General features: G+C 38.0%; 6 protein-coding genes, 3 long non-coding RNA genes, 1 other non-coding gene and 1 pseudogene across 18 annotated transcripts; 4 read left to right on the top strand and 7 right to left on the bottom strand.

Moving 5' to 3' along the window:
- Positions 1–2,140: 2,140 nt before the first annotated feature.
- LOC143862416 (uncharacterized) lies at positions 2,141–4,163 on the bottom strand. Its single transcript, XR_013240294.1, has 2 exons — positions 3,951–4,163; positions 2,141–2,553 (listed from the first exon to the last, which is right to left on the bottom strand). It is a non-coding gene; the product is annotated as an uncharacterized LOC143862416 (long non-coding RNA).
- A 6,349-nt stretch (positions 4,164–10,512) lies between these two features.
- LOC143862212 (uncharacterized) lies at positions 10,513–17,003 on the bottom strand. Its single transcript, XR_013240212.1, has 4 exons — positions 16,194–17,003; positions 16,039–16,093; positions 14,521–14,579; positions 10,513–10,788 (listed from the first exon to the last, which is right to left on the bottom strand). It is a non-coding gene; the product is annotated as an uncharacterized LOC143862212 (long non-coding RNA).
- A 7,513-nt stretch (positions 17,004–24,516) lies between these two features.
- On the top strand, positions 24,517–28,873 carry LOC143861204 (Leucine-rich repeat transmembrane protein kinase family protein). Its single transcript, XM_077372135.1, has 2 exons — positions 24,517–27,368; positions 28,210–28,873. Exons 1-2 carry the CDS (start codon positions 24,731–24,733, stop codon positions 28,611–28,613), a joined length of 3,042 nt encoding a protein of 1,013 aa, XP_077228250.1. The 5' UTR covers positions 24,517–24,730; the 3' UTR covers positions 28,614–28,873.
- A 2,867-nt stretch (positions 28,874–31,740) lies between these two features.
- LOC143860785 (UDP-glycosyltransferase 92A1 pseudogene) lies at positions 31,741–33,618 on the bottom strand (annotated as a pseudogene).
- Positions 33,619–39,205: 5,587 nt separating this feature from the next.
- On the bottom strand, positions 39,206–49,931 carry TTN5 (ADP-ribosylation factor family protein). 5 transcript variants are annotated; one of them, XM_077373037.1, is made up of 8 exons: positions 49,630–49,931; positions 49,315–49,464; positions 47,946–48,068; positions 47,620–47,670; positions 47,426–47,536; positions 44,369–44,531; positions 41,169–41,249; positions 39,206–39,631 (listed from the first exon to the last, which is right to left on the bottom strand). In XM_077373037.1, the coding sequence occupies exons 3-8, from the start codon at positions 47,966–47,968 to the stop codon at positions 39,494–39,496; spliced, it is 567 nt and encodes a 188-aa protein (XP_077229152.1). In that variant the 5' UTR covers positions 47,969–48,068; positions 49,315–49,464; positions 49,630–49,931; the 3' UTR covers positions 39,206–39,493. The 5 variants fall into 5 exon arrangements, with proteins under 5 accessions (XP_077229152.1, XP_077229150.1, XP_077229154.1 ...); XM_077373035.1 differs by having other exon boundaries at positions 47,620–47,753; positions 49,630–49,927; XM_077373039.1 differs by having other exon boundaries at positions 47,620–47,810; positions 49,630–49,926.
- A 4,306-nt stretch (positions 49,932–54,237) lies between these two features.
- On the bottom strand, positions 54,238–56,559 carry LOC143862660 (uncharacterized). Its single transcript, XM_077373728.1, has 5 exons — positions 56,359–56,559; positions 56,155–56,230; positions 55,676–56,070; positions 54,669–54,933; positions 54,238–54,567 (listed from the first exon to the last, which is right to left on the bottom strand). Exons 1-5 carry the CDS (start codon positions 56,362–56,364, stop codon positions 54,548–54,550), a joined length of 762 nt encoding a protein of 253 aa, XP_077229843.1. The 5' UTR covers positions 56,365–56,559; the 3' UTR covers positions 54,238–54,547.
- Positions 56,560–58,833: 2,274 nt separating this feature from the next.
- On the bottom strand, positions 58,834–74,257 carry LOC143860277 (beta-adaptin-like protein C). The gene is made up of 15 exons (XM_077370847.1): positions 74,043–74,257; positions 71,928–72,125; positions 69,009–69,122; positions 68,570–68,820; positions 67,832–67,967; positions 66,351–66,530; positions 66,156–66,248; positions 63,728–63,939; positions 63,566–63,629; positions 63,266–63,445; positions 61,831–61,923; positions 61,336–61,745; positions 60,585–60,774; positions 60,296–60,499; positions 58,834–59,458 (listed from the first exon to the last, which is right to left on the bottom strand). Exons 1-15 carry the CDS (start codon positions 74,127–74,129, stop codon positions 59,162–59,164), a joined length of 2,709 nt encoding a protein of 902 aa, XP_077226962.1. The 5' UTR covers positions 74,130–74,257; the 3' UTR covers positions 58,834–59,161.
- A 2,456-nt stretch (positions 74,258–76,713) lies between these two features.
- On the top strand, positions 76,714–76,794 carry TRNAL-AAG (transfer RNA leucine (anticodon AAG)). The gene has a single exon. It is a non-coding gene; the product is annotated as a tRNA-Leu (tRNA).
- A 1,062-nt stretch (positions 76,795–77,856) lies between these two features.
- LOC143861175 (protein FAR1-RELATED SEQUENCE 6-like) lies at positions 77,857–84,762 on the bottom strand. Of its 3 annotated transcripts, none has more exons than XM_077372105.1 (6): positions 84,391–84,762; positions 80,207–82,559; positions 80,020–80,088; positions 79,818–79,928; positions 79,252–79,717; positions 77,857–78,575 (listed from the first exon to the last, which is right to left on the bottom strand). In XM_077372105.1, exons 2-4 carry the CDS (start codon positions 82,547–82,549, stop codon positions 79,923–79,925), a joined length of 2,418 nt encoding a protein of 805 aa, XP_077228220.1. In that variant the 5' UTR covers positions 82,550–82,559; positions 84,391–84,762; the 3' UTR covers positions 77,857–78,575; positions 79,252–79,717; positions 79,818–79,922. The 3 variants fall into 3 exon arrangements, with proteins under 3 accessions (XP_077228220.1, XP_077228219.1, XP_077228221.1); XM_077372104.1 differs by having other exon boundaries at positions 80,207–82,570; positions 84,391–84,761; XM_077372106.1 differs by having other exon boundaries at positions 77,857–78,572; positions 80,207–82,570; positions 84,391–84,761.
- A 2,277-nt stretch (positions 84,763–87,039) lies between these two features.
- On the top strand, positions 87,040–97,611 carry LOC143862430 (uncharacterized). Of its 3 annotated transcripts, none has more exons than XR_013240305.1 (4): positions 87,040–87,209; positions 94,367–94,514; positions 95,284–95,528; positions 96,399–97,611. It is a non-coding gene; the product is annotated as an uncharacterized LOC143862430 (long non-coding RNA). The 3 variants fall into 3 exon arrangements; XR_013240304.1 differs by having other exon boundaries at positions 87,041–87,209; positions 95,279–95,528; XR_013240306.1 differs by lacking the exon at positions 94,367–94,514 and having other exon boundaries at positions 87,044–87,209; positions 95,279–95,528.
- Positions 97,612–106,911: 9,300 nt separating this feature from the next.
- LOC143860998 (putative indole-3-pyruvate monooxygenase YUCCA5) lies at positions 106,912–109,516 on the top strand. Its single transcript, XM_077371879.1, has 3 exons — positions 106,912–107,709; positions 108,240–108,611; positions 109,057–109,516. Exons 1-3 carry the CDS (start codon positions 107,050–107,052, stop codon positions 109,279–109,281), a joined length of 1,257 nt encoding a protein of 418 aa, XP_077227994.1. The 5' UTR covers positions 106,912–107,049; the 3' UTR covers positions 109,282–109,516.
- Positions 109,517–115,543: the final 6,027 nt, after the last annotated feature.

Genomic DNA, 115,543 nt, shown 5'->3' with positions numbered 1-115,543 from the left:
TGCAGTTTCAAGTGAGCACTCATCCATAAACCAGTCACTGGCACAAATCAAAGAGATGTAACCAACGGAAATAGAAAGCCCAAATCTTTTAGCCGGGTGAGGTACATGTTTTTTTTTTAAATACTTTGAATCACAAAGGACTAGAGTTGGGGCTCTAATAAATTAGCACTATAAATTTATAATCTCTTATATGTTATTGCTCATACATGAAACCAACATTGTTCCATTACTGGTAATTTACACTCTTATTTATAATACTTAATGCAAAAATCCAGTGAATTAAGATATAAGAGAGTACTTTTGTAGGAAACATTATATTCTAAGTGCATATAAGTGAATAATAATGATGTTCAAAGTACATATTATATGTGAGTACATACTGTATGCAGGTACATAAGAAATGTTCTTCAGTCTCTTTAATGGAATTTGTTATGGTTGTCACAATACCCATGAACTCTAGCTAGTGTGGCAGTGCCATTAATGGTGGAAGCAGATGGCGTAGCAGCACCATACTCCCTCATGCCAATAGCATCAGGAGGTTGCCGGGTATTTTTCTTACTACAAGACTTGGTTCAGCAAGGATGTAGGCAGGGAAACGACAAATAGTTGGATAAAGGGAGTGCCAAGTGGGAAAGAAGGAAATGATATCAAGGCACGCTTGTGAAAAGGCTATCACTGTTTAGTGTTTACGAAAATATGATAATGTGTATCATTTTATAGGGACATTATTGTCAAAAAAAGTATCATTAATATAGGCTATTGATATTCGCACTCTTTTAATCGACTGCTGTGAGCTTTTTTGAAATTAAAACAATCTTCGACTGCTAGTTAAATAATAAATGACAAAGGTCAGTTTGCCTCATTATCAAAACATGTTAGTGTGGAAAGCTCTTCCCATTTACGAGCCAGAATAGAACCCAAGCCTCTTTCATTTGCAAATAATAATCATAATAATTTTAGGCAGTGTTTTGATCAAGGTTTAAAATTTCGGTTTTGGTACCTATTTCGGACCCCACCGAAATCCGAAATTTGGTTTTAAGCTTCGAAATTTGGGTTTGAAATTTTGAAAATTTGAAATTTCGGATCACCTGAAATTAAAAAAATGCCATTGAAATTTCGGATCATGAAATAACAAATTTTTTTATTAAAAAAAATGCCTTTAAAACGACCGAAATTCCAAAATTTCGGCCGAAATTTGGTAATTGGCGAAATTTGGAATTTCGGTGTCGGTCCCCACCGAAATCCGTCGGTCGAAATTTAAAACCATGGTTTTGATATAGGGAAAAATAATGGGAAAAAATTCCCAAGTTCAATAGGTTTGTACTTTTCTTGAAAACAGTAAAAAATTTCAATTTCTGAAAAAAAAAATCCCATGGAAATTGAGTATACAAATGCTGGAAAAATAATTTTCTAATAAATTTTTTTGCATACATCTAGACACTTGGACACTTAGAAATGATATAGCTAATGACTTTTAGAAAGGGAGACATGTTTGTGTCATGGTTCTCCTCTTACCATTGAAATGTGTATCTCCATGGGGTGCATTCGTGATCAAAGATAAAGGGGCTCTATTTGTTATGTTTTTACTGTATCTCCATTTTTACGTGGACAACAAAGAGTGTTATTATCAAAAGCTTCTGATGGTAAATTTACTCACGTGAAAATTAATGCCACCACGGGTTGGACGAGTTATGTACGCCCACTATGGCAAGCCAATTTTTTTTTCTTCCAGGCACAGCCAATGCCAGCAAACTTCAACGGTTAAAACTTAGAGAAAAGTACTGAATGCCAAAAAAATTACAGATTTCGAGCACTTTTTAAAACAAGCATCAAACGGGTGATTCTTTAAAAAAAATGGATGGTAAAAAGACCCGAATACCCTTCTGCATCTTCAGAAACGTCCTTCCGTTTTTATTACTGCCCATTAAATTGGCTCGTTTCACAAGGCTTCTTTTGGTTCGTCTAAATGTTTATACTGCCCATTAAATTGACGTGTTTCACAAGGCTTTTTTTGGTTCGTCTGAATGTATATCTGAACCGACATAAACTTGGGTTCCTTTCTATCTTGGCTGTCGGAAATAACCAAAGATGAATGAATGCTTTACACGTGTTAAAAAATTTTTTTGAACGCTGGCACCTCTGTACACAGTTGGTTTGGTTTGGATTTAAATTTTTTCTTTGAACCCAGAGCCCCGTTTAAATCTTGGTCGTTGCCAATATGCATAAATGGTCGGATCCACGACACGTGGACATCAGTATGGAACAGTGGCATCTTCTAACAATACCGTCATCTCTCTGTATGAGATTCTGAGCGTACCCCTGAATTCCGCCGGCGTACACCCTATTTCCTAGCGGCGTACTCATATGTTTGGAAGACATTGGAACACACGTTTGAACTCAAAAAATCCGGCAGCGTACTCAATATTGCGGTGACGTGCTCTAGAATCTGGCAACGTACTTAATATCTTTGAACGGTGGATGTTCCTTGAATCCGGCGGCGTATATTCAGGCGGCAGAAGTGAGAAATAATAAAATATTAATCACGTCGCCGTTCTAAGCCAAAAGAAGAAATAGTAAAATATTTAATAACGTCGCCGTTCTCAACCAAAAGAGATGTGTAAAATAGAATCCTGGAGGATGTGGGCCACATGGCACCCCTCCTCCAAAAAACGTAAAACTCTCTACAAGGTGATATATTTGGATTGTAGAAAAAATCTCACATATCCCATGGTTTTAGCAAAATTATTTCTATTACTCAATATCACACGTATAATAGCAAAATTATTTCTTGAGAAAAAATCTCCACTATGTCTCATGATTTTAGCAAAATTGTTTCTATCTCTCAATATCTATATTAGCAAAATTTTGGCGAATTAGTTATATTCACGTGTTTCTGTTTTCACTCAAAAAGATAAAATGAGAAATAATAAAATCTTACTTTAATGATAATGATTGACGTATAGATAAGTGAGAAATAATAAAATATTACTTTAAAGATATTGATTGACGTTGTTACGAGGACTCTGTTAGTGTTGGAAGGGCACTGGGGTCTTTTCTCACCCAATTTTGAAGAATAACCCGTGTTTGATGCTTTGTTTTAAAAAGTAGGTAAAATCCATAATTTCTCGTAACCTGTACACACATTCCATACTTTTCTCTAAAACTTAATAAGGAAAAGCCACCGATGGTCAGGAATCATCCATCATATCAACAACACAAATCACCACCACAACGCATGCTGAGCTGCAAAGGTATTGTTCTGGAGAGTGGGCCCTAGAGATCCAATAATGTAAATAATTTATTATGTGGTCCCTACTCCCTCTTTTAATTAGCATGATAACCCACTTGTTTAAAATGAATGGATTTCCAGCTCTTCTTCCACAAAAAGGGGGTGGAAATATCACCTCCCAACCTATTTAAAGCGCACATTTATTAAGGCAAAGGTGTTAGCTTTCGAGAGGTGCGACCCACCCGAATTTAATAACCGAAACCAGCGAAGCCATTCAAAACCCATCAAAATTAAAAAAAATAAAAATAACGGGACCCACATCATGTTCCAGCCATTCAAAAAGGAAATGATATAATTGCCACCCTTTCTTTCCCGGGCTACCCCTTGTAGTGTAATAGAGTAGTCACAGATACACTAGAGGACGGTGCCCCGAGGAAGAAAAAGGGGCGAATATATCACTTCCCCATTCAAAATCTAATAACAAGACTAATCAAGCTTTAATGCCTGCCAAAAAAAGAAGGGCGTTGATTTTTTCCGCCCCCCTATAGGATAATGGCCCCCTTTAAGCCCAAAAATAATAGTATATAAATTTTTTTCATTTTTTAATTATTATTTCAATCCAATAGTCAAATATTTCTACTAAGTCCTACCCTAATCTGACCGGTAAAGTACAAAGAGACACATGAACCCAAAAAAAAAAAAAAAAAACTGGCTGTCATACCTAATCCAACGGCTATGACGTGCCTCCTCCAGATTCTCTGAAACTTCTTCAGTTCTTCTCCTTGGCCATGAACAAAATAAAATAAAATTCATATTTAAAATGAATAAATAGAATTAAATTCATCTAAAATCAACTAAAAATCTTTTCCTTCAGAAAATTTCCTACAATAAACATCTACTACTAAGTACTATCCTCTACTCTATTTTTTTTCATATATCAAAACACATGATATCATTTCCTTTCTCCTTCTTTTTTCTCATCTCTACAACCTTCCGATGAGAGTTTGAATGCAAATCACTTGAAAAACTAGGACTGTTAGCGGGCCGATATTCGGGTAAAAGCCGACCCGATTTGAACCGAACTCCACAAGCGTTACAAAGAGTTTTGGGTCCGAGTGGGCCCGTTCTCCATTGAGGTGTCTTCTCTACCAAACAATGACTACATCTCCTCTTAGTAGCCATGTCTTGAACCAAAACCTTTCTTTTCTTTTTAGCTTCAGCCCACAAACCCAAATCCAAAAACTCTGAAAACCCTTTTCTCTGTCTCCTTCTCTTTGTTCTAGCTCGTACTGGAACCCTAACCCAACAACTCCCTATTTCTAAAACTGAAACAGGGCTATGGTTTTTTGAACCCTGGTTAGGTTTTTTATGATGATGCCATGGAATATCAAATATGTCTGGAAACACGTTCTCTTCTGATAACCATTCGAGTTCTTCTTCCAATATCTGTACCAGAATATAAAAAAACCCATAAAAAATGACTAAGTTAGTGAGGTGGGTTTTATTTTTATGAAATGGGTTTAAGAGAAAATAGGGGAAAAGTAACTTACAGGGAAGGAATCATCATTTGTGTTTAAGAAGCTTTCGAAAGCTTGATGGTTGTCTATCTTTAAGTCTAGGGAGGGTTTTTCTGATATTATTTCTTCATCATCTTCGTATTCTTCTATTTGGTTTTGTTCTCCAACGTCTGAAGGAAAGTTGAGGAGGTCATCGACAAAGCAAGAGGCTTTCTCCAAAGAGTCCATTTTTTCTTCTGTGTGGAAGAAGATGAAGAAAGAGAAAGAGAGATATAGAAAAAAGAAGAAGAGAGAGAGAGATTTCTTTTTTCTATTTTCCGGTTTTGCCCCTTTCACGCGAGGGTTTGGTGGGACGATATTGATAACATTACGAAAAAACCATTCACGTGAAATGATAAAAGTTACTCCGGTGTTGTTTTCCACGTATTTTAATGTGTTTAGAGGCATGGGTTTTTGTCGTAATTCGAGTGAAAAATATGGGGTAATTTCATTTGAAAGACAAAATTCGAAGCGATAAAGCCCGTACCCTAGGCGACGAACTTACCAATGCTCGCTCCAATGAGATTTATTAGAACACGTCATACCACCAATGGAAATTTGACACGTGTATCACGCTTCTTTGAAAGGTCTCCGTTCACCATCCACACCTGTTAAACGCACGTGTAACGCATCTAATTTTGTTTTATCCATCTACACAATGTACTGAAGGAAAGCTTTCTTCTAGGGCTATAGATAGGGTGTGCAACTTGGGTAGGGCTCAACCCTCACCGACAGGTTCAACCCGATTTTGGCTTAGGTTTGGTTGGGAAAAGCCAACTCGATTTCATTTCGGGTTGGGTTAGGGTTGAGGCCTTGACAACCCGAACCCAACCTCTGTCCTCTAGTTTTCTATGTTTTTCTAGGATTATGCTTTTTTTTTCCTTGTATTTTTTATTTGGCCAGAGATGAATCCGACTCAACCCGAACCCAATCCAACCCGATTTAGAGGTGGGTTGGGTTAGGGTTTACCATCCTTAACCCGAGGCTCGGGTTGGGTTGGGTTGGGATTAGGGGGTTGAGAGAATGCTATCTTGGGTTGGGTTAGTGTTGGCCTCAACCCGACAGGAGTTGCACCCCTAGCTACAGAGCTCGAAGTTCCTATCGAGCTTTGTAATCCTCTCTAAAACCTAAGATTAAGAAACTATTATTTGGGCCATTCTGGATGTCACCAAAATTATTACGTATTTGCAAATGAGATTACTTTAATGGAAAATGCTAAGAGGACAGTGGATATTACTATCCTTCCTAATAGAACACTCATCGGACCCTGATTATGCTATATCTATGTGATCAGATCCATTGGTCGTTCAGGATGAATGCTGTGTGGAGAATACCATCATCGGATGAATCTAGGCCCTTGATCCATCAAGCATCTTTTAGAGTTTTTTTTATTATCTTTAACAGTTCTGCCAACAAAAGTTGAACCATTGATATTTTTTCTTTATCTCACACATGGGATGTCCCCAGTCCCACCCACATGGCACTAAGACCGCCTGGGTTGCCTCATGATGTTCTACCATTCAACGGTGTTGATTGCACAAGCATGTCCCCATGAGCAACCCTAAAAATCCACTGGACCATTGATTCTGTTCATTCAGTCCGCGTAATTGGCCTCTATTTTAATTTAATCCTACTAGCAACTGAGAGGATAGAGCCTCTTTTGAAGAATTAAATATGTCATTTCTAAGAGTATTATAATAATCATATCTAACTTCAAAACATTGGCACGTAAGATTATATGAAAATAAAAAATCTTGAGGTAAGCCCTTAGACTTTGAATTTGTACACTATGTATCCCGTCTGATGTTGAGCTATATATTTCCTCTTGTACTTACATATTTGGAACTTGCCTATCTTACACATGGGCACATGTTCAGGTCGATTGATATTTGATACCCTCCAAATTGCAGGCCTCACTGTGTATTAGTCGTGGATTTAAACTCCATTTGTCCAATGATCTTTATCGTTGAATGTGAATTCTTGCCCATTTTAGCTTTTTAATTGCCTGTTTTGAAGTCAATTTTGGAAACTAGGACGAACGACAATAAGCGGGTTTTTTTTATTTTTTATTTTTATTTTTTATTATTGGACGCGGGTTTACTTTCAGAAGAAAACAGCACAGGCTATGCACCAACGTAATTCATGCACAAAAATATGTACCTTTATAACTAATATTTTATAAGGTGAAAATAAATATATAATAAGAGCTGAGAGCTTAGTTTTACGAATAATTGAAAACTTATTTTTAAAAGGTCTTAGATAACATAAGGGAGTTTGGCGACCGAAGTTTTCCTATTCAATAACTAATAAGAAAAGTAATTTTTGTATAGCCATTTTCTTTTCTCTTTGTTCCTTCAGGACCATCTCGGTTCTGATTATTCATCTATATATACATATTCTGTTGCCTTCTTCAAAAAAAAAAAAAAAAAGTAATTTTATACGATAATAAAATGCCATTAAGAAATGTATATTCATAAGGTATTTATTATAATTACATAAACATTTATAAAGTTTTAAATGGGAGAGAAGGGTGATAAAGGGAAATAAGTGGGTGTAATCACTTGCACCTAACTTTGATTGTGAGTGAAGTTGTCAAAAGGATGATGATGTAGTCCACTATTGTTTTGGTTTAGAGTACTGTAATCCTACAGTCCTCTAATCCAACTGAGTGGAATTGGGAAATTAAAGGCTATTTAGAAATGACCAAGCATGGTCATATATGCTTAGATTGGTTCAACTTGTCATTTAAGGTAACTATGCTGATAGACATTACACACAAGGTCTGGCCATATAAGGAGTTGAAACATTTGAAAATTCACAATTTAAGTGCGTTTGGGGTGCAACCATGCAAATCAAAATAATAGATACCCTTTTAACCAAAGGGAGTCAAAATATTCAAGCCACCCACCTTTTGTTAGATGAGAGAGAGAGAGAGAGAGAGAGAGTCTTCAAAAACACCAATATTCAATGCCCATGCCTCACCCAGACTCCTTGTTTTGAGGAGGGTTGAGATGGTTATAGATCAACAGTTGAATGGAGAAACACAATGTGGTAGGTGATGTATACTCCATCAACCATACCTCTAATTATTTCTGGGTTGATAAAAGGCAAAACGCCTAGGCGGCCAAAGTGACGTGGCACCCATGATACCCGTTCAATGAAATAGATAAAAAGTCTTTATCTTTAGTTGGCTGGACGCCTTTACAAGATGTATTCTTGCCTAAAGTCCAAGCAACTTTTCATTCTCATTTCCTTGTCATCTACACGAGCTCCCATTCCCAACCAACATCCTCTCTCTCTCTCTCTCTACACGAGCTCCCATTCCCAACCAACATCCTCTCTCTCTCTCTCTCTCTCTCTCTCTCTCTCTCTCTCTATAGATCAATACTTTTTTAATCTGAGTCATGATCAATTTCCAATCGGACCAACCATCGGAGTCTCTCAGGTCCTACTTACGTTGTACAAGGTTAGGGCTTAGGGCTGGGGAGCAGAAGAAACTCGAGCGAAATTAAGGAGAGCCCTCATCAATCAAAATAAAAAGAAGGGAAATAAAACGATAGTGGCCCACCAGATCAACAGTCCTGGTCAACAATTACATGCCACGTGTATGTGTGAAACAACCAATTACTTCAAAAGCTTAAGCCGTTTGAGATGGTGCATGTTATTTAATCTTTCGCACTTGAACACTCACCCTCAAGTGTGGCTCCTCTTTTTAGGGTTGGCCATTACATCAAGGAGTTTGGTCCGTTTGGAACCCAGGACCTTCGCACTGATACCATATGAAACAACCACTTACTCCAAAAGCTTAAGCCTTCGGAGATGGTGTTATTTAATCTTTTACACTTCAACACTATGGAAAGCCCAGTGAGATTTAGGAAAAGTTTATTAACAATTTCCTTAAAACCAGAGTGCAAGTCTCTTTCTCTATATCTTCTCTGCCATTTTTTAGATATAGAACGAACCTGGAGCATTAGGCTTTTATTATTGATAGATATACAACATATCTGTAATCTTTGTTATTGTTAAAGTGAACAAAAAATATCAGGGGGATTTTTCCATTTTGAAAGTCTTAGAGATCTAAGCCAGGCTGTATGTGGCCCAATGTAGCACGATTCTCATCTCTGATATATGAGATATCACTATAATTTAACTAGGGTTGAATAGAATTTCGACTGGTGTAATCGGATTAGATCGTGCTCAAATGATATAAGAAAACCATTACAGAGGTAACAAGGTATTTTGCCTAGTTGGGTTGTCATAATCTTGAATTAAACCATGTTGAGTCCAATAATTGGTTTTGGACTCACAATCGGTTGTCATAACCTTAAAGTAGTTAGTACAGATTATATTATCATTTTCTCTATGCTTATTTTTGTCTTCTCGTTCTTATATTTAAGTTGCTTTATATAGGCACCAGCTAATAGTAATCCTCTTCCTTTACACACACTCTCTAATTCCTAATCTTACTAGCGAACTTTAAAAAACACCTAATGATTGTAAAAAATGTCCAAGACTGTTTCCTAATCCAATTATGAAGCTACAGAATAGTTCAAATGAAAGTGAGAGGGACCTCATCTCTTGAAAGGAATTCTACAAGAAAATTGGGTTTTACCAATACCGCCGGTAAAGATGACAAAAACCGCCTATGCCAGTGGTCATATATCCGCCAACGTCCGTAAAGCTCATGACCAGTGCTCATGACAGCTGATGAAAGTTTTTTATTTTTTAAAATATAAATTTATAATTATTTATAATAGCTTAAAATGGTTTTACCGCCGTTTATAACCACCGGTAAATGGTATGTTGTCAAAAAAAATTGAGCATAAAATAGGTTATTGCAGATGACATAGTATTAATTAACGAAACCAAAGCATGAGTTAACGCTAAGTTAGAGTTATGGAGAACTACTTTCTAATCCAAAGGTTTTAGACTGAGCGGGACTAAGACGGAGTATATAGAATGCAACTTTAGTAATGTAAAAAGGCGGGGCGAGGATGTAGTAAATATGACTAGACATGAGGTACCTAAGAGGAGTATCTTTCGCTGTCTTGGTTCAATCCTACATAAGGAATGAGAGATTGAAGAGGATATTAACCATAGAATAAGAGCAGGTTGGTTGAAGTGGAGGCATGCTTCAGGAGTTTTGTGCGACCGTAAAATCCCTACCAAGCTGAAGGGAAAGTTTTATAAGACAGTTGTGAAGCCAGCCATGTTGTACGGCTCAGAATGTTGGGCCACCAAGAAGCAGCATGTGCATAAGATGAGTGTAGCAGAGATGCGTATGCTTAGATGGATATGTGGCCACACAAGGTTTGATTGAATTAAAAATGAAGACATCCGTAGAAAGGTGGGGGTGGCACTAATTGAGGAGAAGATGAGAGAGCACCGCTTAAAATGGTTTGGACATATCCAACTACGGGTGTCAGTTTGGGCTCGGGCTCGGAAGTTTCTAACTGAAGGGAGCCCTTGCAAAAAAGAGGTGAAAGGGCTCACCCATTGGCTGCAAATCACCATCATGTTTGACTTTTCATCAGTTATTAATGCATGATGGTGATGTGCGGCCTATGGGAGAGCCCTTTCACCTCTTTTTTGCAAGGGCTCCCTTCAGTCTAGAATTCCTCTAATAAATATCCCGAAAAATGACCACTGAAGTGTTGATGTAAAAATCCCGAATGGCCAAAATGGAAAAACCCAATGTAACATGATCAAATACCATCATATACGGCTTTCCAATTGTGTTCTTGGCATCCATGCAATGAATGTGCTAGATAGAAACCTGCATACATACATTCATAGATACAATATATATCTATAAATATTATTGTCATAAAATTGAAATGTGACACTTTCCATAAAAATGACATGCTCATCTAATTGGGAGCCCGGATAGAATGTGGCGTCTCAGATTATTGTCATAGGGGTGATACCAAATAAGCTGCAGTACTCAGAAACTCTTCAGCCTCTCTTGAAATTGCACCGATCCGAAACCAATCTCCACTATACCTGAATAGAGTATGGCAATATTAAACATTTAGATATATGAGATGATAAGAGAAAAGGCAGTTCCTACATGATAAAATATGGCCATGAACTTCAAATGGTCGAATGACTTACTACAACTATTATCATTTCTCAAAGTGCACACTTTTCAGCAATGAATGGAAGAATTAACTCCAGCTATACTTGGAAATCTTGAATAGAGTTTTGCAATGCCCATACAAAGATATGGTGCATGGGAAAGACTACATTGACATGTACAGGACAATTCTATAAAAACAGCGCTTGCTCCATCTTATGTGGCTTCAATTATATAAAAACAGCCCTCCTGGTTGAGAAGGATCATGCAAAGTTGGGCCTTTTCCCTAGTCATTAGGGCTTCAAGTGAGAAATATTGAAGACACAAACTCCATCTCCTCTATCAGAACAAAAAAAATAGACTCAAACCTAGGTGGGACATCACAACACGATGTGGCAACTGAAGCAAAGAGAGGGTAAAATGATCAGTGTTTTCTAGAACTGAAACCTTTCTCAAGACCAAAATAGCTAGCAATGCTTACTATAATAGCTTTGCGGGCAAATGAAAAATAACTTATTCTTTTTTTTTTCTTCAAATGGCCCAGTCTACTGAAGTAAAATCCAACATATGGTGACATCAACATCATACCCTTGCTTAATATCATTAAAGTCAAATGAAAGAAGGAAAAAAAAGAAAACGAATCCCTCCAATTGGATTAGAAGGATTCCTTAAATTCCATCTTAAAGGCCAGTTACAGGTCTCATTCAACCTCTGTAACATGAATAGTATAGTAGCAGACATCCATCCATCCAAATGTTCTCTGTTCTAGTAAAGGAAGATAAGCTCCCAAGAAATAATCCAATTCACACAAGCATTCAAGCAAGCACACATCAGTCAACATGCATTTAGGTAGTGATCGGCCATGTACTCTTAAGACTTGTTTCAAACACAAGTTTAATTTCTTGGGATAATTCACCAATACAACATGTAAACAGAGATTTCAAACTAGATTTCTAACCTAAATCAGAAGCAGAACTCCCAAGCAACAATTCTGAGCAGAGAAAGGCACAAGTCACACTTCATCTATTGTTAATTTTCTAGACATTCAATAAAGAAATTCTTCATGCCATCTAATATGAGAAACTGAGTAGACCTCGGACAAACCATAATAGGTCAGGTCCTTGGAATGTTTGTGTTTCAGAGGAATCATATAAATAATACGCCAGGATCCCTTCCTCTTTGGATGTTTAAAGTCCAAGCAAGTTCATAATAATCTGCATATGCCATTCCCTTGCTCCATCTAAATAAGTGTCATGAAACCTATATTAAAAGTGCATATGTATTTCAAAATGCAAAAATAGCTAACAATGTTATAAAGATAGGAAGAATTCTAGTGTTATGGATTTTACAGAACAATCTAGCATGACATGCAATGGAAATGATATTTCCACAATGTTTCATGTGCACTATCTTTTAGTGTCTTCTCTTGTAAATGACTTCATGAAACATGGTGGAAATATCATTTCCATTGCATGTCAATGCTAGATTGTTCTGTAAAATCCATAACACTAGAATTTTTCATTACGAGGAAGAGAGAAAAAAGGGGTGAGAGTATCATTTCCAATTTGCAATACATGTAGTTTCTCAAAAAGAAGGGAAGAGAAGGAACTCAATAGAAAGGTAAAATGTTTTTTCCATTTTTTTTTTGAAATTGATAGCCAATTTTATTGAAAACAAAGAAGACCGAGATGGTCATTACACAGAAGAGATAGAAGCTAATTTTATTGAAAATGTTTTTTTCCAATATGTAAGCGAACTTATCAAAAGGAAAAAGAGGCAAGAGCTATGCTTGCAAACCAAATAACAGATGTAACTCCAAGTGTAAAATTTAAAAGCATGAATTTAAACAATGAATTTCCAAAATACTGCGTATAGCATGCTTTGCCTATTAAAGTAATCATTAAGCACAAGTGATTCTTCAAAAACGGGAGGGAAAGAGACCCCAATACCCTTACAACATTACAAGAATGAAGATAGTGTCCTCTAATGTTGGTGCTTACGTGATTCTCCTTTTCATTATTTTAGTTTTTTTCTTTGTAGAGGAAATCCCGAAAAGAGTACGGAGTGAGGGCAATAATTACGGGAAATTACATATCACAGGTGCCCCTAAAAGTAATTATTAAACACGGGTGATTCTTTAAAATGGGTGGGAAAGAGACCCCTACAACCTTACGACATTATCAGAACGAAGATAGAGCGCTCCCATGTTGGTGCTTATATGATTCTCCTTTTCATTATTTTAGTACTTTCTTCGTAGAGAAAATCTTGAAAAAAAGTACAGAATTAGGGCATTAGTTACGGGAAATTACGGATGACAGGTACCCGTAAAAGTAATTATTAAACACGGGTAATTCTTTAAAAAGGGGTTGCTCATTAAACAATAAGATACAAGTAATTTGTCTTTGTGTTATCCTAGTTGCTTGATTTCCACATGCCTACTCTTTTTTGTGCACAACCCCTAGGTGCAAGAGTAAATGTGAAATCTACAGGACCCTTTCTTTGCTAACCATGGAGATCTCCAATACCCATTGCATAAAAAAGGGGAAGTGTTTAGTTTTGGTTCAAAAATCTACTCTTTGTAGAAGAGCTAAATTCATTTATAATTATACGACACCCCATGGGAACTAATCTCCAAAGCAATATACTCTATGTAGAGCAGGTAAACTACAAGAAGTATTCAGGCATTCAGAACAAAATGGAATCCAGATTAGAGCCAGAAAAGGGAATTATTAAAAAAAATAATAGATAAAGGCAGCCAATGGGAACACTCATTCGCTTACCCATATACTAATTGAAGTAGCATACCAGTAGAGATGAACCATGGTAAGAAATGAAATTGTCTGTGATTTCAAAGATGCCTGCAAATGCACCCATAACCTACCACAGAAGTTTCGGGCAGTTGTTCAAGCATCTAATCACATTGAGCACATCATCCTTTATTAGCCCACCCGATGGTATACAACCCAATAAACCCAGTCCGTGCCTAAGGTCTCCCGCATCCAAGCAAAGCTCAATGGAACAAGCATCACCAAATTCAAACATAGAGATAAAAATGGATCTAGAATTAATTCAGTAAATGATCCGAACGATATCTCTACCAGAAAAATTAAAGGTCCAAAATGTATAGAGTCTGTTCTTAAAGAAGTGTTTGAGTCTCAAACACTGGCAAACAGTCTGAATGTTCTCCAGCCTCTCATGATAATTGGATATGTTATGCTTCAACAATGATTGGGGTAAGGAAGTATTGTGAAACAAATTCAGCAAGAGCATTATTATAGGATTCGGTTTCTCTAATAAATTTGCAAAGCTCAATCTATTTAAACCTTCAACTGGATAAAACCATTAGAACCATCCAAAATAAAATTCAAAGCCAAATGGCATATAACTAGGTATATGACATGTCAGTACAGAATGGCTATCAATGTGGTGCATGCTCAATTACTTTGAGTAACATCAATTAATCCTCCATTTCCAGTTAGAATTAAAAGCTAATTTGTAGATACTTGGCCATTCATTAATGGGTCCCTACCATGTATTTACACTTGGACAAAACCAATTTATCTTGGCTGAAACAACTTGGCTTGGGATCAACATGATATGAAACAAGCTACAATTATTAAAAGACAACTTGAAAAAAAAGAAGAAGATCAAAATGATACCTTGAGGGTGAAGCAGGCAAGTAAAGTTGCCACTCCCATCCTAATTTCGCAAAAATGACCTGTCCATTGTGAAGAGGAAAAAAAGTGAATAGAATCACAATGAGGCAACTATTATCAAATGAAATGCAAATTGAGGCCACTCCCATCCTAATCTCTCCAAAATGTCTTGTCCATTGTAAAGAGCAAAAAAAGTGAATAGAATCACAATGAGGCAACTATTATCAAATGAAATGCAAATTGAGGCCACTCCCATCCTAATTTCTTCAAAATGTCTTGTCCATTGTAAAGAGCAAAACAAGAGAATAGAGCCACAATGAGGCAACTACTAGCAAATGAAATGCAAAATGAGGCCATTCCCATCCTAATTTCGCCAAAATGACCCAATTGTCCATTGTGAAATACCAAAAAAATGAATCTATTCACATTGTCCATTTTGAAAGCATAAATGGATTGTATAGTTTGCGGATAGGAAAGTAAAAAAAAACTAGGATCCCTTAGAACCCTGTTCATACTCATACCTGAGAATAACACTATCTCAGGTATGAGTGTAACACTATCTCTGAGCTTTATTGAAGTTTGCACTCACAATCACTCCAAAATATCTAGAATAAGAGAGACAGAGTTTTGCAGGATCCTTGTTTCAATTTACGAGGGATCTAGAATATCCTTCATTCTCACTCTAGTATCCATGAAATTAGACATGGAAGAAAGAATCCAACAATAACAACACCTGATTTCAATGAAACCCACAAATTTTGGCATCACGAAATTAAAAAAGAAACACCATTCCTAGAATAAAAAAACAGAATGAAATACAAAAATAGCCAAAGTGTGCTCTAAGATTTCTGGAAATGTGAACTGAACTTTAAGAACCAATTACAACGACATGGTTTGCAATACTACCAACCTCAAGATCAGTCACCATACCAATGACTGAGAAAAACTGGCATGGGTGTTTGCCTATTCTCTCTTTGCTCTATCTATTCCTTAATGTTAGTTTAGCGGGATTAACTTCATACATTGTTTTTTACCAGCAAAACTGCATGCTTCCCCGCTCACAACCTTGTATTCTAAGAATGCCCACCACCATCTCCCAAAAAAAAAATCAAATTGTTCCAAACCTACATGAATTTAGGTGTGTGCTCCTGGGAGCCTCCAAGTTACCTATATGTCTAACATAGTTGCATCAATCTACTGCTTAGGGTGCCTCATGGATTTCTAGATGCTTAAAGTCATGAAATACTAGGGCTTACAACTTCTTCTCTCTCATTCCCATATTTTTCTTCAAAATAAGACCATGGATTTCTCGTGCTTATATCAAAAGCAAATTAAAGGGTATACACAATAAGTTTTCAAAAAACTTAAAACACAAGACCTATACACAAAAGAAACAAGAAATTCATAAAAACATAAATCAAGAAATGAAGAAAAGATGCTTCACAATACAACACAAGGGAACGCTCAAAAATTCCGGCTAAAGAAATATCAGATTAGTACAAGGCATTGATAAAAGAGTACCTGCACGATTATCAGTCCTCTGAATCGAGAATTCTCTTGAGCGGCTTTCGAATACCTAAAATAAAAAACGAATTGAATCAAGAGATCACAGATAAAACCCTGTAAGATATAATCTCTGTTTATTTCAGTGTCTATAAAGAGATCACAGATGAAACCTAGAACCGCATCCTAAGGTTTTGAAGTGCGCGTAGACAAGACTTCTTCGTCGAAAGAATACTCCACCAGTTCTTCTGTTGCCGATCGAAATAGAAATGGAATTCCTCCCTCCGGCATCCAGATTAATTTTTGTATCCACGTAAAATTCAATTTCTGCCCACACCTCGGCTCTTCCCTCTTTTCCCCTTTTTAGGGCTAACTTCCCTTGAAAAAATGGAGCCACTCTCCCTTGTATAACATTTCAGAAAGAAATGCCTTTGATTGTGTTTATTGGAAATCAGATTTGTTCTAGAGATGCAGTAAATGGGGTTTTATGCAAATCGAGATCCCCAATCTAGAAGAAAGCGCAGATATTTTTCCATGGTGAAATAAGGTGGACTATCCTGTTATCATTATTTTTCCATGGGTTCTTATCAGTAGGTGATTCAAATCGGCAAGTAGCTTTTTGACAAGATAGAGAGATGGGAATGGTGAAGAGCTTATGAATAGAAGAGGGTCTAATGAGAATTCCTCATCTGAAGGGAAAAACAACTCTTCATAGGTAGGTAACTAAGGTGAGATCTTTTCTGTTTCAAAGATCTGGCTCTGGTCTAAGAAGGAAGGGGAAATTCCCAACTACATCTGATACCCACATGGGTATTACTATTACTTCTTTAAATGTTTGTTTGCCATCTTGGAATGGAACTCTAATTTTTCTTGGAAGATACCTTCCACATCTCACCATTTTTTTCTGATTTTGATCAGCCCGTAAAAAAAAATGAAGATGTGCAGAGATGGAAGAAACTACAGCCATTGTTATTCCCTTTAGATATCGCAGCGGCAGTCAGTAATGAAGCACCGGTAAAATTAGTGGTGGTTTGGTTTTCGTGAAAGTTTAAATGTACGCGGGAAAATTCAACTTTTTTCTACTATCTTTTTCTTTTACTTCTGTACAGAAAGAACTAGTTTGCAATACTGGAATACCCGCTTCTCAAATACTGAAATGGAGAACAAACACCAACATATGTACTCCAATATATAATAGAAGAATAATGGGATTAGTGTATCTACTCTTATCTACTCCGTCCATCAGAAACAGTGGGCCCATGTTGTTTGGATAATCCAAAGCATTCATTTGATAGGCCCTCACATAGGTATGGTGTGCTCAAAAAATCAGCTCCTTAGGATCATTCCAACCCTTCGAATTATGGAGGAAAAAAATGGATAGATTTGAGAAAGTTTATATCCGTCCATTTTAACCTCCACAAATCGAAGGGTTGGAATGATCCTATGGAGCTGAATGATTTGCATCACCCAAACAAAGTGGGCCCCCACTGTATTTTAAGCCGACAGAGTAGATAAGTTATCTACTCAATCGAGTAGATACACTTTTCTCAAGAATAGTACTACAAAATAGGAACAATTAAAAAAAAAACCTTCAAAACATAGAGAAAATTGGACAAATTAGCACTTTGCTTCAGATCACAAGCTTGCACGCGATGGAATTTTAATGGAGGCCTTACTAGTTGAGAAACTCCACAAAAAAATGTAAGTGGAGACTGCGTTGGTCAATGGAAAGTGGAGAATTAATGACTTAGGAAAGCAGGAGTGGTATGGAAATGTGAAGACTTAGGTGGTGGTGGGTTTAGAGTTTCACGGATGGGTTTGAATTTGAGTTAGGAGGGAAAAGTTGGACCAAACACGTGTGACTTCCAAATGTGCAAGCGAAGCCAACAAAATGACCAAAATGCCCTTGGACATAAAAGTACAATTTCCTCACTTTGTGACAATGGCCTTCTTAAAGGGTTAAAGGGATAAAGAAAGTTGAACTGTCTGTTTTGTGAAGGTATCGAAGAAACAGCCCACTTCTCTATGCCAACAACACCAGCATTTTGAGGGCTTAGCTAGTGCTGAAATTGGCTTTCTCGCTTACCCTTTCCTACATATTTATCCTCCTTAGCGGACCGGGCTCAACAACAAAGCTATAGAATAGACCCTTAGCACATTTGGATTACGTGAGTTTATCCTTAATCTCTTCTCTCATGCACACCTATGTATAATTCAAAATCATAAGTTCTAGCACCTCATACTTATCATTAAACATGGTAGGAAATAATCCTTACTGTGGTTGTGGCCTTAGCAAGATCAACTGCCCTATCCAGTAAGTTGTTAATTACAGTTATACGAAAGGTTATTAACCAAAAGGATGTTATCGTTTAGGAAAGAGATGTGTTTAAATGAATGGAAAACACTTGGAAAATGGGATTCCTTTGGAAAATAAAAAGGGGATAGTCATGACCTTTGATTTGACCATTTTAAAGGTGTATTTATTGCTTTTATGGGGATTTGAACCCCCTTCCTTTGTCTTTTAGCAGACGTGGCTCCATTGAATGATGCCTATCTTTTTTTCCCCAAAACGGATTCCCGTTTTCCAGGCAAATCTCTGAATGAATTGAAGAGTCGGATAAAGGGGGAACGGAAGTGATGAGGAGTCACATTCCTCCCCCTCGAACTTCTATAATATAGGCTAGCTCTATAGTATAATTGCATACAACATTCTCTTATCCGTCTCTTTGCAATTCACGGCAAAAAAAGAGAAGAGGAAGATAGGAAGGGCATAAGAGAGAAATCTGTGAGAAAGGTGGAGTGGAGAGGAGTGTGTGCTTGTCAATTTTTCTTGCGAAATGATATTCCCCCACCCCCAGAAATGGATAAATCCCTCCCTTTAATGGTTTCTGTGAGAATGGTTCACTTCTTGAGGATAAATTCACCCCCTTTAACATTTTTCTTTGGCTTTAAAACTTAACGAATAACATAAAGGGTGGATTTTATCCGTCAGAGGGGGGAAATATCATTCCCCTTTTTCTTTCTTTTGTTTTTGTTTGACTTCTCATTAAGCCCATCTAATCTCTGCATCAAAAATTGGCACCACCTAATAAATATTCCGGTGAGGGTTTTACTCCAAAAGATTTTATAGGCTGTGTTTGCGTGAAGACCTCTACTTTTAAAAAAAAATACTACGATGATCTTAACCCTTCGATCTTTAGTGGAACTGCATATTATAGAATCCTCTATGATCGGAGGGTTAGGATCATCGTGTACAGCTATTTACGTTATGGCCCAACAGATGAATGATTTGGATCATCCTGTGAAGTGGGCTCCACTGTACTTTTTGAAAAATACTAGACCCTTTTTTTTATGAGTAAAATTAATACTAGACTTCACACACAGGCAGCACATAAATCTCTTTAATCAAACTCACTATTACAGTGAAAGCATGTTTGTGGCGAGCTAACAGGATCTAAAAGTGAACTGTTCCTCAAAAAAATTTTCAAATTAAAGTATATTTCCACCATTTCTTTATCTTTAGCCCTTTTACTCTTGCTTTTCTTAATAAATCTTGCTTACCCCACAAATAGGAAAAAATTTCATTACACGGGCCCAATATAAATTAGTTGTATAATGTACGTTTGTTTCACTTATTGTGTTTGCACACCATGCTTCCCTTGTTTAGGGTAGTCTTAGTTAAATGTGTTTTGCTCTTAAAGCAATCAATCTGCTTTAAGACTTCTTCCTTTAGAACTTTTAGTACAGACTGATGCTTTTGCGAAAGTGAACTTTAATTTTCTTTTAGCCCTGATTCATTGGGACCTGCAAACCATTGTGCTACGTGAGGGTTACTCCAAATTGTATCTCACGATGTAGGAGGTGCTTACTGGTTGTGGTACACAACCTGGAAACCACACCAATTGGATAGTCCTGACCGTTTGATCATCAACTTGGAAATAGAACATCAAAACAAAACATAAGGCATTTGTAGGCTGATTCTTCATTTCATCAATTTCAATATTAAACTCGGGTTCATCAGGGGTGGGCCCACCAAGACATTTATCAGGCTTAGGATAATTGTTGTACCCATGTGCTACAAGTACTCCATGATTTATGATTTCCCATTTTACTTATTAAATATTGTGAAGAAAGAAAACAAACAAATAGTAGCAACTTACACACCATCTCCACCTTCTTCACCTCACCACAAATGAGTTGCACCCAAATCCTGGTTTTCTTATGCGATATTAGGTGAAAGCAATCAGCAAACACCCTCAAAAAGTGTAATTCACACGAAGGTTATTAGAATCAAAAGAGAAAATAAGGACAATGATGTCCACGCTCCATTGTTTTGATAATAGCAGTCTCTGCTTTATGGGACAAAGGGTTAGTTGAGTTGAGTAGAGTTTAAGCTGAGATTGAACTTTCAAACTCTTGACTATTGAGCTAGAGGCTCAATCCACAGCCCCTCTTTTGGGTTAGGCAATAATATGAAGGAATTGTTGGGTTCTGAACTTAGTACTTGCAGTGATGGAATAGCCCTGTGATTCCTTGTGAAACAACCAATTACTCCAAAAACTTAATTAAGCTGTTAGAGTTGGTGTTATTCAATCATTTATACTCCAACAATTTTAACAGTTTATTAGAATGTAAAATTTTGATGGACCTAATTCGATCTGATCACATGTAAAAGAGAAAAAGAAAACAAGAGAACATCCACAAATATAACATAAGTGCTTTATGCTGCTTCACAATGATGCTTACGTCTACGGGCGATTGTCTGATCCTTTCATTAAGAAATTAAATAAACGAATATTAATTACAAGTGATGAATCTCAAAACCCACAACCCACAATCATCTCTTCTATCTTTATCCCTGATGCCTACGTCTACAGGCAATGATATGATTCTTTCACCATGGAAAATAAATAAATGAATATTAATTACGAGAGATTAATCTCAAATCCCACTTCCCACAATTATTTCTTCTATCCTAATCAATTGAAAGATCTCAGCTGTTTCACCTCCCGACTAAATGAGATGCCTAAAATCAGCTCATTCAACGGGATTTCCAATGAATGGCTGAGATTAATCTAATTGAAAAATTGTTTTTAAATCAAAGCCATTCACGGGGAAGTGAATGGGCTCACAGAGGTAAAATTCACTCAATCTTAGGTAATTATAAGTTTTCTCCTAAAACTAAAACATATGTTTAAACTAGAAAACAAGTGGAAAGAAACCTCCACAGCTTTAGAAACTCTCTCTCTCTCTCTCTCTCTCTCTCTCTCTCTCTCTCTCAATAACGAAATTACAATAGTCCAACATGTGGAAACAAGACAACAATCCGAAAATAACAACTATATATAATCGGAGAAGTGTAAAATAAGTAGAGAAGAGTGTTATTATTAAAACGAGAGTTTATGGAAATCATTTCTCCAAAAATTATAGAAGGGATACATAGTTGGCAAGAAGATGGTGGGCCCGGTTCCATCATCTTTGTAGAATCATGAAAAGTAGTAGTAGGTATAAAATCATGTGGAAGCACGTATACAAGAGTCGCACGGATTGGGCATTGGTGCTTAGGATAAGAAATTAAAGAAAGGGGATTGGCTTACACAGACCCAATAATGGAGGAAGAAGCCTCCCGAGGAAGGTGCTGATCCCACTCTTTCACATGGCTCTCCCATTTTCATTTTATATATTTTCATAAGAAAAAGAGGACCATGTGAGGCCCATGTGGAAATGGGCAGGAGAGTGGGCATGGAATTGCGGTTGGTAGATTCAGAAAGAAAGCATGCTTGCCCTCCCAAGTAATGCACCTCTTCCCCCTCTATCAATGGCTCTCCATACTTCCCTTTTTTTTCTCTTTTTCTTTTTTGTATTCTGCTCTCTCTCTCTCTCTCTCTCTCTCTCTCTCTTGCTGACAATGGAAGATTCCTTTGCTTCTACTAATTTGTGTAAGTACACTTAGACAAACTCAACTTCTTAATATACTAACATACATGCAAAGGTTTAATTCAATCAGTTGGAATTGGTGGGACTTATCAATGGTCACTCTTAAACTAGCAAGCGGTTCTCATCTTGATTAAGGAAAACAATCACGGCCCCACGTGGCAAGTGTTCTAGGTGATCGGAACCATTGATTTGATCGTAGTAGGGGCGCAACTCGGGTCGAGTTGGGTTGGGTTGGGTTAGAGCCAAAACCTCAACCCTAGCCTCAATTCAATAATAAGGGTCAACCCTAAGCCAGCCCACCTTTAAAAAACAATCACAAGTAAAAGATTTTGAAATGCTGATAAAATCATAAGGTTTGGTTCGGGTCGGGTTATTACCTGTTGCTTTTATGAACCCCAGAACAACCCAACTAACCTAAGGTCATGCCAATCTAATCCCAGCCAAAATCAGGTTGATCCTGTCGGGTTCGGTTTGAGCCCGACCCAATTTGCACCCCTGATCAACGTGATCGACCTAGTGGGTTCAGGTCTTTTGCCAAATAGAGATCTCAATTACAAGATTAAGGCGTTAAAAAATCAACGGCTAAAAAACATCTGTTGGATATCTTTTTCATCATTCTTGATTAAATGTTTATATTCTACCGATGATGGCTGATGGGATCAAGGGCCATACGTAGGCCTACTGATTGTCAACAAGATTGCTATGGCCCTGTTTGTTTTAGATTGTGAAACCGATTGTGGGCCCCAAACCGATTATTGGACTCCCGAATTAAACATAATTTTGTAGTCCACGGTCCCACATGCCTAAATGTTTATTTTCCTTCCCATGCTTGTCATTAAAGATATTTCTTAATATATACTATGGTTTAATATATAGCCAAGTAGAAATAATAAAGATTATGGTGATCAGTTGGCCCACCCCATTACCTACAAAGGAGGTCTGAAATGTACCCGAGTGAGCTCAGAGAAGATGGTAGGACCCACTATCCGAAGGCATATTTTTGGCCATATGCTGAACATGGCCAAGTAGGAAATGAAGGTCTTATAGGTGGCCACCTCAAACATTCTCTAAACATTATTAGAAGTTATATAAGTGAAATACCTAATTAATCTTAAATGTGTTTCACCTTGGTCGCCACAAACTGGGTTGCCAAGAATTCTGCCTTTCACTCTCTTGTGAAGTGCTGAGATTAATCGCACTTAAAACATATTTTTTAATCTCAGCACCTCACAAAAGAATGGAAGGCTGGCTTTGGGGTGACGCAGTTAGTCGCAACCTAGGTAAAACTCTCCCATTTGCAAATAAGCTGGGAGTTAACCTGCAACCTTAGTAAGCGGGCCCCCCAATGACCAATGCCGGCAAAGTGTAAATTACTACGGCCCCGCAGGTGTAAATTCCTGGATCTGTGCTTGATCAAAATCCCCTGTTTAGTTGCCATTACAGAAATGAAATCCCCATAGACCACCAGGCTGTCTCTATTTATCTGGTGGTGCGGCATGCCGGCAAACTCCCAACATTTTCTACGATTTTCAATCCACATACGTTTGAGGGGGCATGTTAGAGTGAAACAGATCTGATGAGATGTAGCCGTTGGATCATTAGATGAGAATTGAATAAGGGTATGTAGTTAGGATAGTTCTTATCTTTACCTTCACAGATCTTATCTTATCTAATCATGTTTATCTATAAGGTGCTTATATAAGCACCGATTCTTGCTAATAACTTCTTTATAGAGACACTGCACATTATGGAAACTTCAATAGATCGGAGGATTGTGATCATCCTATGGAAATGATTTTTTAGGGCACAGCCAATTTATGTTGTGGCCCGATAAATGGACGGTTTGGACCATCCTATGGAGTGGGTCGTACCGTAATTTTTTAAAAATACGGGCTTGTACGGCCACCCATCATATAATATCTCAGGAAGAAGATACCTTTGTGAGAAATTATGCCATAAGGTTTATCATTAATCACCACTCTGAGGAGGATCCTCTCCAGATTTAGCTACGAAGTTCATCTGTTTTTTCACTGTATTTATCATAATTAGCATCATTTGATTGTGATAAGCGAGCGGTTGATAGGATATACACCAACTGTTCAGTGTATCCCACATGTACATGAGAATTCAACATACTATGGGAAACCTTAACAAAACTAATGAAGTTAATTACCATGAAAAGTGTCAAGATGGAACATAAAAGATTCAGAACATTCGGATCATTGGTTCAGACATGAAAGTTACCCACAAAAGAGAAATGAAAGAGACAGATTGAAAATGATGGAAGAATTTGGAGTTCTTATGTTGTCCCTTTCATAAACTAGCATGGTAGGACAGTGAGAAGATGAAGATTTCTTATCATTTTTATCATCCTTGATAAAAATTATCTAACTGGGTCTGTCTGAAAACAAGTTTTTTTTTAATAAAAAACAACGATTGATTATTTAATCAGAGTAAAGATGAAATTTTCATTTGTCTCCATGATTAAGCTTAAACACATTCTATCCATGTTTAATGTCGGGGTCGATTTCCCATACCCAAACGGTTTTCAATATCTGTCCAAAGCTTCCAGTCATAAAACAGCCTGTTGCAGAACCCGAGACCTCACGAGCTTACAAAAATAAAATAATAATAATAATAATTCTAATTTTTTAAACCAAAACCCATCTTCTCATCACTGTCATATGATCATATCATATAACTCTCTTTCCTCCCTCACTTTGATACCAAAAATGGCTCAAATCTACTAACAGAAAAAGAAAAGGAAGCAAAAATGCATCCTTATTTGCTACTCTTCTTCTTCTACTCCATTGTTTTCTGTCATTTTATCACAGAAGGAGCATCAATTCTCCCTGAGAACGATGAATCGTCTGTTTTACTGTCGATAAAATCGAATCTGATCGACCCACTTGATCGACTTCGAGATTGGAACATACCCATCAATGGTGAGTATCATTCCCATTGTAATTGGACCGGAGTTTCCTGCAATTCCAATGGTTCTGTTCAAAGGCTAGACCTTTCTCATATGAATCTAAGTGGCAGAGTCTCTGAAACCATTCAACAGCTTCAAAACCTCGCCCAACTAAACATCTGTTGCAATGGATTCTCCTCTTCATTGCCAAAATCTCTCTCTAATCTTCAATCTTTGAAAAACCTTGATGTGAGTCTGAATTCTTTTGTGGGTAGTTTTCCATCAGGTCTCGATAGGGCTACTGGGCTGATATGTGTAAATGCCTCCGGTAACAATTTTGCCGGAACTCTGCCGGACGACATCGGAAATGCCACGTCACTAGAGATATTGGATTTTCGAGGAAGCTTTTTTCAAGGTACGATTCCTATTTCATTTAAGAATTTACAGAGACTCAAGTTTCTTGGTCTATCTGGAAATAATCTCACTGGTAGAATTCCGGGAGAGATTGGTCAGCTTTCGTCTCTTGAAACGATTATAATTGGATACAATGAGTTCTCAGGGAATATTCCGGCAGAGTTCGGGAATCTTACTAATCTCAGGTATCTAGATTTGGCTGTTGGGAATCTGAATGGCGAGATTCCGGCCGAGTTAGGGAAGTTGAGATTTCTTACTACAATGTTTTTGTATAAGAACAACTTTGAAGGAAAGGTTCCATCTGAGGTTGGTAACATGACATCGTTGATAGAGTTGGATTTATCAGATAATCTGTTATCAGGAACTGTTCCGGCCGAGTTAACTCAGTTGAAGAATCTTCAGCTTTTGAGCTTGATGAGTAACAAGTTCAGCGGTTCGATTCCATCCGGACTCGGTGAGTTGACTCAGTTATCAGTTCTCGAATTATGGAACAACTCATTTACTGGACCTCTGCCTACAAATCTTGGCCGAAATTCACCACTTCAGTGGTTGGATGTGTCGTCGAATTTCTTCTCCGGCGAGATTCCCGCCGGTTTATGTGACCGGGGCAATCTCACTAAGCTCATTCTCTTCAACAATCAGTTATCCGGCACAATCCCAACTGGCCTATCCACATGTCTTTCATTGGTTAGAGTTCGAGTTCAAGAAAATAAGATTTCGGGTCCGATTCCAGTCGGACTCGGTGGGCTACCAAAACTTCAACGGTTAGAATTAGCCTCTAATAGTTTTTCCGGCCAAATTCCCAACGACATTGCCCTCTCTTCCTCTTTAACTTTCATTGATCTCTCTAGAAATAACCTTCAATCCTCTCTCCCTTACAACATTTTATCAATCCCAAATCTCCAAAGCTTCTCAGCATCCGATAACGAGTTATTCGGGGATATCCCAGATCAATTCCAGGATTGCCCATCCTTAGCCGAGCTCGATCTTTCAAATAACAATCTCACTGGTAACATTCCAACTAGTCTAGCATCATGCCAGAAACTAATCAATCTAAATCTGAGAAAAAACCGGTTCACCGGAGAAATCCCAACCCCCATTACAATGATGCCCGCATTAGCCATTCTAGACCTATCTAACAACATGCTGATCGGTGGCTTACCGGAGAATTTCGGTAACTCCCCGGCTCTTGAAATGCTGAATGTGTCTTATAACAAGTTGTCCGGTCCCATTCCTGGGAATGGAATGCTTAGGACTATAAACCTTGATGATATTACTGGTAACCCCGGTCTATGTGGTGGGGTACTTCCTCCATGTAATTTAAATTCAGGTTCCATACCACAAAGCCAAAAGAGGGTCCACATTAAACACATTATTGCAGGATGGGCGGTTGGGATTTCAATTGTTTTTGTCATTGGGATCTTTATATTTGGAGGACGATGTGTGTATAAAAGATGGCGCGAAGGTCAATTTCCTTCAGAAAGTGGGGAATGGCCTTGGAGATTAACAGCATTCCAGAAGCTTAATTTTACAAGTGAAGAGATACTTAAGTCAATAGAGGAATCGAATGTGATTGGAATGGGTGCGACTGGGACCGTGTACAAGGTGGAATTGAACCGACCTCCAATGTTGGTGGCTGTGAAGAAGCTATGGAGGGCGGCGATTGAAGAGGATACGGGAATCGACGGTGGGGATTTCGCGGGAGAGGTGAATTTGCTAGGGAGGCTTCGGCATCGGAACATTGTGAGGCTTCTTGGGTACCTTAGGAATGATACGAATACGATGATAGTGTACGAGTACATGCCAAATGGTAGTCTTTGGGAGGCTTTGCATGGGAAGATGGAGGGGAGGGTTTTGGTTGATTGGGTTTCGAGGTATAATGTGGCGGTCGGAGTGGCGCAGGGGTTGGTTTATCTGCACCACGATTGCTCGCCTCCGGTGATACATAGGGATGTGAAGTCTAATAATATATTGTTGGATGGGAATTTGGAGGCAAGGATTGCGGATTTTGGGTTGGCGAGGATGATGATGAGGAAGAACGAGACCGTGTCCATGGTGGCAGGATCCTACGGCTACATTGCTCCAGGTAATCTACTTAATTAATTACATTTTTACGATCGATAAGAAAAAAGAAAAGATTTTTTTTTTACAAGTGGAATTCTTCAGAGGTGCCATGTATTCAGCCACCTGGCATGTGTTGCATATTCTAAAGGTTTTGGGTATACCTTAGATTGTTAGAGACTTAGAGAGGAACAATGTAGTTGTAGAACAAATGGAGGGAGAGATTGCTTATGGTCAGTCCGATCTTGATCGGACCATGGCGAAAAAATGGGCCCCAACATTGGCGTATATTCACCCCTATTTTAACTTGGGACAGCCCCATCTAGCGTAAAAGATTAGTAATAAATACACTAGAGGGGGGTGTCTCAAGTAAAAAAAGAGGGTGAATTTATCACTGCCGGTGAAAAAAGGTTAAAGTGGGGCCGTACATTTCTTCCTTGTCCAAACAAGTTACCACGGTGATGGATTCATGCATGGCAAAATTTTGTTTCTACAATGGTGCATTTGGATTGTTAGAATCAGGTGCTAGAATCGGGATATGTTTCCCACCTCAAGAGGTGTTATTCTGATTCCACCACTATCGGAATAGATCACACTCGAAATATGTTGTTGACTCGAATTCCTGATTCAGGATATCCAAATGCAGCCTAAGGGTAAGTTTGGATTGTTGGATCACGCTGGAATCAACTGGTTGGCCATACCCAAAAAATCTCCTGCAGTTCTCAATCCCAACCCTCCAATTTGTAGATATCTTTGTCTTGTTACATTTTGAAACTTCAAATTGGAGAGGTGACCAATAAATGAATGGTTTAGATCGCCCTCTCTATGATAATTTTCTCAGTTACAGATTCTTCTTTCTATGACAGAATATGGGTACACATTGAAAGTAGACCAGAAGAGTGACACATACAGTTTCGGTGTGGTTCTTATGGAGCTTCTTACTGGGAAGAGACCCCTAGAGTCGGAGTTTGGTGAATGCGTGGACATCGTCGAGTGGGTCCGGTTCAAAATAAAGTGCAACGAAGGCATGGAGGCCCTCGATCCAAGCTTAGGCTCCCAATGCAAACACATAGAGGAAGAGATGCTACTAGTACTTCGGATTGCACTTCTTTGTACAGCTAAGTTCCCAAAGGACAGACCGTCCATGAGAGATGTTCTTACCATGTTAGGGGAGGCCAAGCCAAGGAGGAAGAGTAGCAGCACCAATGGCAATGGCTATGATAAAGACAAGCCAGTCTTTAGCACTTCCCCTGTTGCAGGACTCCTTTAGAAACCAAAATTCCACTTCGACTTGCTTTCATTCACTAAATTTTTTCACTTGTATCTAGTTTTCTTTCTTCATTTTGTAACATTGTAAGAGCAATAACTTGGATAAGGAGTGTAGCACATTTGGTCCAGCTAGGTGACTAGGTGAAAGTTACATTTTTTTTTCCAGCTTTTATGGTGTAGGTAGACTATCCTTGGAAGGTTAGTTACAAAATTCTCCCAATAAATGAAAAATGCGTGTAAAAATATGGAATTTTTTAAATTCACAAGTAATTTGAAAATTGGGGTATCGTGGGCAATTTCTTGTAGAAATCCATTTCGTGGCTCCTTTTTTAGTAGACAACAGGCACCTCAGACGAATTAAATGAATGGGTTTATGCGAAATTGCCTAGCAAATCCCATTTATTATTTACGCTACAGATTGCTTTACTTTGCTTCAGAGGGGTTGAAACCTGTAGCTCAATGGTTGAGGCTTTGTATCTCAACCTAGACGTCGAAGTTCAATCCCAACTTATCTACAAAAAAATAAGTGCTTCACCCAAAAATCTGCCTCTCACTTTTCTGCGAAGGGCTGAGATTGATCCGAGCAAAAACTTGTAAGGGCTATTATGTGGCCATTTGCTGAGAAATAGCGAATGGCGCCCATTGGTAGGGGTGTCAATGGATCACTTCGGATCGAAACCACCTATGTCTTAGTTACGATCCGTTCAAATCTCTTATCGGTTGGTTTGGATTCGGAGTGTTCAACAGATCTACTTCATGTGTCTCAATCACGACCCATTTCAAATTAGACCGTCCATCATCGAAGTGTCCTAATATGTCCTACTTACATTTTACACTGTTGAAATTCTCAGAAGAGGGCGAGGGAGAGCATCACTGATAGCTGCAAGGGTGAGCCGATACTTGAGACCAAAAAAGTGGAGCGGCACCTACCATTTCTCAACATTTGACGAGAGCCCGGGACCGTCAAATGCCAGTCCATCTGTACTCTTCTCTGGATCTTCGAACGAAATGGTTGAGCTAGAAGGGAGACTTTGCTCCACAACATCGTGCTCACATTCCTTTTTGTCAAATACCAAAAAAAGTGGAGCGGCACCTACCATTTCTCGCAGAAACCGTTTAAAGAGGGGGATTTTATCTGTTTGGGGGGGGGTTACCATTTCCCAAACTTAAAAAAGGAATCATTTGAAAAATGCCTATATAACTTCCTTTAGTAAAATATTTTTAAAATAATATTTAAAGTTATAAAAAATTTGAGGGAATTTTTGTAAAATAGTATTCCCCACGCCAACACCTCCCCCACCCCCCCCCCCCCCCCCCCCCCCCCCCCCCCCCAAAAAAAAAGGGATAAAATCCCCCCCTTTAACGGTTTCTGTGAGAATGGTTCACTGTTTGAGGATAAATTCACCCCCTTCGAACGTTTTCTCTGCCTTTAGAACTTAACTAATAACATCAAAGGGGGGATTTTTTCCATCAGAGGGGAGGAAAATATCAGTTCCCTAATAAAAGATTTAGGATAGCTCCATAGGCATTTCTTAGTTGTCTGGATGTGATCGGTAATAATTTTGGATCTTATGATAGGGACGTCGCGAAATGTATCCATGGATCCTAGTAATGTGTCTAGATCCATCTGTTTAAGTTCGAATGATTAGGTGACTCTTTAAATTAGAACGTTATTTATCCATCCCTGTTTGGTATGGATTTTTTGTGTTCCTAGATGGTGCATTTCTTGTAGTGACAAAATCACTTCCAAACACAAAAAGGCAATCCCTTCATCAAATTTGAAGACGTGGAACTAAAAGAAACAAGGAGAAGATGGGAAATTGTCTAGTAAGGTACTTCCTTGGCAAACGGCCTCACTTTTAGGCTTTTAAAGAGAATCTCTTAAAGAAGTGGAAACTTCTTGGAGAATTCCAACTTTTCACTCTCAGCAATGGTTTCTTATTGTTCAAATCTACCTACCCAGAAGATTACACGAGAGTCCTCGAAGTCGTGGGCCATTCATATGCTGGCCGGACACTTATTTTAAGAAAATGGATACCGGGAACTCCCATGGAGAAACTGGATTTCTCAACGGATCCCATATGTATCCGTTTCCTAGCTCTCCTTCTCCACTATTGGAGTACAAAAGGCATCAACAAAATTGCTAGCAATCTTGGTAAGCCTATATACACTGACTCACCAACCTCGAATGATAAACATCCACACTCCAAATAGCATCCAATACCAGAAAGTTGAATACGAATGGCGACCGAGATCCTGCAATACCTGCAAAAACTTTAGCGACTCGTCAAATGCCTTCCCAAAAAAATGAGAAACCAAAAGAAGCAAAGCCCTAGGCAAGAATGGAGGCCCATCAACTCGAAAACAAATGTCTCCAAAGAAGAAAAGGTCCATCACCCACACGAATCAACATAAGATCAAGAAAGAGGCCAAGCCCACCAAAGCCCGGTCCTCCTAACAAACACCTTCTCAGCTCTTGATATTGCTCAGGAAGAAATTTTGAATGGTGAAGTTAACGACCACACAGATTCATAATGCTCCTCAGCCAGTGAGGAAGACAGCTGCGAAGAAGAAACCTAGGAAAAAGGAAAACAAACCAGCAGCTATGGAGCATAAGATCACCTCCCTTGAGATGAAGATGGCCACACCCACAACGACCTTAGGATTCCACGGAAAACAGCAACTTGGAGGATGAAGTGTGACAAGAGGTGAGAAGAAAGTACACTCCCACTCTTCAACCAGTATCCCCCCTAATAGTGGGGAGAAAACACTAAGAACAAGCCACCAAAAGTTGACGAAGAGCCAATGAACCATGAAGTTGAGTCAGAAGATGATAGACCTCCTAGAACATCAGTGGTTAATGTACTTCTTGAGATCGTTTGTGTTTTCACTTTTCATTAGATATTGTATCTAACAATAAGTCTTGTCTTTGTTCTCTTGGTTTGTATCGCTATTCTTGTTATAGGGTTAGTGTTCCGTGCGCTTGATTGTATTATTTTCTCATTCTAATAACTGACAGAAGAAGAAGAAGAAGAAGACGAAGAAGAAATCACTTTCAAAAGATAAGACTGGAAAATAAAGACGAAATTGAAAATGACATTTGGTATGATGGATTGGGGCTCTCTTCCTTTTCTTATGCACATATCACGATAGTACATCCTTATCTTTATTTGAATCAGTTTTGCTAACAGTGGTTCTTTTGCCTTAGGATACTGCCACGACTTGTATCATTAACAATATCAGGAACCCGTTGCTATCAACAACGGTCTACTAATGAAAATAATAAAACAGAAAAAAACCAATTACTTCGATTACAATTGGGACATATCAAGAGGGTGCATTTATAAGAAACAAGTAGTGGAAATATCAACCCCATAACTTTCAAGCAACCCACCCAACATCAATCTCTTCCCATCATCTTCCTTTCAGAGAGCGCAACACTGATAAAACTCTCCATTGCTTTCACCGAAGAACCTTTACACTCTCCATCCTCTCTAATAGCTTTCTCCATAATCTCTTTAACTCCAAAAGCCTTCCTTCTCATCTCCTCTCCTTTCCCATTCTCACCCATCACCAACTCAATCACTCTGCCAACACGATCTCTCCCAATCTCCTCACAATTCCCCCTCCCCATCTCAACACAAACCCCAATCTCTTCCTCTAACATCTTCGAATTATAAAATTGCTCTCCATTAATAGGCCACCCAATCAACGGTACTCCTTGACTCAAACTTTCCATCACTGAATTCCAACCACAATGACTCAAAAACACACCCGTTGATTTATGTGACAATATTTCCAACTGTGGGGCCCATTGCCTAACCAAAATCCCTTGTTTTCTTTCATTTATCCTATCTTCAAACCCTTTTGGTAACCATTCCTGCCTAAATTCTCCAGCTATGTCGAATCCTAGCGGAGGACGAATGACCCAAATAAAAGCCTTCTCGCTTAATTCCAAACCCATTGCCAAATCCATCATTTGGGAAACAGAGATTGTATTCATAGACCCAAATGATATATAAAGAACAGAATTTGGACGGTGGAGATTCAGCCATTCCACACACCGATCGATGCTGATTCCGGGTTCCTTTCTAACATTTGGTTCGCTCTTTTTTAACATAGAATTGATGGGCCCAATAGTCCAAGCGGGCCGAGTCATTTTACTACTAAAATACCTTAACCCAATACTCTCCAACTCTTCAACCGTATTCAACAAAAGCCCATCGGATTGTAAACAGAACGAGAGCTGTCTTTGGATGAATCTGGACCAGGAATCGGACCCATCAGCAGCTTTGAGATGGTCAGTGAGTTGGGTCCGGTGGATCCGAACCGGGTCAGGAAAGGCCGGAAGCAAAAACTCGTCCGAGTCGGTCTTGGAGTGAGGGAGGTGAAGATAGAGAGAGAAAAATACGGCCGTGCCATAAGCCCCTTGAGCGATAAAAACGGAATGGAATATTCCAAACTTGTTTGCGATCTCGACCGTCCATCCGAAGAAGAAATCTGAGATTATGCAGATGGGAGGTTGACCTTCCTTTTGGGTGATGTCAGAAATGAGTTGTTCGAAGGCGGGTCGGAGTGACTCGGTGGCTTGAGTGAGTTTGAGGATGAGTGGGTAAGGTAAGGAATCGGTGTTTTCTGTGTTGGGTGGGAGGCCATGGTCTGAGCTATTGAAGGGGAGTTGGGCGAGTTGGATGGGGGAATCTGAGGGTAGAGAGGGTTGGAGTTTTTTTATGTTGAGAGGGGTGTTTACTAGGGTTATGGTTTTGTTGGTTTTGTGGTGGATTAGGTTTGCTAGATCTAGGAATGGGATGAGATGGCCTTGGGCTAAGTAGGGGAATAGAATTATGTGGTCTCTTTCTGCCATTGTAGCTAGAGAAGAAAACTAGAAAAGAGGTTGTGGAGTTTGTGTTATTCGAGCGTGGAGAAAATGGTGTGAGGTATAGTTGCTTTTATCTTTGTTCTGAGATAAGCTCTGCCCCTGAAATAAGGTCTCTATCGAAGAGGCCCTAGTCCTACAATGTTTTGATAATTGTACAAACTCAGCTTCTCTTTTAATATTTAAAAAGCTGTCAAAGGTTGATACAGTTCCCCAATAAAATATCTCAGAACTCAGAAGTCAATTAAAAATGAAAATACAAGTTCTGTTTGTGCACTTATCAAATCAGGGTGGTGCCGACATCAAGCATCCAAAATTTATATTCTTTTGTCTTATTCATTTAATTCTCCTGGCAAGAATTTGTGTTTGATGATTGCATTCATTAAATAATAAAAGACAAGATATATGAATTAGTGTAATTATCAAAAAACATGGTTGGCAGGTATCAGCTCCCTTTATAAGTAAATATTTTTGTGGCTTTTGGACTTTGACCTTAGCCACAATATTGAGCGTGCACGTCTCTAATTCATGGCACTCGCGGAAGCAACAAAAAATAATGAGATGCAAGTGTGCAACTCTCACTTGCTGTCTATGTTTGGAGAATAGTACTCAAGTGGCAACTGGGCCGTGCCGGCACGGCACGATTGCTACAGTGGGCTGTGCCGGGCTGAAGGTTTAGGCATGCAGTACTAAACGGCACGGCACGGCACGAAACGGCCCAGCACTACAAAAAACAGTGTAAAAAAGGCTTTATGTGGCTGTTTTCTCTTGCCGGCACGACACGGGCCGCGACCCGTGCCGTGCCTGGCCCGCGGGCCGTGTGGGCTGCAAAATTTTGGCACGGCCCGTTTGCCACCGTGAGAGAATGCTAATAACTTTCCAAATCCAGAGAACCAATTATTTCAATAGGAATCAAATTAAGAGGAAGGAGAGAAAGTTTCCAAATCAGCCAATAGAAAATAGAAAATAGCTCCTTGAATTGATGAAAGAAAATGCACGTAAGATAGGATGGCTAATTTGTTGGGCAAATTCCCAGAGAAATGATGGAAGATTTAGGAGATTAATAAAGAAGAGTGGCTCACGGATTCAATAAGAGTAGAAATTACCAATTTTGAAAAACTAAGGTGCACATGGAAAGTCCCTAAATTGAACCGAACTTCAAATAAAAGTTTAGCACTGGCTAGTCAAGGGCTTGAACGAATCTGGACTATTAAGATGGTTGATGATGGAAAGACACTAAGACCATTGTTTGGGAAAACAAAATCCTAGGAAACGAATTGGCCAAACACCAAAATACTACACTGATAATAAAACCATTTATTGACCTAAATGCTAGAATTTAGAGAATATTTCTAAGGGCCAAAATTGGAAACTTGTCCAAATTAGGAACTTCCCCAAATGGCAGGTGACACGACTATTTAATTTCAATGGACTGATCATCAATTAGTTGGCGGATCGTAAATCCGAGAAATTTTAACAGCCCAATCGTTGAACAGAAATTTCCGACCGTTGATCGAACGGCCCCAACGAGATGCCCCTGCGTCATAAAGCAAATGTACACGGTCTCTCTCATGGCCCACGAATTTTTATATGATGATTTCAACGTGTATGGTCTTGGTCTCATGCCAGACCAGTTTTTATAAGATGAATTCGTGGACATGAAGAGCAGGGAAAAATTATAGTGGGGTCCAATTATTTGAGTGATCTAAACTACTCATTAATTTGGTCCGAGAGATATTGATAACTTCCACATATTGTCCTGGCCTAACAAAGTACTGGTTTAGGAGAAATTATATGGTGGCCGCTCTTTGCATATAAAGGGCGGAGAGAGGTTGATTTTTTATAAAGGTAAAAGTAAAAAAATGGAGTTTGGCCTGGATCAAAAATCAAAGGAGAGAGTTTTTTCTCTCTCTCTGCCCTTGTTGTTTGACGGTCGGCCACCATATAAAAAGTCCTGGTTTAGATCATCTCAATAATTGGATCCCACTTTATTTTTTTGCTGCACTCCAACGTCTCCGAGTTTGAAGTACAGAAACTTTGCCGCATAGATATCTTCATCTATATATATATATAGCACCAATCACTTTAGTTCTTTTTCTTTTCTTTTTCTTTTCTTTTTCTTTTTAACCTTATGTTAGGGAACTAACTCTATGATAGAGTCGGAATCCAAGCATATTGGCTATTGCATTTGCAACGACATCAAGAGAATCCAAAAACAGCTTCCTAAGTTTAATATAAATGGGAAACTCGGCTAAAAGGTGATTTATTTATACACGAGAAATTATATGATGCCCGACCGTCAAAATGTAAAGGGCGGAAGGAGACAGAACCTGCTGCCTAAGTAAAAAAACGGTGCTTTCCCTTGGATTAAAAATCAAGGGAGAGAGGGTTTGTCTCTCTCCGCCCTTTATTTTGATGGTCGGGCATCATATAATTTCTCTTTGTACACATATGGCACTCTTTAGTTATCATTCCCGATTCCCATATCATTTTTCCAACCATAGGATATACTTAAATCACATTATCCTATTGTTCTTACTAGAGTAGATAACTTAATTATCTACTCCCTCGGCTTAAAAGACAGTGGTGGCCACATTGTTTGGATGATGCAAAGCATTCATTTGATGGGCCCTCACATAGATAGGGTGTGCCCAAAAAATCAGCTCTATAAGATCATCCTAACCCTACGAACTGTGGAGGCAAAAAATAGACAGATATGTGTGGCCATGTGGATATCTCGTATGGTGATTGTTTTAATTAACCAAAACAATGTTTACTTAAAAGATTTTTCTATTTTTTATCGCAAAATAAGGAAAGAGAGGATCCAAACATGATTTAAGCAAGGAGGGCTCCTAGCAAAACGGAATTCGTTTTGGAAAAAAGATAAAATCCCCTTATGTGACACAGGTGCAAGAAGATAAGGAAGTGAGGACGAATCCCCTGCAAAATATACTTTGGAGATGGGGGTGATAGATTGACCCCTCAAAAGGATAACGATGCTTCAAATTTTTACGTTGAAGTTACTACCTTTATAGCCGGTTACAATAAAGTCATTTAACCAGTAAATAAAATGACCCACCGACGCTCTCCTCTCCTTTAACCGCTTAACAAACTCTCTCCCTTCATACCCTTCGTGGGGCTAACATATCTCTCTCTCTCTCCACACCCTTGGTGGGGCCAGAAACATGTGATGCACCCTCCACCTACTGTTTCCCCTGTTCCCATATCGTTTTTCCAGCATTAGGATATAATTAAAATCACATTATCGTAATATCTAGATTTTTTTTATCATTCAAAAAGAAATATGGATTTTATATATTAATTAGGGAAACGATAAATGCGCCCCTTTTCATCACTAGGGACACCTAGCAGCAGTGTATCAATGGCCGTAGAGGGCTGATGTACTTCACATCAGAAGGATTCAACGGATTTGATTGCTATGAACACTGCAGTTGGGTGTCCCATGTGATGAAAAGGGGCGCATTTATCATTTCCCATTAATTATTACGTAAGGTATTTAATTTCTAGTAATCGATTTACATTCATAAGATTTTAGATAACCACTTTTTGTAAACATAAAGTATTTGATATATAAAATGTATGTAACATGGTGGGTTCCCCCCAATATCAAATTATGGTCCTCACCCTCTTACTCTTGCTAGGGGACAAGGAGGAGGTCCCCAGCCGTGGGAAACAAGACAAAACAACAGAAAAGAAAACAAGAGGAATGCCTTGTCTTCTTCGATACTTGTGGTGCGAGGGAGGTCAGCAGCACAAACGTTATTACTGGCCTCCTTTGTTTGCCCCTTTTTGGCTCTTTGCCGTATACTTGAAATGACCAAAACTTAAAACAAATATGAGAGTGATTCATGCAATTGCATCTCTAACTGTGAAAAGCATTAACAACCATGTTATTTTAAGTTGCTCTTCAAGGCGCTGTTTGTTTTGGATTTTGAGAACCGATTGTGAGCCCAAAACTGATTACTAGGCTCTGAATTTATGTTTGATTTTGAGTTCAGTAATCAGTTCTGGACTCACAATCGGTTCCCAAAATCCAAAACAAACAAGGCCCAAAGTGTATCTCATGTTTAATATACTTGTTTCCCATAAGATTGATATAAATTGAACAGTTGGATTTTCTTGTTCTTTCTTTCCTCGTCCATCTTCCTTTTTTTACCTTCTCATCCAAGATTCTTTTTCCTGAGCAACTGTAATACCCGGTAAAAATAACAGTTATTTTTGTTTCAAAATGATGAAATGTGTTTCATTCTGGAAAAATGAAATGAAATGTTGGATTTCATATGCACGAAAAGTTTGAATGAAAATGAGAAATGAAAGAAATGGAAGAGGTAAATGTGCGATAGTCTCTCTCGTGAGACGTGTTTGTACCTCTGAGCCGTCGACTTACCCAAAAGCGGAAGCGAAAGCGGACCAAATCCAAAGCGGACAATACGGGGTAAGGCTGATCGTTACAGAAAACTTCAGAAATAGAAACAGTTGGAAACTATTGGGCTTTAAATGATTTGTTTTACTATCCAGTTAAATTGTTCCTATACAAAAAATCCTATTAGTATTAGTTTTAAATTCACATTATGTTCTATACAAAATACGGCTTATTTTTATAAAATTGTTTCTTATTATTGATTTTAGCTACTTGTCGAAGCTTCTATATACCTGCTCTCCTAACCCACTTTTTCCCACCAGGAATCAAAAATTTGAATGCGGGAGTATTTGTCAATGAGGAACCTTAGTTATGAGAAGTGTGAAATTAACTTGAGGAAATACGAAAATGATGAACCTAGTCAATCTCCTCAAATGTAAAAATATTTTAAATATGTCATACTTGGGATTTTTTGTAAATTCAGGATGTACTCTAACCTTCCGCACTTTAACCTTCCGCTGTGTAATTACAGGAATAAATAAGTTTTGTTGCCCGTAGCGATCCGTGCAGTAAAAATCAGGGTTGTTACAACAACTGATGTCAATGAACCCAAATGATCCAGTAGACCATCTGAATCAGAACTTAAACGGACAAGATCTAGACACATTTACCAAGACCCACGGCACATTACGTATCCTTATCATAGAATCCAAAATTATTTCCGATCAGATCTGCCATCAATCCAATTTTATTATACTATCTTATGAAAGAGAGATGAAAAAATTTGCCCCTGGTTTTCCCCTTTTCACCCCATTTTACTGATAGAGAGTCAGCAACTGATTAAACTTGGCCAAGATGATAGTGAAGGTCCCTCTGAGTAAATATTGAAAGAGGTTACTTCAAGATATCTTCTTCATGTGTAAAAAAAGAAGGAACTTCTATAAATTCTGTTCCTTTCCAAACTTTTCCAGAAAACTCCTGCAATCCAAACAGGGCCCAAGTTGGCTGCTGTTGTTCAATGCTGCAAGTCTCCTAGAGGTTTTTCCAGAGGCAAGAGTGTAGTGTGCAATGACGAAGCCACAAAGGAAAAACAAGAAAAGATATACATACCTGAATGGGTAAAATGTAGAGGTTCTATGAAGCCTAAAAGGGCATCTCCATCCTGATAAGCTAACAAGCCCAAAGAATGCTGGGTCTGGCAAACAGAAAAGCCAGTAGAGTCTCACTAAGAAGACAACAAAGGAAAATCCATTTCTCCTATATCTATAAGTGTATGATATTGACTGTCAAAGAAGTCTGGCATCAATCTCAAACACCTCTAATTGCTACTTGGAAGTGACATCAAACCTCAAACTGAATGGTTACTCAAACTTAACTCAGTTCAAATCAAAATACAAATGCAGCTGTGTCAATATCCACTCCGACTAAGACGCTATGGAGAGAGCATTTTAGAAGTGGTAAAATCAGGAGCAGAAAAATAAATTATTTATGACCCAAGTGACAAGGAATTGGAAAACCTACCACCCTTCACCAGAAATGCACTTCCCCGTGGGAGTAAGTTCAGAAATTCCCAGAAGAATTCATGAGAATATCCTGTCAAAGAGATATATTTACATAGACTAGGCTAATTGAGGACATAAATTCGGGAGGCAATGTCCTGAACGAGCCAATCAAATCCCTCAAGCAACCCTTCCCCAGTGTAAGCACTACAACCCACAATTTCACAGTGCCTGGTTTTGTCCATAGCATCCAAATTCAGAACCTGCACAGTAATAGAACTTCCTCAGGCTGCAAAATCCAGCTTGTGTATAGTGGATAAAATTCAATGAGATGAGAACACCAGTATTTCATGTGCCAATTTACATACCCCCATGAACATGCTTACATAGATAGGGTAATATATTATTGTCAGGAGTTGTGTATATAGAGGAGATTAGCTCCAGTACCCTTGGAAACTAAATAAATCCAAGACAGATTTGGATTGGAGTAGGACTAAAAATTGTAAGCCTGAAAAAGAAATGCATCAACATCTACTGGGATCACATGCCTTATTGTGTCCCCAGTGTAGACAGTGTAAGAAAAATAACCCATAATGCTGGACCTATAAGTAGAAAGTTTGACAATGATCCGGATCATTCTTGTATACTCACAGCTCCTGAAATGATTTGTCATATGGCCGTAAAATGTTGGACTAAACATCCTACAGCCCCCAACAATTCAAGGACAGAGAATTTTATACATATAATCAGTCACAAATATCTCCGACTTTTTCAAAATATCGTGATTTTACCTTGATATTTTGATAAAACAACAAAAACCTGCAGTAATCCCGAGATCTAAAAAAATCGGTCTACATTTTTTTTTCATTTATCGTGAAAATATCATGATGACATTGTGATAATTTTACTACGTTTCTTATTTTTTTTATTTTCTCTTAAATTATATTTTTAAATATTCTATTTCTCCAGTTTTTTCTCGATATAAACCTGAAAGTAACAAGAAAATTTAAAATCTCCCTAAAAAATCTAGTGGCGAATATTTGTCACTATACATGTAATATTGTGGATAACGAATTAAAAAGACATGATATATGTAATGCCCAAATCAGTATGCTCACTATCATTAGGAGCATCAACATAATTGAGTCAGGCTTAATGTAGGTCCAATGAGCACGAACAAAGCTTGATTTCAAAGGCTTAATGCAGGTTTAAAGAGGTGACCCAAATTGGCTCCTGGTTGGCTTGATTTCAAAGGCTTCCATTCTATGAGATTCTAAATCCTGTTAATTACGTATGAACTAAAAACAAGATGTCACTGTTTTATCACCAACAAGATTTTTTGGGTGTAAAATATTTATTAGGTTAATGGATTGTTATAGCAACGACACAATTCAACGCACCTTCGTGATCCAAACTGATTATTGGACTCAAAATTTAAGTTTAATTTTGAGTGCAATCATCAGTTTTGGACTCAAATCAGTTCTCAAAATCCAAAACAAACAGGATCTAAGGAGCAGCAGCAATTACAATCCCATATGTACCCAATAAGCAATAGCTGAAAAATTCTTAGGCAAGCTACTAGTTTAGATGCGTATTATAGGAAAATTATCATGCACTAATAATTTATCCGTATTGCAAAGACAAGAAACTTAAATCGACATTTAAAGCAAAGATACTGGACTAATATTCCGGTCAGTTAAAATTAAGTCAAACTGCATTTCACTATATTCACTGATAACCTTCAACCAAGATCATATTCCACAATCATGTACTAAAGATGGAACCACTCTATACTCTTACCTTAGCTATTTCTGCAGGTTTAAGAGCACCTTGTATGTCTTGCTTATTTGCTAATATCAATAAAGATGCACCTGATAATCTCTGCAAACAGCAACAAACAAGTGAAGATCCGAATACAAGTCAGAAAATAGATTTGTATAACATCAATTGGAAGAACCGAATACGTGTCAGAAAATAGAGTTGTATAACATCAATTGGAAGAACCGAATAATCAAGCTTATAAAATGGGAACTTCAAAGAATTAGCAACAGAAAACAAAACACTGACACTGCAGCTGTCCACTAAACTATCTTAGCATTTCAAGAATAATGCAGTGGTTTTCCTCCAAACTATCTTTCCAATTCTTAGATACCTTTTAAATCATGTTACTTTTCCAAAAAAATTAAAAGTATATGCTTGTCTTTAATGCTACTTTAGAATCCTTTTTCTTGAGGAGGGGCACTTGATTTGGAGGTAGATATGTGGTCTCCCTCCACAGACTGTGGCCAATGGCATTTGCAGTCTCTCTCTCTCTCTAAACCTTCTTTTGCTAGCCCGTCGGCAATGGCATTAGCAGTCCACTTCAAGTGATTGAAATCTGGGCGCACCACCCTGCAAAGATCGTGAATCTCGGCTATAATGTTAGACACCTTGCAAGGTCCAAGAGCCTTATCCGGAGACACCCCAAGGTATTTGATGAGTCTCTTTAGATGATAAATAGCCTGAATCTGTGTTGTGCAACCATTTGAGGCCGCAAAGAAGAGCTTCAGCCTCCACCTTGTTAGAATTGCAAATCCCGGCCGGACCCAAAAAGGATTGGATTGTGTTCCCCAGTTCCCCTTATCTTCCCGGAAGATTCCATTGATTCCTGCCTTCTCGGGTTTACCTAGCGAGCTACCATCAAAGTTCACATTAACCCAACCCAGTGGAGGGGGTAGCCATCTAGAAGCAGCCATGCATCTCATCGCTTTCTCAAGGATGATTGTTTTCTAGTTGCGCAAGATGTCACCCATGCTTTAACATGTTAGTAGATTAAATTGTCATATCCACACTACTGGAGACCCAAATGTGTCATTTTTATATCTGTTTAGATCTTTGCAAGCGCATGAATTGTCCAAATAGTCCATATCTGTTTTGACAGTCCAGTTCAGTAACAGCAGTCCCCTATTTACTCTATTACCCATCCAATTTGTCCTTATTTCCCTACTAAAATTATAAGCTTAACTCCCTACCCTAATATCCATCCAAATCGACCAAAATCCCTTACCCTATTATACTTAATTCCTCACTTGTGATAAAATAAGCATGCCAAGAGTCTTTCCTAGACGTCTTGCATCAGTTTTGTATCAGGATCTTTCCGTACACGTCTTTCGTCACTTAGACTCCCCATGAAGTAGTCAAAGAGAAATCACAAGAAAGGTTTCCAGAAGCCTATCATTTTGGTCAAGAAAGGTAGGAACAGACGGAGGACGACAAAGGACTGTCTTGCAAAGGCGTTTGACGGATGAAAAAATGGGCAGACGAAAGTCGAAAGGCCGGTGAGTTCAATGTGGTGATACAGTGATGTTGAATCTTACACCACAAATCTGGAAAAAGATTAGCCCAAAGACAGCACACGAAGGGCTGATTTAGAGATATGATGGACACTTTGAAATCACAAGGAAGACTGGCATGTTAGTTCATAGGTTGGATCTTCCTAGTCGTATCAAGATCTATCCTGTTTTTCATGTTTATTTTCTGACAAAGTATAATGAAGACTCTACTGGCCCAAGTAGAGGGGCATCTAGGAGAGCATCATCTCCAATGATAAGGAAATAATTCACAGATGCTGCACATGCAGTCCTTGATCAATTTTCCAAAGATCTCTATTAAATCAAAACTCACAAGAGACAATATTTTGTAGTGTTATTTTCTTCTCATCTATATATAACTTATCTTAAATGTTGGCAAGAAGAATCTTGTCTTAAACATGGAAAATTAGTAATTTAAAAAGACCTCACAAACAAATAAATTCATATCCACAGGGTTTGGGCCTACCAAAAAAGAACTTAGCTAAGTAAATGAATTCATATCCCAACTTTGTTCTTCAACCCTGAGGTCGGAGGTTCAATCCCAGCTTACCTACCAAAAAAATATTCATATCTTTGACAGAAGCAAAGCAGCTAACCTTCATACCTGTCAAACTTATAATCTAGAAAAAGAAAGCACTTAGCTAAATAAATGAAGTCCTTGTTCTCTTCTACTTTCTCTTTAATGAAGACGTAGTCTTTCATAGAAAAGAGTGCTTTACCCTTCTTAAACTTCTTGTTTCCACGATGCAAAGAAAAATTTACAAAGAACATCAATAAACATGCTAAAAGCATATAAGCACCCGTAAGAAACAAGGGCAATATAATTTTTTCTTGAGACATATCCTAAAAGCATATGGGTCCCCTTGGCTGGAATTTGAAGGACACAAGTCGGTATAAGGATCGAGTCGTCTTTTATTTTAAGTAAAATACTGAACTTATAGCAGAATTGAAATGTGAGGGCGAGCCTTGGCACAATGGTAAGGTTGCTCCATTGTGACCTGGTGGTCACGGGTTTGAGTCACAGAAACAGCCTCTCTGCAAAGCACGGGTAAGGCTGCGTACATCTAGCCCTCCCCAGACCCCACAATGATGTGAGCCTCGTGCACTGGGCCGCCCATTTTTTACAATAACTGAAATGCGTATACCCTTAACCGATAGGTAAAATCCCAAATGCAAATGAAAACAACCACCGCTCTGCAATTGTAATGTAATGCCCAAAAATTCCATTTTAATGATATATTACTGGCAACACGTAATTAGTCAAACCATACGATAAAAATTGATAGACAAAAATCAATGAATATTCAATACTACAATGCAATTGTGATGTAATGCTCAAACATTCCATTTTAATAGCATTCTGCTGGCAATACGTAATTGCTCAAACCATACCATAAAAATTGATTGACAAAAATAAATGAATATTCAATATTACAATGCAAATAATATTCAAATGAAAATGTCAATTTATAAAATCCATGGTAACTAAATGATAATGACTCAACATTGGATAGTAACACAAACAAAAACAAATGCACATGGAATTTATCATGGCATTGTGCATGTCATTGCAAGAACAGATAAGCTCCTTCATAAGAATAAGTGGACAAAGATTATAAGAGATATGAAAGGAGGTAAAAATAAATGGACCTCTTCCTTTAGAATATTCTCCAATTCCATTTTGCAATCATCTAGTCTTCTAACATCCGAACTATCAACAACCCATACCAATCCATCTGTTTGTTCAAAGTAGTTTCTCCAATAAGATCTGATCGTTTTTTGCCCACCAACATCCCATATATTAAGGGTATACCTGACATATTATTATCAAACTAATATATCAATATCTGATTCATAATGAAATGCATCTAACTCTAAATTGCTGTAAAATAAGCAGTGGAGTTACTAATTTGGTGAGCAAGTCATTGTAGCTGAGAATCAAACTCCCTACAGACCATAAATGTGTACCCACCTATTTTAAGCATAACTCAAAGAAATAGATACTAATTGGTTCTTACCATCAACAAGTATTGAAAATCATACAGTATATAAACTCCCTTACCATATCATAGTAAAATATGCACTAATGATATTGGTTCATAGAAAAATAAAACACAGTATATGAACCCTCTTACACTTGCATAATAAAATATGAACTAATAATATTGGTTCATAGAAAGAAATCATACAGTTTATGAACCCTCTTACCCTAGCATAATAAAATATGCACTAATAATATTTGCTCATAGAACAAGAAGTTGCAACTACAGGTTGGCATAGTCAAATTTAATAATTCAAAACAAATTGCAATCTTGCTAGCCTAACATTGAATACATACTGTAGTATAGGGAACTATCTAATCGTAATAATTCGATTTGATACTGAGTGAAGATAGTACTATTGAGTGGATGTGAATACTCTAATTTGGTAATGCTATTTAATTTGTGAACACTCCTTAAGAAGAATGTTGTTTGGCATATAAGAATGCTTCAGTAGGGTGTAACCTTAACCTCATTGTAATACAATGAGTCACACCCACAATGACACAATGAGTCACACCCACTACGACATAGCAAGTTTCACCTTTGATTGATCTGAACTATCCATTTTGATAGGCCATTCTTTGGATCCTCTATGTCCCAAAAATCACTCCAATCTTCTGATCCTAAAATGCAATAATTTGTATATTTTTTTCTTTGAACATGGATGGTCAAAAAGCACATATAGGCAACAGTCCGCATTCAAAGACAAAAGATACTCATTATTGGATGTTAGGATCCAATGATTTGCGGGATTTTTGGAACATAGAGGATCCAAAGAAGCTTTATTTGGATCCTCTATGTCCCAAAAATCTGTAGAAACCTTTAGGTAAGGGTTTTCGGCGAGACTAAGTGATGTAGGGATAAAGAATAATATGTAGAAATCAAGAACTGAAAATAAAGAAAGACGGGCAAAGAGAAAAGAAAATAATAAGAAAATAAAAGTATAGGAATATAAACTAATATGGAGTCACATTAGAGTTCTCCTAGGTATCACACCTAAGGATATAAAACATGACACTTCAGAAAATGCATCACATCCAATCAACAAAAGAAACCTTTAATTTTATTCATATTCAATTGTTTTCAACGCCCATAGGCCTTTCATATTGATAGGCTATGAAAGCTATACGGAAATTTAAAAAACAACGTTGCAAAACAACTTCTTGTCTAATTAGGACTCCTAATCTCTCTTTACATGGACTCTATCCCATCCTACTACAAATAAAGTACTCTTCTTTTTGAAATAAAACTCCTAATGACTTAAGACTCGCATTATATGGACATTTCCTAATACAAAATAGACTACTGAGAGTTCTTATAAGTTACAAGGTGGGGATTTGAGGTCACTTAACCAACTTATGTGATTAATTACATATGACTTAATTACACTATCACTTAAAAATTTAGTAATAAACTTGTGGAGCCCATTTTAAACAGCTACAACTTAAAGAAACCAAGTGATATTTGAGGGAAAATACTGTGGTAAGACCGTAGGACCACTCCTATAACTTAATGGGCTTAAAAGACACTTAAAATAATAATTTGGACCTTAGGATGGTTTCCATCAAAGAGATTCCCCTCTCCCTACTTCATGACACATTCTTCTCAACAAGGACAAATTTTTCCCTCTTGTGAATTCAGAGTGCATTTGCCTACAAAAAAACTGAATTTAGATAGGAAACACATGTGGCATAAGGCAGAATCAAGTGTTCAAAACTCGGTCAAGTACTAAATGAACTAGCCAATCTGACTCAATTGGATCAAGACACATGCTGAGTTGGAAAAAGTTGGTTGAGTACTAAAAAATCAATAACTTGGATCACTCAATTGAAAAGATCAGAAAAATTATTAGGCAAAAGCTTTTAAGCAAAAAAAACCCAAACATGTATTCAACAAAGTTTCAACTGACTAGGAATCAAACTGCCTTCAACTACAAATCGAGCTTTGAGTTTTTATCAGTACAAGCAATCCATGTTAACATCTTGAGGATAACAAAAGAAAAAATGGGGCTTGCAAGAAAATGGAAGAAATGCAAAAAAAAAAAAAAAAAAAACCAATGATCTGGTGGGCATGCTTTGTGTGAGACTTTTATCCAATATGGAATACACCTACCCCATTTCCTATTTCAAACGAACTTCATGGTTTGTGTGCTGCTTTTTTCCAAATAGGGGTCAAGTGGAGTTTTGAAAATTTTTCTATGTGATTTGAATCAAACCACATGATTTAAGCAACAATGCGCACATTACAAAATAATCTTGACAACTTATGTTACCATTCAAAAAAAAAAAAAATCTTGACAACTTATGTCTGAAAAGCTTTCCTCCGACACAGAAACTGGTTTGAAAATCACCCATGAATTTCTAAAGATGATTTTTGTTTTGCTCCTGTGAGCATTGGGGTCCTCATCCCTGGTTCTATTTCTGTTTTTCAGTTATATAGATTTACCTTTTTATATAAAAAAAAAAAAAAATTGAAGATGAGAATGCCTTCAATTTAGTACAAGGCAAGCTCTCAGGGCGCATTGCGTGTGAAAATAATGCTAGTGAAACCAAACCCAAGAACTGAAAATGATTTTGATTACAATTCAATGAAAAAAAAAAAAATTCTTTCAATAAAGCATTTGTTATAATTCAATGGAGATGGATAGAAAAAAACTAGAAATAACCTTTGATACTTGATGGTCTTGATATTGAATCCCAAGGTTGGACTGATAACACTTGTGTCCTCCCCATTTATTCGCAATACAATTGTGGTTTTTCCAGAATTATCAAGGCCCCTGCAAGGGAGACAAATTACTAAACATATTTATAGAAAAACAGTAATGTAAATAAAGAAAAAGAGAGATTTAAAAGAACATACACCATTAGAATCCGCATCTCTTTCTCTTTTCTTTTGATCTTTCTAATGATACTGAGAAGGCCCATATTATAGAAGATTGAATTTACCTTCCTTAGTCTCACAATAAAAAAAAACTCCCCCTTGAAATCAGAAATCTAAATACACAAGAAGAGACAACGGGACAGCGAAAATCAAAGAAGAGACCAGTGGATCTGATAAGATATTCCCAAGTTAGTTAGATAAAACACTAAGATGCCGAAATCATCCCCAATCGAGACAGATTAAAAACTAAAAGCGTAGTAATAACACCAGAGAGAGCAGGAGACAACTTGTTCAATAATCCTTACCATTCATCTTTCCACCAGCCCATCTCACAAAAGACCTCCCTCTATCGGACACGTTGAAGGTTGGTCTGTCGATACCGAAATTGATATATATTCGCCCCCTTTTCTTCCCTGGGTCAGCCTCCTCTGGTGTATTCATTAGGGCTGCAACTCGGGTCGAGCGGGTCGGGTTTTGGAGAACCCAACCCTACCCGAGAAATATCTCGGGTCGGGTCGGGTCGGGTTTTTTTCCGGAAAACCCACGATTCCCAAACCCGGCCCTACCCATGATAAATCTCGGGTCGAGTCGGGTCGGGTCGGGTTTTTTCACGTTGACGCAATTTTTTAAGGAAAATTCTTGTTTGGCAAGGCAACTCAACTCATAGAAGCAGAAATTACACTCACATTACACTTGAATCAAACAATGATGTAATTACACTCACATTACACTTGAATCAAACAATGCTGTAATCAAACAATGTTGTAATTACAATCAAACAATGTTGAATCAAACGCTGGAATCAACTCAACTCATAGAAGCAGAAATTACACTCACATACAATAACAGTGGGTGCGTAGGTTTTCATTTTTAACTTTTAACTAACAATAGAAAAAAAATGTACATACTATAACTTATGAAATTCGGGTCGGGCCCCTTCAAACCCGGCTCAACCCGAGATTCATGCGGGCTTTTGAATGCTAAACCCGGCTCGACCCGAAACCCATGAAACCTGAACCCAACCCAGGTTATTTTCGGGTCGGGTCGATGCGGGTCGGGTAAAACCCTGCTCGAGTTGCAGCCCTAGTATTCATGACCAAGGTATTAAATTTCGACTTAAATATGAAATTTCGGATTTCAGTCTATACCGAAATTGAAAACGATATTACCCGAAACGTTACATTATTTCGATCGAAATTTCTGTCGAAATTTCACCCAAAAATATGGAATTTATTCATTATTTAATATTTTGCCGAAATTTTGTATGATATAAAATAATACTTTACTTGATTTCATTGGATTTCGGGGCGAATTTTCGGTTTCGATGAGGACCGAAACGCATTCCAAAACCAAAATTTAAAACCTTATTTACGACCATGGTTTTAAATTTCGACCAAAATTTCATTTTTCGCCATTTACCAAATTCCGGACCGAAATTTCAATTAAATACCATTATTTATTTATTTTAAAAGTGTTACAAAATTTCGGAATTTCAGAAAATTCAGTCTCGAATTTCGAACCAAATTACCAAATTTCGGATTTCGCCAAAATTTCAGTTTTCGGTGGGGTCCGAAACAGTTACCGAAACCGAAATTTTAAACCATGTTTATGACTACCCTTTTACACTACAAGCGAGTGGCCCAGGGAAGAAAAAAGAGTGAATACATCATTTACCTGGCTCTATTCACTTGTTTTACCGGGAAAGGAAAAGAAAAGGTTTCCTGAGAATCTGACGTGGCAAAAAGGAAAAGAAATCCCAAGAAATTGTGCAGGAAATCCCGGGAAACTGTGCAGGAAAAGGTTTCCCGAGCTTGTTCACTTGCGCTGAAAATCTCGGGAAATTTATAATTTTCAACTGATGAAATTAAAAAATTAAAAACAATGAAAAAAAAAACCACAACTGATCAATGAGAGGGTTAAATGGTCATTTGCTTCAAAAAGTGGAATTTGTGTCTACAATCTATATTATTGAGAGAGAGATTGACTTACAACTCTTTCAGGCAGATGCAAGAAAGAGGACGAAGTTTCCATGGAAGGATGGAGGAAGAAGACAATGTAGGCCGGCTTTGTTCTAGGGCTTTGTTATGGAAGAAGATGATGTAGGGTTTTTTACTCCCGCACTGACTTTACTCTTTCACCAAACTAGACCTGGCAAAATGGGACTCGTACCCATCGGGTACAGCCGGCCCGCAGGGGTACGGGTACCAACTTCATTACCAGCAGAAAAAAATACCGCACCCAACTCATACCCGTGACCCGCGGGGGGGGTTTGGGTCGGGCGTTGGTTCCCGCGGGTTACCCGCCTTTCGGTTTTCAACTTTTTATTCTTAAAGCCTAAACACTAAACAGTAAAAAATAGACTATGTGGGTGGCCAACAAAACAAGTCAAAGCAATTAGACTATTTGGGTGGCCAGCAGTCTTAATTGCACATACATGTCCCTGTGTGTGGGACCCAAATTTCAATGGTTGGGATCAAACCACTCAAGTCTCAAGGTTTACTATCAAGCTCTGTTTTAGGTGTTGAATCTTATATTTGGAGTTTATGAGTTGAAATCAACGTGCCTTTATTTAATTTCCCTGAAACTGAACTTCCATAGCTGCATATACACTAATTTTCATATATGAGCCAAACAAGCTCAAGAATCACTTGCACTTGTAGAAGTACAAAATTACATTGCGCAACTATAATACTTGTTTCAGTTGCTGGGATACCCGTGCCCGCCCGGGTAAGATATGGGTACATAAAATGGCTACCCGTACCCGTACTCGCGCGGGTTACTCGTTTGCTGGGTCTACACCAAACCCAACCACGCAACTTTATTTTCTCGGGAAACCGATCGCACCAAATTAATGGGATTTGGTTTCCCACAAGAGTGAGAAAAGATCTCTCTCCACGTCATTTTTGAAAATCTATGTCATTTTTTACTTTTTCCACATAGGCACTGTTACTTTCCCAGGAAAGCAAGTGATTGGATATAAATACGGCGGGACCCTTGAATCTCACCACGTGTCGCCCATGCGGCGGAGGAATCTAATCATGATTACAAAAGACATTAATAAGCGGTAAAACCATGTGATCTTGCCACGTGTCACCTCTCCGCCTCCAAAAAACTTCATCATCACGATTATAGGCAAGATTACACAACAAAACCACGTGCGCCGTCTAACCAGGGGGGCAGCCCAACCAACAAAAGAAGGTTTTCTCTATGAAATGATGAAAAAGTCCACGTGGTGCTCCATGAAGAGGATTTACATACGAGATCAAAGTATAAATACACCATCAAGTCCCAAAAGAAAAAGGTTGATCCCATCCACTCCCCCCTCAAATCCGGCAGAAGGGAAGAAGCTACTCTAAAAAATGAGGCCCCATCAAGGAAGTTCTGCGTTTGTTGCTAAGATTTCTGACCCTAAGTAAGAGAGGGAAAAGATGTGCTGGACGCCTTATTCCCTCCCTCTACTCTTTTTTTTTCTTACCCGCCGCCTTCGACCCGCCCACCCAGATATCAGAGAAAGAACCCGCATATTGGTCTCGGTAAACTTGATTATACATCAGCTATTTCTTGTTGTTCATTATATTGTTGGTCCAGAATCCGACTTAGGTGTCGAAGTGGTCGTCCGGTACCCACCCCGGACCTCCCTGACCCTCTGTTTGTGATTGCAGATCCCATCGAAGGCCCTCTACCCACCGCACGATCGCAGACCCGGATTCCGGCGCTATCAGCAAGTGAACACCGCTATTTTAGTTTTCTCGGGAAAAAAAATGGGTGTTTTCCCGGAATTCATTTTCCGGAGAACGCAAGTTAACGGAGCCTTATAATAAAGAGTTTATACACCGAAGGAAAAATTGCAAATGCGGGACGACGAAAGTAGGGCTGCAACTCGGGTCGGGCGGGTCGGGTTTTGGAGAACCCAACCCTACCCGAGAAATATCTCGGGTCGGGTCGGGTCGGGTTTTTTTTCGGAAAACCCACGATTCCCAAACCCGGCCCTACCCATGATAAATCTCGGGTCGGTTCGGGTCGGGTCGGGTTTTTTCACGTTGACGCAAATTTTTAAGGAAAATTCTTGTTTGGCAAGGCAACTCAACTCATAGAAGCAGAAATTACACTCACATTACACTTGAATCAAACAATGATGTAATTACACTCACATCACACTTGAATCAAACAATGCTGTAATCAAACAATGTTGTAATTACAATCAAACAATGTTGAATCAAACACTTGAATCAACTCAACTCATAGAAGCAGAAATTACACTCACATACAGTAACAGTGGGTGCGTGGGTTTTCACTTTTAACTTTGGGATAATTACATTTACACCCCCTCTAGTTTCTGACACATCCACTTCCACCCCTATAGTTTAAAATGTGACAAATACACCCCTGTAGTTTCAATTTGTTTAAGGTTTGCCCCCTCAGCTGAAGGTTCGTCCATAGATTGAAGGGTTAGGATGATCAGATGGAGCTGATTTTTTGGGCACACCATATCTATGTCAGGACCCATCAAATGAACGCTTTGGATCATCCAAATAATGTGGGCCCCTACCCGAATCCAAACACTACCAAAAAATCATCCAAATAATGTGGGCCCACATTGTTTGGATGATCCAAAGCGTTCATTTGATGGGTCCTGACATAGTTAGGGTGTGCCCAAAAAATCAGCTCCATCGGATCATCCTAACCCTTCAATCTATGGACGAACCTTCAGCTAAGGGGGCCTACCTTAAACAAATTGAAACTACAGGGGTGTATTTGTCACGTTTTAAACTATAGGGATGGAAGTGGATGTGTTAGAAACTAGAGGGGGTGTAAATGTAACTATCCCTTTAACTTTTAACTAACAATAGAAAAAAATATACATACTATAACTTATGTAACTCGGGTCGGGTCGGGTCGGGCCCCTTCAAACCCGGCTCGACCCGAGATTCATGCGGGCTTTTGAATGCTGAACCCGGCTCGACCCGAAACCCATGAAACCTCGACCCAGGCTATTTTCGGGTCGGGTCGATGCGGGTCGGGTTTTACCCGGCTCGAGTTGCAGCCCTAGACGAAAGGGTAGAATTGTCGATGGGGTTTTAAACGTTGCCAAGGAGGGTCGAAATACGGAATCTGACAATTTTTTTTACCAAAATACCCCTAAGGCAAAGACTACACGTTAAAGTAAAAAACTTAACTTTCCCTTTTCATCCACCTCTTTTGTACTGCCTTCTCCTGCTTCTTTCACCAATCCCGATTCAGCATATCGCTTGAAACCCCACGAGAAAGGTAAGTTTGTGGTTTCGTTCATTACAGGGTTTTGAGATGAGATTTAGTAGTTGTCTCTCTCTCAGCTATGTTCATTCATTGTAGATGTGGTGTATTAGACAATTAGGTAGGTTATACGGATTTTTTTTCATGGTTTAGGCTTTAGAGAGTTAGTAGGCCCCACTTTAACAATGAACCATTTTTCAGACTTGTTGCATATAGAGGGTTGATAACCCTTATTTTGTACCTGATGGGTCATTTTACCCCCATGTGTAGGGTTGATAAATCAGTTTTTGCATCACCCAAACCATTTTTTAAACTTGATAAGCCCTTATTTGTTCTTGAGAACCCCCGTTTAGCTACCTGATAAAGCCCTATTTGTATTTGATAACCCCTTATTAGATAACCTTGTTTGGAGAGTTGATAACCCCTCTTGTAGAGACTTGAAAACCCCCCATTTAGTTACTTGATAAGCCCTAAATTGGACTTGAGAACCCCTGCTTAGATAATCCGGTGCCTCTCCACCAACCCGAGCTTTATCATGAAGCTCGTGATCGAGGGTTGATACGGTGCCCTCCACCAATTTACAATAAGGCTTTGTTTCTTTTGATGTAAAATTTGTTTTATGCTAATTTTTACAACTCAAAACAAATTTTACGTCCATTTTTAAGTCGAAAGAAATGGAGCCTAAAGAAAAAACATAACAACTTCTCACAAGTTGAGTCTACAATTTGAGCTCACAACAATTCTCTCAAAAAGGATTCCTAAGTCTAATCCCTCAAAGATTGATAAATAATGGCTCTAGGGTGTTAAAAACCACATATATTGGTCGAGGATAGTCTCAAGATGTTCTCCTAGTGTTTAAGCCCTTTATATATAGAGCTTGGAACACAAAACTAGCCGTTATAGGGTGGACAATCCCTCGGTCAGCTCTCTGAGGAGCCGTTAGGAAATAAAAAAACTCCAACGAACCGGTTGGTCGGCTGTCTCATCTGGCTCTCAGGGGTCGGTTCTCTGTGTATTTTCCAGTTTTGCATAGTTAACTTTAAAAATTCATATCTCCCTCATTTCTTATCGGATTTTGACTTATAATTTATGTTAAAAATAATTTAAAAGTGCCCTAGTGCCATTATCCATACATATTGGATTTTGAAGACCTTCATTATTGGTTACTGCTCAGTGTTCACAACTCAAGTGAGAGTGGCCCTCACCTGTCACCCTTAACTTTTTCATCAATTTTTACATTTATCTTCATTGATTTTTAAAGATGGATGGTGCACTTGGACTTTTGAAATCATTCATAGAAAAGACTAATTTGATATCACAATATTATGCAAGGAGTTTGAGGTCAAATGCACAATGATATCTTTCATTGAGAGGAGAAAAACAACATTTTGTAGATTTGGAGTCCATGAAAAACCAACTACTTAAGCTGGTTAAAAAAGATATCCCTCAGAAAGAGCGACCGTTTCTCGCCAGCATTTTCAAAAACTGATCCTCCCTTCCATTTCCATGGCTTCTAATAATTATATAAATTCCATAAGTTACACTTTCTGGACAAGACTGAGATAGATGAAAGGTAGTTTGGACCATGTAAGGTGGAGCCCACGGATTCCATTAAGTGGATGTAACTGCACTGAACATCTTCTTTTGCTTTGTTTCAGAGTTCGAGTACCACAACTGCATGTTCATTCAGAAAGTTAAAGTGAGCCCATCCTATCTCATATCATAACCAAAAGGGACAATGGTTTGCATATGTAGAAACTAAAAGAGATACTTACATTCAGAATCTGTAGTAATCCAATTCCCCATTCTCACGCATTCCTCATCTTTTGGGCTAACACATGTTTCCTTACTGTCAATTTCCAAATTCTGGTTTGTAAATGTCCGATGACTTGTCGTTGAAGATGCCAACGACAAAGGAGATAATGCCGAAGAGTAAGCAGAACAGCTACCCACATCCCATCTGAAGCTGATCTTACTAGAACTGGAGCTTATTTCGTCCGGTGGGGCTTTGAGGTTACCTTTGTTACGGAAGTAGAGGACCTTCAATGACAATTCTACTGTTAGAACTCATATAATAAAGATGAATTATCTTGTTTATTCATTTACGCAGATTTTTTTAGTTCAATCGAACTTCATATGGTGGGCACTTGGAGTACCAACACTAAATTATTATAGTAAGTGCTACAACTGATCGTTTTTAGTTTGTGGTCCCCAAATGTGACCACCTTGTGATAAAAGATAGAATAGTTTTTCTCCATCGTTGTTTGGGAGGGTGGTGGTTCGCCACAGGCATTTGAGTTTCCCTTTAGGGGTTTCCCTCGTGTTGTTCAGAGGCTAGGAGGTCAGTCATCCTCTTGTTCTTTCACTTTCTATAAAATTTTGAGGTCCTCCCTAGGGCCGCACTCTTTTCCGGGTTTAAAAAAAAAAAAGCTTCCCAACAAAGATAGCATGTTAAAAGATCTGCCAATGGCAAGGCAGATAAGTTAGCGGGGTTGGGAGAGGTGAGTTGGAAATTTTTGATATTTTGCCGCCTTGATATTTGTTTTTCTTGTATTTTTATTGTATTTCTCTACATTGTAGCCTAGACCATCTCGGTCGTGGGCCTCCTATTTGGTTTCAATATAATTTTGCGCTTAGCCATTCAAAAAAAAGAGAGAATGGTTTTAGCAATCACTTACACTGATAATTCAGTGTAATACCAGATCATTCCTCTGTTATAAATGGCCTTTACCACACAATATTTCGTAAACTATAAAATGAAATCATGGAGTAAGAATTGTACCTTCCAGCCCTTGTTTCCTCCTTTATCGGACTTGGCAGTGGCAGCCCATCGAATTAGCTCTTTCATTCGAGAGAGCGCTCTTCTTTTCTTGTTCACTGACCCATCACTGCTATAATCAGTGCCTGATACTGATACCGTTGCATCGCAAATTGGTAGAACTTTATTGCCTACATTGGCAGACTCTACCTTGTGACTCATATGCTCTTTTTTTAAAGGGTGCAGGCAATCCCGCCTCTCGCAAAAGTTTTTAAGACTCCTCAAGTTCAGAGTGCTATAAAAACGGGTTCTGCTATTGGCCCTGGTCAGTGAAATGGAAAACAAATCCTTACATTCCAACTCGACTTCATCGGATTCGAATTCGTCACAATCCTTTTCCTTTTCCTTTTCTTCTCCTACTGGAAAACAGATCAGCATAAGTTAGAAGAAATGAAATTATGGCGTAAACTGAGCTTTCAAGAGATAGGCTTTAGTGCTTGTACATGTTAACATTCTCTTGCTACTTGGAGTAGTTTCTATGGCCTGTTCTTGTGACACTTTGAGAAGCCATTGGAGGATCTAATAACATGCAATAGACAAACAAAATGGGTATTAGTCATAAAGCAATAATTGTTTATAAAACATCTAAGAAGGCTTAAATAATTGTTTATAAACCATCTAAGAAGGCTTAATATGACAAGGCTCACCTGCATTCTTGTCAGATGTTATGAGCTGTTTGTAATATAGAATTGCAGTCTATATTGGTCAAAAGATCATGACAGAGTAAGCTCTATTGCTTGGATAGATTTATGTCTCCTTTGACTGGATCATGACAGTGAGGTAGAATTTGATCTTTCAAAGAAAAATGGTGACCAACCAAGCAATGAGTTGTGGTGGGTTGGCTTATGATTTTACCGCTGTAAGGTAGTGAAGTGGTAGATGAGAGTTTGTTGTTTTATATGGGTTTTATGTGCTTAAAGGAAATGGGTCATGTGGGGGATGAGATAGACATTGGACCATTAGAAAATTGTGTTGGTTGTGTTGGCACATTTAGACACCATGTGTGGAGGCCTTGAGCCCACATGGGTGAGAACCCATCTGACCTCATCTATCTCTATTCTAATCATATAGGGCATTTTTTCATGTGTAGGGACTTTCCATGAGCTTTCATTGGCTTCAAAAGGACGTGTCTTTCTATCCTCCACTCCACTAATGGAGGATATTATTATATGATGAGCAATCAGATGTAGATAGGGAATCCATTGTTTAATCTTTCGATCTCTCTCGATCGTTCTCGGCCTCTCGATATATGTAGTACTACGTGTTAATCCTACGAAGAGCCAAATAGTGGAAAATCATGTGCCAAGGAAGTCAAACTATGGGGGGTTGGTTAAAAAATGAGAAGTGGGAGAAACCCCAAAAAAGCCATTGTCTTCCTTAGAAGCAACAACAATGAGACCTTAGATCTCATAGCCATAGATATTTTTGGAATGAAGTGTCAAAGAGAACATAGGAAAACCTGATTAAAAAAGAGAGATATTTCTTAGAGGAAATGCCCAAATAGTAAGGCTGTGGGTCTCTGCCAAAGCATTTCTTTAGAGTTAACTAATTTGGAAAGATGCTCTATTCAGTGAAATTATGGGACCACTTTTCCTACTGGTGCAATTGATGGGACCCACGGGACATAAAACAAATAAGAAACAGACTTAGCATTCACATATTGAACTTCTGATTTTGCCTAATGGCCTTGCACACAAGCATGTGGCAACACAAATAAAAAGTATACCCATATAGTTGTTCCCTTTCTCTGTTTCGAAAGATACAAAGAGAGAAAGAAAACATATATTTGAGCTTGAAAAATGGTATCGTCGTCACTCCCTTGTTCTGATATTTTATTTGGTACCCGTTAGATTGGCCGTTGTAGATACCTTTTTAGGAGTTGTAAGTCGTAACACCTTCTAACATCTAATCAGACAAATCTAAAATGAAGATAAAAACAAGGGAGCATGGTAGGCGTGCAACTTGGGTCAGGCTCAACCCGAACCCGACCTCTGTCCTCTAATTTTCTCATGATTTCTAGAATTATGCTATTTTTTCTTTTTTTTTCTATTTGGCCCTAGATGAACCCGAACCCAGCCCGACTCATCCCGACCCGATTTGGGGGCGGGTTGGGTTAGGGTTGACGATCCTCAACCTGAGGTTTGGGTTGGGTTGGGTTAGGGTTGAGAAAAAGCTATCCCAGGTTGGGCTAGGGTTGGCCTCAACCCGACCCGAGTTGCACCCCTAGAGTATGGATATGATACCCCTATTGACATCCCGACCCGATTTGGGGGCGGGTTGGGTTAGGGTTGACGATCCTCAACCCGAGGTTTGGGTTGGGTTGGGTTAGGGTTGAGAAAAAGCTATCCCAGGTTGGGCTAGGGTTGGCCTCAACCCGACCCGAGTTGCACCCCTAGAGTATGGATATGATACCCCTATTGAGGTTGTTCTCTGTGGGGATAGAAATCCTTTGACAAGCTATTCATGGGATATGACTATGCAGCTTGGACAAATTTATCCCTGGACCGTCTTGCCTGATGTTAGTCATTGTTTTTTTGCTGGTAGTATTTTATCCAAGAATAAAGGTCGACGTAGACATTGAACAGAGGTGCAGATGTTCAAATCTAACAGAGTAACAGGGCCCACTAAATTCTTTCTTGGACTTGGGAGATTTAGTAGATGAACGTGATACATAAAATGCTTGTTTTTTTTTTCTTCGAAAGAAGATACATGAAATTTTTACGTTGAAGAAATCTTTTGGTAGCCAATAGTTTTGAATTCTAAGCCATTATAGAGTAGATAAAACATACTGTTAGAGTAACTTATCTAATATGTCCAATGATGTTTCTTCTGTTTGGGAATCGAAGGAACAGAAATTTAGTGAGAAATTACAGAGAAAGTTACTTTTACGATGACCCACATGGTCTTCGTTCCATCTTGAACGGACATATCATCCGTAAGATAAAAGACTACAAAAATCAACAGTTGAACTTCACTTTGCAGAACCCTAAGCAAGGGTTGATAGATCAAGCGCTAGGATGATCCAATCAAGGTCTTCCCAACGTCATTTTGCCAGCTTTTTGGCTGCCATTTAAGATCAACAGATCTGATCTAGCATAAACAAGGCAGAAATGGAGCCCAAGTAGAATAAAAAATGACTTTCTTAGGATTTTCAATTCAATAATTGAGTGAAGATACATGCAGACAAAAATTACAAAATGCCCAATTCATGATAGTGACAAGGAAGTTTTGTGGGTCTCACACATACATAGATTTGAGCAACTGCCCTAATAATGCAGCTGTGTATCGTATCAAAAGCTTTAGCCTGAATGAAAACCCTTACATCTGAACTAAACTCCCAACACCCTTCCAATCACTTCAAATCACTGGAAAAAAAAAACCCAAAACTAGAACAAAATGTGAGTAGCCAAATCATAAATTGTACATTAAGCTACAAACATACCTACAGCATCACTTGAGAAGAGCCTCTACAGACTCAAAGAAGAGTGGTGCCATTTCAGGGCTTGGGGTTTTGATCGCACATTTGATTCCAGGGATCCCAAGAACAGTTGTAAGTTCTATCAGGAATGGAATACTACGAGGAAGCTTGGCAGACAGATACATAACCTCTTGATCCATGTTTCTTCGTTTTGCAATGAAGAACACATTTGATGCTGCTAGATGCTCAACGGTAGCTTCAATGCTGTTGATGACGAGACTTGGTAGGTCCTTGGTTATCTCATTCGAATCGGGAAGGGACTTCCATGTCTGCATGTAGGATAACAGATACAACTAATCAATCTCCCCATAAGACAATAAAATTGTTCTAGTGAAGGTTAAGAAGAAACCCACATAACCATATGATGTGAGGGTGTAATATAAAGAACCTTCAAAATCGGGCATACCTAAACTCTATGCATTTACGTTCTCTTTTTCCTCTAGACTCAGTTTTTTTCAATGTAAAATGGGCATGAGAACAAATTTTACACCCATTTTTCCACTTGTAAGCGGAAAAATGGGCAAAAAAATAGTTTTATCCCTACTTTATGTCGAAAGAAACAAAGCTTTAGTTATTTTAATAATGTTCAACATAGCCTAATGTTCTGGATACTAATATGCAGTGTTCAAGCATCAATTTGTGGATCACTTTGTTAATGTAATTTAGCTGCAAGGATTGCAATGGTGTACAAGCATATTGCACACAACCTCCAAATGAGAGCAGTTGGACAAGGGGTGTGGCGACAGAAATGACAATATTAGCATATTCCACAACCTCATATTGCAATCATCCAGAGATTGCGTAATGATGACAATATTAGTTCCAATGAAGTGATTACAGTTTTTAATGGGAATCCTCCAAGGGGCCAATAGACTCAAAGCTAATGCATGGTTTCACTTGGCTTATTTTCACTAAAGCTGTTCAACGCTCTTGCCCACACAGTTTCAGGCTAATAAAAGTAATACTGTATTAACTCTAAACAATGCTCAATTACACATGAAACCATCATTCACAGGTAAACAAATTACTACTATGTTCAAATTCTGACGTATTTTAATGAGATTATCCAGAAAATGCATCAGATCAGTAAAACGAAATTGGCATACCTCAAGAAAGCTTGCACGCTCCATTCTCCCATCCTCAGAGAAGAAAACTTGCAGTGAAATTTTATCATTGAAGTACCACACTGGCTGCTGATTATTTTTTACTGCAACCTGCAAAAGTGTGTTTGGCGGTCCAGGGGAGAGATTTTGGAACACCGACATTGGCAAAAGGGTAGTTGCAGAAGTACCAGGTTGCAATTGTGGGACCTAGCAAACAGAAGAATGATCCAAACCAGATCAATTGGGCACAAAGAAAGTCTCAGAAAAATCTGGATTAAGCCAAGATAATCACCTGCAGAGGTCCGGCAGCTGCAAGACCAAATGTATTTTTGTTGAACTGTATCATGAACCCATCAAGAGGAGTCTGGGAGTTATTCTCAAACAACATGCTGTAAAATATTTGACCATTGCGACGTATAATCTGTGCACTGATCTGTAGGCCTTGACCAGTTGATGCTGGTACTAAGATAGGTAAAGGAGGCCTGTAAGAGTACAGACATTGTTAGAAGGCTATCGTAGTGCTATTTACATGCATGACATGCATTAGTACTAATCTAAAATTTCTGATAATGCCATTACCAAAGCTAACTAAAATCAAGGTTTTAAATCTTGGTTTCAGCCACCACCGAAATCGAAATATTTCGGTTTCAGTGGAAATTTCGGCCGAAATCATATGAAATCTGGTTAAAATTTTCGGTAATTTTAAAATTCTGGCAATTTCAGTGGAAATCCTTAAATTTCGGTGGACATCATTAAAATTTCGGTGGAAATCTTGTAAATGAGCCATGAAGACAAAATTTCAGTTTCCGAAATTTCCCATTGATATAGGAACTTCTGTACCAGAAACAATGGTATCTCCAATTATAGCCCCTCTGGATGTAAAATATATCTCTTCTCACCATCCCCATAGTGTATGAGACATTGCAAATTTCGAATTTTGGTCTTGGTGGAAATCCGAAATTTCGGCCGAAATATTTCGGTTTGGGCCGAAATTTAAAACCATGACTAAAATTCTAGAAGATTTGGGAATCCATAATCCTCACCCAGAAGGTGTTGTTGGCTGATCAACAGGGACAAGAGCACCATCCAGGCCTATTAAATCACCAAGTAAGTCTGGCACTGGAGCCGCATGTGCGGGAGACATTGGTGCCGCAGCTGCTGCCTGCCTTGTTATAGCTTGTGGAACATTACTAGAACTAGAAGGAGCCGATGTACTGTCAACCGCATGAGCGGGTGATTCAGAATTTCCGGTGTCACTTCCATCAGGGTATTCCTCATCTTCTGGCCGTTGGATTGCCGTCTTGACACGGCTTACAAATGCATCCGGAGGTTTATGATAAACAGACGCAAGGGTCGCAATGTTTGCGAGAAGCTCATCAAGAAGTGAAGGATCAAGTTGATTTGAATCATCACTTATCACTGGCTTCTCAGCCAACACGACATCTTTGGCTGCCTGAGATAAAGTAGGAAATTTGTCACGCATGAGCAAATAGTTGTGTTCTAAAGTGTCAAAAATTAAAAATACTTTCAATATATACCTCAGGGTCGGTTGAAAGAAGGCGCCAGTATATATATGCACGATCTCGCAGATCTGGATTGTCAGTCTCTACAGTAGCATTATTCAGAACAACCTGTACACAAGTGATTGAAGCACAATAGAGATGATGGAAACAGTGAGAAGTACAATAAAAACTGCGCTATAGAATTTTAACATAAAATCTATAAATGTAAAATGGTAACAATACTTTCTGCTTGAATGAGCAAGAGAAAGTGTTGCTTGTAATTTATCTTATCATAATATGGATTTAATCCTTTTGGTAACAACATTAGCATCCGATGCCAGTAAACATTAGCTGACCAAAAACAAAGCTCATGCATGATGAACAGTTCCTGCCTTAGAGACAGTTAGTTAGCTATATCAACAATTAAAGAGCAAAACCAAATAAAAGATGTAGAGTATCTCCTCACTAAGGGCAAGCAAACTTTTGTGGATTAGGAATTTGTCCCCCACCAACTTGTCAATGTGATTAAAGCAGCAACATCAAAAACAAGTAATTGATATTTTGATGGCTTTATCTTTCCAAAAAAAAAATATTTTGATAGGTATGAACAAAATATATCTCTGTTTCGAACATGTGTAGTACGCAAGAAAGTAGATAAACTAAACCTATGCAGACTTCTCTCTTGAAAATATGAATTCTGGTATGAAGACTGAACTAAACAAAAGTATTATGCTTGTAATTTCTTTAAATGAGAAATTAAATGGTGCCCGGCCGTGAAGTCAAGTGTAGGTGGTACGATAAAAGTACCAACCTTGATATTTGATCCAACAGCAGACTCTTAAAAAGTGGTCTGCTGTTGGATCAAATATCAAGGGTGGTACGCCCACACTGGACTTCACAGCCGGGCAGCATATAAAATCTCTCTTTAAATTGGTATTATATATAATAGAGTGAAGTCGTGAGGATTTCACTTCAACCTGCACAAAACTTCTTTTCCCCATTCTCCCTATCTTCTCTGTCAATGCTTCTCCCTAATTTATAGTCAACAAAGCCTTTTTCCCAAACCAGTTGGGGTCGGCTAAATGAATCCTTCAGAAAAATTTCATGAAGAAGGTGAAAGGAATCTACCCGACTCTAATCCTAGCTCTAGTTGGGTTCGTCTACGTGGATCATTTCTTCCATTCTATCCTATCCAAGGTCATGTTCCCTAATTTATAGGGGTAACAAAAATCAAGGGACAGGCAGCTAATGTGTTATGGTTTCACAATGAATAAAACCAACTGGAAATGCATAGGTAAATGGAAGGAAGGATATTATATATATGATCGGCTGCAAAGTTGTAGGAATCAGGATAAACAGAATGCACTATTTGGGAACCCCAAGAAAAAAACAGCACATGTCAGACAAGAAGTTGTAAGCAACGAATACAGCTCATAATCACGAGGACATCATGATGGTAAAAGCAAAGGACCTGTATCATCTGTTGTGGGCCCTCGGTTGGCTTTTTAAGAAACAATTTAACAGTTGCAGTCAGCAATTGCAACTGGACCAGAGCAGGCTCTTCTGGAAAAGTCTCCAAGAAGCTTTCAAGGAGTTCATCAGCATTATCAATCCTTTCTGCATATTCACCAATTATCCATATCATCGATGCCTGCACCAAAGAATCTGGGTAAAAATCTGGTAGTAAACTATAGATGTTACTATTAGAAAACTTGGACTCCTCAGCCATTCTTTAAAATTAAACAATAAAAAGAAAAAGAAAAAAAAATACCTTGGCCTCCGGTTCATCTAAAGTGTCTAAGCTCTCACAGAGGGTTGCAATAATGGACTCATAGCTGCAGACGAAGAAGGGTACACAAATAAGCCTGAAATGAATTAGAACCATCCATGTCTGGTAAAAATGGTGTGGCAGAACCAAAAATTCACAACTCACGTGTTAGGATATCGTCTGAAAATGTCCTTGATGACTATAATAGCCTCCTGCACAACATAGTTTACTTTTATCTTTATCAACTCCAGCAACACACTTATGCATCGTTCAGCTGCTCTCTCTAGCTTGATGGCACAGCGGCCAATAGCACGGACAGCTTTTCTAACAAAATCCACATCTACTTCTGTGGCATACTCTTTGAACTCCAAGAGAACCTACAAAATAATTACCAGTCTTGACTTTCCATAGTAACCTACCAGGGAAAAAAGAAAAACAACTCTACACTGTGTTAAGGCAAGAGAGTCAAAATCCCCCCCAAAAAACTTTATGTGTATGTGCGTGTGCGTGCATAAATATGTATGTATGTATGTAGGCTACTCATATTTACGCTACCATGTTTTAACAATGACACAAACTCACCTTGTCTTTTATTATTTATCCAGCTGTCAAAAGCTATTACAATTCCCCAAAATGTCTCAGCAGCCAATTTAAAAGGAAAAGAAAAGGTGAGTTTGTATCATTCTCAAAACATGGTTGTGCAAATAGCAATAGAGCGCGCACATGTGTGTGTGTGTGTGTGTGTGTGTGTGTGACAAACTTACCTTGTCTTTTATTGTTTAACCAGCTGTCAAAAGCTATTAATTTTCCCAAAAATCATATATATATATATATATCAAAACATGGTTGTGCAAATAGCAATAGCGTGTGTGTGTGACAAACTTACCTTGTCTTTTATTGTTTAACCAGCTGTCAAAAGCTATTAATTTTCCCAAAAATCATATATATGAGAAAAGTGTTCCTGCGCAGCTGCTCAGATAGCTTATCTGAGCAGTTGCTTCAAAAACTCATGTGGCCCCACATTTTTGGCGTGATCCAAAGCATTCATTTGGATGGCCCTTCCATGGATAGGGTCTGTACCAAAAATGAGCCCTTTAGGATCATTCTAACCCTGCCATGTGTGGAGGGAAAAAATGGTCAGAGACAGTGTCTGTCCATTTTCCCCTCCACCTTTGATTGGGTTAGGATGATCCTATAGGGCTGATTTTTGGTACACACCCTATCCATGGAAGGGCCTTTCAAATGAATGCTTTGGATCACCCCAAAAATGTGGGCCACATGAATTTTCGAAGCAGCTGCTCAGATAAGCTATCTGAGCAGCTGCGCAAGAACACTACTCTCTCTCTCTCTCTCTCTCTCTCTCTCTCTCTCTATATATATATATATATATATATATATATATATATATATATATATGTGTGTGTGTGTGTGTGTGTGTGTGTGTGTGTGTGAGAGAGAGAGAGAGAGAGAGAGAGAGAGAGAGAGAAGTGTAGCTACACACTCGTGTAGCTAACTTAGCTACACCGCCGGCTTAAAATACAGTCGGCCCCACATTGTTTGGGTGATGCAAACCATTCATTTGATGGGCCCTCACATAGATAGGGTGTGCCCAAAAAATCAGCTCCATAGGATCATCCCAACCCTACGATTTGTGGAGGCAAAAATGGACATGTAAAAACCTTCACCAATCTGTCCATTTTTGCCTCCATAGTTTGAAGGGTTGGGATGATCCTATGGAGCTGATTTTTTGGGCACACCCTATCAATGTGAGGGCCTATCAAATGAATGGTTTGGATCACCCAAACAATGTGGGCCCACTGTATTTTAAGCCGGCGGTGTAGCTAAGTTAACTACACGAGTGTGTAGCTTCACTTTCCTCGTATATATATGATTTTCAATGGATGCAATAATGAAACTCAACAATATCAGTAAGAGGTGTGCACGAGACTTCATGACATCACAAGAATAACAAGACAAAGAATGCTCAATGGACCAACCAAACAAGCAACTGCAAGAGCCAAAACCAAGATACTTGGCCACTCACAAAGCAACCACATATCTTAACACCATGATAGGGTACATCTGATAACCATGCTCCGTGTCTTTTCGTGAATAAAAGACAACAAAAATACTATCAAATGTACCAACAAATGCAAAATCTCATCAAGCGTAGGGAACCCAATATGTTATTTCCCCTTCAACAAGAACTCAGATCTGTGCATTTCATCCCTTTTTTCTTGTGGAAGGAGCTTCTCATAGTCATTTATGCAAGCATAATACTGTTTTCGGTGTGGCTACTGTCCTTCACAAGAAGTTTGACATATTTCTGGCTTGTCAGTGTACAGCTCATCCTCAAGGAAGCCAGCCGTGTGATGACTGATGAATGGCTTTGTGGGTTAACCAAGGAGTCCCCTGTAAGGTGTTGGGTTTGTAATTTCTCGCCAAATATATGAGTACGGTCATTAACAACTAACAAGCAATCAATAGAACAAATATTTCAGGACAAAAACATCCTGTGACAAGACAGATGTCAAACCTCGCAAGATGGGTTAGAACTAATAGTTCCGAAAAAATCAAGAAAAGAGTTGAATACCTGGTCTATGTTTCGATCGGATGCAAGCTTTATCATGATCTCTAGCTTCTCCATCTTCACATAAATTGGATCATTGTACTTGCAGAAGAAAACCTAAGGACAGCAAGGGCATACAATGATACAATCAAAATTCATGTAAATCCTAGGATTGAAAATTCTACTGGAATTAGATAACAAACAGTTACTTAAAACAACCTTGATTTCATGAGCAAGGATCGTAGGCCGCCTTTGAACGATAAGGTTGATGTTTCGCAAAGCAACATACTGTATCTCAGGTTCCGCAGAAAGTAATGTTACTAGAGGAGGAGCCATTTTCTTGCAAAGATTTCGGACCACATCAGCACTGGTGATGAGTTCCATTTGTTGAAGGATCATCTGCAACAACCAATTCATGACATGATAATATGCACCAGTGACATAAGAATCCGTAAAATAACTGAAATTTTTGGGAGTCAATACACAGATTACCATTGGAAGAGAAAAATACAATGAAAACAAAAGGAGAAATCCCAAATTAAAATACGGCTTATCTTAGCTTATGCTCAGTAGACCCCAACACAATAAAATTCAGCCTTAATACTCTCCTAGACTATGTACGGAATTGCGTAGCTAAATACTAAATAGTTTAATCAGGCAAGTCGTGCCTGAGATATAGAAATGATAACAGAAATAATTCACCACGAGGGTATATATAGACATATGGTTAAATTTATGATTTTCATTCAATATACAGGATAAGTTTAGCGGGCGAGCCTTAGCGCAATGGTAAGGTTGCTCCATTGTGACCTAGAGGTCACGGGTTCGAGTCACGGAAACAGCCTCTCTTTGCAGGGGTAAGGCTGCGTACATCTAGCCCTCCCCAGACCCCGCAATGGCGGGAGCCTCGTGCATTGTCCACCCTTTTTTATACAGGACAAATTTAGCAGCTTTAGTGTCTAATGTTTTAGTTTTTTATCACTTTATTCAAAATGTTTTCTCAAAGATAAAGCATGTTTATGGCACCCTTCATGTATCTTGCCATACTGTTCATATCACTGCCAAGAGCTTGCGTGTCTGCAAAGAGTCATATGGAGAGCATATAGACTAGAACCAACAGTTTTGAATAGAAATTAGTCTTCACAGAGCATATTTTATATTTTTAGACATTAGCTCCTGATGGCACAACTCAAACTGTTGACATCATTATCCCTTGGTAGCACAATTTAAGCTTAAAGTTTAGTTTAATATGTAGGTTTAGCTTAGTTGCACACTTGCACGAAGGGAGGTGAGTGGCGCTTACTCAATAATTTCTGGAAACAGATGCACACACAGTGGCTATACAAAATAATATCAAAGAATTTCAAATAGTTAAACATATTTATAAAATATAGGAATTGACTCATTATTAACTATATTTTTTAAAATATAGAAATTGGCTCATTAATAACTATATTTATACTACCATTCAAAAAAAAAAACTATATTTATAAAAATCTAGAAAAAAAAAAAAAAAACTATTTATAAATATCTAGGCAATACCTCTACAGCTGAAAGTAGGAATTGACTCATTATTAACTATATTTTTGAAAATATAGAAATTGGCTCATTAATAACTATATTTATAATACCATTAAAAAAAATAGCTATATTTATAAAAATCTAGAAAAAAAAACTATTTATAAATATCTAGGCAATACCTTTACAGCTGAAAGTACAACTGCACAATTTGCATGCTGCAGACGTGGAGTAACCCGTTCGACAATATTTTCAGCTTCACGTGCATCAGAAGCCTTGTACTTGGAAAGAGCATCCAATATGAAAACTTGACCCCATCTGCAGAAACATTAGACCGTATTCAGGATTCAAATATAATAATAACCAAATAAAAATTATAAAAAAAAAAGGAAATAAGTGTCTGGAAAAATCTCCCAAGATTCCTTATAAATTCAAGGCAAATACCAACACCGTTCTGCCAGTCTTGTGATGTTCCTTTTCACTGCCATCTAATATATTTAATTTCCAACCACAATTTCAAGAAAATTATTGATACAACTTTGGGTAGAAAATCATATGGCAGTCCTATACATAACAAGAAAAGAGAATTGAATAAAGCATCATATATACAGGTTCCACTGAAATTCTAACCAGGCCAATTGCTATTGTGCCCAAATGACAGAGAAACATGAAGCCTTATGAAAAATATTTTGAATCAAAACTTTCAACCAAAATCTACATGTCTAAGTCTAACTCAAGTTTTTTCCACAAAAGCAACATATCCAAAAAAAAGGGTAATGAGATAACAGGTTTAGCCTTTTAGAGAAATTGGAACATTTTTAGGACAGTATTTGTTCCTAATAATTGTGTGTATGCCCGTAAAAGAAAAGAGAAGCAAAGGGATAAAATGTCAAAATGAACTAGTCTTTTTCCGGACTTACTCAGTGCACTCATTTAGAGCAGTCAAGAGCTTCGAAAGGGTGTTACTGGTGATCTCAAAGATCGGTCGATTACTATTTTCCTGGATCTCTGCAAGTGCTGCAACAGCATTTGCTACGACCATTGGATTATTGTCAGAAATCAAATCCTTGAGAGTCTCTAGAAATCCTCTATCCTCCACTAGCTCAGCATTTATATCATAAAGCTTAGCAACACATATCGATGCTGTTTTTCGAACATAAGGATCATCATCCTGTCAGTGAATGCAGAATAAAAAAAGAAAGTGAATTTTCACAATGGTTCTTTCAAAATGAAGCCAGATCCTGACAATTTGGAAAAAAAAAGAGGATAAAATAACCATGTAAAATATTAACAAGTAACATAAGAGTCCAATAATAACTCAAATGACAAAAGGAAAAACACAAATCAAGATAAAGAAACCTTGAGACATCTCTGAAGTGGATCACAGAGATATTCTGTAATTTTATCAACACGGATGCATCCCATAGTCCTGACAGCTAAAGCACGGATTAAGGGATTTGGATCCTGTGAATCCTGCAAAGGAACAGAACTTAATAGTGCAACAAAACAATGTGATGACAACAGAATTGTTGCAAAAACCACAGGTAGCTAAAACTTCAAAATAATTTAAATAAAATTTCTAAGTTTTGTTAACATAAATGGATAAATGATAATTCTATCATAAAGGTGAACGATTTCAATCAAGACAACATTTTAAAGGGAAAAAGAAAGAAGCAAATCAAATACATAACAAGCGTGAAATTATATGGTGTGCGTGCGTAGTTGCGTATAATGGGGAACCGACATAAGTGCTGCCCTTGATGTTTGATCCAACAAAAGCCTCTTACAAATTCAGCTGTTGTTGGATCAAATATTGAGGGCGGCATGATTACACACGGACACAATATAAAAGCTCCATAAAAAAACTTAGTTTTCATGTTTCATTTCTTTTTAGGGTCTGGCATGCCAAGTTCAAACTCATATTGGAGTATTTCCTGATTCACCGTACTTGCATCAATTAGCCTAAATCTACAGGCATATAACATTTTTAAGCTTGCCATGGAAAACCATTAAAAAAGCATCCTCCGATTGATGCCTAAGCTTCCTAGCATAGAATAATTGTAAGTTTGTCCGTGTGTCAGTGAATGCAGCTACATTAAGCATCAATGTAACTTTCTTTTTTTGACCTAATGAAGTGAAAATAACATAATAAAAAACAAAGATATTTATTAGAGCAGACAAGTTAAAATAAACCAAAAATACAAGGGCATTTAATTCTGCAAATCATGCAAGTTAGGCATGCCAAGATGTAAACAAATACAATTAATAGCAAAAACTACATTGTCTTTAAGGCAAGTAAAAATTTAGTAAATGTAGCAGAATCAATGCCAAGTTGTTAGCAAAGTCCATTCAGCGTCCATGTTAATGGAAATACCCATGAGGGATGACTAATCAGTCTGAAACACAAATATGACGTGTTCACCATTTTACATGTGCTACAAAGATTTCTAACCCAGTTTTCAACTTTTCATGACACAGCAAAACCTATGAAGGTTGACTGTTACTTCATTAAGAAAATGTTTGGTAAAAATCATTTGATTTATAGATTAGAGAAAGACCGGTTTAGAATTCATAGAGGAAGTCCATTTTTTTTCTTGATGGATAAGCTGGGGTTAGGTCGACCCCTACCAGATATATTCCAAAAAAGAAAGAAAGAAAGAATTACACCCGAGTGAAGGGAATTCTCAAAGAATCCCGAGTTACAACTTTCAAAAGGGGAGAAGGGAGGGCTGAGACCGGAATATCTTCCCCTTTGCAGGGACATCCCGCTTTTGAGAGGAAATACGCTGACTCATTTGCCTCTCTCCATGTGTGAGTAATCTTCCACTCTGTTAATTGGTTTATCATTTTCTTGATTGAGTACAGAGTTTGGAATTTCATCCACAGGCAACGGGTCTTCTCAGTAATGATGGAGACAGCAAAGAGTGAGTCCGACTCAATCCAAATATGGGTGAATTTCTTTTGGAGGGCAAGCTGTAAACCATGGTAGATAGCCTCAATTTCAAGATTTCTAATTTGGTCTTTGGTAACATTAGTGGAAAAAGCACCACGAATTTTACTTTCAAAGTCTATAAGGATACCCCCCAATACTGGCTCCTTCTTCATCTAGCGAGGCATCGGTATTAATTTTAATCCAACCCTCCTCAGGTTCAATCCAACAGCAGGTCTTCTGAGTATTAGATCTGGGGAAGAGAGGGAGCTCCCAATGGGATGCTAACAGAGAATTTCTATCATTGATTTCATCGTTCAAATGGAGGTACCTGGTGCAAGTTTGGACGGAGTTGATAATGGTTTGGAGAATCACTTGTTTATGCCGTCTGAGATTAGAGTGAATTCTGTTATTTCGTTCCTCCCAGATGGAAGTCCAAATTAATCTTAAACATGTGTGAAATTTTCCAATTGTGGGGCTAGATTAGGATTTTACACACTTTTGTCCAATTCTGAGAATTCATTTGCTTTTCCGTTGATACCCTTAAAGTGGTTCCCCTCTAGTTCACATGGTTTTAAATTTCGGCCAAAAAGTTTACCGAAATATTTCGGTTTCAGCCGCGACCGAAACGAAATTTACATGAAGTCGTTTCTTTACAAGATTTCGGCGAAATTTCACGGAAATTCCGAAATTTCGCCGAAATGTCACCGAAATTTTCGTTGAAATTTCGTTTTTAGCCTTTTTTACAAAATTCCACGGAAATTTTAAAAAAGTCCACCGAAATGTTATAATTCCCACATAAATTTATGAAATATTCACCGAAATAGCCAAAATTCCCACTGCAATCGCCGAAAATAACACCGAAATTTTAGACATTTCGGTCGAAATAAAAAACAAAAACAAAATCATAATCATATTTTTACATGATTTCAGCCAAATTACGGCCCGAAACCGACACCGAAACCGAAATTTAAAACCTTGCTAGTTCACTTCTCGACAGTACCCTAGCTAGCCCTTCCAACCCTCCAAGCATTCTCTTACCTAGAGAAGTCCTACATCACAACACTATCTCAGGAAACTTTGCACCTAACAGCTAAAGGAAACTTCCAGCACTCAGATTCCCGCAAGGTCGTTGAACGAGTGTAACACCTAAGTATGTGAGAGATGAATTGAGCAGTTAAAAGAACTAAGTAGTTTTATATGCGATCTAAATGGAAATTCATGAACAAACATTGCATAGGCGGTTTATAAGGAATAAATATTTAAGAAGAATGATTCCATTACTATGCATAATCATGCACAAGGCACGGAAAAAATGGATTTTCCATTACAATTTCAAAAGCACTTACCTTCACAAATGTATTCACAGCAAGTATAGCTAGGTCAGGTTGACTTTTAGCATAGTTTATAAGATATAAATAGACAAGTTTCTTCAACTCCAAATTTTCTGTCTGCATGCAGTTTACAACGTCCGTGAACAATGACGAAACATCCTTCCCAACAGTCATTGCAGCAATTACCTTCTTCACAGCATCTTTTTTCTTATCCTACATGGCATAGTAATAAGAGTAAGCTTCACATGTCAATTAACCAGCCTGAAGACAACATATCCAATAAATTGCGATTCAAATAACAGAACAGCAGTCCACTAAATAGTCATCAAGATGAGAATCAACCCCAATAAAAAATAATGAACAGAAATTTTGAAATGAACTCATAAGCATGCAGGAAATAGAACAAATGGTGGCCAGAGTAAAGAACTTCGGTGAAGTTTTTCTTCTATCATCTTTCCAAAAATTGGACATTGCCCGACCTTTTTTCTTCTCCATCACAGGCTATGCTCATGCAGATGAAGATAACAACTGTGACAGTGGATGGTCAAGACAATAAGAAATTACAAACCCAGTCTTGCATGATAGATTTTTAGTTACTAAAGCATGGGAATTATGATGTTAAGGGTTCCTTCACTTTTTGTGGTCCGGAAAAGATATAAAATATAACGTCATCAAATGATTTATTACAAGTTTCGCAGTCAGTTTGTCTTTCCCATTTTGGTCCTCTCAGGTGCAGTCAAGCATATCACCAACAGATATGATCTGGTCGGAACTTCCACAATGCAACAAAAGAACTGCAGCTTCAAATTGTTGAAAATTTTTCACGAACTTGTAAGAATATATTGGAGGAGCATAATTGTTGGTTTGTTGCACTTCCACAAAAACCACCATAATGGGAGTTGAACCACAATGCTTAAAATCCAACCATGGTACTTAATCACTACACCATGAAATCAACTAGTGTTTTGCAAGACCCGTTTTGAGGTTTGGAATAAGATCTAAGAATTTTATTCCTAAAGGCCGAACTAAGAGAGAGGCAAACACGAGACCCGTTTGAACATCATAGATGCGATAACCATAGAACGATTTTATGGGAAACTTTTTCGATTATAATCATCGATAAATTATGATGGAATGTAGGGAAGCAAGCAAAAAAGCAGAGGAAGAGTAGGAGGTAGACGGAGCAGGACCCTAGAAAGGAACCTATATGTAGCAATTTTATCAAGGAGATTTTGAGCTATAATGCTAGGAGGATGGGATCCTTGGAGAAGCTTGCTCACATCAAGGAGATTCTAAAGGTAAATAAGCCTCACATTGTGTGTATTCAAGAAACAAAGATGGAAAGGTCAGAGAGATGGGCTGCAAAAGTAGCTTTAAGCTCTCCTCTCTAGACTCAGAAGGGGCTTCAGGAGAAATCATAGTAGCTTGGGATAGCTCAATTGTTGCCCCGGTCAAAGACTAGATAGGGAGGTACATTATATGGATCAAAAAGGATTGATGTTAAAAATGGATTGAAAACCCTACTGTGCTTACTGCTTTGATACATTATATGCATAGGGCTTCTGCAGTTTACTACTATGTATACGAATTTTCTCCAAATTCAACAAAAAACACTCATTTAAAACAAACATCCTTATGGTAGTAAGATAAATCTCCTCCCAATTTAATGCCAATTTCGCCATGCCTAAGACATAATCATATCCAAATTTAACAGAGAATAAGATATTATATTAAGAAGTTCCCATGAATCCTCTCCATCTTCAATAAGAAATCCAAATTTTGAAGACATAAACAAACTGCCAAGATCAGGCTTTCCTTACGATCGAAATGACGAGATTCGGTTCTGATCAATCCATATCCATCACCGATCTCATCGATTCAGATGAAAATTTGTAAGCAAAAAAAAGAATGAGGAAACAGAAATCGAAATACACAAGAAGAGAAAACCGGAGAGAGAAAATCAAAGAAGAGACCAAGGGATCTGATAAGATGTTCCCCAATTAGTTAGGTAAAAAGCTAAGATCACGAAAAAGTAAGTCCTAATCGAGACAGATTAAAGACTAAAACCTCCAAATGCTTACGATCGAACAACACGGAGAAAGACATGAGAGAGAGAGAGAGAGATGTAACCTTGTACTGGGAATTGAGCTCGTCTTTGAGTTCAGGGATCTCTCCCTTCTTGGTGGTAGAAAAATACTTCGAATCGTGGCCGCTCATCTTTTCCCCACGCTTTTTCTTCCTCCTCCACCTCCTATTTTTTTTCTTCTTCTCCTATTCCTTCTTCTCTCTCGCTCGTTAACAAAAGGTCCCAACACCAAAATGAGTCTGAATTATATAAGTCAGTCCCTCCGTGCAGGCAAAATGGAAACGATATATTTTCGCCCCTTTTATACTTGGGACAGCCCTTCTAGTACCAGTGCAGTGATAAATACAATAGAGGAGGCTGTCCCAGGTAAAAAAAAAGGTAAGAATCATTACCGTTCATCTTTCCACCAGGCCATCCTATACGACACGTCGAACATTAACCAAAAAATGTCCCTGATTTATGAGCTACTGCTACTGGCACTGCCATGTTTTAATGAAGGTTTAAAATTTCGGTTTGGGACAATGAAATTTCGAAATTTCGGTCGAAATCTGGTATAAAACCCAAATTCAATATTAAATTTCAGTCGGAATTTCAGTGAAATATTAAATTAATATTTAAAATAACAGATTTTTTGGGTCAAATTTCGGAAAAACCGAAATTTCGGCCGAAATAAATGACCGTTTCGGTTTTGGGTGATTTCGGTGTCGGTCTCCACCGAAATCCGAACTTTCGGTCGAAATTTAAAACCATGGTTTTAATAATGCACAAACTCAGCTTGTCTATTTTTTAATTGGCTTCTTATAGCTTTTTTGGGAATTGTGATTACCTTTGACAACTGTTTAAATAATAAAAGACTAGATTGAGTTAGTGAGATTATCAAGACATGGTAGCGCAGTTTCAATAGCTAATTCATAATACAGAATTTCTAATAGGGTTGCAACTCGGGTCGGGCAGGTCGGGTTTTACAGGGGCCCACCCTACCGGAGAAATTATCTTAGGTCGGGTCGGGTCGGGTCAGGTTTAGTTTTCTTTGAGAAAACCTCTCAAACCCGGCCCTGCTCAAGATAGTTTCTCGGGTTGGTTTGGGTTAGGTTGGGTTTTTATTATTTAGCTAGGGACAACAATGAATAATTTCAAAAATTGTTGAAAACAACAAATTTTCACGCCAAAAATATCTAAATCTGTATCATCAAGTGCATAATTTTAAGAAGGAACTACTTTTTTCATTTCACAAATATGATCAGCCTAATGAAAACAATTATATTAATATATTAGAAAATAAGTTACCATGTTGTTCAAGACATATTTAAGAAAGTCGTAGTACAACTATAAGAGTGGGGTTGCGTTTCGCCGGGGTGCAACTTGGGTCGGGTTGGGATTTTGCTAAAAAATGAAAAGGAATCAACGCGAACCCTACCCAATTTTAGGGTAAAAGCGCAACCCGAATTCCCAAAATTTGACTTGAGTTACACCCCTAGTTTCAAGTTTCGAATTTTTTTTCTCTAAACCTGAATCGACCCAATATTAGATCGGGTTTTTCAACCTAAGAAGCTACCAAACCCAAGGCCCATGATTTCCAAAACCCGACCCAAGTTGCAACCCTAGTTTCTAAACCTAAATACACGCCCTTATTGTGCTCGTGTGATTCATACGTGCCCTAAAAGGTACCCAGTACTGCTATGACGTACCATACTACAAACTGGTATGCAATATGATACCTCGTCGATACTGTACCTCATCGAGCCTATACATCTCAATAAGGTTTAGTCTCGGCTTCTTAATTCCCATGTGTATTAAGATTTGGGGAGGATTTGATTGGTTTCGTTTAATAAAATTAATGATAGAACTAGAGCAAACGAAAGTTACGGATTGAAAATGCCCACTCGTTACCAACTTGATATGTATAAAAGGTGTAAACAGCAAATCGATAAACAAGGGAACGTGAGTCTAGACATCAGTTGCTTGGTTACTTAATGATATGTATTGTGAACCGGTGCACACATACTAATTTGCAAAGGGAAATGATAAACGCGCCCCTTTTCATCACTTGGGACACCCAGCAGCAGTGTATCAATGACTCCAGAGGGGCTGATGTACTTCACGTAAGAAGGATTCAACGGAGTTGATTGCCACGTACACTGCAGTTGGGTGTCCCATGTGATGAAAAGGGGCGCATTTATCATTTCACATTTGCAATATGTTCAGCGGTAATGCACCAAAATTAAGTAACGAACCAGCATAAAAGGTAAGTGGTTTAGCCTCTGCTCACAACTTTTAACTTTCTTATTTTCAGCTCCTACATGTGTTTTTGGACATTTTACTTTCGAGACCAACTCTCCACTTCCCATTAAGGCTCTGTCTTCTTTGGGTGTAAAACAGATTAACAAATTTCATGCCCATTTTTCAACTATGGCTCTGGGAGTAAAATTTGTTTTACATCGAAAGAAAGAAACGGAGCTTAACCATTTTACAGCGAAAGAAACAGAGCCTAAGTAAAATTAGTGGCACAATTAGACCGCACAAAACTAGCATAGCAAAGAATCCTACTGAGTCCATGTGAAAGATGCAAACTGAGAACCAAATAAGATTCTTCTAGGTTTGCACGTATAACTACAACTCTCTCTCTCTCTCTCTCTCTCTCTCTCTCTCTATAATAAAATTAGACAAGAATTGTATAGAAATATTTAAACAAAAAGGAAATCATGTATCAAAGGAGTTGAGATGGCCGAGTTGGTCTAAGGCGCCAGATTAAGGTTCTGGTCCGAAAGGGCGTGGGTTCAAATCCCACTCTCAACAACAACATGATTTACTTTTATTATTATTTACTTATTTATTTTAATAAAATTACCAAAATACCCCTTTATATAAACTTCACACCGTAAAAAAAACCCTCTAAATTCTGCATACTTACCAAATTCACTTATCACTTGCCTACAATGGGTGCAAGAAAATGGTACTAACAAACATTGTTCATGCAAAATGTTTCATTCATGACAAAATTTTTACGAGAGAAACATTTGAGCCGAAAGTTGAAAATGGAACGTATTAATGGCTATAAAGAAGTTCACACATTTAAGGTATTTATTTAGGGAAATGATATCAGCACAACCATGTTTTTATTTTTATTTTTGCAGTAACCCATCTTGTCGTTTATAGTTCCTTTAGGGATATGTCTGAACTCGAACCTTAAGAATCTGGGAGGGATCTAATGAAAGATGGGTCTAATGTTGTTAGATAGATGAAAGAGGGATCTAGTTAACTGTGGAAATTTGCAAAATCTATTAGAGGGTCATGACATTGAGTTTTGGCATGTGTTGCAATCTGCCAATAGCACTTCATGACTTCATACAAGCTTGGTCGATCCAGAGTAGTCAGAGATATCATATAGGAATTTGAATCCCTCCCACCTTGATTCTGTTGTGTAAAAAAATAAAAATTTACACAACTATGGTTCTCATTGACCTTCTGGAATTAGGCCGTTGTGGCAATCCAATTATCAGATGGGATGAGTGGTTGAAAGAATTGAAAGTCATCATTTCACCTTTTGATATCTAAATTAAATGTTCACACCCTCTTTTAATTGAAATATGTGATTCAAGAGGTTTGGGTTGTAGGTTTAATTATGGTTTATGGTGGGTTTGAGGCAGGCATAATCATAAGTAATTGTAATCTTTTGAATCCACCAGGATCCTTGACTTTGCAAACTATTTTATTCAAGTTTTAACATCTTTTGATTTGTTGAAAAATCTTTTTTTTTTAGTATCTTATGGACATTGTGGTTGAATAGTGGATTCCTGTTGGAATCAACCATGTATATTGCATTTCCATGTTCGAATTCATAAGAGAGAAGAAAGAAACTGAGTGAAATTATTTCTTCTGATTGGAAAAGTAAAAAAGTTACAAACAAGTAAGGTTTCAATATCCATGAAAGCAAAGCTACAAACAAAATGGAACTGAACTATTTTTTACCAATGGTTTAGGTAGTAAAGTCCATAATGATATTCATATGTATGTTCATCGTCTAATCGTCTTCTTCCAAACCAGTTGATGCCCCTAAGCGGCATGGCTGCAACCAAAGGCCTTAATGTGGTCCTTGAGAGATCTCTTTTGCATGGATGCAATGCCATAGATTTCCATAGTTTCTCTCATGGCTCTCCAGTGAACCCTCACTACAGTGGTAAGTTCTAGAAAGGCAATGCTAAAAAATGGTTATCACAATCAGATTAAATCAAGATATTCCTCTGTTAAATAGAAGCATTCAAATTCAAACCTATTCCCAGCTTCAACAACGGCCGCACCCTTTTTCCGTTAGATTTTAAAGACTGCTCATGCTTAGTGTCAAGAACTGAAAGACCAGTGGTATCTTGTTTTAGCTGGTGCCCTTTTTTGACAGCTACTGAACTTTCGGACATGTAAACCGACCCCATTCGTTGATATGGCGAAGTGGAACGAGCTAAAGCAAGACATGAGCCATGATAATAAGCAATTGGCACTAAAAGTTCAGTCCTGAATTGAGGTTCTGCATAATCTCCTCTTTTTATTATGCCTTTTTGCACTTTCTTCTTTCCTGCCTGCTGCTGAAAAATGAAAAGCAAGACAATAAGTATCAGGAAATTTCTCAGTTCACCCTACGATAAGAGAGAAAATAGAGAGAAGGCATCTATAATTAAAACAAAACCCTGTACAGAAACATTGCAACAACCATGAACCAGAACCAAGAGTTACCCTCTGGAAATGCTTAGGTGGATGAGTAGCAGAAAAAATTCCATTGTAAACACAATTGTTTTAGCTTATTAACGGAGTGAGGCTTGGTAGTACAATAAGCATTTTTTAATGGTCAGTAGTAAAATAATGATAAAAGCCAAAAATGAGTGCGATATTACTTCAACAAAAGATAAAAGCTACTGTGTTGGGCTAAACTATTAACATGAGGTGCTTCATATTTTCACTTCCATTATTGAGTAAGCTGGGATCATCAAACCCATGACTGCAATGAAGAAATACTTGGGCTCCTAACTGCTCGAGCATCGATAACATCTATAGCTTATTTAAGTCCAAGAATAACAGTCACTTGGCAGTATATAATCGTTTCTTTGATTCAAAAGAATCTGTAATTAGCTAGGAGAGATGCAAACCTTAGTCTTCAAGTGCCTCAGCAATCACAATCACATGATATATAACAGGAAAAAGGCAGTGGTAAATACAGTATCTGCACTATGAGAATTCAGGAAGGGGTAGGGATCCAATACTGACCCTTTTTGAGTCTGCTTGTTAGGTATTCATGCTTGTTAGGTATTCAGAGACAACACTACGTCGACCCTACTCCATCATCTTTGTTGAAGAAACCTTAGAACCCACATCAGTCGATGACTCCAACTCACAAGAATCAACGAAGACAGATAATAAACAGCAGTGTGAACACCTCAATATCTCAAACATCATTAGAGGAAAAACAACCATCAAAAGATAATTCTAGTCACAACCAAACTAAACAAATGTCAGAATTAAATTCCGATTTCTACTAGAGTTCCAGCCCAACTAGGAAATGGGAACTTCTGTATAAACTCTCCTACTAGAGTTCCAGCCCGGCACACATTAATCTCCACCATGCAGTGGTGACAACAAAAGGTGATTCAAATAAAGATCCGCTCAGTTATAAACTCTTCTTGATCTTTCAAAAATTGACAACTTCAAGTCTTCCTCTACGCTCCATGTATGCCTGTATAGATTAAGATAACTGAGAAACAAGAAAAGGGAAATAATTCCATCAAAATAAAGAGGAAGAGAAGAAATTAGCATTGCTCACAATGGCTACTTACAATAGCTGAACATAAACTGTCCCGGTTTAGTGCATTTATCTTAAATGATTTGCAGAGCTTTCATTTTCCACATTCACTGGCAGGATCTGACATGAATGGATAAAACTATCCCTGTAACATCCATGAAAAACACACCCTTTCAAACACATGTAGATACATAAGTGCGTAAAAGTTTCAAACTTGAAACAAAAGAATTTCAAACCATTTGGTGGAAGCTCTCTTGCATGCTAACTTGGTTGACATGATTTACTTCTTCTGAAACAAATGGTCTCTACAACAAATACAAAAATGATTAATAAGAAAAGTACTAATTATTTAACTGGCTAACACATCACTTGGAAGAAAAGTAGACAAAACCAACATATAGAACAAGATTATATCAAACCAACCTCCTTGCAAGTAGGTTTGGTATGACCAGGCCTTAACCTAGTTGTCGTAGTTGTGATTTTCTCTCTTGTAGAGATGAATCGATTAGCTGCCAAGTTTCCTCTTACAGTCGAAGTGTTAGGACCAAGCACAGGAGAAATGTTAATCATATTATCAGCTTGACTTCCTTCGCCAATATCATGATAACAATTATCTCCTATCATGTTGGCATCTTCGAGTATGCCAAGAGAGTCATCTGCAAGTCGAACCCTATGAATTGCTTCTCGTAGGGCATCTAATGCAACCTTATAGGTATGTGCACTAAATGCCCCATCCTCTGCAAACTGCATATAGCGACGGCAGAGATCATCATAGCGATCCATCCAACTACTCTCATCCACAGGATTGCGATCTTCATCCAAATCATGAGTACGCTTCGCATCCTTTCGCCAACGTGTTAGTATATAATGAGATGGGATCTCATAAATGTTCAAATTTGTGAGAACCAATAAGGCATGTCGACAGAGAATGCCGTTGAACTCAAATGAACAACAAATGCAACAAACTTTTTCCATAGATTCATCAAATGTAACCTCATAGTTCCTGACTACTATCTTCTGATCATGCTCTTCAGGTTCTCCGACTATGTACGTTATGGTAGGCCCCTCTTCCTTTATATATCTTATAGAACAATTATTCATGCTGCAAATCTCATCTTGGAATTTGCAGAAAATTTCTCTCGTATAGAAGGCTGCAGCTTGCTTTTCAAAAAATGAGTTTGTTTTCAAAGTGGGCTTTCCATTCCATGTATCATAATCTGCTTTGCATTCTTTTCCTTGTTGACTTTTTAGAGCTAAGTCATACTTGTCAACAAACTCTTTCAAAGTGGTTTTTGAATTCACAAATCCATCAAAAAACCCATTTATACTCTCGCTTCGTTGAGAAGTTGACATCCCTGCAAAGAATGTGTCCTTCAAATATACGGGGACCCAATGTTGACGCTCTTCATATAGCACTTTAAGCCATTCATTCTCTGAAAGGTTATATTTATTAATCATCACCATCCAATTTTCTTCAAACTCTTCAACTCTCAAAGTGTCATAAATGCAATTATGCAACATATCCATAAATTGGCCATTATCATTTAAAAAACCTAATTTTTCAGGAACCTTTTTCATGATATGCCACAAGCAAAGACGATGCCGGGTTGTTGGGAATACCTCTGCAACTGCTGCTTGTATTGACTTACACTGATCAGTAACTATAGATATGGGAGGATGTCCTGCCATTGCTACTAGCCATGTCCTAAACAGCCATATATACGTTTCTTTCATTTCATTTGAAAGCAATGCACAACCCAACAATACCGATTGGCCATGATGGTTCACCCCTACAAATGGAGCCAATGGAATTTTATATTTGTTTGTTAAGCACGTACTATCGAAAGTGACTACGTCGCCAAAATTACTATAAGCAGCCTTAGAATTGGCGTCAACCCAGAGAACATTTCTCAAATGCCCATCCTCATCTAAATCCATTGCATAAAAGAAAGATGGATTCTTAGCCTGCATTCGAGTGAAATGCATCAACATGGCCTGTGCATCTCCTTCGGTAAGGGACAATCTCCTTTGATCGTTAACAAAATTTCTATGTTCTTTCTCCCCATGTTTTAAGTTTTCATGCCCATCTGCTTGTACAACCATCACATTCATCGCCTTTGAAACTGGTACTCCTTTGTTGGAATTAAGCATTTTACGCTTATAACCAATTGGTGGTATGTTCTTCGGTGATCGGTAATGACGAGCTTCACCGGGACTAAGTGCATGGGTGTGCTCAGTGTTAACTTGGGTTACAACCCACTTCCTAGAGTCTGTTACCTTCTTGATGCTCATCTTTGCCATGCAACCTTCCCTTACCTCAGCTCTTGGAAACTTAACGTCTTCCTTCTTTACTTTATAACCCTCCTTAACACATGAAAATACCACATGGATCAATTCCTTAGTTCTTCTTTTACAAGTTGTGGACCTCCTCTTGATACCAAATCCAACGCACTTAGCATATCTATTGTAGAAATCTTGAGCCGTTTCTGCAGATTCGAACTCCATACCAATAACAGGAACTAGATTTGCATCACCTTCTCTTGTAGTGGAATCTCTTTCTTTCGATTTGTCCTCATCTATGAGGTTCATTGTGCCACAATCTTCATCCAATATGTTCTCATTCATGGACCTTCGCGCCTGCATGTCAACATTTTCTTCAAATTCTGCCACTCTGCCTTCGCTCATGGACACTATCACAGGAGAACATTCTTCCATTTCCTCTTCAACTAAGCAGGGTTCAACAATCATTGCTTTAGATCTTTCCATGTTGACTGTTCTGATAGGAGACTACAAAGCACATTTCAAAGTCAAATTAAAAACAATGAAAAAAAAAACAACTTGAAATGAGAAAATTGAGATTGCAAAGTCAAATATCATAAGTCATACTTTAGAGTTAAGTGCATAAGAAGAATTTTGTATCATGATCATATAAGGTATGAATGTTCCCTATATTGTGCACGTCTTCTACAAACCTCAAAAAATGTTGCATGTGCTCTTTGAGTCCGTGCATATTTCAAAGTCAAATTCAAGCAAACATCACAATGGTTCAAGAAAAAAACTAAAGGGAAGCACTATAATGACACATGAAGCCAATTAAACATATTGAAAGATAACAAGTGAGGATTGACAACAACATTGTCCACTCCTAAACACTTAATGAGATAATCTGTCACGTGTTCTAAAAATAAAAAGCAGGCATTCATTCCAAGTGTTATATCGGCAACAACAAGAAAAGCTGCATGATGAAGGAATACCTTATCAAGTAAACAGCTACAAAATAAACTTAAAGCACTCGTTAATTAGAAGCAAGAACCCCATACCATATTCATTGTCGACAGAAAACTTGAATGTAAGGCTAGGAAAGGGATATATAAACTTGTCCAAGTAAAAAAGGCATCTTCTGTAAGAGTATTAAAATTTCCACAAATTGACACATGGTCCACAGGTGTGACGGGGCTCCTCACAATAAGACTATAAACCACTGCTTGCCGAGTCATGTTGATTAGATTTGGCTTCGTAAAGCATTTAGTTGCTGAAAATAATATATTATACCACATTAACCGTATAATAAAATATAATATTAAGTATGGTTTAGTCCATGATCAAGTGGTGATAAGACAAACCTGAACGGTATTAATTATTAATCATTGACCTTGTGGAGTTTCCCCACAAAGGAGCAATAAAAAAAAAACAATCCTTCAAATGTAGATCAAGTAACCGTTCCATTTAGAAAGGAAGAACTGACAACTATGATCAATTATCCTTCAAATGTAGCTCAAGAAACCTTTCCATGTAAAAATAAGAACTGATAACTACGATAACCAGATACAGATATGGAAATAGATGTGGATAGTAGATGTATTGCTGTCCTATCATGTCAGACACTGTACATTAGACCTATACAAGTATATTCCCAGTATCATAGACTAATAACTTTGTTAGGAGGCATGCAATAAACCAATGATGTTTGGCTCCAGCCCCGGTCCCTTTTACACTAGAAAAGTTGAATATGAAAGATTTCAGCTACTAGAATTTTGCTTCTAAAACATAATTTTAGCTTTTGTCTGATTTCCTTGGGTGATCCATATTCATATAAAGATGAATACCAAAGGCCCAAAGCTAATCTGTTTATCAACCATAGATGTACTTACTGACATAGTGTTCGGCTCTTCATTTAACTTCTTCTTTACTGAAAAAACCCAAACTATAGAAATAATTGACCACCTAATCACTCACCTCCAGCAAGAAAAAGGAATAAACATCAACCCAAGAGAATACCAATAAGGTGGATTCTGCATTTTTCACACATTATCAAGTAAACCAGCCAGAACAAAAGCAGTGTAATACTAATACCCTCCATGAATTAAACATGGTTTTCAGAACCTTTACTAGAATCAACAAGAAAAGCTTTAAACATTGAAACATCCAATCAGGGTAGCATTCGGAAAGGAAAGTGTTCTCCCATCCAATGTAAGAAAATTCTAGTCTAAACTGAATTTTTTTCCACTATTACTAGTACTAGTGAGTTGTAAACCTGTCATCTACACCTTTAAATCCCAAAACCCAGAAAAAAGTTTACAACTTTATAAAGTGGTGATGGGACAAACCTGAATGATGCTGATCCTTTTATGTCCAAGATTTGCCCTTGCTCTTACCTCTGAACATTCTTAATTTTTTGGCACTCTAATTTTCTGCTGTGTATCCAATATGCAACAAAGGGTTAAACATTATCCGGTACAGGCATTTCAACAAACACCTGATATGCATAGGTTAAGCCCATACATGGTCTCACACTATTGTCTATATACTTGCGTGAAATAGACGAGGTGGGATGGGAAAAGAGAACAGATGGGAAAAGAGGGTGGAGAAAAGAAGGATAGGAAGAGAGGAAGGAGAGGCACTTCCGATTTGTCCTTTTCCCCTTTGCAGAAAGTAAAAATGAGAGAAGGGAACAAAAAAGATAGAGAAAAGAAAAGAGATATCATCGGGATCGATGGTGACAATCACTTTTGGGTCCACAAAGAGATAAAATATGCTCGATATCTGGTAGAATATCATGTGGAGAGTAATCTGGTTTCATTCTTTTACTGAATAGATATATAACGAGTAAGATAAAGCAGTAAAAAAACAATCAACGGTTGAGATTCTGTTAACAAAACCCTAAAAGTTTGTTGATGGATCAAGGAACTAGGATCATCGGATCAAGATCGTCCGGACTTGTGGTCGCTGGTCAGCCTGAAATGTCTTTTTGGAACGAGCCTAACAGCATTACCAAAAAGAAAGTCTCCTTCGTAAAAGACACTCGTGGGCCCTACTTCTGTCTCGTTTCCGTAATCAGATTCGCTAATCTGAACAAAGAGAATTTATATGATGGGTGGCCATGAAAACACGTGAAGTCTGAAAAAAGTAGGTACGGCCCACTTTTCTCGATGATCCAAACCGTTCATGAGTTGTGCCCCAAAAATCATTTCCATAGGATGATCCTAACAATCCGATCTGTAGGAGATTTCATAAATGATTTTTGGAAATCTCCATTTTCAGATCAGTTCAGATCCGAGGGTTATGATCATCCTATGGAAATGATTTTTGGGACACACCATATTTACGTTGTGCCCAAACAGATGAACGGTTTGGATCATCCAAAAAGTGGGCCGTACCTACTTTTTTCAGACTTCACGTGTTTTCACGGCCACCCATCATATAAATTCTCCTGAACAAAAGCCATAAAATGCATGGGCACTTTGATCGGGTGATATCAGACTGTTGATCAGTCAAAAATCATTTAACGTTCCTCAGAGAAAAGCTAAACCGTTGATTTTTGCAGATCGGAAGTCCATCCGGGAAATAGCATTGTGGGACCCATCGAGATGAAGGGTTCAGATCATGTATCAGGCTTTTTAACACTCTCTTCTGATTCGTTTTCTCCTCATGATAATTGCTTCTCTCGGTGACGAGGCCCACCACTAATATTGAAAGAACATAAAAAGAAAAGGCAAGTGATATATTCACCCCTTTTGTTTGCTTAGGACAGCCCCATCCAGTGTATTTATGATTTTATCTAGGGGTGCAATTCGGGTCGGCCCGACCTTACACAAGGATCCCTTTTTTTTTTCAACCGGAGGTCCAGAACCCGACCCAATCCGAATTTTTAAGCTTAGAAAAAAATATTCATAAAAAAATGTCGGGTTGAACTTGAGTCGGGTTGCCAAAACCCACAACCCGAACCCGAACCCGACCAGAACTCAACCCAGGTTAGGAAAACTCAACTCGACCCTACTCTTTTTAGGGTTGAACCCGACCCGAGTTGCACTCCTTATTTTATTTTTTGGACCAATTACCAATGGGGGACAAACATTAGGCAGAATTATCAACTGGACCCAAGCTTTTCAGAAATTACCAATGGGGGACAAAATCTGTCTTGTCAATAAAAGCTGGACGAAAATACCCTTTGGCATATAAAACATGTTTGGACTTTGAAAGGGGGTTTTCAAGTCTCTACGATTGGGGTTATTAGGTATCAAAATGGGGTTACCAATTTCAGAATGGGCTTATCAAGTCCCTTGAAAACCCCTTTCCAAAACTCTAGTGCCCTCTGCCAATTGTTAGGGACTTGATATGCCCATTCGAAAATTGGTAACCCCATTTTGATACTTGATAACCCCAATCCTAGAGATTTGAAAACCCCATTCCAAAACTCCAGTACCCCCGGCCAATTTTCAAGGACTTGATAAGCCCATTCAGAAATTGGTAACCCCATTTTTATACTAGATAACCCCAATCACAGAGACTTGAAAACCCCCTTCCAAAACTCTAGTATCCTTGGCCAATTTTCAAGGACTTGATCACCCCATTCGGAAATTAGTAACCCCATTTTTTATACTAGATAACCTCATTCCTAAAGACTTGAAAACCCTCTTCCAAAACTCCAGAACTCTCGGCCAATTTTCAGGGACTTGATAAGCCCATTCTGAAATTGGTAACCCCATTTTGATACCTAATAACCCCAATCGTAGAGACTTGAAAACCCCCTTTCAAAGTCAAAACATGTTTTATATGCCAAAGGGTATTTTCGTCCAGCTTTTACTGACAAGACAGATTTTGTCCCCCCATTGGTAATTTCTGAAAAGCCTGGGTCCAGTTGATAATTCTGCCTAATGTTTGTCCCCCATTGGTAATTGGTCCTTATTTTTTTTCATGGGCAATACCCGAGTTGCACTCCTTATTTTTTATACCTACTCTTTTACACTACAGAGGCTGTCCAAGGTAAAAAAAGCGGGTAAATATATCATTTCCCAAAGAGAAAAAGGGATCTTCTTTAGGAACGCCACAATACTCATTTGTTTCTTAGCTTGTTACAATTCTTCTCTTTCTGCAAGGATTCCTCCGTGCCTGCAACATGAAGAACGTTGAAAATCAACCCTATCCGGTACTTCATATTCCTTCCTAATTGCGTTGATATTGTTCCCTTTTTTGCTTTTCTTGGACTATTGATTGTTTTCTATGGAACTTTAATGCAAAATGCTCTCATGATATCGCGCTTGTCTGAATTTTTTTTAATCTTAATTGATGAAAGAACCCTGTTTGTTGAATAATGCAAATCCCATATTGAAGATTAGGGTCTGAATCCCGAGTAATTGAAGTTTTCAACCTTTTAATTTGAAAGAGAAACTAGTGTTTTACTGATTATAATTGAATATGATTCCATAATTCAATCACTTGTGTTGCTTGGGTGTCCTTTATTTCATGAACTTGAGTTCTGTTTTCAAATATTAGGCGCCTGTCGAACCCACGCATCAGCTTGTTGGGTTTTGGGATGTAAGCATGGCCCAATTCGAGAGGCACGATAGGGTGTTCCTGTTAGCTGTCTATATGAATATCCTTTCTGTTGAGAAAATCTGCCGGGCAAATCCAATCTGATCGTGCACAAATTAAACGGAAAAAATAAAAATAACCACAAGCAACATGATGAACACCAAGATTTTATGTGGTTCGGCCAAGCCTACATCCACGGGCAAGCAACACTATCTTCCATTATGAGAGAAACAACATACAAGGATTATAATGGATTAAACCCAAAACTTGCAACCCTTTCCTTGCTTCTCAACCAAAGACCGTACAAGAGAGTAAACCAAGAGAAAAACCCAAGAGAAAACCCCGAGAAGAAAACCCACAAAGAAGAACCCAAGAAGAACTCCTCTCTCTCTCTCTGAGGCAGCCGACACACCCCAAGAGAAACCCTCTTACTGCGCTCTTGTTTTTTATGCTGTAGCCCATTAGAAGAACCGAGCGTCTTTTATGGGTTTTCCCAAAAAACCCTAAGAAGCACTTTCCGATTTTTCCTTTTGCCTTCCCACCCAAGACATCACCGTGGGTGGGAAATAGGGCAACTTTTCCAACACTTAGAATCACCCTGTTACCACACATAACCTTATTCTTAGTGTTCCTTTGTTTCTTTCAGTTTTGTTTTCCCCAAAAAATCGAGGATGAAACTATAATTGCAAGATTGAAATCGCCTTATTCGGACCCAAATTTTTCTAACCGCTCCTACTTTACTGAGCTCCGAAGTAGGTCTATAACATCTGCTCATAAAAGGGAGGCCCAGTGCATGAGACTCCCACCATTGCGGGGTATGGGGAGGGCTAGAAGTACACAGACTTATATACCCCTGCTTTGCAGAGAGGCTGTTTCCGTGACTCGAACCCGTGACCACCAGTGGTCACAAAAAAAATATGGAGAGTCTTTCTGCACAAGTAATCTGAGTGCAAATCATACTCTATTGCTCAGACCATATTTGCTGGTTCCCAATCCTTTCTAAACTTCCCCTCCTAGTCAAGAGAGGCAAGAAACATATTGGAACAATTACCAAAGGGGGACAAAAATTAGGCAAAATGATCAACTGGACCAGGCTTTTCAGAAATTACCATTGGGGGGACAAAATCTGTACGGATGGAAAAATGTGGTCCAAAATGCCCTTTTATTTTCTTAAAGACCACGTTCCTTTTTAATTTTCTACTTTTCCCTTTTCCCTTTTCCCTCTTCTTTACTGTTTCCATTTTCAACTTTGGTTTTTTAACCTAGTATTGGACGTGGGAAAACTCGACAAACACGTCAGTAGTTTTTTTTTTTTTTTTTCATTTTCTCTATCTAGGTTTTGTTTTTTCATTTTTTTAGGGTTTTGTATTTTGTTCCTCTCTAATGATTTCTGGTAGATAACCCTATTTTGAGAGTTGAAAACCCAATTTTAGGTGGATACCCTATTTTGAGGTTTTGTTTTGAGAGTTGGAAACCCTCTTTAGATATTTTGTAAGCCCCATTTAGATACTTGAAAACCCCTCTTTTATAGACCTTAAAACCTTTGACAACCCCCTTCTAGAGAGTTGAAAACCCCTCTCTTATAGACTTTAGAAGCTTTGAAAACCCCCTCCTAGAGAGTTGAAAACCCGATTTCATACATAATCCAATTTAGATAATGGATAGCTCCCTTCATAGATTTGAAAAGCCCCCTTCTATAGTCTTGAAACCCCTCTAGATACTTGATACCCCCAATTAACTTGATACCCCCAATTAACCACATGATAAGCCTTTTTGTACTTGAAAACCCTCCCTTAGATATCTGTTAACCCCAATTTAGGTACTTGATAATCCCCTTGGGACCTGAGAAGCCCTCTATAGACACTCGAAAACCCCCATTTAGGTACTTGATCAGCCCTATTTGTGAAGCTACCTGATGTATAAAAAGGAAAAGTGTATAATGGAATTGAAGAAGAATTGTGAATTCTACAGGCGTTGAAATTTCCTAGTCATTATACCTCTAGTTGGTGCAGAGCATCGCATCAGCTTCTGTTTGTGGATTGTCCCATCTTTAAGTAAACTGCAAGAGGCACCCAAAAAATTATCAAAACATAAATAAAACATCCAAAATCTTGGCAGCAAACATCTTCAACTTACTATCCACTCAACAACAGTATTTTACTCAACTGGACCCACATCTATGCTTGAAGCTTTGTAAGCCAAATATTCCATCGCAATAACATCAAAATCTCTACGGCCATGTTTGGAAACCATGAGTTTTTTCATGGATAAACTTAATCAATGGACAGAGAGGACGGGAGAGGGATTTAGGAGGGTAAGTGAAGATTTAAAATTCCTGAAACCCAAAAGCACACACATGTGCATAAATTCTTATCCCTTCTTCTAATGAGAATACACCCCCATCAATCACTTTCCTTTTTCTGGAATATTTCGAAAACTTCATGCAGGAAATAATTTCTTGCATGGGGTGTCTTGTTCCAACCGCGTACAAAAGAAAGCAGGAGTTTTTATTGTTCTATCTTTTTCTATTTCTAATAAATCGGTAGGGGTCCCCGTTAAACCCCAGTTTACGCATAAAAAAAGAAAGGAAGCAGGAAGAGACTCGGTGCACAACAAAAAAACCCAAATTACTTAAACCCAGATGGATGTATCCTCGGTGCACATTTCACAATCAAATTATAAGAAAAAGGCAAGCCTTAACAGTGCAAACACTAAAACACGAGTGTGATAATACCATTATTCACAAGAGATAGGACAAAGATTGGGCTGGTGCCATTTCCTATTAACCAAATAACTAAAAAAAACTATACATATAACAAGATTTAAGTGATGGAATCATTTCCCAAAGTAGAAGAAGGATTATATAATTGGCAGAGCACAATTAGGAATAATGTCAACTTTAAGAGACTTAGAAAAGGATGCTAGAAAGAATAAGAAAGCTAGCTGAGATATACACAATAGAAAGAGTATACAGGAAGTTCTTTGAACCTTTTTTTTCTTTGTAAAAAAAACTGACAGCAACTCACATATTCCTCTATAAGTTAGACAATCCTAACACCAAACATCATGAGGAGACAACTAAAGTATTGAACACTAACCAACCTTGAGAGGAAATCTTCATACAAATAAGCAAAATAAAACAGGTAGATCATTCAAATAACTGAAATATCCGAAAATAAACATTACAATTTAGGATCAAAAGTACTCTCACAAAATATGAAAATCAATTTTCACATCAAAGATCATTCAATCACTTTCATAGTCATCATTTTCCAAAATTGCTTCTGAAAGCTAGTGTCCTATTTCAAACCCCCTCTAATACAAACTGGAATTTCTTCTCTTTTTTTTAACATCCATCGTAATCTAGCTTTAGTCTCTATATATATTTTCATTTCACACCTGAATTTTAAATACATTTAAATCATAGTAGGGAAAGGCACACACGCACCTTTTTTTATATCAGTTTTCAAATATTTTTTTACTAGTCTCTTATTTATACGTTTGAGTATGTTCGTTACAGCTCCAACCTATCAGTTCTACACCTTAGAACCAACCTGAATCGATATAAAGGCTCTATTTACTAGCTGACTAAAGAGGGGTTTTCAAGTCTCAAAACAAAACCTCAAAATATAGTTATCCACCTGAAATAGGGTTTCCAAGTCTCTAAATGGGGCTTACCAAATATCCAAAGAGGGGTTTTCAAGTCTCTAAATGGGGCTTACCAAATATTTAAAGAGGGGTTTTCAAGTCTCAAAACAAAACCTCAAAATAGGGTTATCCACCTGAAATCAGGTTTTCAACTCTCTAGGAGGGGGTTTCCAAAGCTTCTAAAGTCTATAAGAGAGGGGTTTTCAACTCTCTAGAAGGGTTTTAAGGTCTATAAAAGAGGGATTTTCAAGTATCTAAATGGGGCTTACAAAATATCTAAAGAGGGTTTCCAACTCTCAAAATAGGGTATCCACCTGAAATCGGGTTTTCAACTCTCAAAATAAGGTTATCCACCAGAAATCATTAGAGAGGAAGAAAATACAAAACCCTAAACAAGATAAAACAGATATTGAGAAAACAAAAACATTGCAGAACCCTAAAAAAAAATGAAAAACAAAACCTAGATAGAGAAAATGGAAGAAAAAAAAAAACCACTCACGTGTTCGTCGAGTTTTTCCACCTCCAATGGTGGCTGCAAGATGAAGGAGATGACTGGTAGGTTAAAAAACCAAGTAGAAAATGGAAACAGTAAAGAAGAGGGAAGAGGGAAGAGTAAAAAAGTAAAAAGGAAAGTCGTCTTTAAGAAAAGGGCATTTTGGACCACATTTTTCCATCCGTACAGATTTTGTCCCCCATTGGTAATTTCTGAAAAGCCTGGGTCCAGTTGATAATTTTGCCTAATTTTTGTCCCCCTTTGGTAATTGATCCAAACATATTCAATCTATGCAGCATAGGAGGATCTAATATTGGCCATATCCTTATTATCCTAGCTACCAAGAGAGGTTGATCCACGAACATGAGTACATGTTTGAAATCTTTGACCGCGGAATTGTAGTCATATGAAAGTGTGAGACCCAACTTCTGTCATACAATATAACTGTGTTGAAATTATCAATGCGACGCCACAGTCTGAACTTTGAGCACCTTAATGCTAGTTAACTCTACCCATAGTTGACCTACCCCCCCCCGGCGCCCCCAAAAAAACAAAAAACAAAAAAAAAACAAAAACAAACAAAAAAAATAATCAGAGCCTTGGAGGCCCATATAGATATCAATCTGAATCCAGCAAAATTCTTTCCTTCCATCTCAACTGAAATTGAGAATTTCTCAATGACTAAAGTTCCACCGTTTATTTTAGTTTGATATCATGTGCTGAACTAGAAGAAGTTAGGATGGCAACCATGCTACCCTTCCAAATGCTATTGTGCTACTTTGCCCATGAAACTGCAAACTCTTCCCCCAAATCCTTTGACAACAAAACACATGTTTTTACACTCTCCAACCTTGAGGAAACTTCCACATTAGTTGATATCCATAAAATCCAGTATATTTCATTCCTTTTTTATGAGAAATTTCATTAATTCTCAATTCTGTGTATTCTAATCTGCAGTTGTTATGAAGAAATTCAATATATTTATAAGTGCGTTCTAGTGCGTTGTAGATTCTTATCCAAGACTTGTATCATTTGATGATGCCATGTGAATCGCTAGAAACATGTGAAGTGTATGGCTGACCCAATCACGAAAGTTTCATAAGGGGACTGGAGCAGGGTATCATGAGACAAAATATCTTCTTTCTAAAGAGATTTGATTCGGAACTATTATATGTCCAAGGTCCAATATTGAAATCATTTCAGAGGTTTTCCCTTACTTTGTCCGCGTCAACAAACAATTCGAAATACCTCGACTTTTTCATAACAGGTCCGAGTCAAACAGCAATGATTCGAAGTACTTCTTTTTACATTATACTATTTCGGAAACCCAAAGACTCGATCGTATGGATATGTAAAATACAGGATTTCCAATCCTAGCAGGAAAAGGAGGAAAAGAACGACTTCCTCTTTGAACAGTAAAGTAAAGAAAGAGGAAAAGAAATGAAAAAAAATGGGGTTGGTTGTTCCTCGTTGTAATATCCATAATTCTGGCAAGAGCTGGTTCATTGAAATAGAATATTTAGGAATAATTAGGTTGGAAAAAATTTCCTATCATGTGAATTACTTTGAGATTCGAAATACGAACATGGGAATCAAATCATTGAAATATTTGTTGGATCAAAAGGTTCTTATTCATATATTACTGGATTCAAGTAGATTTTTCGAAATCGAGTTATTTTTATTTCGCAGAATGATCTAGTAAGCAATTGATACAATTCGATTACTCAACTCAATTAGTAGTATACCTAGAGTCCACTTCTTCCCCATACTACGAGTGAAATGGAGAAATGCACTGACAGCAGTCTTGGGGACTTGGGTCGCCGACTATATGGGAAATTATACTCATTTTTTTATCTTTTGCTCTGAAGTACATCCACTGATGAAATTGGATGATCAAGTTCAATATTGAAAACTTGATAACAACTTCACACCAAAATTTCAAGATGGTGAGATGGACAAAAAAGGACAACAATAATTTATTGTTCAGGTGCTTTTTATGAGTTGTCTAAGAAAAAGCCCCCTTGTGGATGAAGAGCATGTTTTTAGGTGACATGAACCTTTATGGAATGAGTCATTAATCCTTGAATTGAGGTTTCTTTGATGGAAATCACAATTAACACAGAGCTGACTTATAGGTACTTCAATGTTTGTTCCTAAATTCAGTTTTATTATTGTTCAAATACCCCATTGACACGTTCCCTTTTCCCTTGGTGGAAACCATCTTTCTTTTGGCATCAATCTATCCCTCGAATGTTTTTATTGCACAACTGTATGCATCATTAAGTTGAGGCGTAAGTTAAATTAAGTGAGGCCTAATATAAGGAGGGTCAACTCAAGTTATGCAGTTTAGCGTTACAACTTAAAATAGGTGCATGTTAGCATTTCACTTAAAATTAGGCTCATTTTGGGGAAAAAATGGCTCTCTCAACCCAAATATTCTTTATTTCTGCACAACAAAAATCCCAAACCGCTAGCTCCTTCCATCGGTATGCAAGTTCTGTCTCTTCTTTTTCTCCCTCTTTTCTTCCTTTATACCCAGAAATTCATCCTTATTTCCTCACAATAACCAGACGGTTCTCCGTGTAATTTTTGTAATGTCATTATTTGAATAATATGCATTGGGTTTTCAGCTCTAATGGAATGGTGTAAAAGGAAGATGGTGCAAGCAAGGATACGTAAGATGGGGAAAATTGGAACAATCAACACTCCTCAAGCCTGAGATCTCTTCTGAACTCAGAGAAGACTGGTTGTTACATGTGTTTCATCGGCATTGTTGATGTATGTCTCCATCCATTGTTGTAGATGCAAAATCACGCTTAAATATGTATTTCAATGATAATGGTGATACATATTGTTTTTAAAAAAAGTAGTGTTGATTCATATTTGGGTCCATACTGTTATCAAATTTTAGTTCTGAGGTATTGTAACTGTATTTTTTTATGTATTGATGAAAGGTTAAGGTAATCCAATTGGTGCAATTTTTGTGATGTCTAGATCGCCCGGGGTCCATACTATTATCTATTTCATTAATGTATTGCAATACATTTGATGTTTTAAGTACTAAAATATGTCTTTTTGTTAACTTTGGTTGATTTAATGATTTCTTATGTTTTTTTAACAATTTTCCCGCTTTTGAACTTTTAACTATTTTTTTAAATAAATAAATTCTCCAGTCGTAGTGTCTTTTCTGAAAGAGCATGCCGGTTTGTCTCGTCCCACTGACCAAAACTAAACATCAAACGAAATGAAATTCATAAATATACAATTCTTAACTATGCAACCACATTTGCCTTCACTTAGGCTCTTCTCTCTATCTTGACCATCCCATTCTTTTATCAATAAAATGGCTATCATTTAAAAAAAAAAAAAAAAAACTATGCAACCACATCATCCAGCATATTGTCTGTCATGTTTTCAGTATTCCCTGTCCTTCCTGTGGACTTTCTATGTGCAATGATTGAAGCACATTGTATCCACTTTCTGTTACTCTGATCTCCTCCATCTCCAATCCTTTGGTCCTGCCTAACAATTTTTTTTGGTAGGTAAGCTGCGATTGAACCTCCGACCTTCTGGTTAAGGACAAAGCCTTGACCACTGAGCTAGAGGACCCCTGCCAAACACTTCATAAAGAGCATGATACAGGGTTTCCGACAGCTGGGTTTGGAAGACGGTATGTTTTCCAAATCTCCTTGGGAGCTAAACGACATCGACTTACCAGAGTCACTGGGGGGAGGTTGCCAACTCAAAGGACTGCCAGCAGAGAAGGGTGGATCCACTTTATTAGCTGATGAGGTGCACTAAATATATGCTGAATTAGATGTGGTATTTGAATGAAATGCATGAGGGGTTTTGAGTTGGACTCATTAGTTTGATTGGCTGGGGTGGGCTCTAGTATCTGGTTGCTACCAGTTGGACTCATTAATTTGCATTCTCATATTATAACGAGTATAGAACTTTTTTAAATGCTATGAGATGCTATTTGGATTCACTTTATTCTAATGTGTGTTCTCATTTTATTACCAGCGTTCAATCAAACAAGGACAGGGTTAGAAAAACCTAAACCACCACTACCTAGGATTTCGTATGTCAAACTGTCAAGGATTTCCTATGTCAATGCAATGTACTTGTCACTTTGTTCTGTACTGTCGTATTTTGGCTTCTTTTCTTCTTTCAATCTTTTAATAAGTTAAAGAAATCTCATTCAGAAAAAAAGAGTAAATTAGGATCTCTGGAAGTAGCTCAAGCAATGAAAACCATGAGAGAGCCTGACTTGCCAGATGATAAAAAACATCATAGACACCTTGACTTATCAAAAAGTGAACTTTTTGGAATTTTTAAAAATATCAGCTACCTCAACTGTCCTTGGGTGTCCACATTGCCGTAGATAATTTTCTCCATTCAGAAATATTATTGTAGGTCAGAAGCTTGCATCTCGTTCACCCAGTAAAGGCTAAAACCCATCCATTTAGAACTAGAAAAAGATGTATGCACTCCTATGATCCTATCAAATACTGCATGTTACATTTTGGGTCCATCTAGTATAATAAGTGGAGACTGAAGTGGGAAATATGAATACAAACCCATTTATGAGAGAATCATCTTTTCCTTGCACACTATAAAATCACAATTTTCTAACCTCAAATTTTTGTCTATTTTTTGCAGCTTTTCATAGAGACAACTATTCTCTGTGCTGTATGATTATTGGCTCTTAAGGTACGAGAATGAATTGTTCCAACTCAAGGACCTCTTCCAGTTTCATGTTTTGAGTTACGAGCTCCAAATTGTGAAGCCAGACAGCATTAGTTTGGAGTTCTAATATGTGAAGCAAGAGGCAGCAATCAGCATATGGCAATCAAGAAACCCGGAAAGTAGACATTTGGCTTGCCAATCAATGAAAATTAGGGGGTCTACCAAGTATAACATCTTTTACCTCTGTTATCACCATCAATCATCCTGCCTTGGTTCTTTAACTATGGATCATCCCACGCTGGCATGTCCAAGTTGATTTTGTAGTATAATAATTGCATCCCTATATTTCTAAGGGTCTGTTTGATTTAGCTTATGACAACCGATTGTGGAGTCCCCAACCGATTATTGGACAGAAAATTTAGTGCAATTTAGTGCAATTTTCTGTCCAATAATCGGTTGGGGACTCCACAATCGGTTGTCATAAGCTAAAACAAACAGGAATGAACAGGGCCTAAAAGGATGTGGTGCTGCACTAACATGTTATTGTTATATGTCCAACTAATAAGCATGTATTGAACATGTCTTGATTATACCATCGTGAAGTAACAAATTATAAATCCATTTTCTTTTCAATCTGAGGTTCATTGTGGATAATTGTATGTATCAATTGGACTCATCTCCAAGCATAACAGTTTTCACAGTTTTTAAATTCTGGGACGCCGATAATCGGAATAGGCTGATCATGAAACTGCTTTTTCAGATTTTTCTGGCACTTACATAGGAACTCCAGTACAAGTTTGTGGATACAACAACATTGAAGACTACATGGCAGAGCCGATGAAATAATACGCTTGACAGAAGTCGTCTTATCACCATTTTTTGACCAGGTTTTTGACTCCACAAGTTTGAAACAATGACTTTTGAGGTAATCATATCAAATTCCTGTATTGGGTTTAAGATTATATAGACTTGAGATTATTGGATTTTGAGAATAGAAACCAAGTAGTATCACGGTAGCACCTCAAGTTTGGAGGATACAACAGTACTATTTTAATATCCCCGTTCCCTTCTTTTCATAAAAGCGCTCACTTCATTGAACACTTTTTATTGGTCGTTGCCATTGATAGCTTTTTATGAATTGTAACATCTTATGGCAACTAATTAAAAGTTTGAGTTATGATTATAATTTTATGTGCCCTCATAAATGGATATTGACCAATGGGAGAGCCCTTCAACCCTTTTTTTTTTTGCAAGGACTCCTGTGAGTCTAGCATTCCTTAAAACTTTGAGGAATGTGAAACAACCAGTTACTCCAAAAGCTTAAGCTGTTGGAGAAGGCATTATTTATTATCCATTTATGAGTGATATTGACCAATGGGAGAGCCCTTCTACCCCCTTTTTTTTTTTTTTTTTTCTCTGCATGGTCTCCTGTCAGTCTAGAATTCCTCTTAAAGTTTAATGGTAGAGGAGTGCCATTATCAAAACATGGGAGTGAGGGTATCATGTCCCTACATTATAAGTAATAATTAGACCTGGCAAACGGGTAACCCGGGCGGGTACGGGTAGCCTTTCATGAACCCGGAACCCATCCGGGCGGGTATACCCGCGGGTAACCCGGCAAATTTAAAGAAGAAATTATATATATATATATATATATATACGAAAAGAAATTATACGATGAATGGGTGTATGAACACATAAAGGTGGTACGATGGATGTACAAGTCTTGATATTTAATCCAACAGCAGTTTCTTAACAAGTCAGCTGCTGTTGGATCAAATATCAAGGATGGGATGATGAGTACATGTTTATACGCCCATTAATCATACAATTTTTCATCTACTTTAACAAATGTTTGTTTTGGTACAACCAAAGATACCAGTTACATGGTCTGATTGCTTTGACTTGTTTTGTTCGCTCACCCACAGTCTATTTTTTAGTGTTTAGTGTTTAGGCCTTAAGAATAAAAAGTTGAAAACCGAATGGCGGGTAACCAGCGGGCACCAACGCCCGACCCAGACCCACCCACGGGTTACGGGTACAAGTTGGGTGCGGGTGTTTTTTTCTCGCGGGTATTAAAATTGGTACCCGTACCCTTGCGGGTATTAAAATTGGTACCCGTACCCCTGCGGGCCGGGTGTACCCATTTTGCCGGGTCTAGTAATAATACCAAATATAGCAAAGAAAACAGCAACGGTCAAAATGTAAAGTGCCTTTTCTAATCATTTATTTTACAATGTTTTTTGCCTCTCTTCCCGGGTGATGATTTCCACTCCTCTCTTACATTGTGTGTGATTTTAGGATTTTATTAAGGCTGAGATGGACTTTCAGTCCACCCCAAATATAGGAAATTTATTTTAATTTGCCCTTCTAAGTAGTAGAAGGGGACTTCACTTTATATGTAATATTGATGCCTTACAAATGTATGGCTATTAACTATCTTATACATGTAAATTTCTCTACGCATTTTTTTAGCTAACTTTTGGTTCATGCGACAATCTAATGTGTATGTTGTTTTTTGAAAAAAAGCCAGTGGTATCTAACAAGTTAGAGGAGTAAACTTAATCTCCATGAAAGTAAATTTCATGAATTAATTACTCGATAAGAACAGTCTAACATTGGATCTGAAAAGGGCAAATTGAGATCCAAGTCTAGCAGAAAATGTGTACAATGCTTTAGTTGAAAGGAGTTTGGTTACGAGATGTGGGATTGTCTAACCATTCAAAAAAAAAGAGATGTGGGATTGTCTAGGGTATACTGGCAACATTAGTAATACGGCAGTAGCAGTGTAGTGTCGGATGAGCGTAAGAGTTCGCAGGATATCTCTTCATAGTCTCCACATGTAATTGCACATTTTTTAGTGTGGAGTAAATTTTAAGGAAGTGATATATCCGCCCCTTTTGATTACTTGGCACACTCAGCAACAGTTTACGTGGTAGTCAGCCCCATTGAATCCTTCTGACGTGAAGTACATCACCCCCTCTGCAGTGTATCAGTGGCAGTCAGCCCCATTGAATCCTTCTGACGTGAAGTACATCACCCCCTCTGCAGTCATTGATACACTGCTGCATGGTGTCCCAAGTAATCAAAATGGGCGGATATATCACTTCCCAAATTTTATATGAGGTTTTTGCAAAGGAAATCTTCTACTTTGCTTTGTTTGCAAAAACGGTCTTCTAGTTTGAAAATTTGCAAATTAGGTCATGCCATCAATTTGTGACCAGAATACCCACAGTTAATTGTTTTCTACTCATAAAAAGACCAGAATGTCCTTATATGTACGAAGACGTAAATTATCTAGTAAAAAGATTAAAATACCCGTGACGCTCAGTAATATGTTTTGATAGGTTGGGTCCAACAAACTCAACTCAAATCCATGCATCGGGTGGAGCCCACCATTTTTGCTCATGTTTTGATGGCGTAGGTCCCACAATCTCCCATTTGTAGGGTGGGCCCAGCATGCTAGTATATATAGAAATGATATTCCCACGCCCTCGATTCAAAACATATCATCGACCATGGGTATTTTGGCCTTTTTACAAGGTAATTTTTGTCTTTTCACATATAAGAACATTTTGGTTCTTTTATGAGTAAAAAATAAACCATCGTGGGTATTTTGGTCACAAATTGATGGCATGACCTGATTTGCAAAATTCACTGAAATTTGACGACTATTTTGCTTATTGTCAAACTAGAAGACTCTTTTTGGCAAATAAATCAAACTAGAAGATGTTTTTTAGCAAAAATCTCATTTTATATTTTAGTTGTTTTCTTCAATTGTGCTCGAGGAGGAACCATTTTGATATGAAAAGAAAAGAGGGTCGGTGCATTTTGGTCTCTAGTTGTGATAGCATGTGTGTTGATATGGTGAAGGGTTTCAAATTTACAATCAATGAAATGTTTATTAAAGTGATGAGTGTTGATATAATTTCTCATGTCTTTTAATGAATTTTTTAATAGTAAAAAGTATTCGTTGAAAAAGACCGAGATGGTCAAAGATGAAAATACAGAGCAAAATAAAATACAGCGGGAGAGATTTATGATATTTGATAATAAGACTATTTTGATCTTTTTTTTTTTTTTTTTGGTAACAAAGGGTGTCCCCACCCCCTTCGGAGGTCGGACTATTTCCTTCCGGATGCGCGCAATCACCAGGAACCACGCTCATCGGGGGGATTCGAACGCTCGTCACTGGGGACCATACTCATGACTTTACGCCAAAGAGCCACTCCCATGAGCTAAGACTGTTTTTTCTATTTTAGTTAATTTTCATGATATAAGAGTATTTTTGTTATTTTTCCATGAGATTATGGTAATTTGCTCATTTTTATTGAGATGGGAGTATTCTGTTTTTTTAACTAGCAAATTAGGTATGTTAGGGAAATTTTGGGTGCATTCAAACGGTGATAGCTAATGTGAAGGGAGCATAATAAATCAATGAAGGAATCCTAAGGCCCTGTTCGTTTTAGATTATGGCAACCGATTGTGAGCCCAGACCTATTATTGAACTCAAAATAAAATTGGCCAAAGATATGTTAGTGAGATTGGGTTCGATTATTCTGTTTGCACATGTTAGCTTGTATTGAGTCAATTGTGAGATTGGGTTCGATTATTTGTTTTGCACATGTTAGCTAGTATTGAGTCAATTGACCTAACCAACCTTTTTCTCACTAATGGTCTCATTAAAGTCGTCCTAACTTCACAAGTATATATATTAACATGTATTTTAAAAAAGCCTTTTCCATGTGGTCTCATGTGTTTCTCCTTAGGTCAATAGGGTCTTGATGAGAGAGAGAGTATGCTTCCTTATTTGGCCATGTTCTCAAGAAGAAGAAGAACAAAACTTAGACCCTGATTAAACCTACTCAAATGAATATTATTGGCCATTATATGCCTGACCACCTTTGATCGCCCTCTCATCAGATTGTACTTTTGATCAATAATGATGAAAAAAGTCATCGTAAAGATGTCTTTAAGCCGTTGATTTTTGCAGATATCGATCAATGAAATCTCAATTCAACATCAGACTCGGACTCACCATTAGATCAATGGTTTCGATCACCAAGCACATATGCCACATGTGCATTGGACCATGGTTGTTTTTGTTCATCGAGATGAGATCATCTTGCTAGTCTATTTTGCAGGTAGGTCTCACTATCTGTGACTTCTAAGAAGCCATGGTTGGGTTTCAAGTGGCCCACTTTCATTAATCGACTTACGATCATGGGTGGACGGCGGGGATGAGATATTGAACATAGGTTATGAGTGTTTTCACATAGTATCATTTCCTCTTTAGGACATAAACCTCAAAAGAAAAACTACATTATTGTGCACCTTTCCTAAGAAACAGAGAAATATATTCATTTCCTCTGATCTTTGAGTGCTAAAAAATACCTGAAGCTCAACCTCAGATCGACACCAATGCATGAATCTGATGGGTGAGAGAACATATTCATGTATGTAAGATTATTAAAAAAAAGAGAATAGAAATATAGATAAATCCATGAACCCAATTCTTGAATTTCTAGCCAAAGGTATCTAGAGATTCATAACTTGAAAGGGTAAGAAATAAAATAACTAATTCTATATGCTGCGTCTAATACCTCGGGAGACTAAGCTACATAGAGCTTGTGCTCTCTTTGTTTCTTTCTTTTTTTCCCATGTGGGTTAGAAACACGAGGACCCATCCTCTTAAAACACCACATGTCATCTCATTACTTCATTAATCCATTGAGATTGGCCATTTTCAGGTCTCGATAACTTGTATACTTGAAAGACTACCGAAACTCCATCAAATGCCTTGAAAGTTGAAGAAAATAACATGGTTTTGGGCACATGCAAGGATGTGTTTGTGGCACGTGAAAGGCCCTAGAATGGAATATAAATAACTGAGGGCACCTTCTTCAACGTTCAACCGTTTTATAACGACCTCATAAATGGAATCTAGTAGTTGGGAACTGGTCAAAGAGGAATGTGATCGATGGTAGTTAATGAGGTCACCCACATTCAAGTTCAATGATATAATCCCCATCTCCTTAATGTGTTAGTAGCCATTGATTATCCTATTCCTAAACAAGTAGATATTCCTCAATGATATCATTAAGAATTGCCACGTGGAAGATCGAAAAGAAAACACCTGTCAATTTTTCTGACGACGCAATATAATAGTCCTCCTCGGAGATCAGACAAAGTGCATTGTGCTTGATCATAAGATCAGAAGCGTAGGATCAAATCCGTTCGAAGAGCACCCGAATCGCATTGGCCAGGGGGAGTACTAGAGGGTAAAATCACAACATTTCGTCATGTGAAAATGGAAAAGTTGTTGTGTTTGAGTGAAAATGTTCTACTGAGGCTAGGGTTTGGATCTTATATAAGGTCTCCTGTAGACCTATGTTGTAGACCTGTTGGGTGTCTTGTACTTTGTAATACTGTCCTTATAAGTATCACCTTTCTCTATGATAATTGAGATTTTGAGGAGGAGATTTCCTATAATTATCAACAAATATAATTAACAAAGTAATAAAATAATAATCAATGAGAGTATAGGTTAATTATAGTTTTGAGATCAAAGGAGAGAACATTAAACTTTGAAAATCTACCAGAGCGACAAAATTATTCCCATGTAATTTTGCAGCAGGAATCTTGGGTTGTTTTTCTTCTCCACAAGTTTTCAAGGGGCCATGTGACTCAACTGTTCCTTGACCAAGCATTCTCTCTCTCTCTCTCTCTCTCTCTCTCTCTCTCTCTCTCTCTCTCTCACATTAGGTTTTCTTAGCAAGTAGGAGGCCTAACCCTGGCTTTAGATCTCAAAACATCGAAATATCTAAGTTGGGTTGCAGTTATGAGGTTTCCATTACAAGAATATTTTATAGGGCTTTTATAGTGGAGGTGACTCATAGAACTTGTGACAAAGATTTGCTTCAAATCATTCCCACCATTCACCAAAATTTCCTTTCACATGCCTAGGTTATATGCATGTTGCATATAACCTAACCCTAGAACTCTTGAATCCAACGGTTGGTATCTAGATTTCCAATTTCAGATACTTTGAAAGCCCTACATTTGTTGTTTTAATGGTAAACAAACAAGGGTGTCTAAGTAGTTACAGTTATTTGCTTTTTTAATTGCGAGTTCTACAATGAAGGTGGTGAAACATCTAATAACAACATGAAGCCGCCATGGTACTTGTGGAAGCAATGAGTAATGCTATATATAATAAAGAAAGAGAATAGAATAAGAGAAAGTGATTGCCTAAAGGTCTTAAACTAAAAAAACCTAATAATTAGCCCATATTTGAAATCTAATTTGACCCCACCTAATCATGAACTGAGCCAAACAAGTCATTTTTATATGATATAGAACTCCAATTTTAGTTAAATTCCCTTTCGACCAAGAGTTTGAACTGAATAAAGCCAGGGCAAAATTTAAGCAACCATAGATTATGAGAAAATATCTATCAGAGTGGGCAGGTCCCACTATGATCGCACCCCATAGGCGGTGCCAAGGGTGGTGACCAAATCCCTAGAAAGGAACGTACTGATCTAAGTGATCACATAACGATAAAACGACATCCGTCCAAAACTCGTCTACGCATGATCTAGAGGGTGCTCCACAACCCAATAACTTTTGCTTAGTTTAATTCAAATGTTATTAGTAAGAAGCTACTTCTTGGGAGTAAGCAGAACCGAAAGTTTGATGAAAGCCCAATGTTTTTGCTAAAATAAATGGAAAGAAGTGAGGAAAGAATCCACATATGATGCTAAAAGTGGCATGGGAATGAAAGTTCCCAAGTGGGGTTGGCTAATGAAAACTGGGCTGGCCTCAGCTGTACAATGCTGTGGAGAGCTGGGGATGATAATTTCACACATCCCTATCATTATCAACTCGTGAATGGAGATGGATACTAGTATTCTTATATCCCCACTCTTTGTAATTTTGCAGTTGGTGGTTTGCTTTTGAGTTTTGGCTTCATCAAAGTTGGCAAAGAGATGAGTCTCTCTACTCATTCCGGAGCCCTTAAAAATTAAGTATTAGAGAAACGCCAAACACCTTCCACTCACTTTCTACATGAAAAGGAGAGACTCCCATGAAACCAAAGTCTAATGCACATGCCTCCCTCCATCTGATTGCACTCTCACAGAGGAAGTGGGGTACACAGTCATTATCCTTTCTATCCATGGATAAACAAATTCTGATTACAAAGCCTATCCACTAAATTAATGTGTGAAATTTGATTGCCAAAGATCTCGTTAGGATTAGAAGGAGTTGTAGCCGTCCATTAATGATTTCAACGAGATTCAGCCATAATTTCAAAGGTCGAATTAAAGGCTATAAATTTTCCCTTACTGGGGTTTCTTTCTTAGGCTGTATGGATATCTGGCATTAGAATTCTAGATCACCATCTTAATTGTAATGAACTGGAATGAAGATGATTAGAATTGTAATGATCATCATCTTAATTGTAGTTTCAACCATAGTCCAACCCAACCCGATTTTTAGGTGGGTTGGGTTGGACTTCTCAAAATTCGGGTCGCGTTCGGGGGCTGGTAATTATGAACCTGAAGAGAATTCATGTTGGATGTATTGGGCAACCCGACCCGACTAAAATTTGAAAATTCCCAAAAATCAAAGGTTCTTGTGCTGAAAAATCCAAAAATAAATAATTGTTCCTTTTTTTCTTTTTTTTTTCAATCACCACTTCGTGATCACCACACCCGGGTCAACCTGACCCGAATTGGGAAATCAGGTCGGGTTGGGGCTTGGGAGAATAATATTTGGGTTGGGTTGGGCTAGCCACTGTCGGATTGAGAGTCAGGTCGGGTTGGTTGAAGCCAACAATGGGTAGAATCAGAATCCTTGATTCTTGATTCCAGCAAATAGAAGAAAAAATTGCGTTAATAGAGTTAGGACTTAGGAGCATGGTTTCAGCATAACAATATTGTAGCCCAAGCCTTAAAAAAAGTAATATTTTGGCGTGTAAGGCAGGCTGAGAAGGTTTCAATCGGGGACTTTGGAGAGAGGGACGGAGTGTGGGGCCCAACATGTGGCAGCTTGTGGGTGGCAGGAATGGGGTGGGAGCGGGACGAAGAAGTAGACTTCCTGGGTAGGGCCCACTCACAACAGCTGATGCGCAACCTGTGTCGCCTACTCCACGTGGGCACCGTGTCTGTTTCCTAGTCAGCAATTGGTGTGCCACGTGGCTATACTGGAATAGATATTTCTATCTCGTGTAGTTAAAACCTCCAAGGGGAAGTCTCTCTCTCTCTCTCTCTCTCATCATAAATACTTCTCTCCTTTTCCTTTGAATTTATGTTTCTAGGCCGCTTCTGTTGAATGTGATAGCCAAGTAGCCAACTAATATTCTGAATTTAAGGAACTTCTTGTTTTTTTTTTTTGAAATTGGTTCAAATGGACTAGTTGAAAATACAGTATCTTCAGAGTGGATCTAGAACCCCACACAGGCCCACATGGATAAAAATTCCTTTCTAGTGTATTCCTAATGATTCAACATTTATACATAGGAAAATGATATGGTAACAAAGAGTAAGATCAATGGGAGAAACCAGTAATGAGAAAATGTCATGTGTACAACAAAATTTTTTTTAACTTTTGGGTGATTTTCCTTACCCACAGGACTGGTTGTATGTCACTTGTGATGTGGTGGCAATAACCCATTTGTTTAATCTCCTGGTAGGTTGGAAAATCAGTTTCCCTAGCATTACTCTTCTATGTATGTTGGAGGATTTGTTTGAGAAGTAATAAGCCTGCTAAAAATTCATAAGAAGTGATCCAATTTTGTCCTCAGTGTTTGGATTTTTTTTAAATGGTGTTAGTTGGGGTTTGGATAAAACTCAAAGCATGATATTATGTTTTCAAAATAAAAGAAAAGAAAAGTGCAAAAATTCCAATCTTGAAGTGGGAAACAACTAAGCATTATATTGAAATGTAAAGATGAATGAAGTTTTGAGAGTGGATCTAGAATCCCCACATGGAAAAAATCTAGAACAAAAATAAGTTACTAAACAGCATTACATTATCTATGCACGTTAGAAAAATTTACAGGCAGAAAGGTATAGATGTATCAATGTATGTAAGCAATATAACTGAATTCTGTGTGTACAGAAGTTCTACTTGTACCCATTGTTTTCTAGGAACTAAAGAATAGATCAGATAAGTGCTAGGAATGTGGGTCCATAAAGATCTAGATAGGGATTTCTTTTTCCATTTATTGAATCCAATAATAATAGCATTTACTCACAATAATTCCACTGAATTTTGTAGAGGCCCACAAATCTTGTGATAGTGGAATTTTCCAAATAAAATATAGAAAAAAAAGCAGAATTCTCTAATAAAGAAGAAAAAAATCAATTAAAAACAGTTGCACTATAATTAAAGAGGAGGCCCCCAGGCTTATCATTTGAAAGCACAAACTTCCACTCTCACCACATGCAGCTTTCATAGCCAACTCATCTATTTAAACCCCTCCATCCTTCCCACAAACAAACACAACTCCATTTCCAAATCTCTCAACTTTTCATTCCTAAATTTTTCTACAAACTCATTACCCTATTCTCTTCCCTCAATCCCCACTTTTTTCTAAAGAAAAACCCAACTCATTTCAACCATGGATCGCGAAGATCACTCCATGACCCGTCGATGCGTGTGGGTGAGCGGTCCGATCATTGTCGGCGCAGGTCCATCCGGGCTCGCTGTGGGGGCGTGCTTGAAAGAACAGGGGGTGCCTTTTATAATCTTAGAGAAAGCAAATTGCATTGCTTCTCTATGGCAAAACCGAACTTACGATCGGTTAAAACTCCACCTCCCAAAGAAATTCTGTCAACTCCCAAAACTCCCATTCCCTGAAAATTTCCCTGAATACCCAACTAAGAATCAGTTCATAGAGTACTTAGAATCCTACGCGAGGCACTTTGATATTAACCCAATATTCAATGAGTGTGTTTTATCAGCTAAGTATGACGAGACGTGCGGGCTATGGACAGTGAAGAGTGGGAGCACAGAAGGGGGTTGGAAAAGTGGTGGCGAGGTGGAGTACATTTGTCGGTGGCTCGTGGTGGCTACCGGAGAGAATGCGGAGTCCGTGGTGCCGGAGATTGAAGGACTTGGAGAATTTAGGGGCCAAATTAAGCATGCTTGTGATTATAAATCAGGGGAGGATTACAGAGGAAAGAAGGTTTTGGTGGTGGGATGTGGGAATTCTGGTATGGAACTTTGTTTGGACCTATGTAACCACAACGCTATTCCAACAATGGTGGTCCGCAACTCGGTAAGTGGTAGTAGTACTGGTCTTATTAAACGTTTTTGAGTTCAATTATGAAAAGTTGGAGAAATTTTAAGAGACAAAAATCAGAGATTTTATATGTTGTAAGCCGGTATTTTTCAAAAGTGCTGTATGGGACATACCATAGAATGATTGATGGGCCACAACGTAAATAGGTTATGACTCTAAAATTGTTTCCATAAGATGATCCCAACCCTCCCATCTATTGAGGTTTCATAATTTGCAGTTCCTCTGTAGATCAAAGGGCTAGGATCATTCTATGGAAATAATATTTTGGGCACAACCTATTTACGTTGTGGCCCATCAAATGGACGGTTTGGATCATCCTACGGCATGGCCCCTACAGTACTTTTTGAAAAATAATGGACTACACATTACACCACATAAAAACTCTATAAAAAACCCAGAAAGAAAATTTGTAGTTCAACTTTCTTTTTATTAAGGGCTATGGGTTTTGTTGATTTTAGTGATGTTTTTGTATGGATTTTACTAATGGAGGTTTGATTCATGGACAGATTCATGTGTTGCCAAGGGAAATTTTTGGGAAATCGACGTTCGAGACTGCTGTTTTTCTGATGAAATGGCTGCCTCTTTGGCTGGTGGATAAGCTGATGTTGATTCTTGCGCGGTTAGTTCTTGGGAACATAGAGAATTACGGTCTCAAACGCCCTCCAATTGGGCCTTTGGAGCTAAAGAACAACCATGGAAAGACCCCTGTTCTGGACATTGGTGCATTGGAGAAGATCAAATCAGGTGAAATAAAAATAGTTCCAGGAATAAAGAGGTTTTTGCCTGGGAGAGTAGAGCTTGTTGATGGTGAGAAACTCGAGGTTGATTCGGTGGTTTTGGCTACTGGCTATAGAAGCAATGTTCCTTCATGGTTACAGGTGAGCTTAGTTTTCTTGTCACTTATTCAAAAAGGAGTTTTCTTATAAATTGGATTTGACATAAAGTTTAGTGGTGGAGTGTTTTTAACATTATAAAAATTCTTTTGCTCAAATGTTTCAAATAAAAGAACATAAAAAGCAATTAGAGAAGGTAGATATGACTGAAAGAAGGTTAGTGATATATTATAGATACTGTCACATCTTTCCTGAAAGGGTTTAAAAAGTCAGAAACTCAAAGCTAGCTGGCTGGGACTTGTTTGGTGGGTCTTAGTCTTGTTTTTTTAATTTGCTTTAATGAGATGAGTTACCCAATTAAAGAAGAAGAAACCCTTTTTAACAATGAAGTTTGGACTTTATTTTATGGGCTTTGAGTTAACTTTCTTCATTTGTAAATTCAGAAATAGAAACTGTTTGACTAAATGTTTTTTTGGGTTTTATTTTACAGGAGAGTGATTTCTTCTCGAAAAATGGGTTCCCAAAGGAACCATTCCCAAATGGTTGGAAAGGGAAAACTGGACTCTATGCAGTTGGGTTCACAAGGAGAGGGTTGTCTGGTGCATCATTAGATGCCACTAGGATAGCACAAGACATTGGCAGTGTTTGGAAAGAGGAAACCAAACAAGCAAAGCCCTTCATTGCCTGCCACAGAAGATGCAATTCACAGTTCTAATGTGCTGATTTTCTTTCCTTTTTCTTTTCTGGCCAACATAATGGTCACTGTGATTTGAATGAGTGTACCATAGTATGTAAAAAGAAAGAAGCTACATAAACCAGCCCTCTTAAGGAGCCCAAGTTTTGTCAGTAATAGGCATTTGTGTATAAAGATAACAGTCTTTTAATTTTGGAAAATTTTGTAGTTTGTACACTAGCTCCATCATTAGATCAAATGAAAGAGTATTATTCTCCTCTTGTTGTATTGTCCAATTTATTACACAAATTCACCTTTCTTTGTCTAAATAAGCTGAAAAGGCAGCATACTATTCATTTTGTGAATTTAATGCAAATTTCCTTTCTCTTTAATGTGTTGAAAAAGAAGGTATGATTGGATATAGTACAAAAGAGGTTACAACTATAGTGCGGTTTGATAGGCCCACTTCATCTTCCATAACTCATCTCTGAAAATTGACAATGCATGAAAAGCAACTGCAACTTCCATGAATTTATGAAAAAAAAAGAAAGTTTGGGCCTTTATTGTTTCATGAGTTAAAATATGAGTTGTATGTCGCAGAGAAAGAGCCCCACCTCAATTTCAATGAAATATTCCAAATTTTTTTCCCCTTTTCCCCTTTTCTCTTGCTTTCAAAGAAAGCCATGGCTGCTAGGAAACCTTTGAAACCCATTTCCTCCATGTAATTAACACAAGCACCCTCTCTAAGATTCAAGCAAGAAAAATGACATTCATTTTATTAGAAAATAGACCCAGTTCAATTTTAGCTTCTACCACCCATCAAATGAGCAAGCATCCATAAAATTTCAACTTGACCACTCCAAAAGGAGTCATTTTCTACCTTCATTCAAACATTTTTCATCTATCTAAATCAAGCTCCAGTAACAAAAAAAATTGGTAGGAGTTAAATGTATAAAAAAAACAAACAAATTATATAATTAAGTTCCAAATTCCAATATACAATAGAGTTTACACTTCCATTTTCTGCACTTAATTTCTCATATAAAATTGGCCCAAGAGAGAATCTCTCAAAATCTTTTATGTGAGTTGGTCACCATCCCTTGTGGAGATAAAGTCTGTTACTGCTTACCTCAACTTGCTCCAAAAGAACCTTGGTGTATGAGACTATGAACATCAGTACAACTGTACCTTCATTTCTTTCCCCTTCTAATTATGAAACCTGCTTTTTTTTTAATTTAGATCTAAGATCCAATGACTGCTAAGATCCCTCCAAGCTCTTGGATACCCTTCAGCCATCACTGCACCTACAAGAGAAAACCCACATGGGGGGTGACCACACCACCTTTCTTCTTCCACCACAACCGCCCATGCCTAGCTTGTCTTTAGATCGACATTTATGAAGAAATGCATGCATGCATGCATGGACATATCATGCATACATGATATGTATACAGTGATATATACATATCATGCATGTATCACTTCCCTTATTTGAATTATGCAAATATGCTTTTCCTAAGTGATCAACTAGCATGGATACCTTGTCTTGAAGGAGAGGAGGAAAAAGCTATGTCTTAGTGCCCACATAGCATTGTGCTAGGCTTTGGGGCCGTTGATCATATGGGTCATCATGAGCAACCGAGTAGGTCCATGTTCGAAGACGAACGGAGATCACATTCACAAGATTGGGGCGTGTAAAAAATCAACGGCTTAAAAGCATTTCAAATGATGATGATGATTAATGAACTTGATAAACCGCACACGTGGCAGCATGTCCTTGATGTACGGAGATTGAGTCCACTAACACTGCTGGCCGTCACAAGTTTGGCTTATTGTCCTTGATCCCACACCCATCAAATGATCGTCGACACAGCGAAATGATATTTCCAACCCCTTTTCTAGCATTTCTACCTATTTTGTTTGCCTTTTCTTGCAAATCGGGTAGAAATACAATCATTTTTAGGTAAAGGCAAGCACAAGAGGATGAAAATATAATTTCCCAAGTGCAAATCTCTCTCATTTTCAGGTAAAGGCAAGCAAAAGGGGTGAAAATATCATTTCCCAAACTCAAATCTCTCTCTTTCTCTCTCTCTGTGTGGGGGTTGGGAAATGAAAGACAGTGGTCCAACTTCTCCAAACCATTAAATCAACCACGACTATAACTTGATAAAGCCCTATACCTTCTTTTCCATGGAAACCCGTATGTATTTTTTAAACTTGCCGAAAAGGCCCCAGACCTAATTTCCACCATATCCATCTCCATATTATTTAATAACTATAGATGGAAGGTATGATCCCTACCCAAATGGATGTAGGTGGGGGTTCTTATAAGGAAAAAAAATAAAAGCTTGCTCAATGGTCCAAAGTCCAAACCATTTATCAGTTAGGCCTTGCTTTGGATAAGCCATGAAATCCATCAAAATCAACTCCCCATGGATTATTCTAAAACTTCTTTTTGTTGAGGTTTCCTTAATGAATACTTTCCCCTCTACCAATAGGAGGGTTATAATCATCCAATAGGGGTGAATTTTGCTCCATGGTCCATCCATGCCGAGCCCTTCAAAAAAAAAAAAAAAATGTACGTGATCTGACCGTTGAAGATGCTGCGCATTCGAACACTAAAAGGAGAACCCTATCTTCTATAAGTCTATTGCTTTTATACAAATGAAAGCTAATCTTAAAACCTATATTAGATCCGCACTTATCTGTTGCTTCAAAAACATCCAAATCTTCCATAAAACTACCAATGCAAACTAAAATATAGGTTTTAAGAGTACCATGAAAAACCAGCAGAAACCCACAAAATAGAAGGTTAAAAAAAGCAAAATGATGATGGTATAGTAAGCATAAGCTCACCTATTAGAACAGACATTACACATAGGAACTTGGGAAGAGAAAAATACCTATGTAAAACCATCGATTCCAGCAGAGAATGTGAGGCTAATAACATACATCAAATCCAGTAGTTTTCTTACCCAAATCCCGGACTTTTTATAAATTATAGATTTGTGGGGAAAATAGAAGGATTGATGCATCTCTACTATTCATATATCTTGAATGTACTGAGGGAATGAAAATCTACATCTACTATTGCTTTGTCTTACTATAACAATTTTCTTACATGCCCATATATATATAGGCTACTAATATTGGAACTATCATGTCTTGATAATTGTACAAGGCTACTGATGTTGGCACTACCATGTTTTGCTAATTGCACAAGCTCATCTTGTCTTTTATTATTTAAACAGCCATCAAAGGTTAGTGTAATTATCAAAAACATGGTAGTGTTATTCCCAATAGCCTATATATAGATATAGATATATAACTATTTATTACTTGCAGGCCCCAAATTGAATTGTTAGTTTAGTTGGATTGGAATGTTGGAGACTATGGTGTGACAAATCCAAGTTGGGCCCACCGATGAACGGTTCAGATCATGCTGATGTCATGTGGCTTAGTCCAATCTGGTTGCATGTTTTGGGAACTCTCACTGCCTGCACCACATATACTATTCCCCTAAAGCGACTATACGAAGAGAAAAAAAGAGACGTAATTGGAATATCGTTAATACAAAAGCGACTTGTCAATTTTAAGGGTACTATAGTCATTTAATTAAATTTATTGTTCTTCCCATATGAGCGTACGATAGCTCTATAAAGTGATACGGCCATATTAAACAGGCAGTTCTGAGAATGGAAGATTTCTACCGACCGACCTCAAATATCAATAGCATTGTTTACACCTCAAATTACTTAAAATGACCATAATACCCTTCCATGTCTGTTACCCACACCCTCTATGAGACATGATTATATGGGCGTGGGTGTAGACCAATGTTCTCGACCCAATGGCTGTATCCATTAGTATGTAGCTTACCTATATATTTAATAGGTCCTCAATATATATGCTATATAATTTATATGTTTTCTAGTCATTATCTATCTATCCGAAAATGATATTTCCACCCCCTTCTCCAGCATTTTCACCAGTTTTGTTTTGTATTTTGTTGAATACGACTCTACTATCAGGAAAAAAGTCTAAGAAAAGATTTTCTAAATGCACTCATTTTCAAGAAAAGACATATAAAAGGGGGTGAAAATATCGTTTTCTTAAAATCGAAGGATGAAATTAGCTTAGATGTGGAAAATTTTGGAGGTAAGTAAATTTAGGTTAGAGTCTAATACAAAGGGAAGACGTCTCTTATTTTATTTTATTTTATTTTTATTTTTTTATCGGCAGATTAGCGGGGATTTAACCTATTACATTAAGGTTGAAGAAAGGCTTTACCAAGATAGAGGCACAACCCCAAAACAACTATTCTTTACTTCCTCATTCGTGGTATTCCAAGGTAGAGCTAGCCAATATAACTCTTGGCAAAAACAAGATAACTCTTGGCATGAGCAAGATCATATAATAACTGAGGAAGACCTTCAAGAGATCACATATGGTTTAGATGCATATTATTATTTAATAATCCTAGCAGGATGAAACTGACCCAGTTGGACCTATCCTTGTGGGCCCACCTCATCAGAAGCCGTAGAATAATGAAAATCAAAGCTATTAATGGATCTATGATTGTGATCGCGACGAGAGTGACAGCATCCTTCATCCAAGCCGCCATTTGGCAGTTGAGGGACCACCGATGCCAGATGTAAGTCCGCGCATGTGACATTCATGTGTTTTAATGAATCTCCAATGCCGATGGCGCGAGGAGGCTCAAATGGTTAGAGGTTGACATAGAAGGAGGGGACCTCCCTCGTAGCAGCTCAGTTTGTTGTAGACAGTCACTCAATAGGGAATTCGTGGAGGAAGACTAATCAATCTGTAGTCTGTAGAAACTAGATTTTCTAACCATGATCACTCGGGTTGATCGGAGAGGACAATCGGCAATTAATGATGTACGCCGAGTAGAATTTCACTATCAATGAGGTATGGGTGGAACTATAGGGATGGGCTCAACTCGAACCCGATGGGGTCAACCCAATCTCGTCTCGGGTTATGTTCTCATTTCCTCGGGTTGGGTTAGTGTTAGGAAAAGCCAACCCAAGTTAATTTTGTGTTGGGTTAGGGTTGAGGCCTTGAGCAGCCCAAACTCAGCCCTGAATCCCCTATTTCATCAGCATTTTATCAAGATTTCAAAATCTTAGGTTATGATTTTTTTGAATTTTTTTTCTATTTTTGCCTCATGCTAAACGAACCCAATTCGTTCCAACCCAGGACGATTTGGAAGATTGGGTTGAATTAGGGTTGAGAGATTTAAAGGCGGGTCGGGTTGGATTAGGTTTGATCCTCCTTAACCCCAAAGGCATGGGTTGAGTTGGGTTAAGGTTGACGTTTTGGGTTCTCAGGTTGAGCTAGGGTTGGCCTCAACCCAGCCCGAGTTGCACCCCTAGAGGGAGGGAAGGGTTGGATTTGTGCCAAATCTGAAGAGTAAAGGCGGAGTTGGAAGAGCAGAACATGCGGTGCTGATATGAACAGTTGTGAGAGGAGAGTGGTCCAATTGGGGTCCTTGTTACAATTGAAACTGGTCCCAAATTATAAAGGAGGGGTGTTGATTGCACGGAAGTCAGTTGTTGCTGACCTTGTGTCTATGGCCGAGGACTTAGTGCGTCCATGTGATCTCGTCATGGGTAGAGAGCTAAACAAAGTTGCCCTTCTCAATCTGGTTCTTAGCTACTTGTCACTGTTCATTAAAGTCTTCATTGTCAATGTAAATTATTCCTAGAATGCAACGCTTCTCCAACTAAAAGCATGATTGAGATGAATTCCAAAGAAATGGGCCCCTTAGATATTTAGGTACCTTGAAGTGGTTAGTGTCAAGAGGAATTTTTTATTGTCAGCCTTATATACCAAGACCACAATTACCCATTGGACAAACTGCTAAGTTGCCAATCAACTTTGACAAACTACTAGGTCGCCAAGCTTTTTAAGAAACTATAAACTCACCAAATTCTTAGGGTAGAAAGACTAAAATTCCTTCTTTTTTTTTTACTAAACGCAACCTACGTAAAACTCTCTCTCTCTCTCTCAAAGTGTTGTCTCTCGTTCTCTCTCTTTGTCGGATGAAAGAGAGTTGAGTAGTAGGTAATATCCAAACGAGCTTCTTGGTTGAGACATGATGCACGTTTACAATGGTGCAAATGAAGAAATGACAAATTACTCCCTTGAAATTCACTACTTTCATCTCCGGAAGCCCTCCTCAAAAAACCCTAAGCTCGGGCCAACTCAAAGAATACAGCATTGCTCTGAAAACAATAAAAGAGTTTCACATTAAGTATGCACGTCTGCATGACGGATGATG

Source organism: Tasmannia lanceolata, unplaced genomic scaffold (assembly GCF_043159265.1).
Source record: "Tasmannia lanceolata isolate RefF3 unplaced genomic scaffold, GAP_Taslan_0.1 ptg000037l, whole genome shotgun sequence".
NCBI lineage: Eukaryota > Viridiplantae > Streptophyta > Magnoliopsida > Canellales > Winteraceae > Tasmannia > Tasmannia lanceolata.
This window is presented reverse-complemented; position numbering and strand designations above follow the sequence as displayed.

Bases quoted from the DNA above. Each gene is read 5' to 3' on its own strand.
- LOC143862660 (XM_077373728.1), bottom strand. The intron at 56,071-56,154 runs GTACAAGCACTA...TCTGTTTTCCAG, and splicing joins TAGCAAGAGAATGTTAACAT to TAGGAGAAGAAAAGGAAAAG. The intron at 54,934-55,675 runs GTACAATTCTTA...TTGTCATTGAAG, and splicing joins GAGGAAACAAGGGCTGGAAG to GTCCTCTACTTCCGTAACAA.
- TTN5 (XM_077373035.1), bottom strand. The intron at 47,537-47,619 runs GTATGTTCTTTT...TCTCCCTTGCAG, and splicing joins GAGATGCGGATTCTAATGGT to GGGCCTTGATAATTCTGGAA. The intron at 41,250-44,368 runs GTCCATTTATTT...TGCTGTTTGCAG, and splicing joins AGAATATTCTAAAGGAAGAG to AGATTATCAGGTGCATCTTT.
- LOC143860998 (XM_077371879.1), top strand. From the start codon at position 107,050: ATGGATCGCGAAGATCACTCCATGACCCGTCGATGCGTGTGGGTGAGC. The intron at 107,710-108,239 runs GTAAGTGGTAGT...ATTCATGGACAG, and splicing joins CAATGGTGGTCCGCAACTCG to ATTCATGTGTTGCCAAGGGA. The intron at 108,612-109,056 runs GTGAGCTTAGTT...TTTATTTTACAG, and splicing joins ATGTTCCTTCATGGTTACAG to GAGAGTGATTTCTTCTCGAA.
- LOC143861204 (XM_077372135.1), top strand. From the start codon at position 24,731: ATGCATCCTTATTTGCTACTCTTCTTCTTCTACTCCATTGTTTTCTGT. The intron at 27,369-28,209 runs GTAATCTACTTA...TTTCTATGACAG, and splicing joins CTACGGCTACATTGCTCCAG to AATATGGGTACACATTGAAA.
- LOC143860277 (XM_077370847.1), bottom strand. From the start codon at position 74,129: ATGAGCGGCCACGATTCGAAGTATTTTTCTACCACCAAGAAGGGAGAG. The intron at 69,123-71,927 runs GTAAGTGCTTTT...GTTCCTTTGCAG, and splicing joins CTGTGAATACATTTGTGAAG to GATTCACAGGATCCAAATCC. The intron at 63,940-66,155 runs GTATTCAACTCT...ATTATTTTGTAG, and splicing joins CCGATCGAAACATAGACCAG to GTTCTCTTGGAGTTCAAAGA.
- LOC143861175 (XM_077372105.1), bottom strand. From the start codon at position 82,549: ATGGAAAGATCTAAAGCAATGATTGTTGAACCCTGCTTAGTTGAAGAG. The intron at 80,089-80,206 runs GTTGGTTTGATA...TATTTGTTGTAG, and splicing joins CCAAACCTACTTGCAAGGAG to AGACCATTTGTTTCAGAAGA.